The sequence below is a fragment of the Sus scrofa genome, chromosome 17 (assembly GCF_000003025.6).
Source record: "Sus scrofa isolate TJ Tabasco breed Duroc chromosome 17, Sscrofa11.1, whole genome shotgun sequence".
NCBI classification, from domain to species: Eukaryota; Metazoa; Chordata; class Mammalia; order Artiodactyla; family Suidae; genus Sus; species Sus scrofa.
The window spans coordinates 809,092-930,987 of NC_010459.5; the positions used below are offsets into that span (position 1 = coordinate 809,092).

General features: G+C 41.0%; 1 protein-coding gene across 1 annotated transcript; it reads right to left on the minus strand.

Annotated features, from left to right (window-relative positions):
• On the minus strand, positions 74,889-108,130 carry LONRF1 (LON peptidase N-terminal domain and ring finger 1). Its single transcript, XM_021077473.1, has 12 exons — positions 107,320-108,130; positions 96,881-96,999; positions 95,458-95,580; positions 92,541-92,690; positions 91,741-91,981; positions 91,544-91,640; positions 89,884-89,998; positions 86,298-86,419; positions 83,368-83,526; positions 83,093-83,255; positions 79,996-80,148; positions 74,889-76,352 (listed from the first exon to the last, which is right to left on the minus strand). The coding sequence occupies exons 1-12, from the start codon at positions 108,029-108,031 to the stop codon at positions 76,194-76,196; spliced, it is 2,313 nt and encodes a 770-aa protein (XP_020933132.1). The 5' UTR covers positions 108,032-108,130; the 3' UTR covers positions 74,889-76,193.

Sequence of the window (121,896 nt, forward strand, 5' to 3'; positions counted from 1 at the left end):
GTACACTGAGGTTTATCTCCTTGAACAAGGGCTCCTTCCAACCTAACAAGGGAGTGGACATGACTGCTGTCTCAAACACCGGTAGACCCAGCTGAGGACCACGTACAAAGGACGAGCCTTCCTGGCTCATGGGGCAACTCCAATCACAGGGACACTGATGAGAATTAGAATTAGAGTCTACCCCTTTGTTTTGTCCAGAGCCCTCCCTGTGGTCTGCGGTCCTGAGGTGGCATCGCAGTTGGCCTTTTCTGTGCTTTGCAGCCACTCTGAGGGCCTTGTCTTGGGCACAGGATAAGCCATTAACGGCAAGATGCAACCATTCTTTTAATTTATGGTTAAAGTTATTAAAATATATGAATGATTGAGATCCTCCACAGCCACTATTAGCAATTACAGTCACTAAAGTAGAGCCTCTATCCTGTTCTCCTTAAAGCTGTTCCTTTGGAATATGTATCCAGTCCTTGTGTTTAGCTGAAGCATTTCTCCAAGAGGTTAAGGCTTTCTGAAGATGGCTGATGGCTGATACTATAAAAGAGACTCTCGAATGTTAACGTTCATTTTCTCCTGCACTGGACACTGGTTCTTTCTTCTTTTCTCTTTTTACATGATCCTCCTCTCTCACCCTCTTTGGCTTTCTCTTGGTTTCCACCTTCTGTTAGCAGGGGTGACATTTCCATTTGTTAAACTACTGCCCTGAGAGTTCCTCCAACCATGAGAATTTCCCAGTTGACCTTTCCCTCCATCTAGGTGGTCAGCCCTCAGGGACACTGTTCATTTCCTTTATGAGTCTACCCACCCACCCAGGAAGAGTTCAATTCTGAAACTATAACCAAGTAGTTAGAGCCCAGACAAGAATTTCTCCACCTGGTCTTTATATTTGGTCTTTCCCAGGTACTCCAAGTCCTGCTTTTGGAATAACTGAAATCTAGTTTTTGTTTGTTTTTTATTATAATACCACTACTGTCTAAGTGTTTATGTTCCTTCCGCGTCCTTTTGGGTGATGGCAGGAGATACAATTAATTCCATTTTTAAAAAGAAGGTAGCTGGAGAACATCAAAGTCATCGCATTATCTAGTTTCGCAAGGACTCAGAGTACCCAAGGCCTACACCTTCAGCTTTCTTTCAAAGTTCCATCTGAATCAGGAAACCTCATTAGGTCCTTTGGGCCAGTCTAACCTTTTCCACCACCTCCCACCCACACGGATTCTGTTTTCATACCTGATTTGAAATTTTCCACACAGACTCCTGAAGATAAAGAAGAAACACCCTCACTCCTTTCCCATGGCCACTCTCTGCCTTCCCGGTGTTCTTCTTAGCCTGACTGAAGGGAAGGGTCCCTTAGCAGTCTCTCATACCACACAGGTGCCTGTGACTCAGAAGATGTCCTGTTGTTCCACAAATGATCCCTGCTGTGGAGCAGCATCCCCAGGGCACAGCTTAGGTGGTCTCCTCTCCTGGTCCATGGATGTTCTGAAAGCTCTGAGAAAGGGTCTGCCTTGCTTCTGCACAAAGTCTCGCTCGATGTGGAAGGGTGAAAGCCTCTGGGAAGGAGTGACCTGCCCAGGTCCCAGGACAGTTAGTCCAAGCAGAGAGAGGTTGTGTGAGGGGAGGCAGGCTGCTCAGAAACCAGGCCCTGGGTGTCCAGGCAGTGGGCGAGGCCGGGGCTGCTGCTGAGCTCAGCCCAATGGAACGCTGTGGAAACACCCTCCCGGACAGAGTATGAGGTGAGTCAGAGGGTATGAGAAGATCTTGACTTAGATACTTAGACATGAGCAGAACTGCACACTGAGGGCCAAGGAGAGAAGCCGGGGACAGGTTTCAGCACAGGTTTTATCCACGGTATCCCACACATTCTCTTCTTGGAGCAAAGTGAACATGTGGTTGCTCCGCGGATGGGTTTGCTCCTCTGGCTCTTTCAGAGGGAGTGGGAGGAAGCCACTTGCTTCCACCACCCCCTCCATGAGGAAGGAAGAGTCTGTTCTTTTAAGGACAAGACAAGGCTATGCCTTGTCCCTCGCACATAATAAGCCATCAGTGATGTTTCCTTTTTGGGCTGAGACATGAGAGGTCTTCTCTTACACCACTTTCTAGAAGTCTCTCCCTTCAAACACTTGCAGGTCCTATTTTCTCAACAGAATGGATTGGAACTCAGGAAAATTAATTCACTGGCTTGGAAGTGGTACTCCTGGGCTCAGCATGTCCAAAGATGAGATCTGGCAACTGGGAGCGGACTATAGGGGCCTAATTCTGGAACACGGCCTGTGACGTTAAAATCAGTAGTTTCCACAGAGGCGCCACAGGCCTAACTAAGAGCAGACCACTGCCATGGACTTCAGGCCTTGGGACAGGGTGGGGCTGGTAGCTTGCTTGGGGCACTGAGCTGGGGACCCCTGGTACTGTAGGACTTTAAAACTGTGGATGTGAGTAGGCAGGAAGTGGAAGACATTGCCCAGAGATGGAGAAAGAAACCCTGGGCATGTGGGGGCTTGGCTGGTCCCCTGGCCCTTCATGCTCACCGTGCTTTCCGTTCTTGGACCCTGCTCCATTTTCAGCATCTCTTGCCCTCCTGGAAGTAGCCAATTGCAAAATCAGGAAGGGGTGAATGAGGCACCATGAACTTGACCTCAGCCATGTCAAGCCATGGGATATTGCAGCCCCAGCTCAACCACTAGGTAAATGGAGTCCTCAGGGTCAGTCAAGTGGCTCACTCACAGCAGGGAAGGCACCGAATTCTTCCCCACAGTTTCCTATTCCCACTGTCTTCTCCTACTTCTTACACTGTGGCAGTATTTTACTATCCTAGACTGCTAGGAAGCTTTGCTTCCAGGAGTCCATCACCCTTTACACAGGGACAGTCTTACCTCTTAGCAACCTCTCTCCTCCCTCTGCTATCATTCAACTCAATCAATTACAGTATGTCATGTAATCACCATTGGTTTGGTGTCTTTACCAGGTGCCAGACCCTTTGCCAGGTGCCAGACCCTTTAGCAAGCCCAAAGTCCCAGCCTTCCACAGGCTCCCACTCAGATTATAGAGGTACACCTGGTTCATCATGAAGACCCCAGTAAGTTCTGTGCTGGTGGCGACAGGAAGGAAGAATAGGGACTCTCTGTCAGTGGGGTGGGGGGTGGGGGAGGTTTCTCAGAGGCTGCTTAGGATCACACTTGAAGCTGGCTTTTGGGAGGTGGAGGATGGTTTTCCCAAAGAGGGAAGTGGTGCTCGTTCTGGATTTAAGAGATGCAAAGGCCTGGATTTAAGAGCCATGTTGCCTCTGGAGAGTCAGTGACAGCAGCTGAGGGCGCCCTGGCTTTGCTGAAGTGACACGGGTTCAGGGTGAGTAGGGGCCAGGCTGGAATTTCCATTTCTCAACTCTCCAGCATGTCATGAAAGGCTCATACAGTCCCTGAATTGGGAGGAGGCTGTGGGGAGCATGGGACACCTTCCTCCTACCCCCACCCTGTCCTCTCCACCTCCGGGAAAATTCATTCATCCCTCCCTCTCGCCTAGGTCCTGCCTCACTTGTCACAAATCAAGCTTGTGAAGACTGGGTGTAAGCACCATCTACACTCCCATTTTGCCTAGGATGGAAAGGAAAAGCCGAATGAGACCATCCACTAAATGAATGAGAAATCACCACATCAGGAAGCCTAGCAAAAGCGCTGAACAAAAGCAGGAAGGATGTTTCAAAGGAAAATCCTCATATGGGAAGTAGGGAGACAAAAATAAAAAAAGAGAAAGGGCAAAACAAACTTAGGTCACCTGTGAAAATCACTCGGTTAGCTAATGAAATACAGGATATGACAAAATGAATGAAAATAAACTAATAATCATAGCTGACACTTAAATAGCAGCCACTCTCTAAGCCCTATTCTAAGCATGAAACATTTCCTAACTCATTTAAGCCACACGGAAACTCTATGAGTTGAATACTATAATTATCCCGCACTTTACAGACCAGGAGGCTGAAGCACAGAGAAGAAGGAAGTGAAGAAGCAAAGAATGGCTGCATCCAATGGATAAGAATTAATAGTCTACATATATTATAACAGAAGCTCACAATGAATAAGTTTACTTAGTAGGTTTGGGAAAATTCTCCCTTCATTTTCTTCCTGTTCTCACCAGGGAAGGTTGCATTATACAGAGTTTCATGCCAGCTTAAGCATGAAGTACATTCTTCCCTCAGGATCCTCAGTACCCAACATAAATTGGTTCCAGAATGCGCCTCAAATACCAAAATCCATGGATGCTCAAGTCCCTTATATAAAATGATGTAGTATTTGCATATAACCTACACATATCCCCCCATATACTTTAAACCATCTCTGCATTACTTACGATACCTAATACAATGTAAATGCTATACAAATAGTTTCCATGAGGTGGGAGATAAATTCAAGTTATGCTTTTTGGAAATTTCTGGAATTTTTTGGGGGGTGGGTAATATTTTTGACCCCTGGATGCAGAACTTGCAGATACAGAGGGATGACTACACATCCAACTTTGGGTGTCTGGGAGGTAAAAGTGAATAGTGGGAAACAATGGTGCCAAGAGGATGGCAGAGATGATAGCACACAGCAGCCTGGTGATGCTCAGCAGGAGTGTTGCTGGACACCCAACACATGCAGTGTGGTATGCAGGAGAGGTAGCAGGGGCGACCAGAACCCTGGTACCAAACAAAACCTGCTGTGGTATCTGGAAGTGATGGCATCACCATTGGTTTGGTGTCCTTACCAGGTGCCAGACCTGGTAAGGTGCTTAGACCTAAATGTCAGACCCTGACCTGGCAGTTACTGAAGCATCTGGCAGAACTATGTCCAAACAGAAGAAATGGAAAAAAGAGAAATAATCTTATGCACAAATAAATATAAAACAAACCCCTAAGAATCCCTAAGAAAAGTGTGGCAAAAGTAGTAAGTACAAGTGAATACTGAACATGTAACCTCTAATTAAGAAAAAAAAAAAATCTCAACTAGCCTTATGGAGAAGTATTTGCCTTGCTTTAACTTAGAAACTAGGTAAAATCTGTGTTTTAACAGAAAACCGTATTCACAAATAACAACTTCCCTGAAATGAAAGAACATATTTTATGTTAGCACAATATCAACCCAAAGGAGAATTAGTATTTTAAAAAATCCATTTCTTAGGAATGTTTGTTGATTTTTGTTTCTGTAACTTTTTGCTAAATACAGATGAATCTTTTCTATTTCCTTCCATTTAGGTAATATTAGTGTTTCTGTGGACAAAATCCAAGACTCAAGAATATGAAAAGAAAGCTCATGGAATTTAGGTTGAGATTTACTTCTCCCTCTTTTATTCTCCTTGATTTAGATCCACTGTGGTCTTGGAGGCTTTATCTACTAATCTGAACAACATCCTGGTCTTTGAAAGAGCGATCCTCTGAAAGGCAAATAACAGGATAAAAGTATTTCGTCTCTAGTCCACATGTGTACTGGTCAGTTTATTTAGAGGTTAAGTGTGCAGACAGTACTGAACTAACCCTCAGGGTAGTCACTCTGGTTATATGGAATGCAACAAAAAATACTCAACCTTAACAAAATTAGAGTTTTATACTATCTGGCTTGTTCTTAATTCTTCCTTAAGGGCCTATTTGTTTTAGCATCAAAGATAAGATTAAGAGGCTCTAAACTTTAGTGGAAACAGTCACTCAAGGGATTAAGAGATGATCTCTTTACACAACAAAGAGTTAGCACACTCTGACATCCCCTGCAGACAGCACATCTTTATACATATCATACATCTCTGTTTCCCAATATTGATTGATTATTTGAAAGCCAAGTGAAAAATAATATTACCATACCCTCAAAAAAAATCAACTTCCATTGTGTAAAAGTTTCAGCAAGACAAATCTTTATCAATTTATACTGAACAAAGCATAAAAAGAGAATAAATGTTGTAGTGACATATAGTTACATATATCCATACATACAGATGTATATTTGCATATATCTTAAATTTGCATAGCACAAATGAAATGGGGAAGTCAGACCTAATAAGAGCTCAACAGGAATTCCAAAGACTGAGTCTAGTGCTCTTTTCAGTACCCTGTATTGTACCCAAATGGTGACAGAAACTTGCAGAGGAGAAAGAAAAATACAGGGTACTATTTCTCAGTCTCAGTCCCACCAGTTGGCTAATGATTAAATATTTTTACACAAGCAGTGAACCATAATATGCACTTTTCTCATATATTTAGACTTGTTTTAATAGTTTTAAAGAGACAGCAAGGTAGAGAAACAGGGAAGGGGAAAGAGATCCATAGTAATAAAGATAAAGGGAATGAAGGGGAGTATCTTTCTGTCTCTGTAATGGAGCAAGTGGGCTCATTGCCTGTGGCACAATGGGCAGACCAGGTAGCAAGGCAATGGTCTTTTTCAGGCTTTGCTGCAGGGCAGCCAGGTAAGGAGATGAGGGCATGCTCAGCTCTGCCTCCCCAGTGGCTTTTGAGTGGAGTATTTATCCGGGAGGTACGGAGCAAGACGGGGAGGGGCTCAGAAACGACTAGTGGAAAGTATAATTTCAAGAGTTATTTGCACAGATCTGACTGCCTTCATGCCTCTTCACAGGTCACATGTGCAACTTGGAGGCAGGGGTGTTCCATGTGTTACTTGGTGGAGGATACACTGCCTGTGACATCCAAAGTACAGTATTAGTTATTCTTGCACCTGTGCCATGCTCAGATGAAGGGGTGGTTAAAGTTGTTTCCACTTCTACACTTTCCCTAGACTGGTGGAGGCAAGCTTGGGGGTCTCCGTTAATCATTTTGCTTCTGCCTAATGAGCCTTATAACGTACAGGGTAAGGTTTCATCTCTGTCTCTTTAGAGCAGTTTTTCTCCTAAGACGTCATAAGGCAATATAAAGAGCTGCCAAATTTCAAAATGGATCCCTCTGAAGCTACAAACTGAAGAAAAAGGTTTAGAAACAGGATGGGGAATGGTGAGTGTAAAAGGGAAGGTTTAGGAAGGCAAGGAGGCCAGCTGGCCAGACCTGGCTCAGCTGGAAAAGTTTTCGTGTCACTGTGCACCAGCATAGGCAAAACCTCTCTACTTATTTCCATGTGGGAGGAAATATAGTCTTTAATATTTGACTGTATTGCTTTTGCAGGGTAAATGCAAATATGTGTGTACATAAATACATTTAAATAACAGCGATTGATGGTTACAGTTTCTAGAATTAATTATTTCCATATTCATAATGCTTGGGTGCACATGAAACTGTTTGGTGGAGAGAGAGCACAGGGGTTGTACACACACCCCTTCATTTACAGAAGAGGGGGTAGATTTGGATATCACATATGGTTTGCATACACATAGCTTATGTAGCATTGTAGTTTTAAATGTGAGAGTGTAACTAAGCCTTTAAAACCTAGATTGTCTTTGTTGTTGCTGTTGTTTTGGTATTTTTGCTTCTCCAAAGTCCTAAATTTTCAGCAAATTGAATTAAAAGAGTAACCTTGGTTACAACTTTACTTCCTCACAAGAGTGTCAGTTCTTCCGCAAGTCAGACCTCTTGCTCTGGTAAGAAAAGTTAATGATAGGGCCACAGCAACCAAATAAAAGATTGGGTACTGTTGAGGAAAGGGTATTACTCATACCTGGGTATGCATCCTGTCAATTATCCTGCCCTGATGAATAGTACATGACGGGAAGCCAGGAAGTGATAAAAGACCTACTAGCCCTGTCTCCTTGAAGGGGAAGGTGGGGCATTGAGTGACTGCACACCAGGCACCTTGCCACACACACCAAAGCACTGGGGCTGGGTCCATTCATCACTCACACTGCTATAGACAGCCTCTGCTCTGAAATAAAGTGTGGTTATAAAAGGGTTTGACATTCAGGTCTAAGTAGACAAGCCAAGAATATAAAGAGCCCAAAATGAATTTCTTGTCCCAAACCAAAATACTAGTTAAGTGGGGAGAAGAATAATCATGCCAGCCAAAAGGGTAGCTTTGCTTAGAAAATATATTTGCTATCCACTCTCTTTTTCTAGTTTATAAACAATGTGGTCTGATCAATGTGTCATAATTAAAAAAAAAACTCTTTTTACATCTCTAAGTGTGTTGCTAGATAGTAAGTAATTTAATTTTAGAATAGCAGACTCAGAATCACAGGTCTCCTGGTGGCCTTGACTTCTGAGTTCTCACCCAATGACGGGACTCCTTCTATAACAGCCTGGAAATGATCCAGATACAGTTACTCCTTGAATATTACCATTATAATGGGCAAACCATGACCTAACCAGGCATGTCATTCTACTGGCAAACAGTTCTACTTATTAGAAAGTCCTTATGAGATAGGATGGGTTTTGGATACATCTATAAAAGTCTGAGCATCCATACCTCACAAAGTATATGTGTGCACAAAGTGATGTGATTGGGAGCTTTATTTTGAACCAGAGGAGGAGGTAGAGAGAAGAGACAGAGAGTAGAGACTACACAGAGTTTCCCATCGGGCCTGGCTGGAGCTCCAGCGGAAACAAGGATCAAGGGCCAGAAGATGAGCACAGGCATGCTGCCACTGTGGGAGCCAGGGACCAACCGCAGTCATCAGAGAGCTCTTCCTTGGGCTCTGCAGAGACCCCCTGAGGATGGGGAGCTTGGGGAGCACAGAGTGAGGTCACTTTTGCACTGACTTTGGGCCTCATTTGTGATTCCATCAGCGCGAATGTGGCCCCTTCAAATACTTTTGTAAGCAGTTGACATGAAAAACGGAGAGACAGTGGAGAAGATGAAGAATATGGCAGGTGTCTTGGGGGTTCTGATGTGAACAGCCTGATTATTTGGAAAGTCCCAGAAATATGTTGGTTGGGAGGAAGGGAGACAGGAGGTATCTTTGTGGGAACAGCCTGTGTATAGAAGGTGAGAGAAATATGTGGTCTGGGTCACCAGTGTTAACATACAGCCAGGCTAGTGAACCATAACATTTGGGCCATGGTTATATAGAATGCCAGTCATTGCTTCCCGTGCCACAGAGGCTAATTAAATTACTCCTTATTTCCGGAACTGTTAGGATCAAATGTGAGACTAACTCTCTGAACAGTTTTTTTTTTTTTAAGTCCCATATTGCTTTTGTCAATAGAAAGAATGTCATATCTTTTCATAGCATAAAACATCCTTTAATCTTCAGCATTTCAAGCAGTGAGAAGCACTGCAATAAAGTTAAAAGCTGTCGCTCAAAGTAACTATGTAATGTATCATGCAAACCAGGATACTTCTGAGAGTGAAAGAGGGTGTTATTACTTATTAGGCTGGGACAAGGGACAACAGTAGGGACAGCCCTGGGTGACAGGGCTATAACATTCCCTACCTGAGGGTGATCTGCGATTGGTAAGACATACCTGGGCACTGAAATCAGGTGGCAATTCTTGTATTCACCCCCCAACCTGGAGTGCAGCCTGAATACAGCTAGACCATCTCAAAGTCTAATTCTGCCCAGTGATGCCAACCCTCACCACCAACAACAGTAACAGAAAAAGGGAGCAACAAAGCAGACTCTTCCAGAAACCTCTAAGAATAATATAGATACTTATTGTGGCTTTTCTTGGAAAGAGGGTTCGGTGCTTTAAATGAGTGCATGTCATACAGAGCCAAGCATCCTAAAATCCTTCCTGTCCATCCATCTCCCCAGAGTCTCTGCTGCAGCCTCCTGGTCCCCTCCTCCATGGTCGTCCTCCCTCCATGCAATTCCCTCCTGACTCTTTCTTGCTCTCTTTCTCCTCGTTCTCCCCTCAAATCTGTCCTCTTCCCTCCCAGCAGCCCTTCCTCGTCGTTTCACATGTGCAATGGAATAAAAAGGGAGACTGAACATGCATGTGTTAATCTGTCATGTGCATTCATCACACCTTTTAGAGTCTCATCACAATAAAAATGAAAATTTATGTGAGAAAGCTAGACGGCCCCTGGATTCAGATGGAGGGAAGAGAAAGACAAGACTGACGATCCTGGAGCACAGTCCTGGGATGGCGTTTTAGTCACACAATGTGTTTCCTGTCTCAGTTGTCTGGGGTGTGAAGACAGTAGAAGTGCCCCATGTGCATGAGTTGTGAGACTGACTCTCCATGGAAATAGGCAAGCAGTCAGCTGATGCATCTATAAAAAGGGTCAAAGAGGTTGCTTTGTTGGCGATGGAGGGGGATTTGTGGAGATTATTCATTTGCCGATGGGTTTCAGCATGTCACGAGTTCTACCCATCCTCACCTCAAGCAGAGACAGGGCTTTGAAGGTCCACTCAGAACACTTGCCTGTGGCATCTAGATGGACAGAGTGGACTTGGATTTGACTCCCGCCCAATAATCCAAGGTCCAGATCTGCCTTGCAAGCAACCCATGGCAAAGTGAAGTAGAGTGCCAGGCTGAGGGCTGGCTGCTCAGATTGGGGGTGTGTGGGGGGGTGATTGGTGAGTGTTTCCTGTGGCCTGATCTGGTGAGCCCACCACCAAGAGGAGGCATGAAGACCTCCCTCAGAACCTGTTCAGATAGCCTTGAGGAAAGCTGCAGGCTTCAGGAGAGGAGAGGCTGAGGGTCTGTTCCTCTCAAAGGTCTGAGAGGGCCGTGAACAGCCACGAGCTGAAATCCACTTGCCCAGGTCAAGGGCACCTTAAGTGGGAGCTGCGAGGGTTGGCGAGATCGGGGATCAGCCGGCTCTCTGTTTTGTACAGGTTTAGTGGAACACAGCACACCCGTTCTTTGATGTGTTGTCTATGGCATTTTAAAGGCAGAGTGAATAGTTGCAACAGAGACCTGAAAGGCTTAATATATTTACTACCTGGTTTGTACAGAAAATGTTTGCTGACCCCCGGGAAAGATTCTCAGAAACTCCCAGAAGTATCTCTGGAGGGAAAGAGTAGACTGCAAGAGCATGAACCTGCCCTAAAACATCACCAGTCAAGTAAAAACTCTCCATTGCCTTTTACTTCTTCCTCTCCCTGTATCAACCTAACTGGGTCTAGACTATTCTGATCATCAATTCCAAGGCGGGACGGAGTGAGCTCCATACCAACAAACCATGCTCAGTCACCAGATGGTACCCTACCATTCAACTCGGTTCCGACACTATTCACCTTCGGACAGTGTCAGATCCCACATGTGGAGGGCTCAGTCTTATCAGACACCCCTACCCCACTGCCCCCCCCACCCCCACTGGACTCCAGTGGCAAGTTTGGTTTGTTCCCTGTGCTTCTGATTCACCAGTGTGCAGATCTGAGGTTCCAATGGCCTCCTCCCTGGGTTTAATTAATTTGCTAGAGCGGTTCACAGACCTCAGAGAAACATCCTATTCACTAGATTACCTGTTTTTTATAAAAGGATATAACTCAGGAACAGCCAGATAGAAAAGGTGCATAGGGTGAGGTAGGAGGAAAGGCTCAGACCTCCACCCCCTCTCCAGGTGTGCCATGCTCCCCAAATTTTCACATATTCACAAACCCTGAAGCTCTCTGAATACTGTCCATTTGGACTTTTATAGAAGCTTCATTATATAGGCATAGTTGATTAAATCATCAGCTTTTGGCAACTGATTCAACATCTAGCCCCTCTCGCCTTCTTGGGGTGGAGGGAGGGGGACGCTGAAAGTTCCAATCCTCTAATCACATGCCTGGTTCCCCTGGCAACCAGCCCCCATCTTTTGATGCATCCAAAAGTCAACTGATCACTCTCATTACGTAGGAAACTCCAAGGGTTTTAGGATTTCTATGCCAGAACCAGGGATAAAGACAAAATATATATTTCATGTTATAAACCACAACATCAAAGGGTCAGACACTGCTGTGGGAAGAGGAGAAAAGAGAGGAGATGACCCCTCCCTCCCTTCCCATTTGAGGGGGTCTGTCCTCCGCAGGCCCAGGTTGGTTGTCTGAGAGGAAAGAAGGACAGTGTGAGATGTTTAAGTCAGACTGAAATTTTGCTTATTATGCACTGTCAATTACTACATTGAGAACCTGCTGATTAAAAGTATTTTTTTCCTTCAGAGATAAGGAAAGAACTTCCACTGTGGAACAAATATACCGAAACAGTGGGAGACAAAAAAATAAACTCAGCTCTAAGATAACATCCTGCAAGTTGCGCCTGTTCAATATATTCGCTGGTTTTACATATATTTCTTCAACGAGGAAAGCCAGCTTCCAGATGTGGGTTATTTATGTTATACAGGGCGGTGCTCATCCTTTCTGGAACTCAGTTTTCTCATCTGCAAAATAAGGGTTGGACTAGCCCTAGATGAATTCTTTCAGCACTGGTAATCTGTGATTCTAGAACTCATGTAAATCCTTCAAGATGGATCATGTTTTTTTTTGGTGACTCTTTTGCAATGTTGCACAAGATACCTGCTGTAGCCTGGGGGTAACTTGTATATAAACACTGTGGAGATGATCCATTGTGTCCCCACCCTCACCTCTAAGAGAGTTCCTGAGTGCTTCCTGGCTATCCATGTCTCTTTTAGCCTTAAAAGGAGCTGAGATTGAGAGGCTAAGTGTAAGGTTTTCCCTTTATCTGGCCAGGAGTTAGGTTGTGTTTACTGTTTGCTATAGTTGTGGTGTCCAAGGTTAAAATTTCCTGTAGTGCCCCTGTTTTATCTCTCCTGTTGTCTTTGGGTTTCCCTAAAGACTCCTTAAATAGGGTCTTAAGGCTTGCAGTTCTCAAGTTTCATTCCCCAGTTATTACCCAGGAACCCTATCACATGACAGTGAAGTTGGGGCAAGGGAGGCATTTGTAGTTCTATAATTAGGTCTCGGTCCTCTATTGAGCCTGTCTTGGGCATTTCCCATACCCCATGTTGAGGACTAGAAGTGGCTAGAGTTGGGTGTTTCTTTCCCCTGGCAAGATTTTGGTAAAATAGTTTCCCTTGAGGGCAGTCCTGACTAAGGAGGATAGAATGCTCTGGGTAGATTTCAAAATGCTTATTTGCCCCTCTCCCTGTCAGAAACACAAGGCAATTGTTCTCCAGTCTTCACAGGAGAACCTGGCAGAGCTCCTGGAGGTAAAGTTCACGAAAGTATGAGGGGGGGTGGTCTCCTTAAGACTGGGACCTGGCAATTTCTAACCCTCAAGGCACCCACAATGACCCTCCAGAAATTTGTCAATTATCCCTTGAAGTGCTCTAACCAAACTGGTTGCAGCCTTCTATTCCTGGGCCTCTGCACCCCAGGAAGCTGTGACTTTTTTTTTTTTTTTTTTTTTTTTTTGTCTTTTTAGGGTCACACCCGCAGCTTATGGAAGTTCCCAGGCTAGGAATCAAATCGGAGCTGTAGCCGCCAGCCTACACCACAGCAATGCCAGATCTGAGCCAAGTCTGCAACCTACACCACAGCTCACGGCAATGCCAGATCAGTTCAACCACTGAGCAAGGCCAGGGACCAAAGCAGCATCCTCATGGATACTCGTCAGGTTCCTTACCACTGAGCCACAACGGGAACTCCCCAGGAATCTGTGATCTTGTCTCCACCTGTCGTTCCAGTTTTAGGGACAGCAGCTGCCTGTGATGTCAGTTCTCTGATGGATCTAAGAGTTGTGAATCTTTACTTTATTCAGCTTTTTTCCTGTTGTGAAGATAGGAGTGATGATTTTCAAGCTCTTCATGTGTCTGACCAGAAGCCAGAAATCACCTCATTTATCTAGATAAATAAATTATGTGAAATCATTGATAGTGGACAATTTTTGTCCAACAAAATGGCAATTTCAGGAGTTCCCATTGTGGCTCAGCAGGTTACAAACCTGACTAGTATCCCTGAGGTTTCAGTCCCATCCCTGGCCTCACTCAGTGGGTTAAGGATCTGGCATTGCTGTGAGCTGTGGTGTAGACTGCAGATGCTCCTCATATCCTGCGTTGCTGTGGCTGTGGTGTAGGCTAGCAGCTGTAGCTCTGATTCAGCCCCTAGCCTGGGAACTTCCATATGCCATGGGTATGGCCCTAAAAGCAAAACAATGACAACAACAACAATAACTCAGTATTGCAAATCTATAAAGCAATTTTTCCATTACTGCTTCATAGGGATTCTCACTCCGAATCCTTTTAGCAATACCTGACCCGTGTTTTATTCAGTAACTATAATCACTCCCAGCAATTTCTATTTTACGCAGATTCTCACATTTTCTCAAAGGTGGGTGGACTCAACATGGTCTGCAGGTATCCCAGTCTTAAGATGATGTTTTTAAGAATCGAAACTTCGTCATGGCAGTGGGGCCAGACCGGTGTTGCTATCTTATGACAGATGCTTGTGGAAGATGTGCATTTGCAAACCTTGATCCACGTATACAAGAAATGTAACTGTTTTCTTACTTTAGCTTAATTCTGATTTGGGATTCCCATTTGGCAGGGACCAGCAGAAAGTTCCATTTCTGTCATTACGAATGACTCCCTCTCCTCTTTGACACACCTTTAGCCTGGGAGGATTAGAATGGTAATCAGAAGGGAGAGAGATTCTCACATGCTTTTCAGAATCTCCTGGCTGCCCCATCACATAATTCTCTGAACCTGAGGTCCCTAGATGCGAGCTGCCCCTCATTCTCAGCCCAAGCAAGCCACCTTCCTCCTTTGCCACAAAGCCCAGGTGTCTCATTATACCACATGGTTCCCCCAGAGGTGCTGCCAGTGATTAGGGTGTGGGTCTCCAGGACATTTAGAATGATCTCACTACAGAAAAACGGGGGAGGGAAGGGAGGAGGGGAGGGAGGGTTGGAGGAAGGAAAGAAAGGAGGGATGAAGGAAAGAAGGGAGGGGAAAACAATAATCACAACAGACTATTAGCATTGTCCCTCCCAGGGACACAGAATACATTGTCTTCAGTGAGCACCAACCTGCATGAAGGAGAAGTAGTGAGGCTGTCCTCCACCAGCTTTTGCTCTCTGCTCTGCCCAACATGCCTGAGGCAAGCTCAGCATCCAGCCGCCTGAACACCAGAGGGAAACAGAAAGAAGAAATATATTTTAATATTTCAGTGAGTGACCCACATCCAATACATCAGTTAAGAAATCAGAACTTACCCATGATAATTTCATTTGATTAGAGGCAATTTAATTCCTGGAAATTCTTTCCTTATTTCTCTAGATTTGAGTATTAATTATAGAAGGCATGGGATGAATGACACAATAAAAATGAATCAGCAGAGCAATACTAAAAGATCAGTGAGTGTCTTCAGGAAAAAAATGTCATCTGCAGACAAGCACATTACAACATGTGATTCAAGAAAGTGGGGAAAATGTAATAAATGTTGCCTTGAAATTAAGACAGAGATGTACACATAGAATTACAGTTTTTAAAGTAGATGACACAATTCAGATAAAAAGAAGACTCCGAGGTGGCTTCAGACAAAAGTTGACAGTAAAGAAATGGAATAAAAGATGAAGAGTGAAGCCTTCAATGTAACTCAAACAATTACTTTATTGAAGAAACTATTGATATTGTCCTTGAATTGTCATTGAGTGTGATTCTACAGAGGTTGAAAGATGTTTCCTTAATACAGACCAGAGGTATTTTCCACTATTTCAAGTTCACATCAAATTACCTTACCTAGAGTGTAATTTTAAAGTTACCTAATACCAATCACAATCAGTCATCAATGATCAGTATCCCAGTGTCTCACAAGATCTAGAGTTTGGGGATTGTTTTTGTTGTTGTTGTTTCTGAGATGTACCTACCTCTTCTTTTCATGCCTTTATTTCTGTGTTTGTCAGGCATTCATTAGTTAGCATAATTATTAAAATTAAACAGTAGCCCAGAAATCCATTGAAGTGTATGATTCTTATCTTACATTTCCCCTAGAAAACGATCTCTGGGCATTCCTGTGGTGGCGCAGCAGAAACGAATCCGACTAGGAGCCATGAGGTTGCAGGTTCGGTCCCTGGCCTCGCTCAGGGGATGAAGGACCTGGCATTGCTGTGAGCCTTGGTGTAGGTTGCAGATGTGGCTTGAATCTGGCGTTGCTGTGGCTCTGGTGTAGGCCAGCAGCAACAGCTCCGAATGGACCCCTAGCCAGGGAACCCTAAAAAGAAAAGAAAGAAGGAAAGAAGGAAAGAAGGAAAGAAAGAAGGAAAGAAGGAAAGAAGGAAAGAAAGAAAGAAAGAAAGAAAGAAAGAAAGAAAGAAAGAAAGAAAGAAAGAAAGAAAGAAAGAAAGAAAGAAAGAAAGAAAGGAAGAAAGGAAGAAAGGAAGAAAGGAAGAAAGAAAGAAAGGAAGAAAGGAAGAAAGAAAGAAAACGACCTCTGAATTCTTGTTACTAAAAATGACAAAAATCCAGTTAAAGCAAAAATCTGCCTTAGAATGCTTTCAGGACATCAAGATAGGGTAGAAGAGGAGCTATGAGGCTAAGGCAGCCCAGCTGAGACACTGAATTTATTCGTGCGATACAGTGAGGCCCTGCGAAGAGCTAGTTTTCCTCAAGCAAGCCAACACACACACACACACACACACACACACACAGAAAGCAATCAGTTCCATTTCTGGTACTATGGCAGTCAAGATATTCAGATAAACCTCTTCATGTATAACTTCAAAATACTAGATGTATATTTTCATAAGCATGCATGTAAGTATAGATAAATGATTGATAGATGTATATAACATTTGCAAGCATCTTTTTCCCAATTATTTACACAAGATGGGAAACTCCATGATTTGTTCTCTGAATTCATGCATGTCCTTAAATATCTCTCTTTCGTCTTAAAAGGTAAACAACTGAAATGCCTCATACAGACTTCTTGGGAGTTTCTTCCAATTGCCTAAAGGTACAAATCCACTGGCTTCTAGCTTCCTGGGTCGCAGATAAGCAGTCCAGTGACACTCAAAGAGGGAAACCGTAGAAACTTGTTTTACCAGGTTATGCCCAAGTGTGTGTTTGTCTCTTCAATCCAGCCAAGTATTTGAGCCTTTTTACTCTGAAAACTGCAATCTTTCTTTGGCTTAAGAAAATTTTCTCCTAAGTTATTTAAAAGTATTTCTCCCCCTTCACATGTTCCTTCTTCTTTTTAAGGTATATTATTCAAATGATAGGTATCCTATGTTCATTTTCCAAATCGCTCTCCTTTCCCCTCCTGAGTTCCGTGTCTCTGTGTTTTGCTCTGTGATTTCCGATGCTGATGGTCCTCAACCTTCCAGGTCATGAAAACAATCCTCATCAGCTACCAGACACCCTCTTGATTCATCTACTGAATTGGTAAGGTTTTTTAAACCTCTAGGAAGTTGTCCTGTAGTTTTGTCCTTAAGTACTCTTTTAAATTTTTTAGGAACCCATTTGTCTGCTCCAGCAGGACTGTTCCACCTGGTGTACAATGTGATTATTGGTTTGGGGTGTCCTCTTTGGCCTCTGGGAATTTTAGATCTGTGATCCTTCTAGATCCCCTCCCTGTGATCCTGGTTCAAAGACTGAGAGTGCCTCTCTAAGGCACATAGAGGAAGCAGTCCTCATCTCTCACCACTCTGGGTTCTCCAGAGTGGCAAGGAAAGCTTGTGCAAACCTTTCTGTCCCTTTAGGGATTCCTGGCACACCAAGTAGGACAGAGTAGACACCCTGGACCCTGGGGTTCTGCATATCTTTATTGACCAGCTCTGTTCCATTCTCCAAGGTCACGCAGCTCAGCACCACTTCTTTTGCAAAGAAGAACAGGCAGAGGGGAGCGGTCCACACTGAAAGCCCCAGCCCTCACTTACTCCCATGGCAGGTCCTGGCTCTTGAGAGGCAAATCCCTTGGGTTTGGGGGCAGAGGGAAGGGAATCTCATTTGGATCACCACATTCTAAAGATCCCCTCCCCAGGGGTTCCTGCTGTAAAACATTTAGACTGGGGTTAGATCCTATTTAAGAGCTCTTTCAGCTCCCCCAACCCTATAAATCAGAGATTAGCTAAAACATATTCAGACTATGTTCATTTATGGGATTAGAATGTGTCGTGAGGCGTTGCCACAAGCTGTGGTGTAGGTCACAGATGCAGCTCAGATCAGGTGCTGCTGTGGCTGTGGCATAGGCTGCAACTGCCACAGCTCTGAAATTCCATAAATTAAAAAAGTCATGAAAGGAACACTTTAGGGCAACTTTCTTCAGGAAAAAAATAGTTTTTGAGCTGTCATGCTTTTATGAAGAAACCAATGACTCGGAAGACAGGAGACTGAACTTGGAACTAGATGGCATGATCCTCTGAGCTTCAAATCTCTCATTAGGATCATATATTGAACACAAATTATTTTCCTCCCATCATAACCTTCAATATGCTTCTCACACTTTACCATGTGCATGAAGCTCCTACAATGCAGGTTCTGATTCAGTTAGGTCCGGAGGGATGGAGATGCTGTATTTCTTACCAGTGGGGGCGCCCACCCTGCTTGTCTGGGGCTCACATTCAGTAGCAAGGCCTGGAGTATTTGCAGTGCTGAGTAGACCTCTGGCGGCCGTTAGTAGAAAGTACATTTTGTCATACAGCTGTAATGTCTTCTGGGAATGTTAAAAAACATACACCCCCCCCACCGCCCCACAAAGCCAGCAACTGATCTAACACTAACTGACATTATAAAGGCAAAGCTGGGATAGTTTATTAATTTGGACTCCATTAATCTGGAATTTTGTGTCATTCCAGACAGATTGCATTGCCAGTGATAATTAAGAAGAAATGTCTTTATTAAGTGCTAAAGCAAATGAATTTTAAAAAGGAAAGAAACCAATGATTTAGAAATTATTAGTCCTTATTAATTTTTTTTCATTTTCTAAGGTTTTTAATTTGATTCTCCTATCCCTGTCGAGGGCTGCCATAAATTACATTTCTTATGAAGTGCTCACTGAATCAGGCTCTTTGCTGAATCAGACTAATCTTTAATTAGGAAAAATGAGAGCAGTTTTATAGTAGTTTTCAATTTCTCAGTCTTTCAGCTCCTTTCTGTCTGTGTTTCTCATGCTGAAAATAAAAAGTGCAATGCTGTTTGACTAACTATGGGCAGTGGTTCCAATTAAATAAAGAATCTACAAACGTTTGAAAGGTATTCAGCTTTGGAAACCATTATTTTCTATTGCTTTCTTTTATAACTACAAGTATATTTTGTATTTTGAATGTCAATAGACACATTTCCTGGCTTTGCCACGGTAAGTATATAAATGTTCCAGAAATTATCCATTTTTTTTGAGATCGCAAAACTAATATCATCTTAGGAAGGAAGATAAACATCTTATACCACAGTGTTCTTATTCTCACCCCTGAAGCTTATCTAATAGAAACAAACTTGCACGTGGATGTTAATCCATCTTGATATTGATATAAAACTGGCCTCATGTACAGCTCTCACTAGTCTTGAGCTGTTACTAGAAAATGGTCCGTTGGCTCATGGGAATTTTCTAAATTTAGTCATGTTCCAATGACCTTGCATTTGGACACCACAGGGGACACCAAAGCAGGTCTTTTTCTTTGCTGTCTTTCCACAGCATTATCACAGCCTTTTATGCTGAGTTAAACATATTTCATATATTGTAGGAAGATATATTTGATTACTTAAGCCTTTTATTAACCAGCTTTACAAAAACACCTAGAGTTATTACAACTGATGACCTGGACTTGGCAGTTATTGAGAGAACTGTCTTTGTAGATCATTTCAAAGACTCCTCTTCTGTGGTTTAGAGAGTCGGGGGCAGGCTTTCTCAGTAAAGGTTTGGTGGGAAGTGCAGACAATGTTTAATTACAGATATTTTCATATCCTTAGTTTCCAAAATTTCATATGCATCTCTGACATATGACATAGTTGACATGTGATTTGCATGTATAACCAGATATTACCTGGCAATGGCCCTGATAACCTTTAATTCACTAAATGAGAGAAAAAACTCTATTCCTCTACTCTTTGCTCACATTAGACACCAGGTATGTGGGCTTTTCTCCCCCATACTGAACAATTCTTTAACACCAGCTGGTTGTACTAAAATCCAATTCAGGTCTGACGTCATCTACCTGGAGCTGATATCAGATCCACAGGTTAAGAGGTTCATCTCCCAAGACTGACCTCCCCCTCAGATGCCAATCTTAAGAAGTGGGTCCCTGAGTCACTCACACTTCTGTCCAACCTGGCCACAAATTGGGAGTTCCAATGAGTCCTTCCTCGTGTCCGATAATTTGCTATAACTATCACAGAACTCAGGGAAACACATGTACGAGTTTATTATATAATAAAGGATATGATGAAGGATACAAGTGAACAACCAGATGAAGAGATACCTAGGGCAAGAGACAGAAGGGCCCCAAGTGCAGGAGCTTCTCACCCCATGGATTTGGGGTGTGTCACCATCCCATCAACCCAGAAGCTCTCCTACATTGTAGGTTAGGGGTTTTTATGAAGGCTTCACCATGAAAATGTGATAGATTTTTTTTCTGTCTTTTTTGGGTGTAGACTACTCCCAGAGCATATGGAAATTCCCAGGATAGGGGTCGAATCGCAGCTACAGCTGCCGGCCTAGACCACAGCCATAGCAACACCAGATCTGAGCCACATCTGTGACCTACACCACAGCTCATGGCAATGCAGGTTCCTTAACCCACTGAGCGAGGCCAGGGATGGAACCTGCACCTTCATGGATACTAGTTGGGTTTGCTAACCACTGAGCCACAGTGGGACCTCACAATGTGATTGATTATTAACTCAGTTTCTGACCCCTCCTCCCTTCTCTGGAGAATGAAGAGTGAAGGTGAAAGTTCCAGCCTCTAATCATGGTGACCAGCCCCCATCCTCTGTAGGAACTCACTAAGAGTCACCTCATCAGAACAAAAGACACTCCTATTACCCAGGAAATTCCAAAGGATTTCAGAGCTCTGCCTCTGGAATTGGGGTCAAAGGCCAAACAGGAGGATAAAAAATGCTCCTTGCACATGTATCACTCTGGCCAGGAGGGGGCAAAACCCAAAACATATATTTATCATCATATCACAGTACTACCCTACCCTCTTTAGTTTCATTACATTTCCAAATATCTGCCCCAGTGGTTAAGTGGGTGATTGTTAGCCAGGTTGGGGCAGCAGTTCTGTTCACGTGCAGTTCAGAACACCTCTGCATAACAAGGCGTAAGGATGGAACTGAACCTTAATTGATATCTACTAAAATTCAAGACATCAATTCTTTTACATTTTAAAAACTAACTTCCTGCCTTTCTAAGGCAAGTAAAATATATCCCCTCTTGTCTTTCAATCTGTGAGACTCTTCTCTTGAGTGGGAAGAGAAAACATGAAGGTAATCAGCAGGGAGATTGTTCAAGCTGGAACTGGAAGCAAACAATTCCATACACCAGGCCTCTGAAGCTCCCAAAAGGAAAAAGGAAAAAGGTTAAAGCAAATACATGGTTTGCGACAAGAACACCCAAATCACACCAAAAAACAGAGTATCTATGTCCTCCAATATCTGTGTACACACTGGAACAACCATAGAAGTCGTTTGAAAAATGGAAACATTTATGGGACCTGTGATTTCAGATGCAGAGTAAGGAAAGAGATAAATAAGGATAGGCTGAGGGTGGCCTTGGGAAGATTACATCTCCAGGAGGAAACGGCTTACACGAGCTGGGGACTCCTTGCACCACAAATATTGAAGACTTCACTTTCTTTTGTTACATTTATTTTCTTCTAAAAACTAGAAATACATCTAAGATACAAGCTTCAGCAGGAAAAGGTATTCTTAATGCACATATGAGATGGAATCAATTCAATCAGATTGCTTTCCTCCTCCTGTCCAGAGCCCTGCCGGAGCTGCGGTGTACACGGGGGAGAAGGGAAGGAAGCTAGATTCACCACCAGAATCCTTTCCCTGTAATTGCCCTCCTGGGCCAGGCGGGGTTGGCAAAGAACCCCATTCGGTCTGTGGGTTGGGATGGGGCAGAGGGACGAGGGCTCTCTGTCGTTGTAAGTTGTGATGCAATCACAGACAGGTAAACACAGAAAGTTAAGTCCCCAAAGGAACGCAAGTCAGAGCCAAAACCAACATTCTAAACTGGGTCAGCAAGCCCAGGGGCCAAGTAATGAGCGGCAACTCAGGTGCGGTGCCAAATGGGTTAGAAAAACAAAACAAAGAAGAAATGCTGAGTGAGAGTATCAGGCAGGACCCAAAGAGGCACCTTTTGAGGTCAGGCTAACTGCACCAAGAAGCACTCAAATTGTTCACAACTAACACCCACCCCACCACCCCTACCAGGCTTTTTCCTGCAGGGCCTCCCTAGATTTGTCTGAGGAGGCTCTGGAGAAATCTGGAGCTTGCATTTCTAAGGTGGAAGGAGGTTCCCATTGTCATAGTGGATAAGCTACCAGAGCTCTTATTGGGATTGAATTTCAGTTGTTGCGGGTGGCAGGACTCTGTGGAGCGTGGTGGAGATAGTTGCAAAAGACAGAAGTTGAGGACAGGAAACCATGGGCATGATGGCCTCTGACAGTTATTTCTGAAGTGTCAGGTCTAGAAGGTTCTGAAGGAGACCCAGGCATCTTCCATTGAGATGTCCCCTTTTAGGGATGGGCAGCTATCTGTTTATGACTTATGTCAACCTTCAGGACACTACAGGGTTTTCTAGAGGTCTTTTCAGGTGTCACAGTTCCCTTGCCCCCTGCCTCCCACCCCAGGAACCTATACAGTTTGGGGCAGGCCTATTCTTACAGGGTGGGGAATTCTTGCAAAAGGAGTGCAGTAGATTTTCATAGCAAATGCCACTGAGGTGAGCTGAGTGCACTGGTGATTTTGGTTTCTATAGAACTGCAGTAGCTTATCCCATTGCCCTTTCACCAAGTTAATACTGATTATGTATATAAATCCAGCACAGTACTAAGCACTTCACATGTGAGTCTCCCTGAATCCCTCCCAGATGCTACAGCAGACCGTCCCTAGCATTTAGGACCCCCTTCTTCTTCTCCAGAACCCTGAGAGAAGGCTCACAGCTTCTGTGAGGCTTCTAGCCCACACCCCAGCTGTGTGTCCCAGGAAAAGTTACCACATGCTTAGCCTTTAGTGGCCCTGATTTGTCCGAGGGTCTGCCCACCACTCTTTTCTCCAGTTTTTGCTTTAGGAACAAGCATGTGAACAAATTTTGGCCACAAAGACTTGAGGGGAACACATGCCCAAGGTCCCAGGAGTATATCCTCACTCCTAAGAGAGATCCTAGAGAAAAAGGCGTTTTTCTTCCTTCTCTATTCTCTGTTGAACTTGAATATAAGTCCTGGAAACTTGCCACTTGCCTGAGGTTGAATCCTACATAGGAATGCAGCCACAGAAATGCAACCTCGAGCAGCCGGCTCTTTCTAGGTGATAATAAATCTCCTTACCATTCAGGCAGGTTTAAACATGGGTTTCTCCTTATTGCAGTCAAATCATCCTAACTGATACAACAGTATAAGGCAGATATTTTTTTCTTCCTGTTCTACAGATGAGGAAATGGAGGCTTTGCGTGGTTAGGCCATACTTCCAAGGTTACACAGCTCCTAATGTGGTGTTGGGATTCCAACCCAATATGGCCCAACTCCTAAACCTGTTTTCTTAACACACACAATTCAGAGCCCCTGCTTGACATCATTTATTGGATTCTTAAGCAGAACAGAGAACAGACTGGTAGTTGCTGGAAGTGGGGTTGGAGGATGGGAGATATGGGTGAGGAGGGTCAAATGGTAAAAAAAAGAAATAATAACAATTAATTTTTAAAAGAATATCTGGCTCTTGCTCAGAAAGTCACAGGCCATGGACATAGATACAGAGGACCTCGAGCATCGTGGGGCTCCTAACCTAGGGTGGCTGATCCCCACCTTGTCAGGGTACCTGGGGTTGTTCTGGCGAGGCAGGTGTGTTTGAAGGTCCAAGACAAGATCCAGGGATTTACGAGAGGACAAAAGAGGAGTTCTTAAGAATCTGTCTGTTGGATAAAGGCTCTTATTCATCCCTCACGAGTACCTTCCGTGCCGTCTTCTCAGTGAGGGTTTCCTCCTATGTCCCAGGCTTGGTTGACCACTGTATTATACATTCTCATCACATTCTCAACCTCTTGTGATTATCCCCAATATAATTAGATAATTGTTTAATGTCTTTATCCCCTGCACACTATAAATTCCTTACCCTTCTATGCTTTCTTTCCTCTGAGCCCACTTCCGCCCCCATTATTTATGTGGTTTTCACACCAGGTGACATGGGTGCAACTGTCAAAACAGCCAGGAACATCTATGGGGAACAGGACAGTCCTAGTGCAGTGCTAAGTGCAAGCAGGGCAGTGGTTCTGAGGTTGGGCTGCAGAAGAGGGCTGGATCCCTGTCTAGGGGTCTGGAAAGCATGCCATTATGATAGAGTACAGAAAGGAAATGGAAAGAAACCGAAGAGAATTCTCATCTACTTCAAATTTTTGGATGGAAACTCCATATGAGGAAAAAGAGAAGCATTATACAATCCCTTTATCAGCAAGACAAGCAGACAAGCAGACACACACACACACACACACACACACACACACACACACACACACAGGGACTTAAGCCAGTTCTTTTGCGACTATCATGAAGTTACATAAGATTTGCTGGACTGGTTCAAAAATCTTATGTAACTGTCATTTGTAATTTAATTCTTATTGGAAAATACTTTAAGAGTACCCAAAATTATGTACTGCATACAAAATTTTGGTAAAATGCAGTTATCACTTTGTATTGAAGTGATTTATGTAAGTGTGTAAGAGAGATTTTTAGCTCCTTCAAAAGTCGAGTGCAATGCATCAAACCTAGCATGTGCTCAATAAATAACTGTTGAATAAAGGAAGGAAATTGATCATTGATTGTACTTTATTTCTATGTGGAAAATAAATATAAAGAAATGAGTTTATTATGACAAAGAGTATGTTTTACTAAGGAGATTGCTGAAAATGGAATTCCCTTCAGGCAATATGTGCTAAAGAAGAAGGAAGAAAATGGCTTAAGGAAACTCATTTTTTTTTTTTTTTTTGTCTTTTTAGGGCCATACCTGTGGCATATGGAGGTTCCCAGGCTAGCAGTCGAATTGGAGCTACAGCTGCCAGCATTCACCTCAGCCCCAGCAACATGGGATCCGAGCCGTGTCTGTGACCTACACCGCAGCTCACAGCAATGCTGGATCCTTAACCCACTGAGTAAGGCCAGGGATGGAACCTGCATCCTCATGGATACTAGTTGGGTCCGTTATGACTGAGCTAGACGGGAACTCTAGTGACCTCAGTTATGAAGCAACACTTAACAAATTAGAAATAGTTGTCATCATCAAGATAAACAATTTGATCTACTCCATTCTAAAGAGCTGTCAGAGAGCTTAGAGAGGGCCTAAAAGACAGCCAGGCAACTGGGGAGTGAATGGTGGAACAGAAAACTCTGAGGTGGCATCTACCTAGAAAAAAACATGACTCAAAAAGATACATGTACTCCAATTTCATTGCAGCACTCTATACAATGGCCAAGACATGGAAACAACCTAAATGTCCATTGACATAGGAGTGCATAAAGAAGATGTGGTACATATACACAATGGAATATTACTCAGCCATTAAAAGGAAAGAAATAATGGCATTTGCAGTACCGTGGATGGACCTAGAAATGATCATGCTAAGTGAAGTGAGTCAGACAATGAGACACCAACATCATATGCTATCATATACATGTGGAATCTAAAAAAAAAGGACACAATAAACTTCTTTGCAGAACAGATAGTGACTCACAAACTTTGAAAAACTTATGGTTTCCAAAGGAGATAGTTTTGGGGATGGGGGGATGTGTTGGGTGTTTGGGATGGAAATGCTATAAACTTGGGTTATGATGATCATTGTACAACTATAAATGTAATATGATTCATTGAATAATTAAAAAGAAAAAGAAAAAAAGAAAAGAAAAGAAAGCTTTGAGGAGGAGTTCCTGTCTTGGCTCAGCAGTAACAAACATGACTAGTATCCATGAGGATGTGGGTTTGATCCCTGGCCTCACCAGTGGGTTAAGGATCTGGCATTGCCATGAGCTGTGGTATAGGTCACAAACATGGCTTGAATCCCACGTTGCTGTGGCTGTGGTATAGACTGGCAGCTGTAGCTCCAACTTGACCCCTAGCCTGGGAACCTCCATGTGCCATGTGTGTGGCACCAAAAAGCAAAAAATAAATAAATTTTTAATACATTCTGAGGAATAGTTAAAGACACTTATTTCTTAGCTGAATATTTATTAAGCACTTATTAAGACACTTGGGTATGTGCTGCAGGGATTCAAAAATGGCGGACCTCAATGGAATTTCCAAGGAAGTCAAAGGAGGCAGACAGGTAACAAACATTGTCACTAAGGTGACTTAAGTGGTGTGACAGAAATATGTTCCAGATCCAATGGGAGCCCCAAGGAAGAATGGGCAAAGCTTACCAAGGGAGGTAAGCTTGGAATGGTAATTGTTAAACCAAAATATGTGGTGCCAAGGCTCCTTTAGAGTGAATATGGACTTGGTTATACTCCAAATGAGGAGAGGGAATGAGCTGATATTTTAGCATCAAAAGAGGTAGATAACAATTGGAAAAAAATGTCTTTACATTGAAAGTCAATCCAGAAATTAATTTCTGTAAATGATGTGGAAACTTCTTGCTCAAAAAAAAAAAAAAAAAAAAAAAAAAGGATGGAAAAAAGTGGATTATCATCTCACTGGGATGGTTTAACTATGCTAGCTAAAATTTTCAAGACTCATTCAACTCGTAATATGCTATTTTTACAAAAACACAATTACTTTAAAAATTCACTGTAACCACGACTACTTAAGCACTCTAAATGCAGACAATTAGTACTTATAAAACAGTGAATTATACTCCACCTGACTATTCTCCTAAGCTTTATAATTTTACATATAAAGCCTCTAAAATTTGACTATTTTCCCAAGCTTTTTAGCTTTACATAGAAACTTTTATACTCAAAAACTTGTAACTTACAAGCTGTCACAAATTGGAGCAAAACTATTTTCCAGAGTAAAAATCTATTAACTCTGCCTACCAACAGATGGCTTTAATAATTTGCACCATAATTTTTGTTTGAAGATTTTTTTGTTGTTGTTGCTTTTTAGGGCCGCACCCACAGCATATGGAGGTTTCCAGGCTAGGGGTCCATCAGAACTGTAGCCGCAAACCTACGCCAGAGCCACAACAACACAAGATCCAAGCCACATCTTTGACCTACACCACAGTTCACAGCAATGCTGGATCCTTAACCCACCAGGCAAGGCCAGGGATTGAATCCGCTACCTCATGGTTCCTAGTGGGGTTCATTTCCCCTGTGCCACGATGGGAATTCCTGTTTGAAGATAGTTTTGCCCGTGGCATTAGCCAATAGTCTAGTGTGTATTTAGTACTGAGGTAACTTTATGAACATACTTTACTCCCCTCTTTCCAATAAATGAAAAACCAGTAAGGCTATTAAAAGTACTGGTTTGAAGAGCACACTATTACAACGTAGACAACAATAGAAATAATAGAAAATTGCTTTTTTTTTTAATGGTCACATTTGCATCATATGGAGATTCCCAGGCCAGGGGTTGAATAGGAGCTGCAGCTAAGGCCTACCCCACAGCCATGGCAATGCCAGATCTTTAACCCACTGGGCAAGTCCAGGGATCAAACCCATGTCTCACAGAGACAATGTTGGGTCCTTAACCCACTGAGCTGAAAGAGGAGCTCTGAAAAATTGTTAAGAAAATTATATATGCAAAAGATATTCATCATTGGCTCATAGAAACAGTTCAGTTCTCCAAAGCAATGTGTAAAAAGAGTTGCTCTAATCAATCAATAACATTTAGCAAAAGATTGGGAAGAATAACTACCACATCGAAAAAAAATTTGATTTTGGCAACTTTAAGGCTGAGAGGTATTCTGAAGCAGCAAGACAATGTGGCTTGGGGACCAGCCTTCAATGCCTAGATCTGCACTATGTGAGAGTCAGTGGTGCCATGTCTAGTGCAGATGGAGAAGCTGAGGATTTCTGCAGGGAAACTTGGCCCCACATGGGGATATGAGGCTTAGCGAGTTCAGCTCTTGTTCATCACCTCAATTGAGCGGCCAAGCTGCATAGACCAACTGATGGCTAGATAACCCCCATGACACATGGGACCATCATCCTAGAGAGGGGGTACTTGCACTGCGGGTTGTCCTTAGAGGGAATTGTTCTGATTTAGAAATAGGTGCCAATATACCAGTGAAAAGTGGTAGAATGTACCACCCCAAAATACAACGTTTGTGGCATATGGGTTATTTGGAACTTAAGGCATTTTAAAAAACAGCAGGTGCAAGAAAGGTGTTCTGACCTCTTCTTGCTGAAATCAGGAGCTAAAATGCCCATGGGAAAAATGTCCTTCCTCTCTTGGGAAGAAAAAAAAAAAAAAAATTCTTATCTCCTGAGAAGAGGAGTCAAGGCCGAGAAAATTCTGTGCAAACAGATTTTGTTAAATAGTTCTCATATCCCTTTAGTCTCCCCATTTATCTTAGTTACTTTTCCACAATCACCTATCTTTGTTCAATTTAGTAAAAAGGCATTTATGTTGTGCCATGAATTGAGTCTTCATTTTCTTGAGAAGATTTCAGTGTACATATCAGAATAAAATGTGTGTGCTTTTCTCCTGTTAATCTATCATATGTCTATTTAATTCTTAGGCCCAGCTGGAGCCCTCAAAAGGGTAGAGATAAAGTTTTGCCTCCCCTTCATCAGCAAGAAGAAAAAGCCTATTTGATTGTAAGGCTTTTAGGAAAACAAACCATTCTCTTCTTGGATGAAAATATTGCAGGACGACAACCATAAACCTCTCTTAGCCATTAGAACCTATTGGAAGGAAAATGCCTTATTAATCATTTTTCGGGGCAGGGTTGGTTGTATGCAAATAGGGCCTCCAGTAATTCCTTTCCTCACTGCTTGTGTGTAATGCTTCCCTCTCCCACTAAAAAGTGGAGTCTACTTCTCCGTGTGAATCTGGCTTGCTAACTTGCTGCATCTTCTTTAATTTCTGTCCCGTCAGAATGCCACAGAAATGATATTCTGGGACTTGTGAGTTAAGACTTAAGAGATGGGGAGTTCCCATCGTGGCGCAGTGGTTAACGAATCCAACTAGGAACCATGAGGTTGCGGGTTCGGTCCCTGCCCTTGCTCAGTGGGTTCACGATCCGGCGTTGCCGTGAGCTGTGGTATAGGTTGCAGACTCGGCTCGGATCCCGCGCTGCTGTGGCTCTGGCATAGGCCGGTGGCTACAGCTCCGATTCGACCCTTAGCCTGGGAACCTCCATATGCCGCGGGAGCGGCCCAAGAAATAGCGAAAAGACAAAAAAAAAAAAAAAAAAAAAAAAAAAAAAAAAAATTAAGAGATGGACAGCTTCTGCTTTCTCCCTCTTGGAAACCAGCTTCCACATAGAAAGTACGGCAACCCTGTAAAGTAACAGCTGTGAAGTAGCCCAAGCTAGCAACATGGAGGTTTATGTGCAGGAGAACCAGAGTACGCCCAGCTGATGCCTCCAGCCCATGAGCCAACAGAACGCAGACTCACAAAGGACTCCAGGTAAGACCATCGGGAAAACCACACAATCAACCCACAGTATTATGTGATGCAACACATTCCTTTTGTTTTAAGACTCTAAATTTTGGGGTCGTTCATTTTACAGAGCCTAACCAGCCAGATTACCAAAGTAGAGGAGCTTCTGTAATAAAATATATGTGAGATCAAAATAAAAACCAAAACAGATGCCTCCATGAGATTCAAAATCAAAGTGAGTGGAGGGGTTGAAAAAATCCAAATGCAAAGTAACAAAGGTAAAAAGAAAAATTTTCTAGAACTTCTGAAAATAGAATGGGCTACATGGTCACTGGAAGGACAAGACAGATGGCTACTGATGTGGGCAGTTGGAAGGGGGTTCCTATATTATGTATAAAATTCTCCTATTTTAACAATTAAACCCCAATGTACGACACTGATTAAATAGTATTTTATTAGCAAATTATTTTAAAGCTTAAAGCACTAATTTTATTTGTTAAAAAGATCAGCCATGGAATTCCCTGGTGGTCTAGTGCTTAAGGATTCAGCACTGTCACTGCTATGGCTTGGGTTCAATCCCTGGGAACTTCCACATGCCGCGCTCCATCTGGGCTCCCGCTATGGAGGTCCCAGGATGAATCGAGGTAGCACCGCCTACGCAGAGCCACAGCAACACATCCGAGCCGCTGCAACACACCACAGCTCACGCAACGCATCTTAAATGACAAGCACAATGAAGCAACTCATGTTCTATCATTGTAACCACTGCGCACGACGGAACTCCTATCCATGCATTTTAATTAAAACAAACTAAGTGTAATGGAAGCAATATTCATATCCTTATTATCTACTTCATTTCTACTTTTTGTTTTGAATCCATTGTATATAGAAAATTCTAGTTAAACTAGAAGTAGACGGAGAGTAACTCAAGTACAGGGACTTTGCCCAAGGCAAAGTAAAACAGGGCTTAGTAGATGCCCAGTTAATACTTCCTGAATGGGTGAAATAAGAGGTGGTTTCAGAAAGGAGTTCCTAATCAGGTGACTTTTCCAGAAATGGCCACTTCCACGGCAGCTGGCAGTGGGGAAGGTCCTGGTAGCTGGAAATTGTCCCAGGCTGAGCTTAGTTCTGGAGCCACTTAAGGGTGCATGTGCCTCCTCTACCCACTGGAGGCACAAGGAGCTCTGGGCCTTTTCCCCCTGCTTTTTCACCAGGAAGAAGTGCTTCTTAGCAACACCAAGATCAGCACCATGTCCCTCTGTCATTGGCCTGTTCCTTTCTTCTTCCTCGTCTTGCTTTAATATAACCAACCGAACTGTCTTTTTACCTTTGCCATTTTATCCCCAAATCCCATTTTGTGTTGAGTTAGATCTTCCAAAGGAGATCATTTCATTAATTCATTTTCATTAATTTAAAGTCAATTTCAGAGTTCCCATCAAGGCTCAGTGGAAACGAATCTAATATCCATGAGGATGCAGGTTCGATCCCTGGCTTTGTTCAGTGGGTTAAGGATCCAGCATTGCTGGGAGCTGTGGTGCAGGTTGCAGACAAGGCTTGGATCTGTTGTGGCTGTGGCTGTGGTGTAGGCTGGCAGCTGCAGCTCCAATTCGACCCCTAGCCTGGGAACCTGCATATGCCACTGGGCAGCTCCCAAAAGAGAAAAAAATAAAATAAAATAAAAAATAAAGTCGATTTCATTCATTTCAACTGTAGATGCTTAAGTATTAAACACAAATCAGTGGCCTTACTTTGTAGACTCCTGTGCTAACAATTTCTGAGTAGTGGCTGTGTTTAAACTTAGTGGACAATATTGATCCGAAGCAGCAGATGATTACTGAGAACCTGTCTCATGGAAGGAAAGCACTGTGTACACAGACAGAGGCTGTGGATTTCATACTCTGTACTTGGTTTTAGCTTTGAATGAAGCAAGTATGGATACAGAATTGCTTTGGGTCACTGTGGCTGACTTGATAATTTTAGCTTAAGCTATTTTTACTGAGGCCCGTCTTTCGGCATAAGCAGATGTGGTACCTTGTGATGTAAAATGGCCCCACCCATGGAAATGCTTTTCTCCCCTTCTGTGACTAGTTTAACATGTCTGCGTTCTCACATGTGTGGTGAGATCCTTTAGGGAAGGAACTCTGTTTTGGACATGTTTGTAACCCTGTCCCTAGCCTATAGATACAAAAGAAATTTTTGCTAAAAGTATTCCCAGCTGTGCCCTTTAGATTGCACGCGATCCATGGTTTTCTAAGTGAATCCTATTTCAGACAGCACCTTAATATCAGTGAATTGTAAGCCCAAAGGTAAGATTAGGGCTACTAAAATTAGTAAAAATATTTACCTGAGACTCTTGAAGTGCTTTTTTCTTTTGAAGGTTTATGCTTTTCCTTGCTGATTTTTTCTTAGAAAACACATAAAGTTACATTCAATTTTTGTATGTAACGATTGATAGAGTTGGGTTTTTTTTAATGATTTTTATTTTTTCCATTATAGCTGGAGATAGTTTTTTTGTTTGTTTGTCTTGGTTTGTTTTTGCTTTTGGGGGTTTGTTTTTCTTTTTCTTTTTTTTTTTTTCTTTTTGGCTGCATTGCATCATGCAGAAGTTCCTGGGCCAGGGACTGAACCCACACCCAGCAGCAACCCAAGCCACAGCAATGACAACACTGGATCCTTAACCCACTGCACCACCAGGGAATTCCTGAATCATAGAGTTTTAAAAAACTGAATATTTATAAAATACTAGCTCCTCTCACTTTAGGTTATAAAGCATATGAACTTTAAAGACCTTGAAGTCCCTCTCTAAATATGTCAACAATCTAAAGAATAAAAACCATATGGTCATCTCAGTAGAAGCAAAACAAACAAACAAACAAACAAAACCAACCAAACAAAAAACCCACCACTGACAAATACAGCATCCATTTCTGATAAAAACATATAATAAACTCAGAATAGAAGGGTACTTCATCAACTTGATAGAGAATATCTATGAAAAAAGAGGACATCTAACCTCATACCTAATGGTGAAAGACTGAATGCTTTGCCCCTAATAACAGGAACAAAGCAAGAATGTATGTTTTAGACCATTTGTATTCAACATTGTACAGGAGATTCTGTCAATGCAATAAGGATAAAAAAGAAAAGGCATCCAGATTTGAAAGGAAAAAGTAGAACTGCTAATTCACTAATGATAGGATTATGTTGAAAATCCTATGAAATCCACAAAAAAGTGATTGGAACTAATATATGCATTTATCAAGGTTGCAGGATATAATGTCAATATACAAAAATCAGTTATGTCTACATATTAGCAACAAACAACTGGAGATTATATTTAAAATACTATTGGAGAGAGGACAAGATGGCGGAGGAGTAGGGGGACACGCTCGCCCTCTCCCACAAACACAACAAAAAAAAAACACATCTACAGAAGAAATGACTCGCACAGAACAACAACCAATCGCTGGCAGAGGAACCTAAACTCCAATAACGGCAAGAAATTCGTGACATTATTGGGCAGAACGGGAGAAAAGAGGAGAGTGAGAGAAGGTGAATCCGAGCGGGACCGGCGCTCCCGAAAGGGAACTGCGGAGGAGAAAGGGATCCCGCACCCTGGAAAGTCTCCTACCGGGGAAAGATCAAACCAACCGGAGGAATCTCCAGATGCAGAGAAGAGTGTAGCAGTAAGTCGGAGTACGGAAAAACGATCAAGAACCCAACGGACCATCTGAACTACGGGCACAGTCACCAAAAATTGAGACGCCTGGGTGGGGGCTGGGCACCGAATCCTCGGCTCCAGAGGTTAGTCCCCGGGAAAGGGCCGGGGGACGCCTGGGTGGGGGCTGGGCACCGAGACCTCAGCTCTGAAGGTTGGTCCCCGAGAGGGGGCCGGGGGACACCTGGGTTGGGGCTGGGCACCGAGACCTCGCCTCCGAAGGTTAGTCCCCAAGAAAGGGCCGGGGGACGCCTGGGGGTGGGGGCTGGGCACCGAGACCTCGGCTCCAGAGATTAGTCCCCGGGCTAGGGGGGCGGGGAAGAGCGGAAACTGCTTGGGAGGTCTCTAAACCATTTGACGGGGCAGAGACTGCCTGGGAGACTAGAAAACAAAGCTGTCGCAGAGGAAGGGAGCAATACTCTAGGGGCGGGGAAGTGGAAAGCCGCCTCAGAGGGAACCTGGGAGAAGAGCCTGGTCTGCGCCCGTGCTGGGGAGGGGAGAGAAGAAGGGGTGGGTCCCCATAGAATACCCCCCACGCCACAACAAGCTTACAGGCCCGCTAGCTAGCAGAAAGCTGTGCTTCCCAGTGCATTCCCTCCCCCCACCCCCGCCACCCCCTACGCTCTCGCCGAACCTGGGGCTGCCTGCCATCCAGGAGGGCTGGCCTCAACAATTGCCTGAAGCCTACCACCGCAGGGGCTCTCCCTGCACAGGCCTGCTTGCCCTTTGGAGGGGCTACACTTCCACAGAGCAGCACCAAACACCACCAGCCCCCTAAAAAAGGCCTGCAGCCCAGAAAAGCTAGAACAAGCCTAGCCAGGCCGTGAATAGATCGACCTAATTCTCCGACGGTTTTTCTGAGACGGGCTCCCCCGGGGAGGAGCCTCTTGAGTCTCCAAGGGCCTTGCTACACGCCCAAGACCCCAGGGGGTGCTAAGACCTAGTGGACCAGCTGCATAGGACTGCCAGCTCCAGGCAGGACCCCCTGCAGACCAGAAAAGCTGCAACAAGCCTGGCCGAATCGGGAAAAGATCTCAGACGATCTTTCTGAGTCGGGCTGTCCTGGGGAGGAGCCTCTTGAGCCTCCAAGGGCCCTGCTACCCGCCCAAGACCCCAGGGGGTGCTGAGACCTAGTGGACCAGCTGCATAGGACTGCCAGCTCCAGGCAGGACCCCCTGCAGCCCAGAAAAGCTGCAACAAGCCTGGCCGAATCGGGAAAAGATCTCAGACGGTCTTTCTGAGTCGGGCTGTCCTGGGGAGGAGCCTCTTGAGCCTCCAAGGGCCCTGCTACCCGCCCAAGACCCCAGGGGGTGCTGAGACCTAGTGGACCAGCTGCATAGGACTGCCAGCTCCAGGCAGGACCCCCTGCAGCCCAGAAAACCTGCAACAAGCCTGGCCGAATCGAGAAAAGATCTCAAACGGTCGTTCTGAATCGGGCTGCCCTGGGGAGGAGCCTCTTGAGCCTCCAAGGGCCCTGCTACCCGCCCAAGACCCCAAGGGGTGCTGAGACCTAGTGGACCAGCTGCATAGGACTGCCAGCTCCAGGCAGGACCCCCTGCAGCCCAGAAAAGCTGCAACAAGCCTGGCCGACTTGGGAAAAGATCTCAGACGGTCTTTCTGAGTCAGGCTGTCCTGGGGAGGAGCCTCTTGAGTCTCCAAGGGCCCTGCTACCCGCCCAAGACCCCAGGGGGTGCTGAGACCTAGTGGACCAGCTGCATAGGACTGCCAGCTCCAGGCAGGACCCCCTGCAGCCCAGAAAAGCTGCAACAAGCCTGGCCGACTTGGGAAAAGATCTCAGACGGTCTTTCTGAGTCGGGCTGTTCTGGGGAGGAGCCTCTTGAGCCTCCAAAGGCCCTGCTACCCGCCCAAGACCCCAAGGGGTGCTGAGACCTAGTGGACCAGCTGCATAGGACTGCCAGCTCCAGGCAGGACCCCCTGCAGCCCAGAAAAGCTGCAACAAGCCTGGCCGAATCGGGAAAAGATCTCAGACGGTCTTTCTGAGTCGGGCTGTCCTGGGGAGGAGCCTCTTGAGCCTCCAAGGGCCCTGCTACCCGCCCAAGACCCCAGGGGGTGCTGAGACCTAGTGGACCAGCTGCATAGGACTGCCAGCTCCAGGCAGGACCCCCTGCAGCCCAGAAAACCTGCAACAAGCCTGGCCGAATCGAGAAAAGATCTCAAACGGTCGTTCTGAATCGGGCTGCCCTGGGGAGGAGCCTCTTGAGCCTCCAAGGGCCCTTCTACCCGCCCAAGACCCCAAGGGGTGCTGAGACCTAGTGGACCAGCTGCATAGGACTGCCAGCTCAAGGCAGGACCCCCTGCAGCCCAGAAAAGCTGCAACAAGCCTGGCCGACTTGGGAAAAGATCTCAGACGGTCTTTCTGAGTCAGGCTGTCCTGGGGAGGAGCCTCTTGAGTCTCCAAGGGCCCTGCTACCCGCCCAAGACCCCAGGGGGTGCTGAGACCTAGTGGACCAGCTGCATAGGACTGCCAGCTCCAGGCAGGACCCCCTGCAGCCCAGAAAAGCTGCAACAAGCCTGGCCGACTTGGGAAAAGATCTCAGACGGTCTTGCTGAGTCGGGCTGTTCTGGGGAGGAGCCTCTTGAGTCTCCAAAGGCCCTGCTACCCGCCCAAGACCCCAGGGGGTGCTGAGAACCAAGTGAAATCTGCTACCATCGTGGGGTGGACCTCCCAGTCCTGTCTGCCCTCAGGAAGTCCTCCTTTGCTTCAAAGAAACACTGTTAGTCCCATCAACACTCCAGAAAAGCCACACTGTCTCAAAAAAAAGATTGACCAACAACGACAGCCCTCAGGAAATATTCCAGGGCAGTGACAAGGCAAGCACTACCCGATAACGGAGAGTACAACTCCCTCAGGAGAAAGAAGACAACAAGCAAGATGAAGAAGCTGAGAAACCACCCCCAGTCAAACCAACAGGAGAACTCACCTAAAACAGTCAACAATGAAACTGATCTCTGCAGTCTGACAGACCTGGAGTTCAAAAGAGAAATAGTGAAAATACTGAAGGAATTAAGAGAAGATATGAACAGCAATGCAGATACCCTCAGAAAGGAGCTAGAAAATATAAGGAGGAGCCAAGAAAAACTAGAACATTCATTTGCAGAGATGCAAACTGAACTAGGGGCAGTAAAAACCAGAATGAATAATGCAGAAGAACGAATCAGTGATATGGAAGATAGAATAATGGAAATCACTCAATCTGGTCAACAGACAGAAAACCGAATCAAAAAACTGGAAAGCAATATAAGAGACCTATGGGATAATATAAAACGGGCCAATCTACGCATAATAGGAATTCCAGAAGGAGTAGAAAAAGATAAAGGAATGGAAAATATATTTGAAGAAATTATCGCTGGAAACTTCCCAAATCTAAAGGATACTGGATTCAAGATACAAGAAGCACAGAGGGCCCCAAACAAACTGAACCCAAACAGACCCACACCAAGACACATCATAATAAAAATGGCAAAAGTTAGTGATAAAGAGAGGATCCTAAAGGCAGCAAGAGAAAAACAGAATGTTACCTACAAGGGAACCCCCATAAGAATATCAGCTGATTTCTCTGCAGAAACACTACAGGCCAGGAGGGAATGGCAAGAGATATTTAAAGTGCTCAAAGGAAAAAATATGCAACCTAGAATACTTTATCCAGCAAGAATATCATTTAAAATAGAAGGGGAAATAAAAATTTTTCCCAACAAACAAAAACTTAAAGAATACAGCAACACAAAACCCAGGTTAAAGGAAATATTGAAAGGGCTTCTCTAAACCAAAAAGAAAGGAAGGAAAGGGAAGAAAAAAGAAAAGAAAAAAAAAAAAAAGAAGAAGAAGAAGAAGAGGAAGAACTAGGACTGAGGAAGATACAATCAGAGAGCAGTCACTCAAATAAGCCAGCATACAGATTTAATCATGAACATGCTTCAAACAAAATAAAATTAAAAAGAAAAAAATAAAAGAGTCATCAAAACCATAAAATGTGGGCAAGGGATGTTAGGAGGTAAATAATCCTTTTTGTTTGTATGTATGTCTCTCTTCTTAATTTTAATATAATAATGAAGTGTTTGAACTTACAGGACCATCAGGCTAAAACACACAATTATGGGAAGGGGTTAGCATACTTAAAAAACAGGGCAACCACAAGCCAAAACCAAATATTGCATGTGCAAAAAATGAAAAAAAAAATACACTCAAGCAGATAATAACAGGAGACCATCCAACCAAAAAAAAAAAAAAAAAAAAAAAAAAGAAGAATGGAGAACCATAGAATCAACTGGAACACGAGGATCAAATGGCAATAAATAATCATCTATCAATTATCACCTTAAATGTCAATGGACTGAATGCCCCAATCAAAAGACACAGAATGGCTGAGTGGATAAAACGGCAAAAACCTTCAATATGCTGCCTACAAGAAACTCACCTTAGGACAAAAGATACATATAGATTGAAAGTGAAAGGCTGGGGAAAAGTATTTCATGCCAATAGACATGACAGAAAAGCAGGAGTTGCAACGCTCATATCAGACAAAATAGACTTTAAAACAAAAGACATAAAGAAAGACAAAGAAGGACACTATTTAATGATTAAGGGATCCATCCAAGGAGAGGATGTTACTATCATCAACATATATGCCCCAAACATAGGAGCACCCAGATACATACAACAAATATTAACAGACATAAAGGGAGATATTGATGAGAATACAATCATAGTAGGAGACCTAAATACCCCCCTCACATCAATGGACAGATCCTCTAGACAGAAAACCAATAAAGCAACAGAGATCCTAAAGGAAACAATAGAAAAGTTAGACTTAATTGATATCTTCAGGACACTACATCCAAAAAAATCAGAATACACATTCTTCTCAAATGCTCATGGAACATTCTCAAGAATCGACCACATATTGGGACATAAAGCGAATCTCAATAAATTTAGGAGCATAGAAATTATCTCAAGTATCTTCTCTGACCACAATGCCATGAAATTAGAAATCAACCATGGGAAAAGCAAAGAGAAAAAACCTACTGCATGGAGACTAAACAACATGCTACTAAAAAACCAATGGGTCAATGAGGAAATCAAGAAGGAAATTAAAAACTATCTTGAAACAAATGATAATGAAGACACAACCTCTCAAAATCTATGGGATGCTGCGAAAGCAGTGCTCAGAGGGAAATTTATAGCAATCCAGGCCTTTCTCAAAAAAGAAGAAAGATCCCAAATTGACAACTTAACCCTCCACCTAAATGAATTAGAAAAAGAAGAGCAAAGAAGTCCTAAAGTCAGCAGAAGGAAGGAAATTGTAAAGATCAAAGAAGAAATCAATAAAATAGAGACTCAAAAAACAATAGAGAAAATTAATAAAACCAAGAGCTGGTTCTTTGAAAAGGTGAACAAAATTGATAAACCCCTGGCCAGACTCACTAAAAAGAGGAGAGAAAGAACCCAAATCACCAAAATTATAAATGAAAAAGGAGAAATCACAACGGATACAGCAGAAATACAAAAAACCATAAGAGAATACTATGAACAACTATATGGCAATAAGTTTGACAATCTGGAAGAAATGGACAATTTTCTAGAATCTTACAGCCTGCCAAAACTGAATCAAGCAGAAACAGACCAACTGAACAGACCAATCACTAGAAATGAAATTGAAGAGGTCATAAAATCACTCCCTACAAATAAAAGCCCAGGACCAGATGGCTTCACAGGTGAATTCTATCAAACATATAAAGAGGAATTGGTGCCCATCCTCCTTAAACTCTTTCAAAAGGTTGAAGAAGAAGGAATACTCCCAAAGACATTCTATGAGGCCACCATCACCCTCATTCCAAAACCAGGCAGAGATACCACCAAAAAAGAAAACTATCGCCCAATATCATTGATGAATATAGATGCAAAACTTCTCAACAAAATCTTAGCCAACCGAATCCAACAACATATCAAAAAAATTATACACCATGACCAGGTTGGGTTCATCCCAGGTTCACAAGGATGGTTCAACATACGCAAATCAATCAACATCATACACCACATTAACAAAAAAAAAGTCAAAAATCATATGATCATCTCAATAGATGCAGAAAAAGCATTTGACAAAGTTCAACATCCATTCATGATCAAGACCCTCGCCAAAGTGGGTATAGAGGGAACATTCCTGAATATAATCAAAGCCATTTATGATAAACCCATAGCAAATATAATCCTCAATGGGGAAAAACTGAAAGCCTTCTCACTCAAATCTGGAACAAGACAGGGATGCCCACTCTCACCACTGCTCTTCAACATAGTTTTGGAAGTCTTAGCCACAGCAATTAGACAAACAAAAGAAATCAAAGGCATCCATATAGGAAGAGAAGAGATCAAACTGTCACTGTATGCAGATGACATGATTCTATACCTAGAAAACCCTAAGGACTCAACCCCAAAACTCCTTGAACTGATTAATAAATTCAGCAAAGTGGCAGGATATAAGATTAACATTCAGAAGTCAGTTGCATTTCTGTATACCAGCAATGAAGCATTAGAAAAGGAATACAAAAATACGATACCTTTTAAAATTGTACCTCACAAAATCAAATACCTCGGAATACACCTAACCAAAGAGGTAAAGGACCTATATGCCGAGAACTATAAAACCTTAATCAAAGAAATCAAAGAAGATGTAAAAAAATGGAAAGATATTCCATGTTCATGGATTGGAAAAATCAATATTGTGAAAATGGCCATCCTACCCAAAGCAATCTACAGATTCAATGCAATCCCTATCAAATTACCCATGACATTTTTCACAGAACTAGAACAAACAATCCAAACATTTATATGGAACAACAAAAGACCCAGAATCGCCAAAGCAATCCTGAGAAACAAAAACCAAGCAGGAGGCATCACTCTCCCAGACTTCAAGAAATACTACAAAGCCACAGTCATCAAAACAGTGTGGTACTGGTATCAAAACAGACAGACAGACCAATGGAACAGAATAGAGAATCTGGAAATTAACCCTGACACCTATGGTCAATTAATCTTTGACAAGGGAGGCAAGAACATCAAATGGGAAAAGGAAAGTCTATTCAGCAAGCATTGCTGGGAAACCTGGACAGCTGTATGCAAAGCAATGAAACTAGAACACACCCTCACACCATGCACAAAAATAAACTCCAAATGGCTGAAAGACTTAAATATACGACAGGACACCATCAAACTCCTAGAAGAAAACATAGGCAAAACACTCTCTGACATCAACATCATGAATATTTTCTCAGGTCAGTCTCCCAAAGCAATAGAAACTAGAGCAAAAATAAACCCATGGGACCTCATCAAACTGAAAAGCTTTTGCACAGCAAAGGAAACCAAAAAGAAAACAAAAAGACAACTTACAGAATGGGAGAAAATAGTTTCAAATGATGCAACTGACAAGGGCTTAATCTCTAGAATATACAAGCAACTTATACAACTCAACAGCAAAAAAACCAATCAATCAATGGAAAAATGGGCAAAAGACCTGAATAGACATTTCTCCAAGGAAGATATACAGATGGCCAACAAACACATGAAAAAATGCTCAACATCGCTGATTATAAGAGAAATGCAAATCAAAACTACCATGAGATACCACCTCACACCAGTCAGAATGGCCATCATTAATAAATCCACAAATAACAAGTGCTGGAGGGGCTGTGGAGAAAAGGGAACCCTCCTGCACTGTTGGTGGGAATGTAAACTGGTACAGCCACTATGGAGAACAGTTTGGAGATACCTTAGAAATCTATACATAGAACTTCCATATGACCCTGCAATCCCACTCTTGGGCATCTATCCGGACAAAGCTCTACTTAAAAGAGACACATGCACCCGCATGTTCATTGCAGCACTATTCACAATAGCCAGGACATGGAAACAATCCAAATGTCCATCGACAGAGGATTGGATTCGGAAGATGTGGTATATATACACGATGGAATACTACTCAGCCATAAAAAAGGATGACATCATGCCATTTGCAGCAACATGGATGGAACTAGAGAATCTCATACTGAGTGAAATGAGCCAGAAAGACAAAGACAAATACCATATGACATCACTTATAACTGGAATCTAATATCCAGCACAAATGAACATCTCCTCAGAAAAGAAAATCAATCATGGACTTGGAGAAGAGACTTGTGGTTGCCTGATGGGAGGGGGAGGGAGTGGGAGGGATCGGGAGCTTGGGCTTATCAGTCACAACGTAGAATAGATTTACAAGGAGATCCCGCTGAATAGCATTGAGAACTATGTCTAGATACTCATGTTGCAACAGAAGAAATGGTGGGGGAAAAACTGTAATTGTAATTTATACATGTAAGGATAACCTGACCCCCTTGCTGTACAGTGGGAAAATAAAATTTAATTTAAAAAAAAAAAAAAATAAATAAAAAAAAAAAAATACTATTGATAATAGCAACAAAAATATGAACTATTTTTCATATCTTTCAGAAGATGTACAAGATCAGTAAACTGAAAATGTCAAAATATTGCTGAAAGTAAAGATCTAAATAAGTGGAGCTATATACTGTGTTCATAGGTCAGAAGTCTCAACAGTATACATTCATATAGTAATAGTGTAGGGTGTCAATTATTCCCAAATTGATGTATATATTCAATGCAATTCCAGCAGAGTTTTTTGGTAAAAATTTACAAACTGATTATATGCTTTACAAGAAATACAAAGCATCTAGAATAGTAAAAAAAAAAAAAAAAATCTTTGAGAGATAACAAAATTAGATGATTTACACTATTTGACTTTTTTTTTTTTTTTTTTTTTTTTTTTGTCTTTTTGCCATTTTCTTGGGCCGCTCTCGCGGCATATGGAGTTCCCAGTCTAGGGGTCCAATCGGAACTATAGCTACTAGCCTACACCAGAGCCACAGCAACGCAGGATCCGAGCCGCGTCTGCGAACTACACCACAGCTCACGGCAACGCCGGATCATTAACCCACTGAGCAAGGCCAGGGACCGAACCCGCAACCTCATGGTTCCTAGTCGGATTCGTTAACCACTGCGCCACGACGGGAACTCCACTATTTGACTTTAAGACAGTCTAAAACTAGAGCAATCAAAACAGTGTCATATATAACAATAAATAAATAGAACAATGGGAAAGAATAAGATCCAGAAATAGACCCACACACACATGGTCATTTGTTTTTTCAAATTTTCAAATTGCAGGGGCAATTTAGGAAAAGGGATATTTTTTCAACTAACAGTGCAGGAAAAGTGTATATTTATATTAAAAAAAGGAGCTTTGCTTTGCGTGTGTGTGTGTGTAAAACTCAAAGTGGATAGGAGATGTAAATGCAATGTCATATAAATGTAAAACAAAAGCGGTAAAACTCCTAGAAGAAAAAGCATGAGAGAAAATTTTTGTGAACTTGGCTTAGGCAAAAATTTTTTATATATACAACTAGTAAATGAAATATTGATGAACTCTACATCATCAAAACTAATTTCTGCTTTTTGAAGAAAGCTAAAACAATGAAAAGACAAGCCACAGCACATAGGTTATATAAAGAATCTCAAAAACACAACCACAAAAAAAATTTTAAATTGGGCGAAATGAAGGTCCTGACCAAAGAAGGTCCACAAATGGCAGATGCACATGTGAAATGATGCTCAGCACAATTAATCATGAGGGAAATGCAAGTTAAAGCTACGATGAGGAGTTCCCGTTGTGGTTCAGTGGTTAACAAACCCCACGTGAAGACGTGGGTTCGATCCCTGGCCTCACTCAGTGGGTTAAGGATCCAGCATTGCTGTGAGCTGTGGTGTAGGTCACATATGTGGCTCGACTCCCATGTTGCTGTGACCCTGGTGTAGGCCAGCGGCTACAGCTCTGATTCAACCCTTAGCCTGGGAACCTCCATATGCCACTGTTGCAGCCCTAAAAAGACAAAAACCAAAACCAAACCAAAACAAAACAAAACAAAAAAAGCTACGATGAATCACACATCAGAATGTCTAAAATATAGAACTCTGAACATACCAAGAATTGATAAGACTGTGGAGGAACTGGAACTCTCATTCACTGCTGGTGGGAAGGTAAATGGTACACTCAATTTGAAAAACATTCTGACAGTTTCTTTAAAAGTTCGAATACATACCCACTATGTGACCTAACCGTTCTATTTCTCGTTATTTAGCTAGGAGAAATGAAAACGTATGTCCATACAAAGATTTGGACACAAATGTACATAGCGGCTTTGTACATAATTTAAAAGCCTAGAAACACAAGTCAAATGTTCTTCACTAGGTGACTGGATAAGCAAACTGTGGTGTATCCATATAATAAAATATTACTCAGCAAAAAGTTGAAACCAGTTATTGACATGTGCAACTATTTGGATGAATCCCAAAATAAGTATGTGAGATAAGGAAGTTAGACCCCCCAAGTGGTATTTAGCATATGATTACATTCAAAATGTAGAAACTGCAGATTAATCTAGAGTGCCAGAAAGCAGATAGATCAGCAATTGCCTGGTATGGGGGTAGAGCTGGAGAGAAGGCATGAGAAAACATTCAGAAGTAATAAATCTGTTCACTATTTTGATTGTGGTGAATGGTTTCATAAGTATGTATAGTTTCACATATACTCATGTCAAAACTTATGAACTTCTGTAAGGACCTGGTGTTGTCACAGCAGCAGCTTGGGTCACTCTGTGGCACAGATTCAGTCCCTGGCCCAGGAACTTCCAGTTGCTGCAGGCATGGTAAATAGATAGATAGGTAGATAGATAGATAGATAATAGATAGATAGATAGATAATAGATAGATAGATAGGTTTACTTGTACCTGCTCACATAGAAAAATCTCCAAAATATATTTTTATGTGGAAAAATTGGAAGGCTTACAGAGGTTTTTATGGCATACCATACTAGTACAAGTTTGATTTTTTGAATCTGATCATTGAATGAAAGTTTTGAGAGAATTTACAAGATACTGCCAACAATAGTTCCCTCTGTACCTGTGGTTTTGGGGACTGTAGAGGAAAGATATTTTTTTCATTTTGTGCTCTTTTGAAGGTTTGAAGGTTTTATGTAGTTTATTATGTTACCTTTATTAACAAATTCTTTTTCACCAAAAAAAAGAGGTCTGGAAAGAGCTGAGTGAAAAAACAAATTTTTCAAGAGTAGCTGCTTCACAAAGTAAATGGAAGAGTGGTTCTACATCTATACAGATATCTGTAAAGCCTGATAATCATGCTTCTTCGGAAATTTAACTTTGTGCAAGAAATTTTGAACATTTGTGAAAACTGTTTCACTGCTACCTACATATTGTAGTGGAGGCTGCTATTTGTTCCCGAATATTTGTCCTCCCTTTTTGGCATAGCAATGGAACTTTTAACAGCTCAGGGTAATAAAATAACTGTGTTTCTCACTTTCTCTTTCCCTCATTCCTTCCTTCCCTCTCTCTTTCTCCCCTCCTTCTGGACCACACCTCCCCGTCAATGGAGACTTCATGGTTGTCAGACTTCTTACAGTTCAGCTGAGGGTTCCCAGGATGAATATCCCAAGAAAAACCGGGAAAAGGTTCACGTCTGTTTCTACCTACCTGTGAAATTGCACAGCATCACTTCTGCCACTTTAAATGCCGGCTCAAGTATAAGGGGAGGTGATGTATATGCCTCTTTTGAAGGGAGTGTCAAGGGATTTGTGAATGTCTTAGAAGAATCACGAAGATGCTTTCTCTAACAGCACTGTGTGCCTGGACCCCTTTTCTCTTCCTCGTCTTTCCCTCCATCCTACTGCCTGGAATATGGATTTTACCATTCTGGACCACAAGGCTGAGATCAGGTCCTGCAGAGCAAAAGGGTGGAGGGGGTCTGGGTCATTGTGGACCATTACACAGCCCTTTACCACTTACTTGGAATCTCACTTCTGGTTTCTCTAAGAAAATGTTATTTTTGAGTTTTCTATTACTCACAGCCAAACCTAATCCACACTGACTAGTAAGGTCAGCAGGACTAGGCTGTAAAAACTAAAAAGATCAGATAATGAGAATAATCAATCCTATAAGCATGCAGAAAAAAAATATTTCACTAGCCTACCACTCTTGAAAATCTGAAGCTATTTTTGTGACTTTGTAGAGAGAACCCCTATAGTCTACTTTCTACAAGTAGTCAAGGGGAAAGCCCTGAAAAACTAGGGTACATTTGCTGGATTTGAGTTGTACTGTCTTGTGGGGAGGTGTATACCTTGAGGGAGATGGAGCTGGGTGCCTGGGCCACAAGCTCATCTGGCTTATCTCATTAGATTTCCTTTTTTTTCTTTTTTCTTCTTCTTTTTTTTTTTTTTTTTTTTTTTGGCAGTGCCCTCGGAATGCAGAATGTCTTGGGCTAGGGATCAAATCCATGCCACAGCTGTAACCAGAGCCACAGCAGTGAAAATGCCAGATCCTGAACATGCTGAGCTGCTGAGCTACCAGGGAACTCTCATTAGATTTCTTTGATCAAAACTCTCCTAAAATCTCAAATTGAAGCTGAAAATCACCTCTTAAACCAAAGCAATATTTAGCATCATAAATGACATTTGGAGGCAGATTCTAAGGGCTGCTTAATATAAAGAATTATTCAAGTGAGGGGATTATATGGCATGTGTATAATCTGTACATATATAATACAGTATAATGTATACACAGGATATGTAATGTGTATGATATATATAAGTAACACAGTGTCCCACTCCCATCAACATTAACACTTCTACACAAAATATTCATGGCAGTCACTTTATTTGAGAAGAACTTTACAAAGCCATCTGTGAAATTATTTTGTGAACTGTCTATCCTTTGACCGTATATCAATTTGGGTTTTCCTACATGTTACATCCTTTTATGAAAGTTCTTTCTAAATCAAGGATTGTAGCAGAATTAATTCTTAATTAATGCCATTCTTCACTGTTAGTCATTCGCAGAAAATTATAAATATTCCACGCTGGGTACTGCCAGATGTCAGGCATCATGATTCTACATGAATAATCTTTTGCTGATAATTACTAGTGAGGCTTACAGTTTACTGCCTTGCTGGGGTACACGGAGATTTATTGATTTGGGGCTAATTAAATTGTTACCTGCTGTTTTTGAAATTTGGCCACAGAAACGTGCCTGTTATTAGTGCAGTCTTTGTGTGAGAGGCCTGAGTTGGACTGAGATCGACTTAGTGCTTGCTTAGTACCTAAGTGCTTGCCGGGGGTAGGAGTGGGGAAGTGAGATGGCTGCACAGAGGTGAAGGGTGTATGTATTCAAAAACTTGAACTTAATAAAAGGCATCCACATTGGAAAAGAAGAGGTAAAATTGTCATTATATGCAGATGCCATAATACCATCTATAGAAAACCCTAAGACAAAAACTACTAGAACTGATAAATGAATTCAACAAGGTAGCAGGATGCAAGATTAACATAGAGAAATCTGTTGCATTTCTTTACACTCACAATGAAATATCAGAAAGGAAAAGTTTTTAAAAATCATTTATTTATTTTGTTTTGCTATTCCTTTTTTAAGGCCATACCTATGACATATGGAAGTTCCTAGGCTAGAGGTTAAATCAGAGCTGGAGCTTTCAGCCTATGCCATAGGCACAGTAATAAGGGATCTGAGCTGGCATCTGTGACCTATACCACAGCACAGAGCAACACCAGATCCTTAACCTAGTGACCAAGGCCAGGGATCAAACCCGCATCCTAAAGGATACTAGTCGGGTTTGTAATCCACTGAGCCACAGTGGGAACTCCCAAAACAAACTCTTTTAAAATTGCATCAAATGCCCCCCACCCCACAAACATAGGAATAAACCTGGCCAAGAAGGCAAAAGACTTATATGCTGAGAACTATAAAACATTGATAAAGGAAACTGAAAGTGATTCAAAGAACTTGAAAGATATCCCATGCTCTTCGATTGGAAGAATTAATATTGTTAAAATAGCCATACTACCCAAAGCTATCTACAGATTTAACAGTCCCTATCAAATTACCCATGACATTTTTCTCAGCACTAGAATAAATAATCTTAAAAGTTATATGGAACTATAAAAGACCCAAATTGCTAAAAAAAAATCTTGAGGAAAAAGAACAAACCAGGAGTCATAACCCTTCCAGACTTGAGACAAAGCAGCAGTAATGCAAACAACGTGGTATTGGCACAAAAAGACATATGGATCAATGGGACAGAATAAAGGGCCCAGGAATGAATCCACATACCTATAGTCAGTTAATCTTTGACAAAGGAGGCAAGAATATACAATGAAGAAAGAAAAGACAGTTTCGTCAGCAAGGGGTGTTGGAAAAGCTGGACTGCTGCATGTAAATAATGAAGTTAGAACACTCCCTCGACCATACACAAAAATAAATTCAAAGTGGCTTAAAGACTTAAATATAAGACATGACACTATAAAACTCCTAGGAGAGAACATCCTCTGACATAAATTATATCAATGTTTTCTTAGGTAAGTCTCCCAAGGCAATGGAAATAAAAGCAAAAATAAACAAATGGGATGAATCAAACTTACAAGCTTTTGCACAACAAAGAAAACCAGAAACAAAATGAAAAAGTAACCTATGGAATGGGAGCAAATATTTGCAAATGATGCAACTGATAAGGGCTTAATTTCCAGAATATACAAATAGCTTATAACCTCAACAACAAAAAAATCAACAACCCAATCAAAAAATGGGGAGAAGACATACAGATGGTCAATAAGCACAGGAAAAGATGCTCAACATTGCAAGTTATTAGAGAAATGCAAATTAAAACTACAATGAGGTATCATCTCACCCTAGTCAGAATGGCCATCATTAAAAAGCCTATAAATAATAAATGCAGGAGAGGATGTGGAGAAAAGGGAACCTTCCTACACTGTTGGTAAGAGTGTAAACTGGTGTAGCCACTATTGAAAGCAGTATGGAAGTTCCTTAAAAAACTACAAATAAAGTTACAATATGATCCAGCAGTCCCACTCCTAGGCATGTATCTGGAGAAAACTCTAAGTGAAAATATACATGCACCCCGATGTTCATAATAACACTATTTACAATAGCCAAGACAGGAGCAACCTAAATCCCCATCGACAGATGAGTGGATAAAGACGTGTTACACACACATACAATGGAATACTACTCGGTAATAAAAAAGAGTAATGCTATTCACAGCAACACGGATGTACCTAGAGATTATCATAGTAAGCAAAATAAGTCAGAAAGAGAAAGACAAATAAATATCAAATGATAACACTTATAAGTAGAATCTAAAATATGACATAAATGAATATGTCTACAAAACACAAACAGTTTCACAGACAGAGAGAACAGACGTTGCTGCTGGGGTGAATGGGGGAAGAGGGATAAATTAGGAGTCTGAACTTAGCATATACAAACTACTATATATAAAACAGTTAAACAGTAAGGTCCTACTGTTTAGCACAGGGAACCATATTCAATATCTTGTATTGAGCCATTAGGGAAAAGAATCTGGAAAAGCATATACATATATTCTATATAAAACATACATTTATATATATATATATATGTATATATGAATCATTTTGTGGTACACCAGAAACTAACACAACATTGTAGATCCTATGTTGTATTAAAACTTTAATTAAAAAACTTAAACGTGAGTACGTTTTTACTTTTTTGAGATATTTATACTTGCTACATTTCCCTTCCAGAATCTCTCTCCAAATGGGAGTACTATTTGGTGGTCATCCTGATTTTTATATAACTTTTATGGAAAACTTAAAAACCATACTTTTTGCTGCAGGACTGTAAACACATGAGTCACTTGGGATAATTTTACAAAAAATAAGTTGTTCAATTAGGATGTGAATGAAGAAGCTTTAGGAACAGAACTAACCATCATTTGTGGTCATTGTAAGTTTATGATGTTCCTTCATCAAGTTTTTCGGATTAGAATTGCTCAAGAAGCCCAACTGCGGCCTGGAGCCTGTCTTCTGCCACCAATCATTTGTGTGGCCTCCTTGTCAGCTGTGCGTCATTTAATGCCCCTTGCCTTCCCCTCTGGGAAATGGTGACAGTAAGGACGCCACCCCATAGGGTTACTATGAAGATGATACCACATACTTACAGCCTATACAATAATAAGTGAAGTTGGTTGGTACTGTTTACTTCTAGTTTCATCATCATAATTATTGTAATAAAACACATTTATGCTGAGCTGTAGTGTTTATAAGGTTTTCACACCTGTCATCTCATTTGATCTTAACCAGACATAATAAAGTTGTGAATGTTTTTATGATTCCATTTAAGAGATGAGGAAACTGAGGTTAGGAATGTTAAGAATTTCTCTCAAAGTCAAACAACCATTAAATGACAAACCAAAACTCATACCGAGCTCTACTGGACCCAACCTTCCCCATCTATTTACTTCTTCCCTCTGCTGTCCCATACTATTATTAAACTTAGAACTCAAGGAGATATTGGAAAACATTTAGTTAGAGCCCTTAATTATATGGGTGAGAAAAATGAGGCCAGGAAAAATGAAGATGACATACTTTGGAGAAGACCCTTTTTTCTTGATTACATCTAAAAGTCTTTTGTTCCTACCATTTATCAATAGCAGAAATTCCAGTAATGCATTGAGGAAGTGGTGATAATATTCCCCCATGAAGAATAAGGTTTCCTTTTGGTAACCTGAGAATTTTAATGTCATGAGTTTTTGCAAGCCAACTGTTCAGGAGTTGCTATAAAAGGCAAATAGTATTCTATCCATCAATGAGTGATTGTTACAGCCAGAGGATCCTTTTAACTCCTGCTTTGTAGCAGACTTGGTTTTGTCTCCTAGTAATTTCTCCCTTTCTGATGGGAAACAAAGATTCCCATGGTAGCTGTTCTGCCCCACAATGATTATTCTCATGTTTGGCACCTCCATGAGCCATGAGTGTGGCTCAAACACAGTGAGGTCAGTTTTCATGTGTGGATCTGGAAGCAAAGAGGAACAAAGTTGCGCTGTGGCACATTTGATCTTGTAGCCTCGGTGGATTAAGTATATGTTGTTTAGTGGTGGTTAACTTCCTCACAGGCTTCAAAACACAGTAAGAATAGGTATCTCATTTTGTGTGAAGTCAGCTCTTCAAGCCTGAGCCTCTGCTATGGGAAAGATAAGACATAGGTCACAACACACCTGAAGAGGTGATCCAACTGCTAGTCAGAATGGAAACATTTCTAGAATCTTCCTCTCCTACCTCCTCATCAGACCCTCCCTCCTCTGACCCAGGGGAATTTCTGAAAAGCTGGCTACTCCTAGTTCTCAAATGTGATGGGTCTTTCCTGCCTTAGAGCCTTCACACACACTATCTTCTCACCTGTAATGATTGTCTCATGCCTGACTGCTTCTCATGCTTGTCAAAAATGCTTCCTTGGGAGTTCCGTCGTGGCGCAATGGTTAACGAATCCGACTAGGAACCATGAGGTTGCGGGTTCGGTCCCTGCCCTTGCTCAGTGGGTTAACGATCCGGCATTGCCGTGGCTGTGGTGTAGGTTGCAGACGCGGCTCGGATCCCGCGTTGCTGTGGCTCTGGCGTAGGCTGGTGGCTACAGCTCCGATTGGACCCCTAGCCTGGGAACCTCCATATGCCGCAGGAGCGGCCCCAAGAAATAGCAACAACAACAACAACAACAAAAAAAAAAAAATGCTTCCTTGACCACTATATATACAGTAGGTTACTCATTCCTGTTCTTCTTTATATCCATATCCTATTTGAAATTTTTATAGCACTGGTCACAAATTTAAATTACTCTGCGTAGTGCTGCAGCAAATATTCTATCTCTCCAGCTAGACTTTAAGATCCATGAATATAGGCAACATTCAAGTTGAAATTCAGTGCTACATGATCCTCATTCATGTGTGAATGAATATATCTGGGTTGGTCAGTTAGACGAATAACTGAGATCATTACTATTGAGTTCAATGTGAGTGGAACATTTAGAACAAATGGACAAGATGAAATTAAGGTATGATGATGAAGTAACCACTGATGGATTTTAAATCAGAAAATTCATTTATTAATATGTGTCTTAGTAGTGTAATTCCAATGTCAGAAATAGCCTAACCTTTGAAACCAAAGCAAAACTGGTTTAAATCTATTCCATGTGCAGTGGGAGATCAGAGCCCCTCTAGTTCCCATCAGATTTAGTCAGAGGAGCTTGGTTTACAGCGTTTGGAGGTCACCTCTGGAGCACCCTCCATTTTTGTTGAATTGTTGAGCTTGTGCGTACCTGCAGGTGCCCACCTGTGCTTTATTCTCAGATTCAGCAAACACACACCATACTGCTCTCCACCTTCAAATTCCTGCTCGTTCCTTCTGGAACAGTTTAGTTCTCTCCTGCCAAGTTCTGCCTTAGGAATTTACTATATACTCTAAGCCACTTCTTAAGGTATTTTTCTCAGGCAAAAAATAAATAAATTAATTAATTAGATAAAATGCTATCCCTAAGGAAAATTCTGGTGCTGTTAAAACAATTTCACCTTGCTGCACTAGTTAAGGCTCATTTAACTATGTCATAGAATCTAAATGAATCTAAGGCAAGCAGGCTCAGGAATTTATTGTAAGTATACTGTGGTTTCCAATGTAATTCAAAGAAGAACAGAATAAATGAGCCTTGGGACCATGTCTCATAGTAAAAACAGTCTCTGAGGATCAAAGACAATTCCCAGAAAGGGAAATCGACATGAGCTGGCCAGATACCCCCAGAAATGTCTATAAAGTGACCCACTGAGCCCCCAGGATCTGGGTTCACTTCCTCAAAGAGATAATAGTTCAAATAGGTCATTGCCTATAGGACACATCACATACACAGACCACTTTTACCTATAACCTTTTTAAAAAAAACATGTCATTGCTTTACTTAAAAAACAAAAACAAACACTTCTTTACCATTCAAGTGGGACAGAAATGGGAGTGAGAAGAAATAATTCATTTTTAAACTAATATTGCTAGAAATTATATTACCCTTTGAAGTTAACTTTTTTTTTTTTCTTTTTAGGGCCACATCCACGGCAAATGGAGGTTCCCAGGCTAGGGGTCTAATAGGAGCTACAGCTGCCAGCTTACGCCACAGCCACAGCAACGCAGGATCCAAGCCTCATCTGTGACTTCACCACAGCTCACAGCAACGCTGGATCCTTAACCCACTGAGCAAGGCCAGGGATCGAACCCTCAACCTCATGGTTCCTAGTTGGATTCATTTCCTCTGCAGATTCATTTCCGCTGCGCCACGATGGGAACTCCTGAAGTGATCATTTTTAAAGCTGAATATTTATTCTACAGTGTTGTCATTCTTAGCATTTTTGTGCACCCACCCTCTGTCCCTGTGAGGCATGTCATAAATAGTTAACTCCTACACAATAAGATATATAGTTATTATTTTCATCATTTTATAGATGAGATAATTGAGGCTTGGAAAATTTAAGAAGCTTGTCAAAAATTTCACATTTAGCAAGTCTCAGTAAAAATATTCATTTATCATTCAAGCTTCAAAGATTATGGGTAAAAAGTGTTCCCCTTCTAATATGGAGGATATTTTCCTAAAATAGAAAAAAAATATTTAAAAACACTATGACTTTATAAAAAAGCATATATTTTTGCCCAAATAACAGACAAATCCTTAAGAACAGGGATTCCATTCCCTCTGAAGCTGAGGTCAATGGATCCGTTTCTCCTTCAGATGTGTCAGCGCCATCTACTGGCAAATAAAGTCAGTGAGCGGTTTTCCTCATCGGACAACTAACCCTATTTTTCTTATAACTTAATGAATTTTATTACGTTTATAGGTGTACAACAATCATCACAAATAAACTTTAAGGCATTTCCATCCCAAAACCTCAGTGCATCCCGCCACCCCTCAACCTGTCTCATTTGGAAACCATAAGTTTTTCAAAGTCTGTGAGTCAGTATCTGTTCTGCAAAGAAGTTCATTGTGTCCTTTTTTTAGATTCTACATGTAAGTGATAGCATTTTATGTTGGTGTCTCATTGTCTGACTGACTTCACTTAGCATGATAATTTCTAAGTCCATCCATGTGGCTACAATTGCTGTTATTTTGTTCCTTTTAATAGCTAAGTAATATTCCATTGTGTATATGTACCACATCTTCTTGATCCACTCCTCTGTCGATGGACATTTAGGTTGTTTCCATGTCTTGGCTATTGCAAATAGTGCTGCAATAAATATTGGAGTACATGTGTCTTTTTGAACCATGGTTTTCTCTGGATAGATGCCCAGGAGTGGGATTGCTGAATCAAATGGTAGTTCTATTTTTAGTTTTCTGAGGAATCTCCATACTGTTTTCCACAGTGGTTGCACCAGTTTACATTCCCACCAACAGTGTACTAGGGTTCCTTTTTCTCCACACCCTCTCTAGCACTTATTGTTTGTAGACTTTTTTTTTTTTAATTTTTTTTTTGTTGTTGTTGTTGTTGTTGTTGCTATTTCTTGGGCCGCTCCTGCGGCATATGGAGGTTCCCAGGCTAGGGGTCAAATTGGAGCTGTAGCCACCGGCCTACGCCAGAGCCACGGCAACACGGGATCCGAGCCGCGTCTGCAACCTACACCACAGCTCACGGCAACGCCGGATCGTTAATCCACTGAGCAAGGGCAGGGACCGAACCCGCAACCTCATGGTTCCTAGTCGGATTCGTTAACCACTACGCCACTACGGGAACTCCTGTTTGTAGACTTTTTGATGATGGCCATTCTGGCCGGTGTAAGGTGGTTTTGATTTGCATTTCTCTAATAATGAGTGATGTTGAACATCTTTTCATGTTTTTTTTTTTCCTTGTCTTTCTAGGGCCACACCCGAGGCATCTGGAGGTTCCCAGGCTAGGCATCCAATGGGAGCTGTGGCTGGGCCTATACCAGAGCCACAGCAAGGTAGGATCCCAGCCGCACCATAGTTCACCACAACACTGGATCCTTAATCCACTGAGCAAGGCCAGGGATGGAACCTTCCTCCTCATGAATGCAAGTCATGTTCGCTAACTGCTGAGCCACAACTGGAACTCCCAACTAACTCCATTTTTAAGGTTGACAGTGATTAATTTGGGGATTCCAATTCAAAATAAAATGATCAAATATGCTTCTCTCCTTTACCTGTACAAAATTTTCAACAAATACTAAGAAGGCAGAAAGAGGACAGAAGGTGATGGCTGAACAGAAGAAAGTTCAGGAGATGAGGCAAGATGGCAGAAGAGTAGGGGGAGGTGCTCACCCTCTCCCACAAACACAACAAAAAAACACATCTACATGTAAAACAGAACAACTGAATGCTGGCAGAAGAACGTAAACCTCCAAAAACGGCAAGAATCTCTTGACATAACTGGGTAAAACAAGAGAAAAGAGGAGAGAGAGAGAAGTGGAATCAGGATCAGACTGGCACTCCCCAGAGGGAACTGTGAAGGAGAAAGGGAACCCACACCCTGGAAAGTCACCTGATTGACGGAAGGATCAACCAGAATCAGAGGGATCTCCAGACACCGAGAAAAGTGCAGCAGCAGGTCTGAGATCTAAAAAGCAGAGAGCCACACAGATCATCTGAACCACTGGCACAGACACCAAAAACCGAGACGCTCGGGTGGGGGATGGGCACCAAGACCTGGGCCCTGGAGGTTAGTCCCTGGGAGCAGGCTGGGGTTGGCAGTGTGGAGACAGCCTGAGGGACTAGGAAGCGGTGCATCTGGGGTGGAGGGAGCAATATGCTAAGGGCTGGGGAGTGGAAAGCCACAACAGAGGGATCCCGGGAGAAGGTCTGGATCCACAGGTGAGACAAGGCGCCAGTGTTGGGGAGGGGAGAGGAGGAGTGGGGGGCTACCATAGAATACTCCTTGCACCCCAGTGTGTGCACTTGCCCGCCAACTAGCATAGAGCAGAGCTTCCCAGTGCACACCTCACCCCTCACCCTGCATGCGCCTGGCCAGAAGCTGCCTGCCATCCTGGAGGACTGGCCTCATCACCCGCGGGAAGCCATCCACCACCGTGGCTTTCCCCAGCCCGGCCTGCCCACACACAGGAAGCGCCCCATTCCTTCCAAGCAAGCCGTCCAACACCACTCACCCTTGGGAAGAGCTCCGCGGCCCAGAAGCACCAGAGCAAGCCCTGCCCGGCCGGGGAAAGTGCTCTTCCACCGCGGTGCGCACCTGCCAGTCCCACCCGCCCTCAGGAAGTGCTCCTTTGCCTCAGAGCAAGCCAACTAGCGCCGCCCACCCTGGGAAGTTCAGCACTCCTGCAGAGCAAGCCTCCCAGCACTGTCTGCCCTTGGGAAGAGCTCCACGGCCCAGGAGCGCCTGGGCAAGCCCTGCCCAGCCACGGGAAGTGTGGTGCACACCTGCCAGTTCTGCCCGACCTCGGGAAGCGCTACTTTGCCTCAGAGTGGCCTGCTAGCCCTGCCCGCCTCCAGGAAATGCCCTACTGCCTCAAAGCAGTCTGGCCAACACTGTCCGCCCTTTGGAAGCACTCTGCAGCAGTACCAGGGCAAACCCTGCCTGGCCACAGGGAGTGCACCTCTACCATGAAAAAGAAAAACACAAGCAAGATGAAGAAGCTCGGAAATCATTCCCAGTTAAAGCGATAGGAGAACTCAGCTAAAACAGTCAACAATGAAACAGACCTCTGCAGTGTGACAGACTTGGAGTTCAAAAGGGTGAAAATAGTGAAAATACTGAAGGAGTTAAGAGAAGATATGAACAGTAACACAGACTCCCTGAGAAATGAACTAGAAAATATAAGGAGGAGCCAAGAAAAACTAGAAAATTTATTTGCAGAGACACAAACTGAGCTAAGGGCAGTAAAAACCAGAATGAATAATGCAGAGGAACGAATAAGTGATGTGGAAGATAGAATAATGGAAATCACCCAAACAGGACAGCAGACAGAAAACCAAATGAAAAAACATGAAAGCAATATGAGACCTATGGGATAATATAAAGTGGGCCAATTTAAGCATAAGAGGAATTCGAGAAGGAGAAGAAAAAGAAAAGGGGATTAAAAATACATTTGAAGAAATTATCGCTGGAAACTTTCCAAATCTAAAGGATACTGATATCAAGATACAGGAAGCACAGAAGGCCCCAAACAAGTTGAACCCAAACAGGCCCACACCAAGACATATTATAATAAAAATGGCAAAAGTTAATGATAAAGAGAGGATTCTAAAGGCAGCAAGAGAAAAGCAAAGTGTCAATTATAAGAGAACCCCCATAAGGCTATCAGCTGACTTCTCTACAGAAACTCTACAGGCCAGGAGGGAATGGCAAGAGATATTTAAAGCGCTGAAAGGAAAAAAACGCAACCTAGAATACCCTATCCACAAGAATATCATTTAAAATAGAAGGGAAAATAAAAGATTTCTCCAACAAACAAAAGCTAAAATAATACAGCAATATAAAACCCATTCTAAAAGAAATACTGAAAGGGCTTCTTTAAATTAAAAAAAAAAAAAAGAGGAAGAACTAGGATGGAGGAAACCACAATCAGAGAGCAGTCACTTAAATAAGCCAGCGTACAGATCTAATCATGAAGATGTTTAAAATAAAATAATTTTTTTAAAAAAAGACATCAAAATCATAAAATGTGGGCAAAGGAAGTAAGGAAATGAATAGATTATCTTTTTTATTTTTTTTAAATTTTATTATGGTAATGAATTGTTTGAACCTACAGGACTATCAGGCTAAAACACAATAAAAGGAAGGGGTTAACGTACTTAAAAAACAGGGCAAGCACAAATCAAAACCGAACATTACATTCACAAAAAATGAAAAGAAAAATACTCAAGCAGAAAATAATTGGAGACCATCCAACCAAAAAAAGAAAGGAAGAATGGAGAATCATAGAATCAACTGGAAAATGAGGTTTAAAATGGAAATAAATAAACATCCATCAATTATCACCTTAAATGTCAATGGACTGAATGCTCCAGAGTCAAAAGACACAGAGTGGCTGATTTGATTAAACAGCAAAAACATTCAATCTGCTGCCTATAAGAAACCCACCTTAGGACAAAGGACACATATAGATTGAAAGTGAGAGGGTGGGAAAAGATATTTCATGCCAATGGAAAAGACAGGAAAGCAGGAATTGCAATACTCATTTCAGACAAAATAGACTTTAAAATGAAGGCCGTAAAGAAAAAGGACACTATTTAATGGTTAAAGGATTCATTCAAGAACAGGATATTACAATCACCAACATACATGCCCCAAATAGAGGAACACCCAGATACATACAACAAATATTAACAGACATAAAAGGAGAAATTGATGGGAATACAATCATAGTAGGAGACTTTAACAGCCCACTCACATCAATGGACAGATCCTCTAGACAGAAAACCAATAAAGCAACAGAGATCCTAAAGGAAACAATAGAAAGTTAGACTTAATTGACATCTTTAGGACACTACATCCAAAAAAATCAGAATACACATTCTTCTCAAGTGCACATGGAACATTCTGAAGAATTGATCACATATTGGGGCACAAAGCTAACCTCAACAAATTTAAGAGTATAGAAATTATTTCAAGTATCTTCTCTGACACAATGGCATGGAACTAGAAATCAACCACAGGAAAAGAAATGAGAAAAAAAACTATTACATGGAGACTAAACAACATGCTACTAAAAAACCAATGGGTCAATGAGGAAATCAAGAAAGAAATTTAAAAATACCTCAAGACAAATGATAATGAAGACACAACATCTCAAAATCTATGAGACACCACAAAAGCAGTGCTCAGAGGGAAATTCATAGCAATACAGGTCTTCCTCAAAAAAGAAAGATCTCAAATTGACAACCTAACCCACCACCTAAATGAAGTAGAAAAAGAACAACAACAACAACAAAAAAAAAAAAACCCTAAAGTCAGCAGAAGGAAGGAAATCATAAAGATCAAAGAGGAAATCAATAAAAATAGAGATTCAGAAAACAATAGAAAAAAATCAATAAAACCAAGACTTGGTTCTTTGAAAAGGTAAACAAAATTGACGAACCTCTGGCTCAACTCACTAAGAAGAGGAGAGAAAGTACCCCAAAAAAATAATAAAAAATGAAAAAGGAGAATTCACAGCAGATACTGCAGAAATACACAAAACCATGTGAGAATACTATGAACAATTATAGGCCAACAAATTTGACAGTCTGGAAGAAATGGACAACTTTCTAGAGTCTTACAGCCTGACAAAACTGAATCAAGAAGAAACAGACCAACTGAACAGACTGATCACTAGAAATGTAATTGAATATGTCATAAAAACACTCCCTACAAATAAAAGTCCAGGACCAGATGGCTTCACAGGCGAATTCTACCAAACATACATAGAGGAATGGGTGCCCATCCTCCTTAAACTTTTTCAAAAGGTTGAAGAAGAAGGAACACTCCCAAAGATATTCCAAAACCAGACAAAGATACCACCAAAAAAGAAAACTATCGGCCACTATCTGGGATGAATATAGATGCAAAAATTCTCAACAAAATTTAGCCAACCAAATCCACACATATAAAAAAGATCATACACCATGACCAGGTGGGATTCATCCCAGGTTCACAAGGATGGTTCAACATATGCAAATCAATCAACGTCATACACCACATTAACAAAAGACAAGTAAAAAACTATATGATCATCTCAATAGATGCAGAAAAAGCTTTTAACAAAGTCCAACATCCCTTTATGATTAAAAATTCTCACCAAAGTGGGTATAGAGGGAATATTACTTAACATAATCAAAGCCATTCATGACAAACCCACAGCAAATATAATACTCAATGGAGAAAATTGAAAGCATTCCCACTAAAATCTGGAACATGACAGGGATGCCCACTCTCACCACTGCTACTCAACATAGTATTGGAAGTCCTAGCTACAGCAATCAGACAAAAGAAATAAAAGGCATCCAAATAGGAAGAGAAGAGATAAAACTGTCACTGTATGCAGGTGACATGATACTATACATAGAAAACCCTAAGGACTCAACCCAAAAACTACTTGAACTGATCAACAAATTCAGCAAAGTGGCAGGATATAAGATTAACATTCAGAAATCCGTTGCATTTCTGTATACTAACAATGAAATATTAGAAAAGGAATACAGAAACACAATACCTTTTAAAATTGCACCCCCAAAAATCTAATACCTGGGAATACACCTGACCAAGGAAGTAAAGGACTTATATGCCGGAACTATAACATTAATCAAGGGGGAGTTCCCATTGTGGCGCAGTGGTTAATGAATCTGACTAGGAATCATGAGGTTGTAGGTTCGATCCCTGGCCTTGCTCAGTGGGTTAAAGATCCATCAGTGCTGTGAGCTGTGGTGTAGGTCACAGACGCAGCTCAGATTTCGTGTTGCTGAGGCTCTGGCGTAGGCCGGTAGCTACAGCTCTGATTAGACCCCTAGCCTGGGAACCTACATATGCCATGAGAGCGGCCCAAGAAATGGCAAAAAGACAAAAAAAAAAAATTAATCAAGGAAATTAAAGAAGTACAGAAATGGAAAGATATTCCATGTTCCTGGATTGGAAAAATTAAGATTGTAAAAATGGCCAGACTACCCAGAGCAATCTACAGATTCAATGCAATTCCTATCAAATTACCCATGACATTTTTCACAGAACTAGAACAAACAATCCAAACATTTATGTGGAACCACAAAAAAAAACCAGAATCGCCAAAGCAATCCTGAGAAACAAAAACCAAGCAGGAGGCATAACTCTTCCAGACTTCAAACAATATTGCAAAGCCACAGTCATCAAGACAGTGTGGTTCTGGTACCAAAACAGACATACAGACCAATGGAATACAATAGAGAACCCAGAAATAAACCCTGACACCTATGGTCAATTAATCTTTGACAAAGGTAGCAAGAACATAAAATGGGAAAAGGACACTTTATTCAGCAAGAATTGCTGGGAAACCTGGACAGCTGCATGCAAATCAATGAAACTAGAACACACCCTCACACCATGCACCAAAATAAACTCAAAATGGCATAAAGATTTAAATAGAAGACAAGACACCATCAAACTCCTGGAAGAGAACATAGGCAAAACAGTCTCTGATATCTGACATGAATATTTTCTCAGGTCAGTCTCCCAAAGCAACAGAAATAAAAGCAAAAATAAACCAATGGGACCTAATCAAACTGACAAGCTTTACAGCAAAAGAAAACAAAAAGATAACTTACAGAATGGGAGAAAATAATTTCAAATGATGCAACTCACAAGGGCTTAATCTCTAGAATATACAAGCAGCTTATACAAATCAACAGCAAAAGAGCCAACAACCCAATGGAAAAATGGGCAAAGGACCTGAATCGGCATTTCTCCAAGGAAGAGATACAGATGGCCAACAAGCACAGGAAAAAATGCTCAACATCCCTGATTATTAGAGAAATGCAAATCAAACTACCATGAGCTACCACCTCACACCAGTAAGAACAGTCATCATTAATAAGTCCAAAAGTAACCAGTGCTGGAGGGGTGTGGAGAAAAGGGATCCTCCTGCACTCTTGGTGGGAAATTAAGCTGGTACAGCCACTTTGGGGAACAGTATGGCGGTACCTTAGAAAACTGTACATAAATCTACCATATGATCCAGCAACCCCACTCTTGGGCATATATCTGGACAAAACTTTCCTTAAAAAAGACACATGCACCCACCTGTTCACTGCAGCACTATTCACAATAGCCAAGAGCTGGAAACAACCCAAACGTCCATCAACAGACAACTGGATTCGGAAGAGGTGGTATATATACACAATGGAATACGAATCAGCCATTAAAAAGAACGAAATAATGCCATTTGCAGCAACATGGATGGAACTAGAGACTCTCATCCTGAGTGAAATAAGTCAGAAAGAGAAAGACAAATACCATATGATATCACTCATATCTGGTATCTAATATACAGCACAAATGAACCTTTCCACAGAAAAAAAATCATGGACTTGGAAAATAAACTTGTGGTTCCCTGGGGCGGGGGGAGGGAGTAGGAGGGATTGGGAGCTTGGGGTCAATGGATGCAAACTATTGCTCATGGAATTGAATGAGATCCTGCTGTGTAGCACTGAGAACTATGTCTAGATACTTGCAACACAGCATGACACTGGTAGAAAAAATTATGTATACATGTATGTGTAACTGGGTCCCCATGCTGTACAGTGGGAAAAAAAAAAGTGTGTTGGGGAAATAACAATAAAAAATAAATTAAAAAAAAGGAAGAGAGGAAGTTCAAGCCAATGAACTCTGAAGAAAACATTTCTAGATTACAGAATATAAATTTTCTTTAAGTTAAAATTCAAAGGTTCCCCTTTTTTATGACATATCAACTTATATTGTCACCAGCTGAGCTTGGGCGTGCCATCTCCCTACACCTACTATTAGATGCTAATGATCTATTAAACTGTTTTCCAACCTAAGAGGTTAAAAAAAAATTGACTCTATTATTATCCTAATTTGTATTTTCCTACTATTGAAGTTGAATAATTTTATTTATATATTTATTTATTGTCTTTTTAGGTCCGCACCACGGCATATGAGGGTTCCCAGGCTAGGGGTCAAATCAGAGCTATAGCTGCTGGCTTACCCTACAGCCATAGCAATCCAGGATCCTTAACCCACTGAGCAAGGCCAGGGATCAAACCTGCATCCTCATGGATACTCGTCAGATTCATTTCCACTGAGCCACACAGGAACACCCTAAATAATTTTATTTATGAATCATTTGTATTTCTTGTTCTGTGAACTAGCAATTCATATCTTTTGAACATTTATATCGGATTGTTTGTTTTTTTCTTAGTGATTTATGGGAACTATTTATATATTCGAGATAGAAGTTCCTATCTTACAAGTTATCAGTATTTTATTATAATCAGTTTTGTCTTTTAACTTTAAGAAAATTTTGTTCACACATAAATGTTTAATTGTTATCTAGTCAAAGTTATCTGGGTTTTGTGGCTTTCTTACCCCTGAGGTACACTATACTCTTTTACATATTCCCCTGCAATTTTTTTTACTTACTTATGTTTAACACTTCAGTTCATCAGAAATTATATATAAACACAGTAACAAACTTACTTTATTATGTTTTCCCAAATGAATTTACTGGTACCAATATAGTTTATTGAACAGCCTGACCTTTTCTCATTGAGGTGAAATGACTATTTATAATGAGTGGCGTGTGTGTGTGTGTAGTCTGGTCCTTTTCATTGATCTGTCTATTCTAGGCCAATATCACATTTTTCTTATTGTTCGTTATATTTTATGGGGTTTTTTTTTGGGGGGGTGCTTTCTTCAAGGCCTATACCCACGGCATATGGAAGTTCCCAGGCTAGGGGTCAAATCAGAGCTGTAGCTGCAGGCCTACGCCACAGCCATGGCAATGCTACATCCGAGCCAGGTCTGTGACCTACACTACAGCTCACAGCGATGCCAGATCCTTAACCCACTGAGCGAGGCCAGGGAGTGAACCTGCATCCTCATGGATCCTAGATGGGTTTGTTAACCACTGAGCCACAAAGGGAACTCTTTTTATGGTATATTTTGATATCTGATTGGGAATATGCTTCCTCGCTTTTCTTTTTTAAAGGTTATATAAATGAGCCTAATTAATATTTTTTCCTTTTTCCATTTCAGTCCGTTTAAACACTTTCCTTTGCCCTGTTCTCTGAGTTTGCTATAGATGGAAGGGGGAGGATGGGCACAGGGTACCATCTCAGAGGCCTGCTTGTGTATGACTCTAGTATGTTCCCTGCCATGTGCTGCCTCCTCCCTAGAAGGCCCTGAGTTGGAACTTTTTTCCCTTTTCATTTCCTGTGCCATTGTTTCTAGCAGGGCTACTCTTCAGTGGAGGAAGAGTCACAGCACAACAGAAAGAATAGTTAAAAATACAATGGTTACATATCAACTATATTCTATACATTATCACAAAAGAAGGGAGTCTGTTGGGAGTCTTAATTTGGGATTTCAGATGGGATTTCCAAGACTTTGTGAATCCTTCCCATTTAATGAATCTCAGGTCTTATCTGCTTTCTACTTTTCGTCTAAATATCACACAGTCCAGCCTTCACAATGAATGTCTATACTCTCTATCAACAGACACTGACCGGATTCCTTGTAAAATTATAATCCTGGCCTTACTGTGCTAAAGATGTATTGTCCTCTTTCCTGAATTGACTTTCATAATAAAGGGTCTTTACATTATTTGATAATACCTCTAGCTGAGTCATAAAGATTAAATATTATCACATGGAACCCCTGGTGCATGCCAGTTATTGCAGTGGGCCCTGGTTTATAGTCACCTGTTTCTCCATTCATCTTCCTCATTATAATGAGAGCTCTCTGAAGGCAGGGACTTGATGTTATTCATTTTTGTTGCCGAGCATCCAGCAGGATATTCCTTGTGTGAATTACAACAGAGAAGTGACTGTGGCTTCATAGCCACCCCGAAAGAACATTTACAGGTGGCTTCATAGCCAGAGCTCTCCTGGGTCTCAGTGACTTCTCAGATTGTGGGGCAAAAACTGACTTGAAGATGTAAGGGTTCACAGGAATGACACTAACATAACACTCCTAATCACTGAGACATAAAGAACCATTATGTGGTAATAGAGATTGAGGGAGTATACTCTGGTTATCTTCCTCAACCTAAACTAGGATCTAGCCAACAGAATCAACATGGTAAAAGGAGAGAAAAGTGGAGTTTGACGAGTGTACAGAAATGCATCTGTCTGTATGGCTAGAGAGCTGTTAAAAAGTTCAATTTGACAGTGGACTTGCCGTGACTTTTCATATGTCAACACCAGCAGCAAGAAAGTCTCAACCAAAGGTTAGGGCAAAAATGCAGTAAGTATAGTCTTTAAATGGTACCATTTTAGTAGACAGCCTAAGTTTGAGATTTGGTATTTATTCATGTGTTAGCGTCAATTGTAACAAATTTTGGATCTCTGAAAGCTGGTGGGTAGAATTTTTAGATTTCTTAATTGAGACTTATTGCTACAACTGAGGAAGTGTGGCAGATGGAGCTTCCTGCTGAATTGATTTTTTTCCAATTCTCTACCAGTTTAGTACGAAGAAACCTCCAGCAAAGCTCTTCTCTCTAAAAACATGTCCAAACAGTGAGCAGAATCCTTATGGGGTTCAAAATTTGGAATAGTTGGGAAGAATAGTGAGGAGATTTTGCTTGCTGCTTATATGTCTGTATCACTTAATTTCCTTATAAAAATATGTTATATATTATGATTACATTAAAACAAGCCACCAAAGCAATCATCTAAATCAGCGTTTGGTAAGCAGTCGGCCTAATTCTCGATTTTTAGGTTTGGGCGATAATCTTCAATGCATTTGCAAGTTTTTCTGGTTGTTATTGGGAGGCAGGAAATAAGTCTGAGCCTCAATATTTACAAGAAAGTCCTCCTATTTCCTCCACTTTTTTTTTTTTTCCCCGCAAGGACGACAGTGCAAGAAAATAGAGAGGCTAGAAAGAGTCTTTTCTAAAAGCATTACATTTTCAGTGCAGATAATTCTCCTGGCCACCAGGTGACGCTTGTGTGCCGCTACAGGAAAGATAGATTTGAGTAACATTAATCTAAACAGAAATTTTTCGAAATTCAGGATATTAAACAATTGCCAGATTAACCCATGGAGAAATGGAGTAAACATTTTTGACGCATTTTTATGAACAGATCAGAAAAGTTTACCTTGGTAAGAAATTCTATTTTCTCCTCAATTAAGATGACATTCTGATTTCTATCGGAAGATCCCGTATCTAAATTCTGAACTCATACTTAAGATTGCAGGCATTAGGTCAACAATAAAAATGTGCATAGTTTATGCATAGTCATCTCATTCCAAATCACAGGTTAAGTCCATGTAGGTAAAAAGTCAGACATAACCTGCCCTCCCCCCAGGATAACTGAAAAATATTTGATTCCTTCCGAAGCTTGGGTGACATTGCAAAACAATATTCCATTAATTTAACACAACAAAATGGCACAAAACCCAGGCCCAACAAATTCCTAGATTTTCCCAGTAGTTGAGAGTGATTCCACCACACTTAGCTTCACATCCTTTTTCAACATCTTCAATATGTGTTTGTATCTTCTTTAAGAGACATACAAAATGCATTGTTCAAACCTAGAAATAACCCATATGTCTATTAATAGCAGAAGAAATAAATAAATTGTGGTAAGCTCATAAAATGGAATACTATACAGCAAAGAAAATGAACAAACGATGATAATATTGATTGAAATTAGCCAAGGCAAAACAATTTAAAAAAAAGAATATATATCATGTGATTTCATTTATATAAATTCAAAAACAAGCAAAATTAATCAATGGTTTTAGAAGTCAAGGTAGTAATTACATTTGGGAAGAAGCCAAGATTAGCAATTTTGAGTGAGTTTAAGAGGGGATTCTGGGTACCACTTGTGTTCTATTTCTTCACCCAGATATCTTTATTTTGTGATAGTTCATTAACTGTATACATTATTTGTACACACTTTTCTATATGTACATAGTACTTTGAATTTAAAAGTTTAAAATACAAAAATAATTATTTTTCTTAATACCTCAACACAGAGATTTAAAATCAACTGGCATAAAATTTTAGTAATTACATAAATGTTATATACATAGTAAAAGCTCAACAAATAGTGGATAGATTGGGGGATTTCATGTATTAATTAAAGCTATTTTGATATCGACCAACCTTGATTTTTTTCTGGCTATGCATATTTTGTTATAAACTGTTGAGTGCAGGAATAACATTGGTTAGGTCTAATGTGAGGTAGTCTTTTTTTCTAATTTAAAAATTTTTTGGAACTATATCTAGTCACTTGCAATGGAACACAATGGAGGGTAATGTGAGAAAAAGTATATATGTAAAAATTATTTTATTATTGGAGTTTAGTTGATATACAATGTTGTGTTAGTTTCAAGTGTAGAGCAAAGTGATTCCATTTTACCTGTGCGTGTGTGTATTCTTTTTCAGATTCTTTTCCCATATAGGTAATTATAAAATACTGGATATAACTCCCTGTGCTATACAGTAGGTCCTTGTTGGTTATCCATTTATATATAGTAGTGTATATATGGTAATCCCAAACTCCTAATTCCCCCCAACCCCCCTTTCCTTTTAGTAACCATAAGTTTGTTTTCTATGTCTGTGGATCTATTTCTGTTTTGTATGTAAGTTCATTTGTATTTTTTTTTATGTTCCACATGTAAGTGATATCATATGATGTTTGTCTGGTTTACTTCACTTAGGATGATAATCTGTAGGCCCATCCATGTTGCTTCAAATGGCATTATTTCATTATTTTTTTACATATATACATTTGTTTATATTTTATCATATACAATTTAAAAAATTAGACAGGATACAAACATATCTGTTTTATGTTGTATTTTTACAGGAACATACCATGACAGATTAATTTAAAACTCTTCTGTTTTAAATTTTTTTTCAATCTTGATAAAATTGATACACATAAATAACACTGTAATAATGAACATCCCTCTGGCTAATTTTTGCATACATTCAAAATTATTTCCTTAGGATAAATTATCCTCTGTATGTTCACAAACTCTGGGGTGGTGAAGTGGCCAGTCACGTATGTAGTCTGTCATGTTTGTGAAAAAATCTGGGTGAAATGAGTATTTGATAACAAATGTTTTCTGTAGGAGAAAGTCCTAGCTCATTCTAGTGCCTTCATAATTTGACATGCACCCATCGTCTCAACTTCATCTAGACCCCCTTTCTTTCTGGCCACATGGTAAACAATACAAGACTCCCTGTGGTCCTCTGATCTCACGCTGACCCCTTTACCAAGACCACTGCCCACACCCATTTTTTTTCAAGGGTCAAGTCCTATCTACATCCACTGGCCTTTCCGCTTTCCTTCTTCATGTACTTCACAGCTGCCATCCATCCACTCCCCAGCTAGCAGACCTATCTTGAAACATTGATCATGCACGTAACACATTTTTGGACTTAATCTGTTTTTCCCACCAAACTGTAAGTTTATAAGGTGTTGATACAAGTATTCCTAATAACTGCAACATGCTGGGCGCATGGTAGAAGCTAATAAATACTTCTAATACCAAAGATGTAACTGTGAAAACTGTACTGTCTCTTGTCCCCCACCCAGCAGTGAGCCACTGGGAGCACATGCCTCCCTGCATATTCTCCAACAGCTTTCCAAACCAACTAAAAGAAAATCCAAATTCCTTCCTATGGTCCATAAAAGAGTATATAATCTGGTCCCTGCCTAAATTTTTGTTCTTTTCCTCTTCTATTCTCTTTAATCCCTAAACCCTGGCCTCATCCACCTCCTTGCAATACCAGCACACACCAATCTCATTCTCCCCTTAGGGTTTTTGAATTTACTTCGTCCTCTATCTGCGTGATGTCCCCATTGTGTTGTCCTGGCTGCTGCTGTGGAGGCCCTGGAAGTCCTTTGGGAATGCCGTGCAAGGGCCTCGAGGCCTGTCTGGTGCAGCAACAGAGGCGAAGTGGCCCGGCCTTGGCACCATCACCACCTGACCCACGGGAAACACAGTCCATCTACTACTCCGACACTGGCTGGGGGTGGGAGCCACGGAGTCCAACCTTGAAGACTGGTCCTGCCCTTCCCGGGCAACGTTGACTTGGGAGAAAGAGGCTAAGGCGGCGCAGCCGATGGCCTGTGGGTCCTGGTAGCACGTAGCTCTCACGGTTTGGATGGAAGAGCAGGACAACCGACCCAATGGCAACTTTCACTTGGAAACAGAAGGTGAAGAGCGCTGGCTTCAGTAGCCTTCCCAGCTTCAGCCGGGAGATGGTGCGGAGAACCAGCCTCTACCCGGTCCAGGACTTCTGGCAAGGCCAGACGTGTACCCTGGACTACTGACCCCGCCTGGCCGCGGGGGAGCGCCCGCCCTTAGCCTCAACCTCCTCTAGCCCCAGGCGGCTTCCCCGAAGAGGCCTCTCTGCGGAGGCCCCACTGCCCCAGCAGCTCAGTCCGGCTCCACTCCGCGCTCCCGGCTGGGCACCCCAGCTCCGCCCAGACAGCGTGCCCTCACCCGCGGACACAAGGGCCTTGGTGGGCGCCACCTTCAGAGAGCCCTGGGCGAGCCTGTTCTGGCCGCAGGGACCGGAGGGGTAACAAGGAGCGCCAGCCAATCTTCCTCCTTCCTTCAAAGGAAGCCCAAGTTTCCAGAAAAGATAGCTCCTATATGCTCACACCGTGGAGTATCTGCCCTGCAGAGTTGGTTGTGATGGAACGAATATGTGCCAGGCCATTCCCCTTTGACCTGCACCAGGGCCGCTGGTCTGGCTATTTAATGTAGTCTCTCTCCCCTGCTCTAGCGTTTGAAGCTTATTGAGGGTGGAGACCTTGTTTATTTGACAAAGACCTTTGTCGTTAGGAGAGCGCCTGGCAAAGAGTAGGCTCTTTTTCATAGGAAACATCCTGACCAGACCCACTTGTGAAGGGTTGCAGGAAGGAAGAAATGAACACACCTCCTCTGGAGTCTGGGGAAACCAGGACTTTAGCCCCTCCTCTTTTGGTATAAAAGAAGCCTGAACCCTAGCTCAGGGAAGATGACACTAGGCCAGCATCTTTTCTGTCTTCTGGCTTTCCAAAGGAAGTTGCTATAAGAGTAGATTTTCTAACCATTTGACATTCTTAACCCTTATATATTATCAACAAGATGGTGCAGAAATAGCATAATAATTTGTAAAATTAAGAATAAAAGTAACTCGGGTTGACTTATGAAATTTGTTTCCCCATAGACCCCAATGATCTTTCGATTTTGAAAATCAAACCAACTTAGTAGTAACAAAATCATTTGTTTATATTTATATCCCGATAGGCAGTCATTCTAGAGGTATTTATTGAACACCTAGTATGTGTGTGTGTATATATAGTATATATTCTTGTATATGCTAGGATCATTCAGATATGTTGCCATGGGATGAGAGGATGATGTCTATTTGTCTCATATTTACAAGTCTGAATGGACTTGGGAATAGATGTTTCTGGAGTCAAAGGCATATTTATTTTGAGTCTCATCTGTTGATTTTTCCTTAAGTCCTTTCCTTTCTTCATTTTTTGGCAATTTTATCTCAACCTACAAGTATTCCAACTCCAGCTACCAGAATCAATTACATCTGAAAAAAGGAAGTTTTCAACCAGTTTCAGACCCACTTCCATATGGCTTTGCATCATATTCTTTATCAGTCTAAATTGAATGTGATATTAATGTCCTGAGATTGCAGTAGCAAAGCACCACAAACTGGATTGCTTTAGGCAATCTATTCTCTATATAATAAACCAGCAGAGCCATCTTCAGAGTTCATGCTGGAGTAGAGTGTCTCCAACTGAGGGGAGGGGAGCAAGATGAGAGAAACCCCCTTATTTACCAGGCAAGTAAGCACTGAAAAATTAAAAACTGCTATGAGTACAGGTAGCAGGAGAAGAATTAAGCTGAGTATAAAACACAAACACAAAGAAAAAACCTCAGGCAAACTGTTGTGATTTTGTTAAATTAACATTTGCTAAGTAGAGCCTTGGGTACCGAGTCAAAATGATGAGCCACAGCTCAACAAAGATCGAAAGGGAAAGTGAGCTAGAGAAGGTTATCACTCACAGATCCCAGGGGAGGTCCACAGCAGCCTCGAGGGGCCACACAGTGATGTTAAGCAGGATGCAGGTGGCGTGCAAGTAGCAGGACCTGGGGCACATGCCTTTATTAAGGTCCACAGGTGCAATGCTTTGCCGGGCTCAGGCTAAGGCTGGATCAAATCATAAAGAGCAGGGTTTAAGTAAGCTCCCAGGGACTCTTACTTAAAGGACACACGAATGGAAAAAGCTAGGCATCTGGAAAGACTGTTTATCACCAGGGATGTTGGGCAAGTCATACCAGGAACTTGTGACTCCAAGGCTGTCACGGAAAGCATGCACTTGTGGGTGGGACTAATGTCAGTTCAAGGTCACAGCAAAGCCACTTAGCCACACAAATGGATGAGGAGGCAGCAATATTTTGGAATAGCTTAGTGAAACTTTAAACACAAACAAATGCCCAAACTTCAAGAGAGATCAATAAAAATTATCTAAACTACAACATAAAGTGGAAAGGGAAAAACACTAGAGCATCAAAGAGCTATGAAAGAATATCAAGTGGGCTAACATACATTAATTGTAAAGAAGGGGAAAATAAATGTATATATGGAGATATGTTTGTGTGTGTGTGTATATATATGTGTATATATATATATGTGCATTTATGGCATAGTTTAATACATTTACAGTGTAATACCAAGTCTGAAACTGAATAAATTCAACCACTTTTTTTCATACTAAGAACAGGGAAGTTATTTTTAAAAAATTGGGGCACCCGGGTATAAATCTAGATCACTTAACAAAAAACCAGGATTGCATTAACTTTCAGTAGCAACATCTATATGTAACTACATATATACATACAACATATCTATATACATATATTTATATATATGCATATATATAGCTATCTATATACACACACATCTATCTATCTACATATATTTAGATATCTATATCTATATAGATATCTATATATGTGTGTGTGTGTGTGTATATATATATGGTAGGGGGTCTGGTACTTAAGAGAAGCTCAATTAAAGGCCAATAGTGCAGACCTAGAGACCTGGTTTTGCATGCCTGTTTTCACTTGCTGCTTAACCACCATCTTGGGCTTGACCGTTTGAGTACAAGAGGTAATTCATAAGTCTGTTCTAACTCCACCGATGTGGAAATATTCTTGGAACTGGAGATATGTTTTTCTTCCACTCTGGCTTGCATAAGTTCTTATAACTTTTACCTTCCCATTTTGTTTTCTTTGTTGTCCCTACCCTTCCAGCCTGCTAGGCTCTTCAACAGTGATTTGTTCTGTATGTTGCAATATTGTTACTTCTTTACCTTCATATTCAATTTGTTGGTGATAGTAAAATTTACTTCAGGAATCACACACACCCCTTCCTCCTTTACTTTACTTGAAAGGAAAGGTCTCTAGACAGTCTTGACTAATTTCAGTGACACTGACAATTAATGAAAGTGGATTAAAATTTGGGGATCAGAGATTGAGTACTCAGCAACAAAGGCATTCCAAAGAATATAGAAGATATTCTAAGCATGGAGCATATGAGATTTTCCCAATTTCAATGCTATATACCATTGTTCTGTTCTGGGTTTTTTAATTTGGGTCTCTGCTAATTGAAACAAGGAGAGATAAGACCCAACAGTGAGACTGAGTTGAAGATTATGAACATCTTTGATACGTATCCTGCAATATTACTTTCTAAAAAGATTGTTAGCAATTTATACCACTCCCAGAAATGTAGGGCTGAGCCTGCTTTGGCCGTATCACCATCTTGGTGAGGTGCTTAAAAACAAGTTCTAATTCCATGGTGGTAATATATACCCTTCCCCCAAGTGCCAAGTCTGCTAAGTTAGAGAGTCCCGTCGATCACTTCAGACCCTTCACACATCAACCTTCTTAGATGCTTTATGTCTTGATGTGGCAGAAAAGTTTAGACATATTGCCTGGGTTCAGTCAGTCCCACCACATATTAGCTGTGTAATCCTTTGATAAATCACATAACTACTTAGTGTTTCCTTTTCCTCATCCTTACAAGGACAATACCTATTTCACAGGACTTTGAGGATTAAATGTGAATGTTTACCACCTTTTGAAATGAAGCCTATATGCTTTTCCATATCCTGCTATGACCAAAAACAACAAAAATCTTACATTTAAATTTTGGTGAACAGCCAAAAGCTATTTGGAGGCAGGTCTATAAGAGAGCTCACTTAGTAAACCAGGTCATAAATATCTTATCTATAAAAAATGTTTAACATTTTCAAAATGTTGGCATTTAAACATTGGCTTAGAAAGAAAATACATCTCATTGAGCTAGCCATTTCCCTGTGGATCAATGAGCCAGACAATTGAATTATTGCTTTGTTCTCAGTCATCTAAGTTGGCCTTACTGTTCTCTTTAAATGGATGAACTAGGTCCCTAAGAAAGCGCATGTTATTTCATTACTCAAGCTAATATTTGTATTGTTTCTTCTCTACTCTTAAGAAACTTCTATCAATGGATGTTAAAACTTTGAATCTCTCCTCCATGTCTCCATCTTTCCTCCTGCTTTGCCTCTCCTGCTCTCTACATTATGCTCAGGAAAGGTCTCCAACTCAACCCTCCACCTCACCCTTCATTATTTGTCTGCATTCTTCTATTTAACTCCTCTGCTTAGTTTATTTTTATGATTTATTCCTTGACTCAACAAATGTCATTGAACGTGTCTATGGTGCCAAGGACTGAGGACACTATTGTGATTCCCAGATCTTTTTAGGAAGTGCACATGCTCAAGTCAACGGGTGCTGGGTTTGTCGTCTTTAGGTTTTTCCTCAAATCAACGGGATTTGACTGTCTACTTATCTTTGTGGTGCGGGACCCTTGTTCCTTCCTGCGGGTTTGGTCACAGGTGGCCTGCTTCTGCTGACCGTGGGGAACGCTGGGACATAAGCCAGGTGAGGAACATCAGCAGCTCGCTGTGCACGCAGGCTCTCCACCCCATTAGGAATCTGTAGCTAATTAAGGTTTCATGGTCTTCTCTGGCCCAATGCCCACATTTGGTGTTTCAGCCCGAGAACAGCTGCTATTGCTGCCTGCTGCCCAGGACAAGTTGGGGAGAGGCCAGATGATCCAGCTGTGTTAAGTGCAGCCTCCCCAAGGAATCTGCCCAAGTTTTCCAAGACTTCTATTAGTTTGGGGCACCTCTGAAGTCCGCTATTTCTGTAAAGCCATGCTCTCTTCTGGTCTTCTATATTGATCCCACTTTGATATCTCTGAAATTCCTCAAAAGCATTGGTCAATTGACAGACTTTGTTTTCGCAAAGCCATTAGATTTCCTTTTCCTTACTGTCATTGTTTTGAACTTGAGGAGGAAGGGAAGGCAAAAGTATTTGCTCATTCTAACCATCTTTATCCAGCTTCTCTTTTCAACTGGTATTTAACTCTGTTCAGTGATCAGCCTATGTCTTCGAGGTTAAATCTGTCTAAACTGCTAGACACTGGTCTTAATACTCAGGAGAGGGTTTATGTATTTAATTCAGTTATCCCACATAAGTGCTACAAGCAAAGTACAAGGAAAGTGCTATAGGGTTCTGGCTGAATGAAAGCATTCAAGTTGACCTTGAGGAACAGGAAGAACTGGACATGTAGAGACAGATGTATAAGAAGAGAAGAGCAAGGAGCTCCCGTCGTGGCACAGTGGTTAACGAATCTGACTAGGAACCATGAGGTTGCGGGTTCGATCCCCGGCCTTGCTCAGTGGGTTAAGGATCCAGCGTTGCTGTGAGCTGTGGTGTAGGTCACAGATGCAGCTCGGATCTGGCGTTCCTGTGGCTCTGGCATAGGCCGGTGACTACAGCTCTGATTAGACCCCTAGCCTGGGAACCTCCATATGCTGCAGGAAGTGGCCCTAGAAAAGGCAAAAAAGACAAAAAAAAAAAAAAAGAAGAGCAACAACTAGCCACCTTGGTTTGAAATATGGGAATTCATGACAGAATTTAGTCACTTACTGTGGTAAGGGAAAAGATTATGTCAGATACTTTTGCTCTCTTTTTTTTTTTTCAGATAAACTGAATGGAAAGTGCAGCAGGAAAAGGATTCCAGAGTTAAAAAAATCTATAGACAGAATAACTACCAGAGATCATTCACTTATCACAAAATTAGGTCAATGATAAATAAAACCCATCAACTACCATTGGGGTATGTGTGTTTGTGTGTGTGTAGAGACCACCTAATGCTCATTTATGTATGTACATACACATGTATGAACATTCCACAGATGCAGAATTGGAAACAGGTATTTGATACATATTTTGAGAACTATACAGAACTATTAGGTAAACTCTTCATTTATACTATCCAGACACTATTTAAGCTATTTAACAGACATTTGATAGTTTTTTATTATAAGAAAGTTTAATCTAAAACATCAGGAACTATTGACAAGGTAAATGGCCCATTCTTTAGACATTTTTGATAGAACTATTCAAAATTCTTGATTAGCATAATTGTGAGGTCAAAGAGTGGCCCTCTGTTGAGACAGTCATTTGCGCCTATTTTTTGGGGGCTGTACCTGTAGCATATGTTCCCAGGCTAGGCCAATAGCCGCAGCAAAGCGGGATCTGAGCTGTGTCTGTGACCTACACCATAGCTCGTGGCAATGCTGGATCCCCAACCCACTGATAGAGGCCAGGGATCGAACCTGCATCCTCATGGATACTAGTCAGATTCATTTCCGCTGTGCCACAATGGGAACTCCCTCTGCCTATTTTTAAATTAAAAACATTCAATATTACAAGACGACTTATTTCTATTTGAAAAATCCTAGCTGGGAACTGGGGACTGAAAGGGTCAAGGCTGTTTAGCCAAGAGGAGTCCCAAATGGGGTTAACAAAAATGTAAGAGTTTTATTTTTATCCTACAAAGACATGGATTTTTAAGAGGTTTGAAAACTGTGCTTTAGAGCATGGTTTTAGGGCCTAAAGCTTCCTTAGGATACTGCATTATTTGATCAAAAGGTGACTAAAAAAAAGTATTTTGAAAGCTACAGTTTATGTGTCATGGCACAACAGTTAAGCAAAACTCATCTGTTCTTTATGTATCTTGATTCCTCTGCTGATCTTTTTTGTCCTTGACCTAAAATTTAAGAAAAAAAGTACTATGAATTTAGCTTTTATTCAAAATTAAATAAGCAAAAGCAAAAATTTTAAGAAACTTTTACAAATTACTTACATAAAAGAAAGTTAAGAGAGACAGTCACAAGTCTGCAACAAATAATTACAAAAGTATCTAGGGCAGCATGAATACAGACCATGTCACAGCATGGTGACCTAACTGTGATATGAATAAGGCATAACTAACATTTGCACCAAGACCAGAATTTAAAAAAAACAAAACGTACTTTAAAAGCTTAGTTCTACATTAAGCTTCTTCACTTCCCTCAGATCCTTAATGGGTTTATACTAGGTAATTTTTTTAAACAAACACATCATGTCAAACTATAAATTACACAGATGGGCAGTTAATGTGAAAAGCCCCCCTTAAAATGTACAGACTGATACTGAACTGAGCTCTCCATTTACCTTTATGTACAGTTAAGTGTAAACCATATTTTCACAGTTTTAAGTGTTTTATGAATAGATGCACAGTACCATGTCAGGTTTGCAATTGTTCCTGAAAACTGGCTCTAGATTCTGCATCCGATGCCGGTCGGCCATTGGGATGCAAGTATTTACATAAATAAGAGACTGTGTCATAGTCAATGGTCAAGACAGTTCAGCAAGAGCGGTATTTCCAACGAAGAGTGATACTCAATACCATAGCTTACATACTTGTGCAAATATAAGCATTAGGACAGAGAAATCTGAGGCAAATTCAACTTGCAAAAACTTGTATCGCTACTGTTGTAAACTTGGGCAATAAATGACCCTCGGCAAGTTCTGCTCTCTATGGCTTTTTTTTTTCTTTTAAAATTTTAAAGCCAGAGAAAATGCACCCATACTGCACGCACGCACGTGCACACACGCACACACACACGCACACACACGCAAAGAGTTCTCATTTCATTTAGAGTATGGTACATAGTGCAACTTCATCACAATGTAGAGGTTTAACACACATTCAGCGTGTGTTTTTCTGTGCAAGTTCTTAGTGGTCTAAATCCTAGTTGAAGGTATTTGTTTGCAGAACCACATGATTCAGGAGGTTGAAGAAAAAAAAAAAACAGAACAGGTTCATTATGTTTCTCAAACCAGCACTGGATGTGCAAAGGCAGCGGACAATCTGGCTGTCACCACAGCCAGATTAGGGTAACTTGAGAGGAAGATCCAAGCAATTGGTTACTTAGATTGGTCTCTAGAAAAATAGGTCAGTATATGCTGTATCTTTGTCAACCGTTCTTTCAAAGACTTCATTGACAAAACCGACAGCTGATATCGGGGATCAACGGGAAGGACAGCAAGAAGCCACCAACACCACGCAGGTCCATTAGGGACTGCCTAAAAATAATCCACATATTACAGTTTTAATAAAACAAATATTTATGTAATCATAGCAGTAACAAATCATCACCAAGCTAATCCTTAATGAACACTATGGAGTGAGATCCTATCTCAAAGTCCTCTTTAAATTTTTTGATTTTTTTATTTGAAGTATAGTTTGACTTACAATATTATATTAGTTTCAGGTGTGTAACAGAGTGATTTGATATTTTATAGCTTATACTCCTTATATAAAGCTATTATAAAATATTGGCTATATTCCCCGTGCTGTAATGTATTTATTTCACACCTAGTCATTTTTACCTCTTAATTTCCTTCAACCATTTTGCCCCTACCATTCTGGTAATCACTATTTGTTCTCTGTATCCTTGAGTCTGTTTCTGATTTACGTTTGTTTGTTTCATTTTTTAGATCCCACATAGAAGTGAAAATGTACAGTATTAGTCTTTTTCTGACTTATTTACTTATTTTAACTTTTTGTTTTTTAGGGCTGAAACCACGGTATATGGAAGTTCCCAGGCTAGGGGTCAAATCGGAGCTGTAGCTGCCAGTCTACGCCACAGCCACAGCCACGCCAGATCCAAGCCATGTCTGTGATCTACACCACAGCTCACGGCAACACTGGATCCTTAACCCACTGAGCAAGGCCAGGGATCAAACCTGCATCTTCATGTATACCAGTCAGATTCGTTACCACTGAGCCACGACGGGAACTCCCTGTCTTTTTTCTGACTTATTTCACTAAATATAGTACTCTGCAGGTCCATCCATGTTGTTGCAAATGGCAGAATCTCATTCTTTTTTTTATGGCTTAGTATTCCCTTGTGTGTGTGTACATGTGAATATTACCAGAAAATACACAAGCACACATATATACACACATCTTCTCTACCCATTTATATGTTGACGGACACTTAGGTTGTTTCCGTATCTTGCTACTGTAAATAATGCTGCTATGAACACTGAGGTGCACGTATCTTTTCAAATTAGTGCTTTCATTTTCTTTGGATATATACCCAGAAGTGGAATTACTGGATCATGTGGTAGCTCTATTTTTTAATTTGTTTGAGGGACCTCCATACTGTTTTCCATAGTGGCTGCACTAATTTACATTCCCACCAACAGTGTTGGAGGGTTTCCTTTTCTCCACATCCTTGGCTAACACCTGTTCTTATCTTCCTGACAACAGCCATTCTGACAGGTGTGAAGTGATATCTCAACATCAATAATCATCAGAGAAATGCAAATCAAAACACATCTATCAGAATGGCTATCTCAAATCCTTTATCAATCATGCAAGGAAGATATTATTATGCCCATGTAAAATGAGGAAACTGAAGCTCATGAATATAATGCAAATTGTCCAAGTTTTCTCAGCTCATATGTGGCAGAGCCAAGATTCAAATCCAGACCTGCCTCTGGGCCAGCACTCTTTCCTCTGCACAACACTGCCCTAAACAGGGTGTCTCAACCTCAGGCTGCTGGCATTTGGGGCTGGACTGTTCTTTGTTAAGAGGACTGTCCTGTGCATTGCAGCCCATTTACCACATCTCTGACCTCTGGCTACTGACGCCAGTAGCATCTTCCCAGTTCTGGCAGTCTTAAAAATGTCTCCAGATATTGCCAAATGTCTTGTGGGAGCAACACTGACCCCAGTTGAGAACTGCCTTCTTAAAATGTATATTTAAAACACTGAGCTAAGTTTATTGATATTTTTCAATTTCTTCAAAGACTTGTGGAATCCTAGGAAGGATTTAAGAATAAGACCTCAGCCTCCAGTTTCATCTGAAAAATAAACATTATCTCCACCAAGGAAGACCCTCTGATGTTTTAAGGTTGGACTATAGGCTATGGAAAGAAGGAAGAATTTATATAAAAGAATGTTTAAGCCACCTTCACTACACATTGCATTGCTTTTCTTTTTTTTCAAATTAGAATAACATAAGAAAAAACTGAAAATTTATTCATAAAAAAGTAGAACAGAGAATTGAATATATGGTATGAATTCAAATACATAAAATATAGTAAGTATATACACCAAAATGTTAACAGTATTCATGGATGAATGGAGATATGAGTAAATTTTTTTTTACTAATTTCCTAAATTTTATATAATGAACAACATTTACAAGGGGAAAAATTTTTACATGATGTCATTCTTTTTTTTAAAGTTTTATTGAAGTATAGTTGATTTACAACATTGTGATAATTTCTGCTGTACAGCACAGGGAACTGCATACAATCTCCTGGGAGGAAGCACGATGGAGGACAGTGTGGGAGGGGAAAACGTGTCTAAGTGTATGGCTGGGTCATGATGCTGTGCAGTGGAGATTGGTATGGCACTGCTGACCAACTATACTCTAACACAAATAAAATACAAAAAAAAATTTCTGCTGTACAACTAAGTGATTCCATTATACATGTACACGCATCTGTTCTCTTTCAGATTCTTTTCCCACATAGATTATCACAGAATATTGGGTAGCGTTCTCTGTGCTCTCCAGCAGGTCCCCGGTGGCCAATCATTCCACATACCTCAGTGTGCAGATGCCAGTCCCAAAGCCCTAATCCATTCCACGCTCCCCACCTCCCTGCACCTGTCCCCTGTGGTAACTACAGTTTTTTAAAGTCTGTGAGTCTGTCTGTGTTCTGCAAATAAGTTTGCATTGCTTTTTAATGAACCTGAAACAGAAGCTTCAGGATGACAAAAGGAGCTATGACATAATCTGATCTCAACAGGCTCCTCCTATAATCACACTGGGTTTCTCTATTGGTGTCCTCTTTGTTCTCAGCTCATCATTACCACCACCACCTCCTTCTGCAATTCAGAGATGTCAGAAATGACATTTCCCAGAATCCCCTCCCCTGTGTGGTTCCAGGTTAAATTTGACCAGGCAGAGGCACTCTTGGGAGAGGAAGCCATTATTTCCTGGAGTCTGCTGCCAAGTGTGGGCAGCCGTAAGATTTGCAGAAGCCTTCCAGAGAATTCTTAACAACCACCTGCTCTACTACTGCAGACTGAGATAAAACTGGTGGGGACTTCCCTGGGATTCCAAGGGATGACAGCATCTTCCCCTCAAGTCTTGAGCCTATGCTGACTGAGGCAGGCAGAGATTCCCTGAGTTCCACTGATGATGGCCCTGACCTTCCTTTGTCTAGCTCTCCCAAGGGCTGTGTCAACTACATCCTACAATAAACTCTACTGGCTATTTTATTTTCCTGACTGAATCCTGACTGATACTATATGACTCACAGAAAGCAATGGAAGAGGACTGTGGAATAAAAGAGGGGGTGGTAGAGGTGAAGGAAAAGAAAGCAATGTTGCATTTTCCTACAAGCTGGTTTGTTAACTTATTTGATTTTATGCTCATCAAAAGCTACTTCTATCAGGTTCAATCAGATTTAGGTAGCCAGGACAAAACAAACATATGGCAACTGACAATATGCTGGGCACTGATGAGAACTCACTTTAGAAATGGTGTGATGTTGAAATTTCAAGGTCAGCTGAGATGTGACTACTAAAGATGGGACAAAGGAAATGCTGTGCAAAACTGAAGATGAAGAAAGAAACTTAAAAATCTACCAGTTTAGGCTGACACAAAAAGTGAGACTTTTGGAAACAATATCAAAGCCATCATACCTGCAGGTTTTCCTCCCTCCCCGGCATTGATCCAAAGTGCTGAAGAATTTGGCTTCGAAATCTGTCTCTTAAATTCTGAAACCAGCTGCAGGCTTGAGAGTACACCAAGTCATGAAGCTGTCGGAGATTTTCGATCTCATCTTCATTCTCAACCTAGGAATACAACAGTCAGTAAGATGACTGTGCCTCATCTTCCCAACCATACTACCAACCCTGTGGTAATGGGAAAAAAAATTAAAAATAGGGAATACCTATTTCAGTGCTGGACCAGAATATTACTCTTATGCAGCATACACTGTACAGTTCTGCCTCATGCAGAAAGGGCCACCCTGAGGAGGACAGCAAGGCCTGACCTCCCAGCCTAGCCAACCTAGCCTTGCTGACTTAGCAATGCAACACTGCAGAACCCAACTAACTGCCCCCAGCTGGGAGGGGTAAGATGGAGAGCGAGTTCCCAGACAAAGGTCTACAGGGATTGACAATTCCTTTCTTCTTATGGATCCATGGATTTTGAAAGTAGTGGAACAAAAATTTAGCAGAGGAATACAGCTGCTAGAACAAAAGGAAAGACTGGGGGAGGTTTAAGGTGTAGGTAACATGGCAGAACAGGATGAAGGAAAAGCATAATTACATCTTTAACCAGGAAATTGGGTCCAAAAATAAGAAAACAAAAACCCCAACAAAGAACTTAGTATATAAAGCCAGAATATCCAAAGAGAGAGACTATATTATGCCTTGATAAACATCTCCTGCTATCCCCATCCCCTCTGTACCCCCTTCAGACATCTGGCTCATCAAACTACAAATATAAAATTAAATGCATCAACCCTCCAGACTAAGATCCAGAAGCGCAGTCTCATAAAACAGAGGTGGGAAGATGGAACATTAACTCATCCATCTCATACTGATTTTTTTTAACACACACCCATATCCTTCTCACTCCATGGCAGGGAAAGCCCTATTGCACATATATTAGCACATCTGAACAAATACCAGGCCTGAATCAGCCTTTCATACTTCATGTATGACAATATAAAAGCAACAATGGAACTTTGAAAACATCCTGAGATATAAAAGGTAAGACAACATACTTTTTATTTTTGAAAGATTTGAAATGAAAAATAAAACCAAAGTTTAAAAAGCATCTGCTTTACCACCACAACATGAATGTACTTAATACTTAATTCCACTAAAGTATACACTTATAAATAGTTAAAATGGTGAATTTTATGTTACATATATTTTACCATATTAAAAATTTCATCTAAAAAAAGGTAGAAGAGCCATACAATTCAAGAATTCTGGTCTTGGAATTGGCTATACAAGATTTAGTCCTCTGCTAACAAACATTGGTTTTGATATGAGTAAGAAATAAACGTGTGATTGCTAAAACTATTCAAAAAGAAAAAAAATATCTGCTTTCCACCCTTACAAAATCCAAGAAAACAAACCATGGGCTCTAGTAATCAGGGAATGATAAAAACGATAAGAGTCTTGAATTAGAAAATGGAGGAAAGAAGCAGGCATACGTTCTAAAGGCAAACTTTTAAAGTTAAGAAACTTTGCTGCAATAATATAACAACAGAATCACCTTGCTGTACACTAAAAACTAACATAACATTGTCAATCAACCGTAATTCAATTAAAAAAAAAAAAAAACCCAGAATTTAAAATGTCATTAGAAGACAGAGAAAACAGAATTGCTACACTAAGGGAAAAAATCCTTTGATATAAAAAACAAATTTGAGAATGAATGAATATGAAATCATTATACAGATGAGGCACTAAACATCAAATCCATAATTCTTTCAACATGCTGTTCTACTATTATATATTTATATATTGTCATATGTTTAGCCATATACTTAATGGATTTTGTCAGGAAATCCAATATATAAAGATTTAAGTTTATATAAAACTAAAATAAGGTTATTAGTTTTACAAAAAATACCACCTTAAGCAAATGATTCCATTAACCAAATATGCCTAAGCACACACCATATCAATCAATCAAAATTCCAATTTATACAATACTTTTGGCCCACTGCACACAGCAAAGTTTCCCCACAGCATCTCTATAATATGATAGGAGAGGTAATCAGATTAATCAAGTTTATTAGCAGAGAGGCAATATGGTATAATGATAAAACCTAGCATTTGGAGCCAGAGAGCTGGCTTTATATTATTTTTATTATACTACCTACATGATATTGAGTAAATTAATTAACACTTCTGAATTTTACTTTCCTCATCTGCTAACTATCTCAAAGTTTTGAGAATTCAATAAGCTAATGTTTGTAGAAATGCCTAATGTCAATATTTAATAAGTGCTGACTGAGATGAAGGGCTCAAACAGATCAACGAACAAGTGACAGTGTAAGATCTAAGTGTTTTTAATGCTAAGGATTTTGCCCTTAACTTGATATTTATAGTATCACAAACCACTTTTCTGATACTTAAACTAACTGTAGATGGTAAAGTAGATACTGGAAATATCAAAAGGGGAGCACTAACCCCATCTAAGAAAGTTATCACAATAACCCTTCCCAGGTAAGATATCATCAAATGACTATACTGACAGTGCTTTATCTGATGCCTTAGAGTTTGAACTCAGCACCCAAATGTGTCTATTTTATCACTGAGGTTATCTTAGGCATATCTTAATATATGACACAATTTTTCAGGGACTTAATGTGCTAACTTTATATCAAAGTTCAATATACTGATTATTACATCAGCCTTGACTACAATAAATTCAATTAAAAAGGACAGAGATTAGCAGGCTTCAAAACTTTGGGCTAAAAGTTCAATTCAATCCTTTGCTATTATTAAGTGACTACCATGCAGATACACACATTGTAGGCACTGTGCAGGTTGTCGAGCCAGTAGAAATGAATGAAATCTCGATTCTAGTCTCCCCATTTCTCTTGGAACTCGCCAACTGAGAGCAAGACGGGTAAAAGGTAACATAGAGCTAATCTGCATCAGTATTGCCAAGGGCCTCTGATAGGAAGAACCAGAAAATCAACCTGTAAGTCTATATAATGTCTAGGACAGAGTATACCGAAGCATGCTGAAAAAGAATAGTTTTTAATACCTTAACATCTTCCAGATATTCAATGTCTGCAGTGCAATAGCCATCTTTCATTCCTCTTTTTAAAACCCGAAATCGCTTTCCTCCAACTGTATCAACCACAGACCTTCCATCAGGCAAGAAATGTACATTTCTAATTTGTAACATACAACCATAATCTGCAAAACTAAAATAAAAATTCTAATTAATATCAAAGTTCAAGCAATAAGCATGCACGCTGTCAGCAATATTCAAAGAAAATTCTGGTATCAATCAAAATATTTACACAAAAATCATACCTATTTTGTGTATCACTGACACACATCCCAAACTGTTTTGTTCCAGTTTGTATACTTCTTCGAATCATCAATCTGTATCTTGGCTCAAATATATGAAGAGGGCAAGGCACAGTGGGGTAGGCCATAGTGCAAACAAATATTGGAACATTCTTGGTCAAGCTGAAGAAGAAAAAATTTTCATTACTACATATCAGAAGATACAACAAAAATGAGTGAAGTGTGAAACAGTAATAAACAGTATAAAACAAAAAATAAATTAGCTGTAAAATCAGGTGATTTTTTTTACTCTTAGCAAGAAGAGCAATTAGCATCCCAATCCTTTAAGCTCATGTGATGCAGTATAAAGCCTAAAAATCTGCTTGTGATCTTCTTATAAGCAGAATTTGAGATATTAGAGGTTATAATATGGAGCTAAGCACTTCTGTAAATCAAAAAGCAATTGATTACAACCACTATTTTATATTAAAAATGTTTAAAATACTTGTAACATGCAGAGTTGATATCTTTTATCTGTAACACTCTTACACTTAGATAACAGCAAGGAAAAAATGAGCTCCCACAAAAGACAAAAAGCAAATCGTTAAAAATTCTTAGGTATTAAAATATTTTCATACTCACTACCAAAAATAAGTATTTGATGAGATAACATTTTTTTCCAAATAATTAAAATGACACCACCTTTTTTATTGCCACATTGGCAGGAAATATGGAGAATAAAGGCAATGCCCAGCTTTGGCAAGGGTATGGGGAATACTGGCAGTGCAGGAGGCAGTCTGAAACAGTACAACCATACTGAAAAAGAACCTGGCTATAAATACCACAAACTTTAAAAAATATTCATATCCTTTGAACCAACTGGCTCACTTCTTTTCCTGCAAGTACTATAAGAATGTTCAACGTAGCACTGTGTATAGCAGCCAAAAACTTAGAAGCAAAACGAGAGGGCCAGTAAAATAAATTATGATATAACCTTAAAATGAGATACTATATTAAATGTTTAATGAGAAAAATAAGTTCTAGAATAATAGGAATAAAATGATCCCATCTTTGTTTAAAAAAATATATATATATATATATTAACCAGGAAGGATATATACCAAAATGCTAATGATTCCCTATGGCTTTTTCCCTACTGTTCACTAATATTTTCTAGCCTTTCTTCAAAAAGACCTCAAACTACCTATGTAAAGGTAATATTTAATATATATGTTTAACATACAAGCCCTAGTTCCTCTACTTTCAAAACTGTATATTCTACCATCACTGAGCATTCTTGTGAACAGAAGAACTGGGTGGTGGTGGGGAACCAAAACAGTATACCTCTTAAAAGCAAAACTTTTAAGTACCAGTGGCTAAGCAACCTCTTCAAAAAAAAAAAAAAAGCCCTGGGGAGTTCCCACCATGGCTTAGCAGAATCAAATCTGACTAGCATCCATAAGGGACTCGGGTTCGATCCCTGGCCTTACTCAGTGGGTTAAAGATACAGTGTTGCCCTGAGCTGTGGAGTAGGTTGAAGACATGGCTCAGATCCTGCGTTACTATGGCTGTGGTATAGGTCGGCAGCTATAGCTCCAATTCAACCCCTAGCATGGGAACTTTTATATACCATGGGTGTGGCCCTAAAGAGACAATAAATAAATACATAAATATTTTTTAAAAGCCCTGTTAACAAGGCAAGATGCCCTGAGCTTTCTGTCCATTACACTCCAGCTTCCTTTATGTCACTACTCCTGTCATCCATGGACTCCACTCTTCTGTAGCAAGGGGCAGAAGAGGGGGTCTGGTCCTATCACTGTGTTTAGGTATCTCAAAAAATATCAGCAGCTTTCTTATGTCCAGCATTTTGCAGTATTGGTCAAAAAGGTTCACAACCTTCACATCAGAATATTTTCTACCATAAGATCACACAATAAAATATCAGTTCCACAGAAAACAAATCAATACTAACTTCTATAAAGAAAAGATTGGAAATCTTTCTTTTTTTGAAGGCTACTGACTGGCCCAATGAAGACATTTGGTGAGAGCATACTGAAAAAGAAAAGTCTGCAAGCACAATTATTTTTTTTCTTAGAAAGTGAGAAATATAAACAATTTAATTCATATTTTTAAAAATAATAGAAACAGCATATAAAAATTACAATTTTGCTCTTTAATGCCCAGTTAAAATAAAGTGTGTGTGGGGAGGGGAGAGTTAAGAAATTAGAAACCCACAAAAGAAACTTGGAAACTCAAGAGAATGGTGAAAGAGGTAAAGACATGAAGGGAAGAGAAAGGCAGAAGAAAAGTAGAAGGAAGAAAGAGATACAAAGCAACAAAATCAGGTCCAACCTACCCAGCCCCATTTTGCTCTTACGCACCCTTAACAGCAGCTTGTACTACTAAATCCCAAAGTTATCACCAGGTTTTTCACCTTCCTCATACTAAGTCAACTCTGCTAACAGTCAATATCTTCATTGAGAATTTAGCCCTTAAGTCACCTTTCCAATTTCAGTCTCAGGCCTCAAGGTCCCACCCCTTTCCAAACCTCTGATTGGCTCACCCCTCTGCCAATCCAGGTCACTTATGCTCCACCTCCCCCACTGCTGCCCTGATACACAGGCCACCAGCTCCACCTGTCCATTCTCAATTTCCCTCCCAATTCTAGGGCCTGATGTCACTGTAGGAAACCCCTTCCCCATGTAAAACTGCTTCAGTGAACAGAGCTGAATCAGTTATTCCCAAGAGAATATCTACAAGTTACCAAGTGAACTTAAAACTTCTATCTGTTGAGGACAGGGGAAGCTAACCACTATTTGTTTAAAATATGCTTTTGGTTAGACTGGGTTAACTAAAGACAGAATCCAGTTTGCCGTGAGGAGGCTTTTCCTTACTATTTCAAAAGGTAGTAGTTCATAATTTGATTATGTTAATTTTTATGAGAAGAAACTTACTGTGAGAGTTCAGCAGTTTCTTCATCATATATTTTTTTTCTCTCAGACAGTTCATCAGGCAGATACTTCACTATTAAATCTTCCAACAGCTGTGTGACACAGTACCTCCTATCTGCTAGATACTAAAAGACAATATTATTTTACATTCTGTACTTTTTTTCCTACAGTATAAAACAGGCAAAACAGTTCAACTGCTATAGGAAAGCTTTCATTACATATTTATACAGTCAGTTCTAAATTGATTAATGAGGGGGAACATTACAAAGGAAGATGCTAAACAGATACACCTGCTCAAGGCTTAGCTCAAGGCATTAAAGATAACACACCTGCAACCTAAACCAAGTTCAGTATAAAAGACCCTTGACCTGCCCTGATCACAAATCTTCATTAGCAGCAGTCGGTGCTGCCCCTGCATTCTCCACGCCAAAAGCCAGTTTCCATCTGACAGTTTGTATCTCAAACTAGCATTTTAAATGAGAAACAAAAATAAGATAAGAAATAAGAAAAAATAATTCATGTGCCTTATTTAAGAAAAGTAAAACTATTCTCTTTTTTGGTTCTCCATTTTGGTGCCAGATTTCCAGATGATTTTTCTTTCAGATTTTCCTTCCACTGTCACCCCATTATGACCACTGCTGCCCTTATTAAGAGGATGCTCTTCCTATGTGATCCACCCTCTATATAAAATGGAACATCTGCACCACACTCTTAATAGTCTGGAAACTGCTACCCTTGTGCAATTTTGTGTTATTCTCTTTTCCATCTGCTAAAAGACTTCTCTCTCACTCCAGCCTATGAGAAGACTGACTATCCTTCAAGATCTGGCTCCAATTTTACCTTTTGCATAAAGTGTTCCTTAACTATTCTGTCTCCCAAGAATCCTTTATTTTACCCTTTACCATATAAAAAGGCAGTTACCACACCCTTCTCTGTATTACTGGATAGGGATACATTATTTCTCTGTAACTAAACTAAAAACTGTGTAGGGCCAAGGACCAGGTTAGTGTCTGTACACAGAATTTTGGAGGAAAAAAAAAAGCCCAATACCAATTTATTTAATAAAAGTAATGAGGAAAAACTCTTGGGAGATAATCACAAGTTAAGATCAAGAGAAGATACCTTTTCCTCTGTAGAACCCACAAAAATAAGGGTTTTTTCATTACCCAATGAACAATGAAGTACAGAGTAGGAAATATGAATGGTGGAGAAATTAGTTATAGTAGTGGTTTTTAAACTTTAGCATGAATCAGGACTGGTTAAAATGCAGATTTCTGAGCTCCCCTCCAGGGTTTCTGGGGTCGGGTCTGAGAATTTGTATTTCTAACAAGTTCCCAGAGGATACAAATGCTGCTGGTCAGGGGAACATACTTTGAAAACCACTGGGCTATAGCCTGGAGAGACATAGTCTTGAGTAGATAATACATATATAGATAACTAAAGAGTTTATTATAATTAGTCAAATTGCAGACATTATAAAAGCAATTTTATTACCACTTTCAATTAAATTGATGAAGATGTTTTAAAATTTAAGACATGTATTAAACCTGGGAAATATGGCCTCTCTTACCATTACTGGTAAGAATCTAAATTTGCACATCTCTTGGGATGTGCCACTTGGCGATTTGGCAACTGGTTTTAAGAGTCATGTAAATATATAGCCTTTGATCCAGTAATTCACCTCCCAGGAATTTATCCTAGGGAAAGAGTTAAAGACACAAATTGCAGTTTATTTAAAAAAAAAAAAAAAAAAAAAAAGACCAACTTACAGGGCCAACAATAGGCAAGTGTTATAGCATTAGGCTAGTATGCTGCTATGAAAATTATCTTTAAAATGTATTCAGGGGTTCCAAACCTGGCACAGTGGAAACAAATCCGACTAGGAACCATGAGATTGTGGATTCGATCCCTGGCCTAGCTCAGGGGGTTAAGAATCCGGCGTTGCAGGGAGCTGTGGTATAAGTTGCAGACGCAGCTCGGATCTGGCATTGCTGTGGCTTTGGCATAGGCTGGCAGCTACGGCTCTGATTTGACCCCCAGCCTGGGAACTTCCATATACTACAGGTGTGGCCCAAAAAAAAAAAAAAAAAAAAAAAAAAAAAAAAATGTATTCAAATGAAAAAAATGAGCAACATAAAATGAAAATGGAAGAAGCAGAAAACTGTAGAGCATATCAATTTTATTATTGTAAATATATATTTAGATTTTACAAAGTATATTATATAGGGTGTCTTCAGGGTCAGGACAAGGGATAAAGTTATTTTTAAACAGTATGTTAGTTATGTTTTTAAAGAATATGCTATTTTGTTTTCCTTAAAACTCCATTTTTTTAAGGTGAGAAATCTTGAAATTTAAAGTAATGTACCTGAAATGTTAATCTGAAAAAAAAAAAAAAAAAAAAGCAAAACAAATACATGAGAGTACCTAAAAACTCTGGAAAATCAGGACAGACAGCATGTTTAATAAGAGTACTTCACCTGAAAGTATATTAACATATTAGTTGAAACTGTTACTAACAAATTCTTAAAGAACAAAGAATTTTTTATCTTATGTTTCCGACTTTGCAAACATTCTATATGTGGTTTTGTGTTTTACCACATGTAGGCTTGCTATGTTGTATCAAATGTAACAACACATACAAGCTATTATGTATAGAGCTATGTATCTGTATAGAGCTGTGTTTTCTATATAGGACATAATTAGGTATTTTCAACAGCAAAATGGTTCCTCAAACAATCCAGAGACAGGATCACTCTCCCTATTCAATGCTAGCACTGCAACTGGAGCTCAGAATTCTAAGGCTGCGGTCTCACCTTTGGAGATCTCTAGTCACTCAGGCATGACTGAGAGGATGCTGCCCTCCTAACAGAAGACACCCAACCTGAGAGCTAGCTTGTTTCCTAACACAGGTGATTGATGTTGATCACTTACTATGAAAGGAGGGGTGTGGGAAGCTGTGCCTCCCTCTCTTCTACTACTTTCTAGAGCTGTACTATCCAATGTGGTAGTGACTACTCACATGTGCTTACCTTAATGTAAATTAATTAAAATTAATTGCTTAATTAAAATTGATTAAACTAATGAATTAAAATTTAAAATTCACTTTTTCTGTCACACCAGCCATGCTGCCACACGTGTGGCTGGTAGCTACCATGTTGGACACGTAGATACAGAGCGTTTCCATCAGTGCAGAAAGTTCCATTGGACAGAGTTGTTCCAGATGTTAAGAGGCTTGGACTAGGCCTGAAATCTAGCCTAATGGCTTGGGAGGCAGGGAAGTTGGGTTTCACCAATCCTGTCATCATTAAAATTCAATATATTCCTGACCAGGTACTTGACCACTATCCCTTTGCTAAAAAAAACTAAGTATGGGGGCTTTGTCTTCCCAGCCTCTCTTTCTCCTACCATCCCCAAACTCAGTTTTCTCCAACACTAGCATATGGGTAATGAAACATGATCCCTTTTGGTCACTCAACATATAAATGTAATTTATTCTGAACATAATAATCATTATTTCTATGGCTGAATAGAAATCAAACCATGCTGTCACACTTAAGACCAATAAACAGATAAACAGACAAATGTTTACCTCTTTTAAGCTTTCTTTGCAAAGGGGACAATATGGTGTATGATCCAAACAACGCTCAAGACAATTCTTACAGAATGAATGTCCACAAGGTGTTGTTACTGGCTCAAAAAACAATCTGAAATCAATCAAAATACGTATTAGTTTTCACAATAAACTATCCGCTGGAAAAACTGAACGAACTAATAATTGAACCATCACACTAATCTTTACTTAGAGGAGAAAGAAGGAGGGTCTGGTGGGCAGGAGAGAAGGGAAGGGGCAGTGATAAATGCAATTATATTCTCCAGAACCTTTTAAACCTTCAGCATCAACAGAGGTTGATGGGGGCCTGCTGGGGGCCTGGAGCTGTATTGACTAATATAATCGCCACTCATATGTGGCTAGCATCCCCTTGAAATGGGGCTGGTCCAAACTGAGATGTGCTGAACATGTAAAACACATACTAGATTTCAAAGACTTAGTGCAAAATTAATGAGGTAAAATGTCATTAATTATTCATTCATTTCTGTATAGATTCTTACTTTAAAACTGGTTTTCTTAATAAGCTTATAAAAGCCTTACTATATAAAATTGATTAAAAATAACTGCTAAATATTATCACTGAATTCTAAGGAAATATGAGGCTTAATATCAAGTGTGATACATTATAACTATTTGTGAAACATGATATTTCACAAATTCCAGAAGTACTGCTAGATGTAAAAGTACTTCAGAAATTGTCTGGATCTAATCCCCTTGCCCCACAGATGAAGAAACCAAGACTGAAAATTAAGGGACGTGTTCAGAGATTCAGTTGGTCACCACCAGCCTGGTGTGGCCAGCACCAACTGCTTCATACACTGTTCCCTTGCCTCCACCACAATTTATGTAAATGGAAAATGCTCTTTCCAAACTATCTGTCTTATAATTACAAACATTCCACATAATGGAAATCCTTATCCAATGTTACTTAAAAAGGATTTTAGAGTTAAGATATATAAATGAGACTGAATCACATACATACAATAATTATATTCTTACTCAAATCTAAAACCATGGATGTAAGTCTCAACAATAACATGTATATAGCTTTTATAGTACTCTGCAATTCCCCAGATAGTTTTAATTGTTTAACTTTTTTAATTTTTTATTATTTTTGTCTTTTTGTCTTTTAGGGCTGTACCCATGGCATATGGAGGTTCCCAGGCTAGTGGTCCAATCGGAACTGTAGCCACTGGCCTATGCTGGGATCTGAGCCCCCTCTGTGACCTACACCACAGCTCATGGCAACGACGGATCCTTAACCCACTGAGCGAGGCCAGGGATCAAACTGGGGTCCTCATGGATGCTAGTCAGGTTCACTAACTGCTGAACCACGACGGGAACTCCTCCCCAGGTAGTTTTTATATTTCAGTCATTTGATTCTTACAAGATTGCAATATAGGCTATGCAAATCCTGATCCCACTTTCTAAATAAGGAAAAACTAAGTAAGGTTCAGAGAGTATGTTATTGGCCAAAGATGTGAAAGGGAAGCCAAGGACTAAAATTCTTATCTTTTGATTTTTAATCCAGTATTCTGTTACCTCACGTTGCCTATTATTACAGAGTATATTACCTTTACCTACTCTGTATTTTATGTACATTAATATAAAATATTCATCTTTATAAAATTTTACGTACCTCATACAGAGAGAACACTCAAAATCTGAGGCATCTATTAATTCTTCTGGGATGTCACCACAAGTTAATGAAAATGTACAGACTTCATTGGGAGTTTCTATTAAAACAAAGAGATGGGATTATCTTCTTTAGGAAAAAGTCTAAAGACCATTCTAAAAAAATCAATGTGTTTTATACAAATGTAGTGAAATTTTTACCTCCCTGTCTTTTCAGCTTATTTCGTCCATCTTCATTTACAACCACATCCTGGTCTAAAAGAGACAACTTTCTTTTCAGCAGAACACCTTTTTCTTGAACAGAGAGTAAAGGTTCTGAGGACACTCTTTTTAGACAATCCTCTCTGACAGGCATGTCTGTTGAATTTATAGCCTGTGCTGACTGAGCACGGTTTAGGCTTCCTTTGACAGGTTCTGAAGTGACCTCTGCTATTTCTTCATTCTACCAAAAAAAATAAATAAATAAAATAAAATAAAATAAACAAGGGTAATGAACTGTACTTCTTTGCTATCTTTATTGCTCTCACCAAGAAGCAAACTGAAGTGAAATTCTAATGCCTTAAAATGTTCATTTTATTGTTCATTTAACAGCAACAACATTGAACTCTAAAACCCTGACAAGTAAACGATTTTTGCCAGGACTGAGATAACCTTGGGCATGTTATAATGAGGTTGAAGCAGTTATGCTAATATAGTTGTTCCTACCCCAAAGAAGCCAAAATAAATACAATGTTCTGTATTTTCCAAGAGACTGAAAGGGTTTGTTTGTTTGTTTGTTTGTTTTTGATATTTAGGTGACCTAAAATTGTGACTAATGAGCAAATAAAACATAAAAGTTTACACTGTAAAATAAAAGGCCACAGATGAAATCCTATTAACAATGTTTAATATGTTAAAAGTAGCTAAACAGCTTTTATTACTTGAAACTAGGAAAGCGAAGATCTTTACTTGAAAAGAAACAGACATACTAAGACCATGACTATCTCTTCTCACCCCCTTACCTGCTCTGGGCTAAGCTCACTGGCAGAGTGAGACTCGTCCATTACTGAAGGACAACCAAAAGGTTTGTTTTTAATACACGGTAATGAATTCCAGGAAGGGTCCTTCAGGCCTTCTTTTAAGTTTTCAGGTGTTAATAAATCACATAGAATCTGTAAGAGAAACATTATAAAAAGAAATGAAAAATATAAGACATTTGGTTAAGGACAACAATCTAAAGTTACCTAATAGTTGAGAATTTTTAGAAAATTTGTTATAAATGTATAATAACTTCATATGGGATATGGTTTATAAAATATCAAAAAACTATGTTGTATACCTGACACTAATATTGTAAGTCAGCTATACGTCAATTAAACAAAAAAGAAAGAAAGAAAACTTGTAGCCAATGAGCAGGGAAAGAACGCCTTAAGTAAAAAGGAAAACTTCCATATTGATTAAAAAGTCCTTGCAAAACCAAGGTGTATGCCTCAATGGGCTCAAATCATCTCAAAGAAATGATCCGAAAGGAAGTCATGGTGGTGGTTAGACTGGTAGCCTGAGAAGGTATTCAAAGTAATATAAGGTTTGTAGAAAGAGGAGATCTTAAGAGAAGTGGAAAATACTTACCTCTGAACAGTAGTGAGTCCTATTGGGTCAAAATAGTTCCCGGTTCATCTCAATGCATACTTTAAGGCTGGACTTACAATGTTTATGTGAACTTGGACCTCTAACTACAAAACTGTAACATTCCATGTGTTTACACTGAATTTAGCTTTTCCCTGAACAAGTGACTTACACAGGCAGTCACCACTGCCTAGCTCTTATTGGGGCACCAAATGGCAGCTGTCCCATATGGGAGGCAGTGGGTGCTTCTCTCAGGAATACATCTAAAACTTTCAAAGGAACAGCATGTTAAGACAAAGGAGGAACTCGGCTACAAGGAAATGTGAGGGATTCAAATGTGTTTGCTTGTCAAATAAGCTATATATATATATATGCACAGCAGAGTATTTCTTGAAGCCTCAATTTGGAGGTTTGGTTTTTCAGCTGTACTATCTCTCAATACACAAAAATCAGAATTATTCATTTATCTTTACATGTAAATAAAAAGTATATGTAGTATAAACAAAAGTATGCATATCTGGTAGGTGCTCAAGCAATACACCACTTAATGAATGAACATTTAAAAATCTGGATATGTTTTTGCATTTCCCCTGATTTAAAAAAAAAGGTATTAAACACCCTAGAACCTAGTAACTCCACTCCTAGGTATTTGCCGAAGAAATATAAAAAACTACATGCACAAAATGACTCGTACATGAATGTTCACAGCTATTAACTCTGAATATCATAAACTGTGGTATGTTCAAACAATGAGATACTTGGTGAACAATGAAAAAGAAAAAAAAAATACTGGATGTGTCTCGAAAACATTATGTGCTGAGCAAAAGAAAAAAAAAAAGCCAGATACAAAAGAGTAAACACTGCATGATTCCACATATACAAAGTTCTAGAATAGGCGAAACTACTCTACAGTGTTAGAAATCTGAACAGTAGTTGCCTCTGGAAGCAGGGAGATAGGGGATTTGCTGGAAAGGAAATAAGGGAACTTTCTAGGATGATGAAAATATCCTATATCTTCATTGGAGCACTGGTATGTGAGTATATAATTTCTCCAAGTTTAATGAATGGAAAATCCATGAATTTATTATGTGTAAATTATACAATTTACAAAAAAGCATACTGGAGAAAAATAAATATTTCAATGCATTTTTGGTATTCTGTATTCACTTGGCCTTATTAACCAACAAATAAATATTTACAGAAATGTAAGGATATCCAGTAGCATGAAAAATGCAAAATTATTAGCCCTAAAACATCTGTGGTCTCACCAGGGAAATAACACTAGCAAATAAAGAACAGTCAGACAATGAACAAGAGTAAACCATTTTTTCTTAAGTCAGTGGGCTAGAACATGTATGCAAATGCATCTCAGAGAATACAGCAATGTTAGCTGTATTCATAAGGCATTTGGGATCAGAGAAAAATTTCAAAGTTCTCATACTTCAAGATACCTAAGAACCTCCGAGGTGCTTGTTAAACTATGCCCTAATTCCAGAGATTCCAGTTTCAAAGGTCTGTGGTGGGCCCAGGAATCTTTGTGTTTACCATGTACTGGAGATGATTCTGACAAAAAGCCATACTCTAAGAAACACTGCCTTCTTTGGGGGATGTTGAGGAGCGCATCATGACTGGACCCTGAAATTGTATTAGGGTAGATTTTCCCAAAATACTTTTCAAAGACTAGTCTCCCAGATGCTCTGTTAGTAAATTTGGCAAAAGCTAAATGCTATTATCACACTAGCAAAGCAAAAACTTGGAGAAGTTCTGAAGAAATCTGTCTGGTTTAACCCAATGTTTCCCAAAGTCACCTAATCAGAGACCGCCACTCCCTTTTTTCCTTTTAATTAACACCTACTAACACACCACTAAAAAAACTTTGGAAAGCGATGTATGGAGTTCTGAGAAAATTAAGGCAAAACAAATTGAGTGGAGCAATACTATTGGCAACCATGGAAAGCAAGCAAAGTTTAGACCTGAAATGAAAGGCAAAGGAAGCCAATAAAAATTCTTGAGCAAGAACATCATGACAACAATGTTTAATTAAGGATGATTAGTCTGGCTTCCCCGGTACAAACCATTAGAGAACATCTAAATTTAACTAAGCAAAAATAATGCATTTAACTCTCTCTGAATGAAATGTTTTGATTTTGGTAGGAACTCAATAAGCTAAGTTTTGAAACCACTTGTCAAATTGCTACTAAATTTGACTTATGGCCATTTCTTATGTTCTTACCCCAAGATTCTAAATGGCATTTGTAGAAAGACTTGTGTTGTAGCCTTGTCTTCAAATATTATAGTTGGTAAACTGATTACCTTTTCCACTTCTAGCTTTGCAGGTGCAAATTCTTCATCAAGCGCTAAGCACTGAAGAAACAGTTGTAAGGCATCACCTAAAAAGCCAGCATCATGGAGGACTTTTCCTTTCCTGAAGTAGACCTTTGATAAAAGCACACATACATAACTTCTATGGATAGAATAGTTTTTAAAAAATCATTATCAAGTAAAGGAAAAAAGATCTACTCAGAAATGCTCATTTTGAAACTCTGACTTTCAGGAGCTCAAAGCATTTTAAAGGCATATTTACACCCTACCCTGGAGAAGCACTTACGAGGGAACTGAGGCCCAGAAAATGACTTCGAAATCACATTTCTGATTATATCCCTTCAGTGATAAGTCCAGAGGAATCTTTCCCCTTCAACAGTTGCAAAGCCATTCATATAGAGCATTAGATCATTTTCCCTCTTTTTTTTTTTTTTTTCTTTTTATGGCCACACCTGTGGCATATGGAAGTTTCCAGGCTAGGGGTCCAATTGGACCTGCAGCTGCTGGCCTATCCCACGGCCACTGGAACATCAGATCTGAGCTGCATCTGTGTCCACGCCACAGCTTGTGGCAATGCCAGTTCCTTAACCCACTTGGCAAGGCCAGGGATCAAACCCACATCCCTCACAGAGACTATGTCAGGTTCTTAACCCGCTAAGCCACAATGGGAACTTTCATTTTCCCTCTTATTCTTAACATACGTTTGACTTGTACTAACCAGTCACGCCATCATGGGATTTTGTATTATTTTCCCTGTTAAACTGCAATTTTTAGAGCATCCTTACTACACTGTCGTCAAAGGCACAGCTTTGAATGGAGGAAAAGTTCACATAAAAAAACAACTTCCAGCTTAAAGAACATATATGGGAGATGCACTGATTTGCCTTGGTAGTCTGATTAAAAGGAGAATTAGTAAACTGATTATATAATCTATACATGTCTCAAGTGTTCTTTAAAACAGCACAGCCAAGGCAACTTCCTTTGCCCTCATCTACCCTATTAAATCCCTGCCTAATCATCTAGTTTCCATTATAATGCCTCATTCAACTGTTCAGTCACAAGGACCTCTTCTCTTTTTATTAATAAACCTCCTCCATTAATAACCAGTTTGGATCCATCTCTGCAATATGGCCAGTATTATCTCTTTGAAGAAATGCTGTATCCTAAGGTCTCTTTCTTTTTCTGTGCTTTGAATTCAGGTTGTTCTTTAGTTAGGAAACAAAGGGTTCTTATAATGTAAAAAACTGTCATATGATATTCATCCACTCAAAATACCGACCTTAGATTTCTAGAACTCTATATATTTTATTTAAGGAATCACCAATCCATTCCATTATAACTTTAACCATAATTGAATGCATGTTCCCTACAGCTGAAATTTTAAATGTATGTAAATGTAAAACAGTAATTTTACCTCAGGCCAATTTGGCAGTTGAAACAGAACTGCATTTAAATCTTCTATGGCTGCTTTAAACTCTTGGAGACCAGCATATGATTCAGCTCTGTAAATTTTCAGAGTCAAGTCACTGGGCTCTGAAATAAATGTTATGAAGGTTTGATTATTTTAAAAAGTTATTGTATAATCCATAAAATACATCATACTAGATTAAGAACTGATTCAGTGACTCTAGTCAATAGCCACCAAAGTCAGGTAGTAAACCAAGTACAATACAGGTGCAACCTACCAGCATGCTGATAAAAGTTATACAAATCCTTATAAGTAGATTATTTTAGTACAGGAAATCATGCTTTTAAAAATACTGAAAATAGGACTTCCCGTTGTGGCTCAGTGGAAACAAATCTGACCATGAGGATGCAGGTTCAATCCCTGGCCTCGCTCAGTGGGTTAAGGATCCGCTGCTGCCGTGAGCTGTGGTGTAGGTTACAGATGAGGCTCAGATCTGGTGGTGCTATTGCTGTGGCTTAGGCTGGCAGCTACAGCTCCTATTGGACCCCTATCCTGGTTACCTCCATGTGCTGTGGCTGTGGCCTTAAAAGGACCAAAAAAAAAAAAAAAAAAAACCCTGAAAATATTTGACTAATCACCCCTATGAAAATGAATGTTTTCTTAAAGTAGGTCATTCTATAAAGATTTAAAACACTTATGTCTTAGATGTTTAGAAGATTTACCTTTTTTTGTGGTAAATTTCATTCTTGTATATCTAATTTTTAAATCCTCATTTATAAACAACTACCGCACATGGAATGCCCAGTTACAAAGACCAACCAAGACACAATCTTATAAAGTACACAGTAAGTACACAGTGGCCCTGCTTTCTAGACGAAATGGGCGATAAGAGTTAGCTTTTTTAAGAGGGAAAAATATTCAATTCCTGCCATTTGCAAGAACAGTACTGGACAGTCCCAAAAAATTTCAAATATTTGAGGGAGAAAAAAGCTTTGTTAATAATTTCCCTATGTTCTACATCTCCACTTGAAAAAACATTATTAGTATCTAATGACACTCAAAATTTCAGACACTCAGTTGGTTTCTTTCTGATACTATAATGAATTAATATAGGTATAAAGATTCTAAAACTGAAGATGAAGTCAGAAAATAATTTTCAGTACATCTACAGATGACATTAACTTGACTTTTCTTTTAAAGCTAGTCATCTTTGAAGGTTTCAAAAGGTATGTTTATAAAAGCATGACTGTGGAAAGGGCATAAAGACACATAATGCCTTCATTAAAAAAAAAACTACAATAAAACTCCTTAATAACTCTCTGATTTACTCTAGTTTTTGAATGACTGCTTTTCTACAGATAACTCTCGATTTAACAGTTAAATTAGACAAGCCTTTTTCAGTTGCTAGTACTTGACAACCTGAATTGTTCCCTCAAATTTATACCAATGAAAAATTTTCAAGAATAAGACTAATATTTCATGAAAATATTTCTTACTTCCTAGCTAGAAAAAGACACATTCGGAATATTTCATTTTTTGTTTCTGAAAGTAATATAATTGTAAATCATTATCTCTCAACAAAAATGCATAGAAACCGAAAGCTCCATATGGTTAACCAATCAAGAATGAAGTGTCCTAGCACCAAGCTAGACCCTGTACGGGTTTAAAATATTCCGCTTTAGCCCAGTCTTTGAGGGGCTTACAATCTAATTAGAAAATTCTATTATTGTGTAATAGCATCATGTGATCCTGATTTGACAAGCTGGAGTTCAGAAAATGGAGAGCAGTGTGTGCCAACAGTCCAAGGAGTACTCAACGCAGCAATATCCAAACCCCTGAGCTGTAGAGGGGGGTGAACAGGCTGTGCACAGCCAGGGGCTTCCAAGAGCCTCCTGGGGACCCCCATGTGTCCCAGGACTTCTGGAGAGATGGGGTTCACGGACACAGCAAATCTCCTCAACACTCAGATCCCTTACAGGGCTTTTTCCCTTCTCACATGTTTTCCTCTACTGCAAGCCCCCATGGCACAACACTTGACACATTGAACTCTTGAGTCTGGGACCCTCTAACAAAGGTCTTCACTGCCCAGTGGTGCCCTTTATGCAGCTTCTTTAGGGCAGCACTCAGGGAAGGGGCCGAACCTCCATCTTTAAAGTACCCCATCTATCACACTTCTCCACTCTGAGCAAAGCACAAAAGGACTGTGCCCCTTCTCGTCTTAACACAAAAACACTTGAGTTATGGAGACTACCAAAAAGCCAGTGTATTTTGGAATAAGAAGAGGTGATCCCCATGAAGAGACAACAGCAGGGTCAGATGTTAAAACTCTTGCTCCTCAATTCAAATATCAATGGAATAATTTTTTTGTGTGTGTGTGTGGTTTTTTTTTTTTTTTTTTTGGTCATTTCTTGGGCCGCTCCCGCAGCATATGGAGGTTCCCAGGCTAGGGGTCTAATTGAAGCTGTAGCTGCCAGCCTACGCCAGAGCCACAGCAACGCAGGATCGACCCGCGTCTGCAACCTACACCACAGCTCACAGCACCACCGGATCATTAACCCACTGAGCAAGGGCAGGGATCGAACCCAAGACCTCATGGTTCCTAGTCAGATTCGTTAACCACTGCGCCATGACAGGAACTCCAATAGAATAATTATTTTGAATGACTCTACTCAAGGTAGAAAAAAGCACCAGATGAGTTCAAACTTTCAATAAATACATTCTAAGAGATTAGGGCCACCCACTTATTTCCTACAAATCCTTCTCAAATCGAAAAAAGAACCAAATGTACTAATTGAGGCCCTTTGAATAGTCAAAGAATTTCTGTCCTCCATGTCTACTTTTGCAAAAGGCAACTGTGAAAAGAAAGTCATCAGACAGGGCTGTGTCATTAACTCAGATCTGAAAGAGGCGACAAGTGTTTACTGTTCGCTCTCTACCCTAGCCCTGTAGATGCTGGAAGGAACAAGTCACCTCACTGCACAGGCCACCAGGGATGGCCTGCCACTCAGTCCATAGCTGCAGGTATGTAGTGTCTGGCACATTACAGACTCAGTTTGTTGAAAAAGCAAAGAAATACAAGGATGTAGCTTGGGCTAACTGAACTGAGCAATATTTGATTCCCACAACTTTATCTTTAGTCCTGATTTGTTTACTCTACCTTCAGTTGCATCAAACTTCCAATGACCCGCCGTGCTTTTCCTCAAACTTGGTACACTCCCCACACCCTCATCCTCCCCAAAAGGTGTCTGTTCACTGCATTCTGTCAGTTACACCACTTACTTCCCAAATTAAACCCCTACCTTGGTCCATTTTACTTCCTTTATTTCCCAAATCCATCCCTGGTCTTTTCCAATCTTACTGCCTATAGCTTTAATTTTAGCTTACAAAACACTGTTAAGACGATTGCAACAGACTGCTAATTGCATACCCTGCCTCCAGTTTTACCTGCATCCTCACCATCCACATTGAAATAGGCATTTAGCACATCCAAGTTTCTCCACACCTGGTTCCTGCCCTTCTCTCCAGCCTTCCTTCTGGTTATGAAGTTCCCAGAAGTCCCAACAAGACCTAACTACTCACCCTGCCCCACGCCTGTCATTCTATTTCATGCCTCCTTCCTTTCTGGCAGAGATCCTTCCTAGTCTATCATTCCCTGTGAGACCACCCCAACCCAACTTCCCTTGGTCAGGATAACTGTTTCTTATCCAACAAGATTCAACCACCAATCTCTTCTCCAAGATGCTTCCTTTGAGTATATTGCCACTCAGCATCCCTTGAGGATCTAGAGCCTAAGCCTGGAAGGCAGGCTGCCTGGTTTCAACTTTTTTTGGGGGGGTTGGTTTGGTTTTGTTTTTAGGGCCGCAGCTGCGGCATATGGAAGTTCCCAGGCTAGGGGTCGAATAGGAGCTACTGCTGCTGGCCTATGCCACAGCCACACAGGATCTGAGCCGCATCTGCGACCTTGACCACAGCTCATTGCAACACCAGATCCTTAACCCAGTGAGTGAGGCCAGGGATCGAAGCCACAACCTCATGGTTCCTAGTCAGATTCGTTTCAGCCATGATGGGAAGTCCTGGTTTCAACTTCTGACTCCTCCACGCACTGGCTGTAACCTGAGGCAAATTATCAAACACCTTTCTTCAGTTTCCTCAGCTATAAAACTGAGTTTTTTAAATTTTTATTTTTATTTAGGAAACTGTGTACTGATCTAAATGATTTACAACCTTCAGAACAATCCTATGTGGGTATAACATTTCCACATTTTTATAGATAAAAGAAACTGAGCATAGACAGTAACCTGCCCAAGCTCAAACAGCCAGTAAGTGGTAGATTCAAGATGCTACCTGGAGCAGTCTGGCTCCAGAGGCTCTGCTGTTCATCTCTATGTTAGTAACAGTATCCCCCCGACAGAGTTACTTAAAAGAGAATGTATACAAAGTACTTAGAACAGGGCTTTGGGACATTGTAAGCATACTCAAGTGTTTGTTATTATGACTATGCTTCTTCACTCTATATGCATAGTATTTATTAATTTTTTAAAAAAACTATTTTTAAGCTCCCTCCATTATTTACTGTCTATAGGTTTTTTCCTTAGGTTTATATGTTGAGCTATTTCAAGAATTCCAAGAGCTGCCGTGGTGGCTCAGGGGTTAATGAATCTGACTGGTGTCCATGAGGATGCGGGTTCGATCCCTGGCCTTGCTCAGTGGGTTAAGGATCTGGCGTTGCCATGAGCTGTGGTGTAGATCACAGACACAGCTTGGATCCAGCATTGCTGTGGCTGTGGTGTAGGCCGGCAGCTATAGCTCTGATTGGACTGCTAGCCTGGGAACCTCCATATGCTGCGGGTGCGACCCTAAAAAGACAAAAAAAAAAAAAAAAAAAAAAAGGCTTTTTTGGAGTTCCCGTCGTGGCGCAGTGGTTAACGAATCCGTCTAGGAACCATGAGGTTGGGTTCGATCCCTGCCCTTGCTCAGTGGGTTAATGATCCGGTGGTGCTGTGAGCTGTGGTGTAGGTTGCAGACGCGGCTCGGATCCTGCGTTGCTGTGGCTCTGGCGTAGGCTGGTGGCTACAGCTCTGATTCAACCCCTAGCCTGGGAACCTCCATATGCCGCGGGAGCGGCCAAGAAATAGCAACAACAACAACAAAAAAAAAAAGACAAAAAAAGACAAAAGACAAAAAAAAAAAAAAAAAAAAAAGAATTCCAATGGCTAACTGAAATGCCAAATGTCTGTTTCCATTACTTTGTCAAGTTCAGTATGGTAGCACGTTACTGTCACAAACTAAGAGCTGCCAATTGACAAGTTATTAGTGATTGATTAATAAAGTCTAGGAATAGTAGTTTGGCATCTAATTACGATCATAATCATTGGATTCAGAAGATGTGAGCTTAGGTCCACTTTGGACAGTCTACCCAACCTTTGAACCTGTCTGCTCACCTATAAAATGCTGCTGATACCTACCTCTTAAGGCTGTGTGGACTAAATAATAAATGATAAATGTGTGTTAACAATTAACACAGTGCCCAGTTACACAAGTGCTCAATATATAACAGTTATTGTTAATATTATAAAATATTTCAAAACAAGTTGATAAAAACATGAGATCAGCTCTTGATACAGGGTATTAGAAGAATATGTTCTACCTCTTTTGCCCAAATAAACCTCAGATGATGAGACATACCTTTAGGGATCAGTAATGCAGACTGGGCAAAAGGAGGGGAAGTAAAATGGAAAAAAAAAAAAAAAAAGCAATCCTATCCTACCAAAGATAAAGAAAAAAAATTGAATAGAAACTTGTCTTGAATTTTAGAATTAGCTTGAATGATTCACCTTCTACAGTAAGAAAATAATAATCTTGAACAATACCTTTACAATGTAAGAGCCAGAATACTATACAAATTCATTTAAAATTACACTTGAATATATCTAAGCCTCTTAGAAATAACCCACTAAATAGTAAACCAAGTCTGAATAAATCAAAGGTTAATATACAAATAACTAGAAATCTCAGATAAATAAGTTTTAGTAAATCCTCCATTATTTGTTGATGAATAAAAAAACCAAGTAAAAACATGAAAAATACTTATTTAAAACAGAACACTTAACAGTTACTTATATAATCCCCTTTTCATCTTCTATATCAATAAGAAAATGCTGTTATAATTGATCTTTATAGTGACCCTAAGACCAGAAAAACCCTAAAAGTGACTTCTGAATTAAAGAAAAGATGCATCAGAGATATACTGCATATAGGCTCCATTTGTTAGAAGTCAATCAAGCAATCAACCTCTTTTCTGGTGATTCTCAATAAATACCAGTTTGTTCCCATTTTAAAAGAATCAAAAAAAAAAAATGCAAGCTCTGTAAGGACAGGGATTTATTTTGCTCATCTCTGTAAAAACAATGCCTAGCATAAAGTAAGCACTCAATAAATATGTGTTAAATGAACAGTAAGAACACAAGATTTATGTTTTATATGCTAATTTTAAAAAATCAGTCTTAGAAGTAATAGCCACACACCTGGTTTCTGCTTTCAGTTCTAACTTAGTTACTTGCTTACCTTTTAAAAGTCACAATTCTCAGAGCTCTGTTCTTCAATCTGTGAATTAAGGGTACTAACACATGCTCTTCTATCTCACATGATCTTTTGCAAGGATCAGTTAAGATCATGGAGATGAAAATATTCTGTGAACTAAAAAGCACCATATAAATATCAATGCTACTGTTTCAAGCATTTTATGGAATAAGTTAAGGCATACATAAATTTACTAATCAATAAATTCAAATCTCTTCATGTTAACCTAGTTAACTAAGATACTAAAAATCTTTCATTTTCTTTAAATGTATTTAGTATATACCTATAATTTGGCTAATCTTTTTATAATCAAAGTCTTGCAGTATCTGTATCTTATCGATACTTGCTAAAACCATAAGAGGCAAGAAGCAGGATTTAATCCTCACTCCGGTAATATTAGTAACGTGGTAGAGAAAAGGAGTTAACATTATAAGATGTTGATTTCAATTTTAGCGAAATCACCTTCTAGCTGGAGTGCTACTTTTACATTTTTTAAATATTTTGATTAATATTTACTACGTATTTACTTTGTAAGGTACCATTCAAAGCACTTCACTTGTTTTGACTCTCTTAATTCTCACAACAGGCCTAGGCCATTGTTTTGGTTGATAACTATCTACTGGCAGATCCAATTCTCACTTTTCAGATAAGGAAAGCAAAACAGGGAGGCTAGACACAGGCCCAAGGCCAGAGAGCAGGTGAAAGCTAAGCTGGGATTCAAACCCAGGTGGTCAGACAGCAGCATGCACAGCTCTGACCACTAGGCAGCTCTGCATCTCTAATCCTAGGTGCCTCACTTTCCCTCTGAGGATAACACTACTCCACAGGATTCCTTGTGAAGATCAAATGATATTAAGAATTTAAAACTACTAGGTAATAGTAAAGGACTACATAATTGATATTCAAGATAAAAATTTCCTTCTCTAAGTATTTTAAATGAAATGTTCTCCCCCTCATAACTCTTATTTCTTTTTAAACCAGTTCAAACTGTAAATTATACTCTTCTATTGTCTTCTTTGGGGGGAGAGTGGCAAGTCAGTGCAAAAATTCATTGAAAATAAGAGAGCATAACAAAGTGGGATCATTTCAATAGACTCCTGAGTATAAAAATTCAATACAGAAAAGACTTTTACATAATGTCCTTGAAAACTAAAAAAGACAGAAAGTTATGAAACATCTGAGAGTTAATACCAAAAGATCAATGGATTAAATGTTATCTAAATATATTTCGATTCAACAGAAACTTATGTAATCTCAATGGGAACGTTCTGATTTTGGCAAAGGTTTTCTAGCTTTCCTTTCTTGTTGACAAGGATTAAATTTGGATGTGTGTGGGCTAACTGTATGTAGACTAGATTTTTTTCCTAGTTAATAGTATTTACTTGTTTCATTGTAAGAATCATATGAAAAAATTATAGTGAAGGTCTTTTTCCACTGTCAACAATAATGAAGATATCAGAGTAACTACAACTGAATACAATTATAAACACATTTTAAATGCCGATCTAGCTAACTAGCTCTCAAAAAGTTTAACTCCACAAGTAGATTTCTAAGTCTACCATATCTTTTTATTTATACTCATAAACTGTTAAACACTTAATATCTGTACTTCACCAGTTACAATGTGTTGGTTCTAAGGTTTTTTCCCTCTAGTCTGTAATGAAAATTCAAAGGATGAAAAAAGCTATCTTCATTAGTACCATTCAGACACGTTTTTGACAGGAATTTTTGAAAGACCTAAAAATGAGGGGAAAACAGACTAATGAGGTGAAAGCAGAAGACTTGAGTTCAAGTTCTGCAAAAGCAGAATTAACCAGCTGAATGGACAAGATTCCACATGCAGTCTATGCAAAAAGAAAAAAGGAGAAAAAGTAGATCTTTCATTCTTTTTCTGTTAAAAATAACATCCTCAACCCCAGGCCTCAAATCTTCTTTAATTAAAAGATTATTGGTCATAGAACACCAAGCTACATCTTAATTAGTAAATGTACTCCCTGTTCTTCCAGAGATTAGGCTCTGAATTCTTATGAAATGCCTTATTTAAGAGATCAAACCACTAAATCAGTAGGAGTTAATACTGAATAGCGCGGTCAATAAGTTTCATCCTTTATTGGTGACAAAATACTTTCTCAGAAATTTATGTTAAACATTTTCGTTGTATGAGCTATAAAGGTAGGACAAACCATGGTCCAACATTTAGGAGAACTGGAGGACATAGTGTTTCCTCTACAACCAGCAGGCTTGTGACTGTGGACAAGTCATTTCACTGTCCCAGCTTCTGCTGCTTCATTTTTAAAATGAAGACCATGTCTTAGATGGTGTGTACTTCCCCCTTCATACTCTAGTCACCTGGAGAGGCTGAGTTGTACCAGCATTTTATATTCCAAATAGTTTTCTTTGGTTCTGCCTCTATCAACCTATTTTACAACTGCAACTTCTCATAAAGACACTGAAAGAATATAAAAATATGCCAAGTTTGTGCTTTAAACTTTAAAGGTAGTCAAAAATTCAAAGTAGGTATTAGTTCAAAATGACTAAGGACTTAAGGTAAAAGACCTACAACAAATAACTTTACATAGTTTATAAATGCACCTAATACCACTTTATATTCCACATCTATTTTCTTGGGGATTATTTCCCCAAGTATGATTTCATGCCTATATATACCTTAATTTTGAAATATGCTTACTCAACACAAGGCTCAGCAGTGACAAATCTGATATTTGGGGCCTGACTATTGTGCGGGAGGTTGTCCCAGTGCATCATCAGTTGTTGAGCAGAAACCCTGGCTTCTACCCATTAGATGTACCAGCACCACTCCCACAAGGGGTGGCAACCAAAAAATGTCTCTAAGATATGGCCTCAGACAATGTTCCCTGGGTCAAATCCACCTGGTAGTAAACTACCCATTTAAATAACTTTTCATTTTACAGAGCTAACTCTGGCAATGCCTCTTTCCACAGCCTAAAACCACCTCAAGTGCTAGCCTAGGTTAGGAGGCCGAAACTTTCTTGGAGCGAAGAAATAGAGACAAAAGCTCCCCAAGGCCTTTCCCCGCAGCTGAATAAAGAGTGGAAAGGCAAAGAGAAGCGTGGCAACGAACTCATCAGGCTGCCTCTTTATCTTTAACCAGGTGTATTCAAAAGTAAGTACACGTGTGTTTCTGAAATAAGCATGATTTGAAATAGGTTGAAACCAACAAGAGCAACCAAGTCTGCAGGGGTTTTCATCTAAAACTGCCTACAACTCCAAAGCCCGATTGCCTACAGAGCCTCGGGGTGCGGGGTGCGGGCGCCAGACTCCCGCCACGCCCACTGGACGTCACCCGTTACACAACGCCCTCCCCCCGCTCCTGCTTATGCAATTCTGCCTCCCGCGGCTCCCAATTGCCCTGGTGACTTTTGCGGGAGACCGAGGTAGACGTTGCACGCCCAGCCTCTGCTGGGGATCCTCTCCCCTCCCCGGCCAGCGTCGCCCCGTGGCGGCCCCGGCCCCGGCCGCGGAGGCCAATTACCGGAAAGAGCGCGGCAGGAAGCTGGCGGCCACTTGGGCTCGCCCCACTCCCACCCCATCCCGCGCTCCGGCGGCCTCGCCCGGCCACCCGCTCGCTCGGTCACCCGGGCGCGCCCGCCACAGCGCCAGGCCGCGGCGGAGGGAAACCCGGCCGCGTCACAGTCGGCTGGAGGGCGATCCCCATTGTGACCGAAGCACCCTGGGGCGCCGCCCCCTCCCACACCCTCCCGGACCCTGAGACGCGGCCTCGGCCGGCGGACGGCCTCGGGGAAGCCGCTCGGGGTCGCCGAGGAGCTCGGGGCCGCCCGCCCGTCGGGGAAAGGAGGGTGGGGTCGCCGGGCCCGCGCGGTCACCTGCTCGCAGAGCCTCGCAGGCAGCGGCCAGGGCCTCCCGGTAGCGGCCCTGGTGCAGCAGCTCCCCGAGCCGGCCGGCCGCCCGGGCTCGCGCCCGCTGGCCTGGGAACCACTTCTCGGCCAGGTGGTTGAGGACGACGCTGGTCCTGAAACCCGAGGCGGCGATGGCGGCGGCCAGAGTCGGCGGCCGCGGGGAAGTCCCCTCAGCATCCGCGGCCGCTGCGGGCGGCAGCCGGTCCCGGCAGAGGCGGCAGCGGGCGCGGAGCTCCCTCCGCAGGCAGCGGCGGCAGTAGCTGTGGCCGCAGGGCACAGTCACCGGCTCGCTCAGGAAGCCCCCGCAGCCGAGGCAGCTGAGCAGCCCCCCGGCGCCAGCGGGGGCGCCCGCTGCCGGGGTCGCACTCCAGCGCAGCCCGTGGCGGAGCCTGTAGTTGAACACCAGGCAGTCCACCAGCGTTCCGAGGCACTCGGCCCTGACCGGGGCCCCACGGCGCAGCGCCGCCGCGTACGCCTCCAGCGCTCCCTTCAGGTGGCCGCCCAGCGCCAGCAGCTCGCCGCGGCGGAGCAGGAGCTCCCAGCGCTCCGACTCCGCGGCCGCGCGCTCCAGTCGGTCCCCGTCGCCGCCCACTTCCCAGAACCGGCCCCGGCTCGGCGGCCGAGGGGCCACCTCTTGGCTCCCTCCGGGGGAGCTCCTCGCCACGGCGGGAGAAGACATGGCCCGCGGAGGGCTGCGCCGCCGCCGCCGCCCGCCGCCACGGTCCCGGAGCCTCCGGGGCGCGCGGCTCCGCACGCTGCCCGCGAGCAGGGGGGCGTGGCGCGCGGACACGGCGGGGCGGCGCGCGCCCGGGAAGCCCCGGGGGCGGGGCCTGGAGGGCGCGGGGCGGGGCCGGGCGGAGCAGCGGCGCCCGGGACTCCCCCGCACCGCCCGCTGCCGGGTCCCTGCGGAGCAGACCGCCGGCCCCGCCTCTCCTGAAGCCCCTCCTGGCGGGAGACGCGGGGTCAGATGATCCCTCAGCGGGGATCTAATTGGACTCTCTGGAAAGGAGGGCCTGGCTTATAACTGAACAAAGCCCGAAGGAACCCAGACTTCCTTCCCCTACCCCCTGCCCCTCCGCCGGACATCCCCCACCTGGCGTGGCCTCTACCCTAATCCCAGTTTCGTGGGTGGTGTTCTGCCCGGCAGCCCACCTTGTGGGACTAAGTCCCAAACTGCCAACACTCTCTTGACTTTAACTTCCACCTGAGTGGGAACCCGCCCCCTCTTTGTGGCCCCTGGGAGCCTCCTGGTGTAGTGTCCCAGTGGTCAGGTGCTCCTCTGCATTTTCACTAGTTTATGCCCAAATTACAGATGGACACGTAAAGACAAAGGGTTTAGGAATGCGCAAAATCAGTCTAATGACTCCAAGGCTGGAGTAGGTCAATTTTAAGACCAAAATAATCCCACTCACCTATCTGATGTTACTCACTCCAGAGGGTAAAACATTTTTCCCTGGTGGTGCCAAGTTAAGGCTGCCTTTTTGGTTTAAAGCCCAGCGCCCCCGCTCCGCGCGCGCCCCGCTGTTTAAAGCTTTCCTCCCATCTCAGAGGAGACCAAAGTTTCCTCTGCACATCTCATATACTACCACACAGCTGGCTAAGGCCTATGTTTGGCATTTTTAAAGAGAAAATACCAGGATAAACGTTTTTCGAACAGCAGTAACCATATCACTGTAACCCAAGCAGGGTCTGCAGTTTTGCCCATAGAAGAAAAAGAAAATGATACAATTTTTGTTTAACAGATTATATTTCCTTTAAACTTGGTGGCAGCGAGATTAAAGCTCTTTGTTGAAAATGTTTATAGAATTGACCATTGGGTACTGGATTATTAATGCTGTCCTTTTTCAAATGTTTAGAAGCAATAGCCCAGAGAGGGAAAGTTACTTGCCCAAAATCCCACAGCTAATAATACAGGTTTTAAGATCACTTTACTCTCATTCCACTATTATTAGATCTTAGGTAAAAAAAATTTCAAATGCGGAATTTTAATCTGATGCTATGTCTGAAAATAGCTGATATTTAACATCCCTCTTTATACAGAACAGGCAGCTAGGCTGAAAACTGCTTTGATTTACATGAGTTTTTAACTACACAGTAAGTACATCTTGCAACTTCAGAGGAAATGTATATACATGGTGACCAAGGGAACAAGGAAGAAGCTGAGGAAAAGCTCAGGCTCCTGTTCCAACAGGGTGCAGAGATAAACCAGTTCATTCATCATCCACATTGAACCTGAAGCAAACTGCAGCTGAGAGCCAAGGAGTAACTCCTAATCATTTGAGGTGACAAATAATGGGATTAATTCAGAGCATAACCTTGAATCTAGTCATAGCCCCCTTGAATTACTGCCTTCCCTTAATAAAAGAATGACATTAGTCAGAGGCCCACATACTCATCTGAAACTTGAAACTGTTTGTAGTAAAACAGATATCCATATGCCTGTGGACATTTACTTTTTGAAGTATTCCTGTCCTTAAGAACCACTTGCAAAATATGCAACAGTAAATATTTAATACATGTATTCATGATTACACAAAAAGTGTAAGTTGATAAACATGCTTATATTTCTTATCAAATATAGTTCAAATCAGGATTATTATGAAATTCCACCCCCCAAGTTAAATATATGATTCAGAAAATAATATGAAGCATCATTTGTCCTTTGCAATTTCTTTCCCCAATAAATATGACAAATAGCCACATTTGATTCTGGTGTGAAATAAAATAGTACAATTATGATAATGAGAGAAAAAATGAGACCGTAGGAGGCATCTTGCCGTGTTCTCCTTGGCATTTGTGAATGGTTATAATTCATGTTTGCTGGTTTATACATTTACATAACTGGTTCTCATTTATGTAACTTATTTATGTAAGAGGTTGTACTGCCTCTGTGGCCTTCGCATGCTGCCCAATTTCCCTCTGAATCAGGAAGTCTGGAGCAAAATGATCACTGGTTTTAGGATAGGACACTTGTCTGTCATTCTGTGCCACCAAAAGAGGATAAGCACTTTGATGCGACTGCTTTTTAAATTCAGAAGAGAAAGGAATTGGTATCGTTCTTCATTCATTTTCTAAAATTTGGACTTTGGGCTCTGACTCACCCAGCAGGCTGCCATGGAGGAGAGGGAATCCTGGCGGGGGGGGGGAGGGGAATGGGCAGGGAGAAGCAGGATGGGGTGAAACTCTCCTCTCTTTCCCTTCCAGCATTACGTGCTTGTGTCTTTGCTAAGAAAGTAGTAAAATCATGAGATTTGTATTTCATTTCAGTTTTTTCATGTTGTCTTCTAAAATAGATCAGTTATGTAAGAGAGTAAGAAGCATATCTGTTTCCTAATTTGGAAAATGCTTATCACCATCTTTCCCTGCGTATCCCTGCCCTCCCCCGCCCCACTGCACCAGAAGGAGACTTTTCCTGATATAGTTAGGTAAACTATTTAAGAATTGTGTAACATAGTGCTTTTCCTGTGCATGAGGCAGCTAAAGATGTGTATTTGAACTTTTTTTTTTTTTTTTTTTTTTGCTGTGGGTGAATTTACCACTTGTTTCTTCACATTCTTACCATTTAAAAAAAAAAAAAAAAAAGAGAGAGAGAGAGAAATTGAATTAAAGCTTTAAAGAGCCAAGCAAAATTATGTCCTCTTCCTGATTCATTTTAGTTGGTAACATTCTAGTCCATGCATTGAAAACAGTAAATTCTAAAATGGAATATAATAAGTACATACCAACAGCATATCAATACATAATGCACAAATGGAAGGGACTTTAGAGCCCACCTTCCATACCCCTCATTTCATATACAGGAGAACTCTGAGAATGAGAAGCTGCTGGTTTAATAGAGTCCTACTAGGAATCCAGTCCTGCTCTTGTCCGCATTTGTGCCTTTATATCCCAGAGGAAGTTCTCTGGCCTCGCACAGTCTCTTTTGCTGTCTATAAAATGATGGCACTGGAACTCCTATTCAGGTGCCTTCGGCCTCTGGAGCCAAGTACTAGGGGTTTGTCTGAACACAGTGAGAGGAGGCAGAGAGTCTCCCAGACACAGGAACACAGCAATGTGACACCTGATGAAAATGTAACAGCAGAAGGTGAAGGCTGAGAATAGGAGAGGGGGTATCAGAAGCACATTTGGCTGATGCACCTAGCCCTGTTCACAGGATGAAGAACCAGCTCTGGGACAGAAACATTTTCAGTGGCTGGATAGGAGTCCCCCCACTACACATACCTCTGAGCCCCTCCTGTAAATCTGTGAAAGGCTGGAGGAAAGCCTGGGGGGGGAGGGGTGTTGGTTACATAACTTGGGCATTTGTGGGGAAGTTTATATAAGATGCTAAAAATACAGTATATGATTGCTATAATGATGTTCTAAGTGAAGAGCCCTAATGAGGACAAACTGAGTAGGTTAAACAGAGGTGATGCTAAGTAGATGTCTAAACCCAGTTGCCTGCAAAGACTACTGCCTAAACAAGTTTACTACCCATTATTACAATATTCTGTCATCCCCGCGGGGAACGCTGTCAAAATGCTCAGGGGACATTACCCTTACCAAGGGCACCATTCTTAACCTTTACTAATATTTTGAAGAACCTAGAAATACTGTGTAACCCAACTACGTACTTTATTGGTAGTGAAATTGATAAATATATTTTCTGGTATCAAACTGTTAAATAGAAATAGACATAGGAATAAATCTCATACATTATTTAACAAGTTCTAAGAATCAACTACAATAAAAATATAAATTCCCCTGGTATTGTCTATCCTCCTTCCTTCTCCCCCAGCCCCTTACCTTAGCACTTATCATCACCTGACATATGTGTGTGTCTGTGTGTATGTCTGTCTATCCTCTAAAATGTAAGCAGCTTGGAGTTCCCGTTGTGGCTCAGTGGAAACAAATCTGACTAGCATCCATGAGGATGCAGATTTGATCCCCAGCCTAGCTCAGTGGGTTAAGGATCCAGCGTTGCCGTGGGCTGTGGTGTAGGTCACAGATGAGGCTTGGATCTGGTGTTGCTGTGGTTGTGGTGTAGGCCAGCAGCTACAGCTCCAATTTGACCCCTAGCTTGGGAACCTCCATATGCTGGGGGTCCGGCCCTAAAAAGACAAAAGGCAAAAATAAAATAAAATAAAGTAAAGTAAAGTAAAATAAAATAAAATAAATAAAATAAAATAAAGAAAATAAAATTTAAAAATAAAATAAAATGTAAGCTCATTGACAACTGGGATTTCTGCCCACTTGGTTCACTGAGCACTGTGAGCACTAGATAACCCTTGTTTAATGAGTCATACACAAATGATACCACCTAATATTCTTCATTCTCATCAGTGATAAAAATACATTTACCATTAACACACAAGGACAATTTATATTCTTCATTTCTCCTCTTTCTCTCATACATCCCATGGGGCCTGCCAGAAAATCTTTTCAGCTCTGCTTTCAGAATGCACATAGAATCTGACCCCTTCTCAACTGTTCCCACTGCCCCATAAGCCCCTGCGACCCACACCATGGCTCAAGCTGTAAGCATCTCCTCTAAAATAACACAATGGGTTTTGGTATTCTTTGGGTAAGAAAAAAAAAGTGCAAGTAAGGAAAGATTTTAAGAATTATAATCAGTAAAAATATATATATGTACATATGTATACATAAATCAAGAAAACAAATATGTAACAGTCCAGCAGAGCAAATAAAGCTTTGATAATTTGAAAATTACAAAGCAGTAATAATTTGGATAGAATCTAGCATTTTATTACTATTGTTATTTAGAAATGTTTGCTAAACTCCTGGGAATATCAGTCTTTGAAGATTGGAGATCTGGTAGGGTGCCTACATAGGTCAAAAAAATCTTGGATATAGTGGGCTACAAAATCCTTTTGGTTCTACCTTCAGAGTATATCCAGACTCTGATCCCGTCTCACTTCTCCCCTGCCACCACCCTGCTCCAAGCCACCAGCAGTATTTCTCACCTAGATTGCTGCCACTGGCCTCTGTTTTTGTTATGACATGCTTTCATTGTTATCAGCATGACAACCAGAGTAATCACTTTAAAATATAAACTGCAGCTCCTTGAATAACAGCATTTATCTCTTGTTTTAACTCAGAAAAAGAGCCAAAGTCCCAACCATGACCCAGGAGTCAGTACTTGATCTATCCCACCCTCCAGCCCTTTTGCTCCCTCTTCTAACATTTTTCCAGATACTTCAGCCTCCCAGGGTCTTGGTGCTTTCAGTTCTTCTGCCAGGAATCTTCAAATGCCTTTCTCTCTTGCTTAAGCTTTTGTGCAAATGGCACTGGTGATGTCTTGCCTGGTCTCCCTATCTCCTTTTCCTGTTTGGCTTTTTTTTTTTTTTTTTTTTCTTTTAATCCTTAGCATTTATCTCTAATATACTGTATATTTTATTTCTGTATTTATTGTTCAGCTCCTCTCACAAGGGAAACTTTATATAATAAACTACTTTAATCACTTTGATTTTCAGTGTCTAGAACACATAATAGGTCCTCAATAAAAAAAACTCTCAAATGAAAGAGTAAGAAAGGGGCTCTGGAGCTCCCACTATGGGGCAATGGGATCGGCAGTGTCTTGGGAGTGCTGGGACATGGGTTTGCTCCTTGGAAGTGGGTTAAGGATCTGTCATTGCCGAAGCTGTGGCTTAGGTGGAGATTGCGGCTCTGATCTGATCCCTGGCCCAGGAACTCCATATGCTGCAGGGAGGCCAAAAATGAAAAAAGAAAGAAAAGGGAGTTCTCATGATGGCTCAGCAGTTACAATCCCGCTGAGCATGATGCATGTGTATTCATGCATGAGGACACTGGTTCAATCCCAGGCATTGCTCAGTGGGTTAAGCTGTGGTGTAGGTCGCAGACATGGTTGCTGTGACTGAGGTGTAGGCTGCCAGCTGTAGCTCCAGTTCAACCCTTAGCCTGGGAACTTTCATGTGCTATGGGTGCTGCCCTTAAAAAAAAGGGGGGAGGCTATAGATGTTCCCTGGTGGACATGCCCATCAAATACATAGGTGCCCCTCTGGCTCCCATCCCCCACCCATGTGGTTTTGTTTCATTTGCATATTCCCAAGATTATACAACTTGATTGGGCTGTTACTGGTTTAGAGGGTAAAGGCGTGCAATGAACCTTCGCTTGGTTCATTTCCAGCTTCTATGTGGCTTTCTTAGAATCTGAGTTATTAAATAAAGCATAAGGATGCAAGATTGTAATTTATAAAATAATGAGTGACTTGGAGAAGGTGAATAGAATTTCATCTCAAAGACTGAAGTACGTTAGTTGTGTGGGGAGGGCGTTGGAGCTGGTGAAGGAGATCAAGCATGTCAGGTTGGAAGACTGTGACTAGGTTAGGTCAGATGATGTGTGTCCCAAGATGGTCTACAAGGTCAGTGTCAAAAAAAAGGAGAGATGGAGTTCCCATCATAGCTCAGTGGAAATGGATCTGACTAACATCCACGAGGACAAAGGTCTGATCCCTGGCCCCGCTCAGTGGGTTAAGGATCCAGCGTTGCCATGAGCTGTGGTGTAGGTCACAAAGGTAGCTTGAATCTGTTGTTGCTGTGGCTGTAGCATAGGTCAGGGGCTACAGTTCTGATTTGACCCCCAGCCTGGGAACCTCTATATGCTGAGGGTGCAGCCCTAAAAAGGACCCCCCTCAAAAAAAAAGGAGAGATGATGACTTCAGATAATAGAAGAATTCGTAACCAGGAGGCTAGTACGTACAGATCAGAAAACCAAGACAAGAGCAAAATGGTACCATAAGCAGCCAGGTTAGTCGTTGAGAAAGTTAAGAGAAAAAAAGAAGAGGAGGAAGATATGGAACATAAGTTGATATGCATTACAGGTCATCTTTATTCAGTGTCCAGTGCATGCTGTACCTCTGACATGGCTAGCTGAATGGATGTTCTTTCAAGCTTAAGTGATGGGACATTCTTTCAAAGTTAAATGACATAAATTAAATCAATAACACAAAGAACTCTTTCATCGAGCATGAAACACTGTCACAAAAATAACCAAATACATTAAAGGGTTTTGAACATATTTAAAAATGGGTACCTTAAAATACCACTAAAGGAAGTCAGACTATACTGAAATTTTGTTTAGTCAGAGAAGACAATGACAGAGTTTCTGTTGTGGTGCAGCGAAAACGAATCCACCTAGCAGCCATGAGGTTGCTGGTTCAATCCCTGGCCTTGCTCAGTGGGTTAAGGATCCGGCATTGCCTGAGCTGTGGTGTAGGTCGGCAGCTGTAGCTCCCATTAGACCCCTAGCCTGGGAACCTCCATATGCCATAGATGCCGCCCTAAAAAAAAAAGAAGAAGAAGACAATGATGCTTTCCCATGACCCATCCTTTGATATTTCTGTCAATAAAAGAACCCTGGGCTGAGTGGTCCAGGGATCTACCCAGTTCCCATATTCTTACGTCTCTACTTAATTAATCCCACTGACTCCCTTATGAAACAAAATCAAAAACATATGATAACTTTGAATAAAATGCCTTAGAATCAGAAATGTCTCTACCAGAGCTCTAAGTAAAATGTGAAGCATAGGAATACGTTTCAGTTCACAAGTGTTTGTTTAAGATGACCCTACCCACTGCTAGCCGACCAGCTCATAGGAACCCCCAGAATTCTGGCCACTAATTTATCTGATCCTGACTCTGGTTTTTGCCTCTGAAAATTCAGGACCTGAAATCTCTGACTCATGCCTTAGGTAAGGAGTGTGGAGGGAACCAAAGCTTCCCACAAGCACATTTATTACCTGGATACTTTTGCTGCAAGTCCCTTTGGCCTTAGAAGATTTATATGTCCAGGTATCACCATATCATTGTCCTCTATTACATCAACTCAGGTCTCAAAAAATTAAGGCCTGTCCCATTGGTAGGCTTCTCTAGATTTCAATCAAAACTTTATGACCAAAAGGGGTATTTTGAATAACTAAACAGCTCCATTTTTGTTTCCCTAAAATATGATGTAGTCAACTTATCTGGTTCCAAATAAAACTAAATAGCTCAAATGCAGCCAGCAAGAGCAGAGTTTATGAAGCTTTCATCTATATCCATTTACATGAGCAACTTGCTTCAAGAATGTCTTGGAATTGTTTATATGATAAATCAAAGTTGTTTTGTGTTTATCTGGGGAAAAAAGAGCCACTTATGCACATAAGAAAAGTTTGCAACTGCCAAGACGGTGTGAGTTAAAAGACACCATGTTGCATGCCATAATACCAAAAACTATCTTCTTCAGAGGGAAAGCCACCTGGATTCTCTACAGCCACGAGCAAAGTTTCTTCAATTCTGTGTATGATGAGGGGGTTGCAATATATAATTTCTAAAGTCCCTTCCAGCTCAGAGAAGCTGTAATTTCTGAACACACACATCCTTGCCTTTAGATAATTTTCTAGTGGAAAACCAAACAGTTTGGGCTCACACGCGAAATCTTTAATTTTGTACTTAAGAAGACCCCCTTGGGACTTCCCCCAGAGGGGTGGGCCATTTCCTGTGAAGGCCGAATCCGTACATGTACACCGTGTTTCCATCCAAGGCATCTTCACAGCTGCAGGGTTTTGGGGGATGGGTGGATGGCTGTGTCCTCACCCAGAAGAGGAGGCTGTTGGGCGACAAGCACAAAGGGCAGTGTGATGGTGCTAGGTCACAAAGGCAGCAGAGGGATTGGTGCCCCCTGGAGTGGTTGAGGTGGAGGCTTAGAGGAAGGCAAGCAGTTGAGCATCTCAGCTCAGGTCCAGGGATGAGAAGTGAACAGGCTTGTCTGTGAGGCTGGGGGAGGCCCCTCCGGAGCACACCACCATATCTGTCTCAGTGCACTCACATGGGCACAGTCCGGAGGCAGACCTCAGGCTCTTCCCCAGGTGGCTACAAAGGGGCAAAGGGTGGGTAATCAGTACCCCCCTCCCTTCTGATCTGCGCCCACCGGGGTGCTCTGGATCTCAGTTCAGCCACCTGCAAGCAAGGCCTGGGGACCCTGAGAAGCCAGCGAGATGCGGAGCCGCAAAGAGCTCTCTTGATAAAAGATGTCAATGAGCTGCACATCCAACGTTACCATATTACCCAGCGTGTTTACTACCTGGATGAGAAAGCTGCAGCTGCACAAGGGAGAGTGTGCTGGTTCAAGGAGGCATGGAGCTTTAAGAGCAACTTTATCCAGATCGGAAAGAGGAGACTTAATCGAGGGACACACCACATGCAAATGGTGATCGGTGGTCTCCACCAGCTCCAGCTTCAACCTTGCAAAACCTGATGCTATGCTGCTGACCCAGACAGCTGTGAGGAGCATGCCAGGTGTGGCAAGACACCGGGTTAAGTGGAGGTTTCTACAAAGACCCTGGAGCTAACCAGGCAGCTTCCCTTGCAGTTTGTAATGACAGTCATCCACAATTACTGACAAACAGCAGCCACACCTGAAGCTTGACATTGGTCACTCTTTTCACCTTCAGCTGTGTCCCCTTCAGTTGCAAGAGATTGTTCTCCTCACTGGAAAAACCTTGTTTAGCCCCCAAGACCATCAGTAGAGGTTTACAGTTGTACCCAGGAAATTCCAGCTGAGGACACAATGGACTTATCTATGTTTGAGGCAAAGCCCAGCAGCCACGGAGCTCCAGGGAGAAGGGCATCACCACCAGGTCAGCATTAGGAGCCTTCCCATGTGTTGCGGGACACTTCCTGTATTATGTGGAGGTCAAAGGAATCCAGCAAGCCTTCTGCACTTCCTTTGCCCATGGAAGCACACTCTCTCTCAGTCACACCTTCAATACCTGAGGAAGGGACAGTGGTATTAATGACATCAAATCCTAATGGCAGAAGGAAGAGATGGAGGCAAACTTTTTATTCTTATCCTTCTGAAAACTACCTTTGCAGAGTATCTAACTGTCCAAGGCTTTATAACATTTCCCAAAATATAAATATTAATAATATAAATAAGTAAGAAAATAATGAAATATGTAAGAAAGTAATGAAATATGTAAGAAAAGAAAACCATTTTTCAGCGGTGGGTGGGAGAGGGGTTGTAAAGCAGTGGCTACATACACTTAGTACATAAGAAAATTAGGAACCATTCTGTTGTTGTGAGAGGATATCCAAATTGGGAAACAAACTCTTCCCTCCTCTCTTTTTTTTTTTTTTTTTTGGTCTTTTTGCCATTTCTTGGGCCGCTCCCGCGGCATATGGGATGTTCCCAGGCTAGGGGTCCAATCAGAGCTGTAGCTGCCAGCCTACGCCAGAGCCACAGCAACGCGGGATCCGAGCCGCGTGTGCAACCTACACCACAGCTCACGGCAACGCCGGATCGTTAACCCACTGAGCAAGGGCAGGGACCGAACCCGCAACCTCATGGTTCCTAGTCGGATTCGTTAACCACTGCGCCACGACGGGAACTCCCTCCCTCCTCTCTTAATCAGTGACAGGAATAGAATGGCATCCATTTTTCAGGAAAGGAAATAAAATGTCTTATTGCCCAGATAGCAAATAATGCTTCTTTCTCACAGTATTACCTTGTCCAACCTTGCATAGTAAATAGGGGAAAAAGTCTTCTCATTTGCTCTGGTTTTAGACACCAAGAGAATTTGAGGTTCATGATGTTCACATGTCTGGTATCAGGTCTGAGATTAAGGTCCAATATCCTTTGTTGCCTTGACATGTGGTGAAATTGGGAGGACCTCGAATGACCTAAGAGAAGTTTCCCCTCCCCGTTCTGCTCCCATGGATGATGGTCCCTAATCCAGGAAACCAAAGGCTGGTCTTACTTATCCTGCAGTAGTGAGTTTCAGTTTCCTGAAGCTGGTAGAAATATCCAAACAAGCCAACTGCATCCTTCAAGGGAACCAAATGTCACCTTACTCTCTGGATGCCACAGGTACACTCTGTTCTGTGTGTCCTTGAATGGCATGCAGTGTCCTCCCCCACCCCGGGTTGTGACCTATAGCTGTGGACCTCACCTATCCAATATTGGTGTCATGTCTTCAGCCATCCCAGTAACCCCAGGGCAGGAATCCTTCCCTAACAAGATGCTGAGGAGTTGATTAAACTACATTTTATCCACTGAAATAGAATCTTTCTTAAAATAAAATTCTTTATGTTTAAATAAATAAGGTTGTGTGTAAGTTTAGAATGCATTAGATATCAAGTATGTTTTCACCAATAACAAGACAGCTAGAAAAAGCAGTCTCCTTGGATAGTTTCTTTTTATCACAGCCTGGGCTCTTGAGAGACTGGCACTAAAAGTTTAAGCAGTTGGCCAGCTGCACAGTGTCATTTCAGCACAGATTCTCAGGGCAGCAGCGACCCCAGAAATTAGTGCTAGGTAAAGGAGAGAGCCACCAGTTCCCAGGAAGCAAACTAGGCAAGTGCAAGAAATAAGACCCCCCACCAATTTATTTACGTGTGGGTTAGGCGTGTGATGAGCACCCATTGTTTACTTGATCAAAAGTAAGAGCTAAGCTCCCAAGGGTCCTGCAGAACAGCAAACATCAGGGCTCCCGGAAAAAGGTATGACTGAGAAAGAAGGGGAGGGGAGAGATTATCATCAAGTCAGTTCTGACCCAACTGCACATGCCAGTCAAGGACGCAGGGACTCGCCATGCTTTCTGCCCAGGAAAGATTTTCACCCCTAGGGTCAGGTGGCGAGGCAGTGAAGACCAGTGCAGGCTGTGTAGAGAAAAATAAAAAACAAAACTGAAATAAAACTACCACGTGCCCCAGAAATGCCACTCCTGGGCATATATATCTAGAAAAAACTGTAATTCAAAAATATACATGCTGGAGTTTCTGTCATGGTGCAGCAGAACCGAACCCCAGAAATGCCACTCCTGGGCATGTATATCTAGACAAAACTGTAATTCAAAAATATGCATGCTGGAGTTTCTGTCATGGTGCAGCAGAAACGAATCCTTGAGGTTGAGAGTTTGATCCCTGGACTCAATCAGTGGGTTAAGGATCCAGAGTTGCCAAGAGCTGTGGTGTAGGTTGCAGACACGGCTTGGATCTGGTGTTGCTGTGACTCTGGTATAGGCCAGCAGCTATAGCTCTGATTTGACCCCTAGCCTGGGAACCTCCACATGCCGCAGGTGCGGGCCTAAAAAAAAAAAAAAAAAAGCAAAAATACACATGCACCCCAATTTTCATAGCAGCATTATTTACAATAGCCAAGATATGGAAGCAACCTAAGTGTCCATAAACAGTTGAATAAATTGATAAAGATAATGTGATGTGTGTGCGTATATCACATACACACACACAAAGGAAAATTACTCAGTCATTAAAAAGAATGAAATAATGCCATTTGCAGAAACATGGATGGACCTGAATTCTAGTGAAATAAGACAAAGAACATCTGCGGAATCTAAAAAAAAAAAAAATCAAACAAATGAATGAGTATAACAAAACAAAAACAAACTCACAGACAGAGAACAAACGTGTTCTAAGAGGGGAGAAGGATGGGGGAGGGGCAATATAAATGCAGGACAGTAAGAGGTACGAATTACTACATATGAATAAATAAGAGACAAGGATGTAATGTACGGCACAGGGAATACAGCCAATATTTTATAATAACTTTAAACGGTATAATCTATAAAGATATCAAATCACTATACACTTGAAACTAATATAACAAGAGTAAATCAATTTTACCTCAACTTTTTGAAAAGGGTTATGTTACACAATAACATAGTCCTAGCAAGAAACAGAGAGGAGGCCTTTGAACCCCAGCCCCAAAAAAAGCAGCACTGTGGTTGGGTGGCTGCTGCTGTTCCTGTTTGTGATAGGGTACCTTCAGAGTGTTCCCCTAACTGGACCTGACAGCCTTACTTGCACATTATCAAATGCAACTGGCCGTTCCATTACCAAAGTAGCTGCCATTTATTAGCTACTGTGCATTACACACTTGTACCTTATCTCCTTTAATTCGCTTAACAGTTTTTTGAGATAAGTACTATTATCCATACTTTACCAATGAGGAAACTGTATTAAGTAATTTATTCAAAGTTGGACCCCTACTAAGAGGTAGAGCCTAGATTCAATCCCAGAGTCAAGATTCTAGCAACCAGGATGTGTCTGGACATTTCTGGGGAGAAGAAACTAGAGAAATGGGCAACTTCAGACAATCAACTCCAATCGTGATGTTGATAAAGAGAGAGGTCACAGCTTTCATACGAACATGGAGATTTTGTTTTAGAAAAAAGAAAATCAACCAGACGGCCCATAAGCATATACCATTACATCCTGGTTGGAACACAAATGGATCCCCTGTAATAGGAAGTGGAAATCCAGTTAGACAAGATGAAATAAATGCACAGACACACTGTGTATTTTGATGCCGCTCTCCAAATAGCTTGCAACCTATTGTAAAACTTATGAAAGTAGGATTTTGTGTTGTATATAAAGCACAATCCAAAACATGCAAGCTCCAAAGGGCACTGACCTGCAGCCAGAGCTGTATTGGTTATGTTTATTTCTCCTCCCCTTACATAAGCATGTTTACGCACCACCAGTACATAGAGCAGTAGCCAAAGGATGCTGTGCTGACTAGTGGGA

What these genes read in the sequence shown, in the direction of transcription:
- LONRF1 (XM_021077473.1), bottom strand. Translation starts at nt 108,031, where the DNA reads ATGTCTTCTCCCGCCGTGGCGAGGAGCTCCCCCGGAGGGAGCCAAGAG. An exon ending in CAAAGCTAGAAGTGGAAAAG is followed by an intron (nt 92,691 to 95,457) that starts GTAATCAGTTTA and finishes TTTCTCTTACAG; the next exon opens with ATTCTATGTGATTTATTAAC. An exon ending in TAAGCTGAAAAGACAGGGAG is followed by an intron (nt 91,641 to 91,740) that starts GTAAAAATTTCA and finishes TTGTTTTAATAG; the next exon opens with AAACTCCCAATGAAGTCTGT.